At 32.8% G+C, this 108,194-nt stretch overlaps 1 protein-coding gene across 2 annotated transcripts; it reads right to left on the bottom strand.

Moving 5' to 3' along the window:
* Positions 1-35,084: 35,084 nt before the first annotated feature.
* LOC145297532 (polycystin-2-like) lies at positions 35,085-100,724 on the bottom strand. 2 transcript variants are annotated; one of them, XM_080143477.1, is made up of 15 exons: positions 99,687-100,724; positions 73,846-73,959; positions 66,831-66,958; positions 63,360-63,616; positions 59,950-60,174; positions 58,052-58,214; positions 57,114-57,350; positions 52,821-53,002; positions 51,179-51,398; positions 50,237-50,370; positions 45,092-45,209; positions 43,570-43,899; positions 41,108-41,299; positions 39,651-39,677; positions 35,148-35,266 (listed from the first exon to the last, which is right to left on the bottom strand). In XM_080143477.1, exons 1-14 carry the CDS (start codon positions 99,898-99,900, stop codon positions 39,663-39,665), a joined length of 2,529 nt encoding a protein of 842 aa, XP_079999603.1. In that variant the 5' UTR covers positions 99,901-100,724; the 3' UTR covers positions 35,148-35,266; positions 39,651-39,662. The 2 variants fall into 2 exon arrangements, with proteins under 2 accessions (XP_079999602.1, XP_079999603.1); XM_080143476.1 differs by lacking the exon at positions 39,651-39,677 and having other exon boundaries at positions 35,085-35,266.
* Between the last annotated feature and the right edge of the window lie 7,470 nt (positions 100,725-108,194).

Here is a 108,194-nt window from a genome sequence, read left to right as displayed (position 1 = left end):
TTTTTTTATGAGTGAATTTTTTAAAACCCATTTCTGACCAAAAAAACAAGCTTTTGTATTCTTTCTGAATAGAAATTTTTGGGCTCAGTTTTCAGTTATTTGCTCAACACGTTTTTCACTTTATCAACATTTTCGAAATCCTTGACCTTAAGAAATGCAAGGTCATCTTGATCAATTTTGTGTACTATGTTCACAGAAATTCAATTTTTTTTTTCTCCAGAAATGTCTTTGATTGTAACTCTTCTGTTTAATGAGTGCATTAACAGAATTCGAGTGTGGAAAAAACGAACTTGCTAAATTTCACTTTGTTTAAATGATTTCTGTATTTTAATTATGGATTTTTTCTTTTTTTCTTTCCACGCTTTTTTTCCACGAATTTCATACAAATTTAAATATGTTCATTCCTCATCCATTTTTATATTTTTTCTATTCAACCGTTTTTAATCAAAACATACCCAAGTTACACTTATTACCAATCATCATGATGTTTTCTCACTGGCCATCTGACACTCATTAACATTTATCCTCAAGTGGCCTTTGCACATCGATAAGCGCTGAGCTCCCCTAGTAAAAGAAAGGCACAAATAATAATCACACTTTTCGACCTGACTCATTTCCTCGGCACCATTCATGCAAGAACTAAAGCAGAGATTTACAAATTTGAGGTCACAACCACAAATGTGGAGTCACAAAGCTGTAAAAATAATTAAGGTAATAAGTAAGGACTATCGATTCAAACTTGAGTAGTTATAAATCTAAAGTAGAAATGGGTAAGAAAAAAATGCTTGAAACAAAACTGGGTTATCTCCCTTTCTTACTGTCCATTTCCGAAGGCCTCTGCTGTGCCGTATTCAAACATCATCACAGATTAATTGGTATGAATACACCATCAAAAATGTTCAAAATAATGTACATAAAAACCAGGATTTTGTTCTTGTTGAAATAACAAATTATTGACATATTTCTCGTAATCTGTCTGTCCGTTCCACTCTTTTCTACAGAAACTACTGAGTCGATCTGGCTGAAATTTTGCATGAAACTGTTATGTTAAGGTGCAGCGAACTAAGTATTATGGTCTCCATTCGATACACAGTTAGAGAATAGGTTTAGTATTTAACACAAAAATGAACACAAATTTAACCATATTCAACCATCAATTTTCATAAAAGCATTCATTTTAAGTAAATGTGATATAACGTTTTCCCGTTTTTCATAGGCTAAAAAGTTTTCTATACAATATTTGCCTCTCTGTTTGTCTATTCAACTTCTTAATCCGTTTTTAACGGACTAAAAAATCTAGTTGAATTTATATTAGACAAGGCGGTACTACTATCTTTTTCACTTTTATTTAATTTGAAAATGAATAAACTATGACTTTTTAAAAGTTCTTTTATAACTAAAAGTTATAAGTCTCTTTACTTCTATAATATCCTTATGAATGACACAGAAGTAAAGAGAAGCATTATTTTGCTAATTTACATGAGGATTTATGGTGTATGCGAACACATTATGTAAATTAGTTGGCATAATGAATGTGATAACAGTATAGGGAGGTGTAGAAATAAGTGTGATAATTTCAAAAGATCATAAATTGAAAATCTTTGAAAACCAAGAAATGTTAAGAAAATATTTATTAAATGATAAAATCATTATTTTTAATATAATGTCCAAATTTTCAGTACAGAAACATACCTTTTTACAGAATAGGAGACTGCCCATGTTGTTGGTTTTTTTTTTTTTTTTTTTTTTTCCTCTTCATATTCCGGTGATATTAACCCCAAGAGGGCTAAACCAGGTGTCATTTCTCTCTCTTCACGAAGACTACCAGAATATGAAGAGGAAAAAAAAAAACATTTAACATGGGCAGTCTTCTACCCTTGATAAATGTATGTTTCTATACCGAAAATTTGGACATTATATAAAGAAAATGATTTTATCATTTAATAAATATTTTTTTAACATTTCTTGGTTTTCAAAGATTTTCAGTTTAACATTACAAAATGTTTCCTAAGATGTGAAACACACTACTAATTCAAAAGATCATATTTGTCTTTCTAATAATACATTCCAACTAAAAATGCACTCAAAATGCATTCAAAAATAATAAATAAAAACATAACTGGTACATTTGTGTAACACCCTGTAATATCATGGTTCAGCGAATGTCAATGAAGAGAAGTGGATTCTTGGACACCGGGAGACCGCTTATTTGGTTTTCAAAGGGGCGTCACCTGCGTTCGACACTGTGAGAAATAAAGACTTATGTAACGAGCATGTAATACCAGAATATCCTGGTAACATCTTTCATTTATCCTTGTAAATAATTTAAAATATATTTCACCTGTGTTTTCCAATTGTTGCTACCATACTATAACATGAGTGGCCATGGTTGACATGTGCCTGTTGTAAGGAAGCAATGATGTACAAACCTGGAACTTTTCAGAGACAAGAATAACATGATTATGCAAATTTAGGTGCTGTTGAGAATCCGAGGTTGCTTGACCGGAGTCTTTTGATTTTTTGGGCACCATTTTGTTGACATTTGATTTTGTTGTTGGTTAGAGCAAAAAATAAGGACTGCTGCTGTTAATGTGAAAAGCAAACGTCTTCGTTGTGGGGGGGGGTTTACAAAATGATCTGGCTCACATGTGTGATTTCAATTCAATTCAAAATAAATTATGTGGTCGAAATAGGAGTTAATTGCCTAAATACATCTTTCAATCATGTAAATTATAAATTGGCTTTCAATAAAGCAATTGAAAAGCAGTACTGAAAAAAGAATACTAATCCTTTTCTAACTGCTTATAGGTATTAAAAAACGTTAGCTAATAAGTGAATCAACATACAATGAGAGAGAGGGGGGGAGAAGAAACATGTAGATAACTGAGTGGGAGATGGACTACTTGTTCAGTTAATTATGTTCAATTAAAAAATATTTTTGCACACATTATGAATTTATTAAACTTTTTATGAGAAACACAAATTATTTTAACCCTTTATGACCTGGTTGAACTAATCCTTTCAGTTGTAAATAAATGAATATAACGACATAAATAAAGTGGAAATCAATTCAAACACGCCTTGTACATATTAGTCCATTATCTGGGTAGATGCCAGATACCTCGATATTGCAACTGTCCTTAGCTTACATTCAGTATGCCACCATCTAAAATAATAATAAATATTTTTTTAATCATCTACATCATAATTCAGGTCATAAAAGGGCTAATAAATTAAACTTTCGATTACAGTTAAAATAATATTCACAAGAAGTAAATAACAAACAAGGGCGACAACTACTTTTCAAAATGAGGAAAATGTCGAACGTCAATATCATTTCAGGAATGTAACAACAAACATTAAATAATAGTTGGCTAAAAAGGAAAAATTGAAAAGAAAAATGGGAGGCAAACAATAATTAATAAATAAAATGATGGGTTTGTATTACTGTACACATAGATTCGAAAAAGTTGTCAAAAAACAAATATATAACAAATAAATGTTATCAAAGGCAAGATAAGTTACTTTTCTACCTAACTGGATATATTTTTCGTGTTTTTATTCAATGTAACATGTTCATTCATCTCGAAAACCATACAGTGTTTACCGATGTATTGGAAAATTCAAGATGGCGTCTGACTCTCACTTTAACACCGTAAGTTTGGAAAAAGGTGTTATAAATACAAAACTGGATAAAATACTGTTAAAGACTCGCTCAATATATGTTACCGTGACATAAGTTGACATATATTCGGCGGGTTTTTAATAGTATTTTGTCTAGTTTTTTATTTATAATACTTTTTTCCAAACTTACCGTGTTAAAGAGGGAGTGAGGCGCCATCTTGAATTTTCCAATACATCGGTAAACACTGTATGCTTTTCGAGCTGAATAAACATGTTACATTGAATAAAAACACGAAAAACATATCCAGTCAGGTAGAAAAGTAACTTATCTTGCCTTTGATAACATTTATTTGTTATATATTTGTTTTTTGACAACTTTTTCGAATCTATGTGTACAGTAATACGAACCCAAAATGATTCTTCCTGAAACTAACATGCAAGTATCAAGAAGTTTTATCGTTAGAAGAATTAAAATTGAATTTATTTGAAACATAACTCAATCGCAGAACTAATGCATTGTTTAAAATTTGTGCCATTAAAGTATATGAGAAAAAAAGATTTGGAAACAAAATTTGATTCATTCAGATTTAGTATAATAATAGATTACTAGCAGAACCTGTGGAAATTCCATGGCGGTGGAAATTTTTTGAAACAAATTATAAATAAAATGAATAAAAATGAAATAAATACCGACAAATTTAAAACAATTTTTAGCAAATACTTTTCAGCCTAAAAGGAACTGATTTTAAAAATTTAGGTTTTTTTTCAATGAAAATTCAACATGCAACACGATTTTTTTTTCTGAATAATTTTTTTCGATCAGTTATAAAGGAATAAATATTAATTCACTTGCACATCTTTTTTTTATTTTAAAAAGAAACTATAATAAAAAATAAAAAAAAAACTTGCAGTCTTCTCTCAACATGATTTTTTTTAATCATAAAATAAAATAGCCAATTTAAAACTATAAACAGGCAGACATTTTTTTTTTATTTTTTGGAGAGGAAATGGTTTTAATGATTTTTAACTGATAAAGAGCGACTATAAAGGGAGGTAATTCGTTTCTCATTAATGTTTGCGATGATGACGGTTGTTTTTTTTTTGTGTGTGTGTGATACTGGACATACAGACAAGCAAATTAATATTTAGATTAATATTATTACCTTTATCAATTAAATATTTGGGGATTTTGTCTTATTTTCAGGTGAGGTTGCAAAAAATATGATTAATTTTAAAGAGAGTTGTCATTGGGGAAAAATGGTTGTATAATCACCAGCAGACATTTATTTGTAGGGGGGTACTTTTTACGATGCTGGTGCAGAATAGTGAATTTTGAAATGAACACATTTCAGGTGAAAATATTATTATGTAATTACATGTCATATTGAAATTAGCATGAATTCCGAAAATTACAAAAAATGATCCAGTAGAAGATGTGCTAGATCTGTATTTTTTTTGAAAAAATCATAGAGACGAGTAATGAGCAATTTTTAATTTTTTTTCAATGGTGGATTTCAAGGAAAGCAAGGGAGATAATTCATTTTTTCATAAATAACTAATTTAAAAACTTTCTAACTAATACTTTGAAACCTACGATAAACTTGATAATTCAATAAATTCTATTTTTACATGCAATTATTTTTCTACTGGATCATTTGATGCAATTTTTAAAGTGTATTCTAATTTCAACACAACACACAACTATGAATAATGTTTTCACCTGAAATGCGTTTGTTTAAAAATCCACTATTCAGCACAAGCACCCTTTTTATTTCTAACTAATGAGTCTCTACTTATCAAAGCTAGAAGCCACTCAAGGATAAGGGTTAATGAGATGGATAGAATGTCAATTGAATAATAGGTCCCTTGTAAGTAGATTTTAACCTCTGAAAAGTTGGAACGTAGACGCCTAATTTTGGAAAAAGAACCTGGTAGTAAAGATCTATGTTAAAGTTTGTGAACTGGGTTTAAGCTTAGCTTTGGTTTCGAGACTTTTTGCACATTTCGAAAACCATAGTTATTTTTTGTCTCTGCACTATGCAAATACAAAAAAACAAAAAAAAACAAAAAAAACAACAAAACAGTTAACACATTTTCCTTTACATGCATTTATTTATATAAAAATAAAATCAGCCTTTTTTTTTTATCATTTGTGTACAGTGTTCAAGTGAGCTGCAACTTAACAAAAGCGTCTATCCAAAATTGTGCTTGTGTATGGAAAGGAGACATTGGGTGTAGTTTTGTTGAATTTTATGTAGCCAACAACTGGTGCAGGCATTTTTTTCCCATGTTTCAGTAAATCTGAGCATGAAAAAAAAATTTTCTGAAAGTCATGGGAGCTGTGCTTTTTTTTTTTTTACTTTGTAGTAGTGATGGGACGATTCCAATATTTTTCCCGATTCCGATACAATTACCGATTGCGATACAATTACCGATTGCGATACAATTACCGATTCCGATTCTTTATAAATCTCTAAATATTTAACGATAAAATTGTTATTTTTTCTCCATTACACATGTGCAGATATTTACTAAAACACAAAAACAACCTGGAGGGGGGGGGGTCTATAGATTTTAGCTTTACTGATAACTTAAATATTTATTATTTTATTATTACTGTGGAATATTTCGTTTTAAACAAAATCAAATAAAAAAAAAAAGATGATTAAAAGAATCCTTTTTGGCATCGGAAAATAAACACAAATGTTTCCGATTTTGATATTCCAAAATGTTCTGATTTTTTCAATTCTGATTCCGATTAATCTTCCCAACCCTACTTTGTAGGCTTGTTCACGTGTTAGACACATGGCAATCAAAAAGGTGCTTTAGGTTGCTGTTAATGAGATGGTTAATAATTTTGTGCATGTTTCCTAATAATCGTGTACATCTCTCCAAAACACTAATCCAGTCTAATAATATTCAACCAGCTGTGACAATGGCATATACATATACCTTAATTGGCCTAATCGTTTTCACTCGTTCCATTTTTTTCCATTGTTTCTTTTTTTTTTTTTTTTTTTTTTTTCTTCACTCCAAATAAGGCATATTGCTACTTGGACCAATTAGGGGCTACTATTTGGGATTGTGTCTACCAGGGAACTGTGGAGAGTTGAGTGGTGAAATATATTTTACATTTAAACTTCTGTGTGTTAGTAGAGTCAGATAAGCAGGAAGGGAATTCCAAAGTCTAGCTAACCGAGGGAAGAAACTATTAGTTTAGAAGACTTTCTGGTATCTAAGGACATCTACAGTGAAAGGGTGGGATTTTTCTGCATGTACATCAAGTGCTATAAATTCATCAGAGCACATTCCATTAAAGTATTTGTAAAACAGACATGGGAATGTGACATTGCATCGATGGGACAGATGTTGGTGCATGACCTATTAGATTTGAGACTCATTTTTGGACCCTGTCTCAGAATAAGAGACTAGTCGTAGATGTACCAGCCCAAATGTGTCAGCAATACTCCATGGATGAGCGAATTGTGGCTTTGTAACGACGTAGGATGCTTTTTGGTGTGAGTAATTTTTTAGGAAGCCCACCTTTGCAGCAGCCTTTGCAATGTCCTCAATATATCTGTCCCTTCTTCTGCATGTTTTTCTCGACACAATGTTTCTTTTTTTTTAATTAACATATTCATTTTTTTAAATCCACATTTTATATTCTACCTTCATTGTCACTGCTGATTTAGATTGGGGTAGTGTTCGGGAGAGATGGAGAAACGTGACAGGTTATTTGTACCATATATTACTATAAAAGTCTGATTTCCAAAATTTGCAGACTTGCGCGCGCTTACATGTTCGTTTGTATATGTATGGGTGTGAGGAGGTTTGTTTTACATCATCATCATGAAAAGCAACAATAGCAGTTTTTATGAACCGATTGAAGTGTTCTATTTCTTTAATTCTCTATGAGTTTTTAATGTATTGTCTAAGGGAGATAACTTTTCAAATACTAGAGTATTCTCCCCTGGTTTTCGCCACTGGCTTATTTATTTACACGGTGTGTGTGTGTGTGTGTGTGTGTGTGTGTGTGTGTGTGTGTGTGTGTGTGTGTGTGTGTGTGTGTGTGTGAGAGAGAGAGAGAGAGAAAGAGAAAGGGAGAGATGTTTCCTTTCTTTCTAACTGTATGCACATCTACACTATTTTGCTTCAAACGTTACGGGCATCCCTATTTTATGATTAAAAAAAAAAAAGAGATAATTAATTAATCACAAAATTTGCAGTTTATTGTTTTTAGTAAAACCGTAGTTTAGTGGCCTGAACTAATACGATGAAAAATTGTGTACAGTCAATAAATATTGTTTTTATCTTGTTTTTGTTAAATATTAGTAAATGAGGAACCATTTCGAGTTAAAATCTACTTAGTATTACGCTTGTAATATTAAGGTGTGGAGGCTGGGGGGTGTTTTATTTAATTTTTATTTATTTATTTTCTAATGATTATTTCAGTATATTCAGAAATGGGCATATTGCCAGCGTTTTCTTAAGACTACAAGCGTAATATTAAATAGATTTTAACTAGAAATAGTTCCTAAAACAGTGTACACAATTTTTCATCGTATTATGTTCAGGCCACTAAACTGCGGCTTTATCATTATTTTTTTTTTTTTTAATTATCAGTTTTCGGTAAACTGTGAGATCGTATGTCTAAACAGAAAGCAATAAAAAGGGGGGGGCTTTTGTGAAGTCTGTTACTGTGTTGAGGAGGATAATTCCATTTTACTAAGCGATTCGTTCATGTTTTGATATGAGAATTCGAAACGGTAATACATTGTATTACTAATACAAACCCAAAAGTTTATAATATCATAATAATAATAATAATAATAATAATAATAATAATAATAATAATAATAATAATGACGACGATGATGATGATGATGATGATGATGATGATGATGATGATGATGATGATGATGATGATGATGATGTGCTTTGCCCAAACTGCATCAGCTTAACAGGCAAGAAGAATGAGAAGCTACGTATTTAAGTAAATCGCAGTCATCAAAAAAAAAAAAAAAATGACTGATTTGTCTAAGGGACGTAACTCTACTTTTACCAAGATACAAAAGTAGAGTTATGTCCTTTAGCCAAACCAGTTTTTCTCAATCAAATCTCTTTAAATATTTTGCATATCTGAAGAAACACACGTTTGAAATGTTTAAATATAGGCTCTATTGATAAAAAAAATAAAAATAAAAATGTCGTATTTTTCTTCAGCACAATCAAATACGTAATATTAAACAGAATTTAATTCGCAAAGGTTCCTCATTTAATATTATTGAAACATTTTCAAAAATAAACAACATTTTTATCACTTACAATTATCGATGCTTGTTTTCAGTTAGATTACAATTCAATATGTCCTTTTAAGCAAAAGAAGTGTTAACACAAGAAATGTTGAAACTGGGATAGTTTGATTTTTTTTTTTAATTGGGTGTTTCCACATGGTTTCGTGTGTCGTTTCATTTTTGGCAGCTTCCGTTCCGTGTTTGTATTAACTGTATCCATTTCCGCCGTCTTAGTTTTGGGAGTGCAATTGTTGGAGATCGTTGAAGAACACTTCAACGATCGATCGACATTAGTGGCTACCATCAATTCTTTCCATAATATCTACACATTTTTTTAACACTAATTGCGGTTGTTCTACTTGATCAAATTTCTTAATTTTTGAATATATTATTATTTTCGAGATGACAATTACGTAAGTAAAACTGTTTTGGCTTAAAAGGGCATTTATTTTTTTTTTTAATTATCACTGTAATATAACTGTAAAAAGCACCCAATTTTTATCACATTCTGTTTAAGCATATGATCTCATCATTTACACAGTTTTCTGTGTAAGTTTCACTTAAAATGACCCCAACATGATTTTTGTTTCTTATTTAAGATTCGAGTTAATTAAAAAAAATATATACAGAAAGGTATGATGTACACACTCGTCGCGGGACGAAGATTTCTGATTCCAAAAATTATGTAAATTGATCAAGTATGTTTTGTATGTTGGGTTTTTTTTTTTTTTTTAACCCAGAAAATCAAATTTTATGATTCACAAGACAGGAACCGCCATGTTATTTTTAAATGTGTTAAAATTCAAAGTCGGCAACTTATTTTGATTACCGTCTGTATTCAAAGTAATTATAGCTTTTTGTTTCACTAAAAATCGTAATTTTTCCTTATCTTACTTAAAAAAAATACTTGATCAATTTACCTAATTTTTGGAATATGACATTTTCCTTCTGTGACGATTACATACAGCATAAAGTTTTTTTTTCTGTATTTTGGTTTTTATCTTAATTAAGTAAAATTCTGAATAAGAATCTGAATATTTTACCTGTTTACAAAAAAAAAAAAAAAACGTTTCTAAACATTGAACATTAAAACATTTTCTTTGTATTGTGCAAAAACCGATAAACATGATGTGTAAAAACTGACCCTACACCTAACTCTGCCTCGCAGGGACACAAGTAAATGGGGACAAGCTCTAAAATTTTATTCTGCTTTTTTTTTTTACATTTTTTTTGTTTTTTTTTTTTTGATACCAAGATTTCAATATTTTTCGTTATTTTTATTATAAAATGCCTTTTTTCATCCCCTGAGAAAATCGATAATTTTATAGAACTATTCATGTCGATAATCCCTTAACTCTGCCATTAATCTTAATTCGGCTGCCACTTTCCACTCCCCACCCCCTAAAAAAATAAAAACGATTTGAAGCCTGGTATAGAGGCAGGAATGATTCTATAAAAAAAAATATCAGAAAATTATTTAATTATCAAGGTGAAAGTACAGAATAGTCAGCAAAACCCCACCCTCTTTTTCTCATGCTAAGAATGGATTTCTAAATAATAAAGTTATTACTTAGAAATCCATTCTTAATATGAGGAGGGCGAGGAGACGCCTTTGTTGTTAACTATTTTATACTTTCACCAATTACAAACTTTGGCCGCCATCTTGATTGTCTATATGATATCTGTCTGTACCAATAAACTAATAAACTAAAATCGGTAATGTTGAAATGTTGTGATTAGAGAAGAACACTAGAAAACTTTTGTATAGGCATTAAAAATGATTTTATGTTGTTTTTGTTAAATATTACTAAACGAGGAATCTGTTCCATTTAAAATCCATTTGTGAATAAAATAAATCAAAACAAAATGGCCACTGAATTTGACCTGCTATCGTGTTTATCTAAAAACGAATCTCGAATTTTAACTCAAAATGATTCCTCATATACTAGCATTTGGTCATTGTGGCTTAGAGGACTAAATGAAGACTTACATTTAAAAAATTGATTTTTAGAGTTATTCGGGTACAGTATGAACGAATATCACAGTTAAATTTGTCACAGGCAAGTAATTTTTATGATATTAAGATCTTCATATTCCCATGTTTTATCTAATACTTAAAAGTGGCTGCTATTTTTTTCTTGTTACATAAGATACTTGACGCATGCTCCAAACAATACAAAATATCCCCCTCCCCATGTTAAAAATGGTGACTAGTGAAGACAATAGGGAATCCATTGGATAATGAAGGTTTTAATATTAAGAGAACTGCTTGCTGGCAACAAATTTAACTGTAATATTCGTTAATACCAAACCTGCCCCCACGACGTGAACACCCTCGACAGACCCGACAAGCTACAAAATCCCACCCCCACACTGTAGAGATCCCTAGATGTAAAAGATCTTTCTACTCCAGTAGTTTCTTCCCCAGAACTGCTAGACTTTGGAATTCCATTCCAGGTCACTGCTTCCCCAACTGTACTGACATGCATAAGTTCAAGTGCAACGTGAACCAACATCTCGCTGCCCTAATCCCTACATAGTACCCCAGTAGATGTTTCCCCTGATAGTAGCCCCCTACATTAAAGTGGCAATGTGCCTTGTTTGGGGTGAAAATGTAATAAAAAAAAAAAAAAAAAAAAAAAAAGAATACTCCTAGAAATAAACCTTTTAATGGCATGTCTTCGTTTGTTCTTTTAGGTTACATTATGTTTATTAATATGATAATATAAATTGATAATATTTAATGAAAACAACATTAAAAATTTTAATGCCTATACAGAATTTTTTCTTGCATTCTTGTCTGGCCGCTATCTTTAAACATTACTCTAAAAAATCGTCCCTTAATCAATTTAAAAAGTGAAGACGTTATTATGAATCTACACAGGCCTGTAAATATTTCGATTGTAACACCTGAAGTTTTTTTTTACGATTTTATGTGCGTTTAATGCACTTTTTTGTCCTGTTTCGCTACGCCTTTATATGTTTTCATATTTTTACACTTTTTTAAGTCTGGAGACGAAAAAAACAAAAAAAAAAAAACAAACAAAAAAAAAACAACAGCAACAACAACAAAATTACATATTCTTGTAAGATTTTTTTTTTTTTTTAATATTTTATTAAAACTGCAATTTTCAATTTGTATCCATATATTTTATATTAATAATATATTTGCAGACAAATCTGAAATCAAAAAAGTTTCCAGGAATTATGGGAAATTTGTTATCTTGGAGACACCTCTGCCTAAACAAAATTTCAAGTTGTGTGTTATATTTTGATCAGCTAATTATTGTCCAACTGATTTATATAAATCACAAAAGAATTGGTTTTGTTATTATTTGAATTTAACGATCTTTTCTTTCATTGGTCGGAGCAAGTAAATTGTTGCTTCATTGTGATTGTCTTTGTTGTGTCACATCCGGCTTTATTGATTCATACGTGAGCAGGTATGAATCTAAAGCAGAAATGGGTAAAAAAAAAAAAAAAAAAAAAAATCGCTTAAAATGAAAGTAGACAACAGTTATCTCCCTTTCGCATTGTTTATTCTTCAAAATCTCTGCTATGTTTGTTGTACCTATTTACAATGCCTCCCCACGGGACAGAGTTAGACACCAGGGTCGTTTTTTAACGTGGAGAAAAAAGTACAAAAATAAAAATTGTCTCAGTTGTGAAGGATTTCTCCTCCACTGAAAGAGAACGAGAAATGGAAGTGCCGCATCTGAAGAGCAGATACTTTGTAGTAAGTCGGGTATTTTGACAACAGTAACATCTTTGAAAAATGCCAAGCACAACAGCACTAACCATTAATATACATGTAGTTAAATTAGTGAATGAAAACGATGAATGAAGGTTATGAATGGGTCAACAGTTAGCAAGTGCTAAATTTAACAATGGGAATTTTGGAATGAAACTGAGAAAATATAAATTAACAAATAAAATATATATATATATATATATATATATATATATATATTTTACACAGTGGTCACCACTTATCAAGGCCCGGAAGCCACTCAGGGATAAGGGTTATTGCAAGTACATTACGTTAGTGTGGAGATTTGATGGAGTGTTTACTTAAGGGGGCGGTTCATTAGGAATTTGTTAACGTTGGACTTGAACACATCCAAGTTGTAGTCAGGTGGGAAGCAGGCAGACGGGACAGAGTTCCACAGGCGTGCAGTTCTAAGAAAGAAGCTTTGTTCATGGAATCCACGTTTTGATTTAGGCACAGATAAATGAGTGAAATTTTTCACAGTGGATTCAGCTAGACGGGTGTTTTTCGTGAAAGATTGGCGAGGGGGGACCAGAGATTGGAGTTCAGACGAGCACCTGCCATGGAAATAACGATAAAACAAGGATAGGCTCGCAACGTCTATTTATATCAACAATTTTTCAGAGATGTAAAATATATTTGGAGAACCAAAGTTTGTTGAGAAGTTTTAAATTTCTTGAATCAGAAGGAGGCAAAAGCATTAAAAAGCTTATTTTAAAGTTCTGTTATAGGAATGTGTGTGTGAGTTAAGTTCACCGGAGATAGCACCAGGTTTAAAGGAATTTCAGCTTGGGAAACTCCAGTTGATATTTCTAGGATGGACATTGCTAATGCTGAGAGTCAAGGTGTCACCTGGAAGAACTCTAATTTTTGTTGACCAGGTCACTGTTTTTATAGGCGTGGTTAATTTGATACAGGATTGTTACTTTCCGGGTTTAAAATGAGTTTCATTGGTTGAAAATATTTTGAGTTAACATGTTCTTGCGAAAATTAACTTGCTTTTGGAAGTGAAGGGGTGAGCAAATCCCAGGGAAGCAGAGAAAGAAGGAGGGTAGCTATTTAATTCATTTGCTTTTTAGTGTATATCTGAATCGCACCTTGATGTTTCAATGTAAAATTGAGAAAAGTATGCTTGAATTGTGCCAATATTTTGTGAATAAGCTAAATCAAAACAAAATGGCCATCGAATTTGTCCTGATGTCGTGTTTATCTAAAAGCATCTCTCAAATTTTAGCTTGAAATGATTCCTCACTTAATAATATTTATTGATGATAATATAATATAATAATAATAATAATAATAATAATAATAATAATAATAATAATAATAATAATAATAATAATATAAATCGATGATATTTAACAAAAAAACAACAACATTGTGATGCCAACAAAAAGAAAGGAACACAACACAGATGAAAGTCTAATAAAGTTTGGGTGGACGTGTACAATCTCTCCGCCCTTATATATTTTTTCTTTTTGTCTTTTTTCAATTTTTTCAGTGGATTATTATTGATTGGACATTAATCTACTAGATTATCCCCCAAAGAAAAGAATGCAAAAAAATCAATATTCAAAGATTTTTAGGGGGTACCCAGTTTCTAATACAACATTCTAGAAAATCGATCCCCCATAATGAAACCACTCGATGTTTGAAGGTCAAACTGCTTTTAAAAAAAGACTAAATTCATGAAATCTGACCTTTTAAGCTTGTCAGTTTGGCCATTTTAAGGCCATTTTTTTTTTATTATTTGGCCTTTTAAAAAGCAGTTTGACCTTTAAACGATGACTGATTTCATTATGGAGGATCGATTTTCTAGAATGTTGTATTAGAAACTTAGCACCCCTTAAAATGTTTAAATATTTTAATTTAAATACCAATTAACCACCCCCAAATGCACAATAATCCATAATCCAATCAATAATCTGCTGAATCTCATCATCTCCGTCGTCTTTCAGGACACTTCTAACAATATTTTGTCTAGTTTTTTAGTTTTAACTCCTTTTCCAAACTTACCGTGTCAAAGAGAGAGACAGGCGCCATTTTAAATTTTCCAATACATCGGTAAACATTGTATGTTTTTTGAGCTGAATAAACATGTTACATTAAATAAAAACACTAAAAACAACCTCTAGCCCAAACATCCACGACTTCTCCATCTGCTGAAAAAATTGGAAAAAGACAAAACGGAAATATATATAAAGGGATTGTGTGCATTCTACAGGTCCACCAAAGTTTGTATTTAAATAAGGAAAAGAGAGAAAAGAAAGAGAATAAAATGTCTTGCAAATAACTAGAATATACAGTAACTTATCTTGTATGAAGATGCGCCTTTTTTGACGATCCTTAACTTTCTCATTTTCTGAGTTCATTTTGTGTTTAGTAGGGAATATTGTCTTTCTGTACTACAAATGCCGTTGTTGTTGTTGCTGTCGTTGTTGTTGTTGTTGCTGTCGTTGTTGTTGTTGTTGTTGTCGTTGTTGTTGTTGTCGTTGTTGTTGTCGTTGTTGTTGTCGTCGTTGTTGTCGTTGTCGTCGTTGTTGTTGAGCATCATTCATGACGATGATTTTTGTTGGCATTCTATTAAGAATTCTTTCTAGAAGGATATCAAGTAGTTATGGGAGGGGCCATGAAGAGGCTGCCAACATCCTTAAATGACAGTGTTTCTGTGGAAGGAACTGGGTTTGAACTTGGTACACCCAGGTTGTCAGCTCACGTTGTTAACCACTTGGCCACTGTCGCCTCTCTGCTGCAGATGCTGCAATGATACCTCGCACGTATCAAGTCTTGTTGAAGGTGGAGATAGCAGCAGCTATGATCACTTGTCAGAGAATTAGTAGCAAAAGAAAAAGGGACTTCAGAAAAAAAAAAAGAAGAAAAAAAAAAAAGAAAACGCTCATGTGAGCAGTGGAGGTTCTAAAAGATAGCCTGTGATTGGTTATTTTCCATCCAATCACAGGGTATGTAGCAAACATAATAATGTCAACAGTACACCTAAGGAAAGATGAAGCATACTAGGAAGGAAGGCAGTTATCCAACTTTAACTTATCCTTCCTCGTCCTGTTGTATAGAGAAGAAGAAATTTGGAGAGTGAATTTTTGGTTTACTTTCGACACCCTCATAACTCTCGTTTTCCTTATTTTATTCTTTAGTCCTCACATTCAATGTTTCTGACGAAAGATGGAAGAATTGCTGTTTTCTGGGTCGAAATCTATCAATCTAACACTTATCGTAGACTCATTTTTGACCTTGAAGCAGTAATTTTTTTTTTAGCTCCCTACATCAAATGACTTAAAAGAAGTAATATGGAGGAAGGAGGTCCATCCTGCTAAACAGAACAGTTTTCTAATTTCTTAAGTACATTTTACAATAAAACAGGAGTGAACAGAAGAGATGGTATTTCCCTCACTTGAACGCAAGCATAAGAGTTGATAGAATACATTTGGATAATTTAAAATATTGTTTTCTATTTTATTGATATTAATATTATTTTTGTAATATTTCGACTTCTGTACGATCTGCTTACATTGGGTAAAGATGAATTTAGGATCTCAACCTAGATCTCGGCATTCTCAACTGCCATTCTAAACTTAGGGTTAGTGTTGGGATTAATAAAGAACATGTTTTCATTTACCCTATCAATGAAAATATGAGGATACAACAAAAGTTAAGGCCCAAACGAAATTGCCAACTATTTCAGACAATCCAAAATTTGACAATTTTTATAATAATTTTGGGACGTTTCATTGGTTGTTTTCATTGGTTGTTTAGTACAGCCGTTGGTTATAAAAATCTTTTATGATGGGATGTGTCTCCTAACGGCTTTGGTTGCAGGGAGACGGGGTAGTAGTACTCGTCAAGGATTCGTTACTTGACACTCAGCCCAACAGGTGAGGGGCCAGGAACCGACCCAGCACCTGTTGGACTGAGGTACGCTGCCTGGGTAATACCTAGGAGGTCCACCCTCCCAGGCCTTGTCACTGGGCTTTCCGGTGGAGTAAGTTAATTGCTTACCTGGGAATGCCGACGGAGTTACTCAGGCAATTTTTAAAAATTGCAGGAGTGCCCGTCCTTTAGGGGAGCCTGCTGGATCCCCACTTTCCGGCCTTGTGCCACATTTTACCGAGGTGGGCGGCAAATAAATAACTAGCCCCATTAGGAGTCAAAAACATTTTACAAGAATGCTTGTTTTTTCTTTTTTGTGAAGCTGTAAACTAATATATGCCATATTATTGTCAGATGTATCTTGTCGAACTGAACTCGGGAATCTTTCTCTCAAACTCAAAAGTTATTTGGTTTATTCAAACTACTATTTTCATCTTAAGTGTCATTCACACATTTTGGTCAATGTAACCTCCAACCTTTAATTCTTAGTGAGGGTGATACACAAAATACAATTTCGAATTACTTAAACCCCTTTCTAAACAGTGAACATTAAAATATTCTCTTTGTATTGTGCAAAAACCGATAAACTTATGATATGTAAAAACTGACCCTGCACCTAACTCTGCCCTCGTGGGGATACAAGTAAATTGGGACAAACTCTGAAATTTTATTCTGCTTCTTTTTTCCATTTTTTTTTTTTTTTAATACCAAGATTTCAATATTTTTCGTTATTTTTATTATAAAATGACTTCTTTTTTTATTTCCCGAGAAAATCGGTAATTTCATAGAACCATTCCGTCGCTAATCCTTTAACTACTGTTGTCATCTTAAATGTCATTCGCACATTTTGGTCAATCTAACTTCCAACCTTTAATTTTCAGTGCAGGTGATACTCAAAATACAATTGTGAATTACTTAGGACTTCACGGCTGATGAAACGAGAATATGTTACCCCCATGTATTAAATAAAAGGTTCTGTTCGAAACACCATGCAGATTCTCGAGTTTGACCGAAACGTTGTGCGAATAACACTCAAGATGAGAACAGTAGTCTGAAGAATCCAAATAATATGAAATTGAAATCCATTTCTAAAAAAAGCAAAATTCGAAACAGATCTTTCCAATTAACTTTCCAAAATATTAAAATCTATTTTGAAAATATTTATATTCATTCTCCCAAAAAATTAAGTCCCAAAACGAATCTTATAAACTATCAAGTACGATACCTTGAGAAAAAACAGAGCTTTTGAAAATGTATAGTTTCATGGCGCCCCTAAGGTTCACTTTTGCGAACAACACTCAAGATGAGAACAGTAGTCTGAAGAATCCAAATAATATAAATTATCATTTTTCATCTTAAAAATTTAGAAATATAGTATATGGCAACACAAAAAAAAGTAAAACTCTTTTTCACACAAATCTCTTTGTGCTTTTATAAATCAGTGGGAGATTCGCATCGCTTGATGAATATTTTTTGTTATTTGAAATGTTATAAATTGCAATTTTATCAAAATTTTATCTGAACAAAAAAACAAACTCTTTTTCACACAAATCTCTTTGTGCTTTTATAAATCAGTGGGAGATTCGCATCGCTTGATGAATATTTTTTGTTATTTGAAATTTTATAAATTGCAATTTTATCAAAATTTTATCTGAACAAAAAAAAAAACTTTTTTTCTTATTCAGAACCTGGTTGGGTTCTAAATGCTTCAAGTCAGCTTCCATGTACAACGTTGGAATTATTTTTTAATTATCGTGGATGAAAACAAAAAGATACTATAAAGAAAAAAAGCACATGGCAAAAAAAAAAAAGTAATACCATATTTAAAAGTTTTTTTTTTTTTAATATCATGTTAAAAAAAATTATTACCAGCAAAAAAGATGGTAAAATAACTGATATAATTGTTAATCTTTTTTAATACTATATTTAAAAAAGATTAACAATTATATTAATTATTTTACCATATTTACTAAAAGGATACTATGGACAAAAAAGACACGATAAAAAAAGTACCATAGTTAAAAATTTTTACACCATGCTAAAATATTATTACTATAAAAAGATGGTAAAATAAATATCACGGTTATTTTTTTTTAGTATAAAACTAAAGAGATACTATGGATAAAAGTAATTAAGGTATCATTTCTTTTAAATACCATTCTTTTTATGTATTTTTTTTTTAATTCCATGGTAAATAAAAATATGATGAACTAAAAATATTTTGAAAAAAGATCATGAATTATAAAAAATACCATGAATTATAAAGAAAATCCCCACCAAAATATATGAAAAAAAATTTAAGATCATATAAAAAACTTTTTAAAACTTTTTCTTGCCATCGTGTGCGCGTTTTGCAAATAATAAAATTTTCACTATTTTTCCACAAGTTATGCATTTATTGTTGCAACTAATAAAAGAATTAAAAACACAATTTTGCATACTTTTTTTTTTTCAAATTCTATATCTTTATATGTTAAAAACGAATTGAAATATTAAAAACTCAATTGCCAGAAAATCCTTATTTTTTGTTTAATTGTTTCTTATTTTCGTTGTTGTCATTTTTGAATTCCATTGTTCTACTGTTGAAAAAAAAAAAGTAATATGGATGCTGCTATATAGGACACTTTTCTATTTTTTTCGATTAAGTACACTTTACAATTTAAATCAATTTTATTCAGAGAGTTTCATAAAAAAAAAAGACATTGGCTGAAAGAGTTATGTTGAATAGGAATATGTGTTGGATTAATAGATGCAGACGTACTTCCGAAATGAGTTTGAGCCTAGCTTATTCATCTCGCTTAGCTCAATTCGTTGCAAAACAGAAACATGTGGCCTTTGTTATCTTGACGTTTAAATACCAACTGAGAAAATTGTGAGAAAAATGAAACAAAATAGTTCCTATTTACAACGCCTCCCCACGGGACAGAGTTGGACACCAGGGTCGTTTTTTAATGTGGAGAAAAGGAACAAAAAAAAATTGTCTCAGTCGTGAAGGATTTCTCCTTCACTGACAGAGAACAAGAAATTGAAGTGTAGCATCTGAAGAACAGATATTACACTTTGAGATATTAAATCCTTTATTCATGTTAAAAAAATACATACTACAATTTGATCTTGACCCGAAGTTTGGCATAAGTGCCTCTCACACTAAAGTGTTTTGATTGAATAATATATATATATATTACCTGGTGGGTGAGGATAAACTAGCTCAAAAGAAAAAAATTGTGACCATAACTGCTACAATATAAACTAATATAATGAGATGATTCAGGTTTGTATTACTGTACACATAGATTCGAAAAAGTTGTCAACAAACAAATATATAACAAATAAATGTTATCAAAGGCAAGATAACTTACTTTTCTACCTAACTGGATATGTTTTAGTGTTTTTATTTAATGTAACATGTTTATTCAACTCGAAAAACATACAGCGTTTACCGATGTATTGGAAAATTTAAAATGGCGCCGACTCTCTCTTTGATACGGTAAGTTTGGGGAAAGGAGTTAAAAATAAAAAAAACTAGACAAAATACTGTTAAAAACCCACCGAATATATGTCAGCCTATGTCACGGTAATATATATTGAGCGAGTTTCTAACAATATTTTGTCTAGTTTTTTAGTTTTAACTCCTTTTCCAAACTTACCGTGTCAAAGAGAGAGACAGGCGCCATTTTAAATTTTCCAATACATCGGTAAACATTGTATGTTTTTTGAGCTGAATAAACATGTTACATTAAATAAAAACACTAAAAACAACCTCTAGCCCAAACAATTGCCTAAATATCTCCAAATAATTACTTTGACGGCAATATTGTTTCATATTTTCAACTTTGTTTCTTCTGTTAAAAAGAAAATGTATTTCACATCAGCGACCACGTCATCTGTCTTTCTGGCTGGCAGGATTGCCTGCTATCCTCTGGGATCTGCCATTAAAATAAAAAGGTTCTAATTCATCTCTCACTGGCCCCCATTTGTAACAATTTTCAACCCTAACTCTAATTTACCTCTCCTTAATCCCTCACCCTCGGGGGTAATTTCTTTCCATCATAACTGGTTGAGTCACATTCCCTCCCTTAGCTCACCCAGCTTCCAATGGAAATAGTTGAGTCTAACCCTAATCCACACACACCTCATTCGTTCTTGACTCATTGGTGATCGGTTTCACATCTCATTCGGTCCCAATAATCAATGTCCAACAATACTTCACACTGGTTGGTTTGTACTGACTATCTCTTTAACTACCAGTTCACCCGCAAAAGAATTTAAATCATTCAATATGTACTAATTCTACTAAAGTTATATATTCATGCAAGTATAGTTCACTACAAAAGCACAAAAGAGGTCTATCTATAAAAGCAGAAAAGGTTATATGTCCTTATTGTGCATCATAAAAGCAAAATAAAATAATTCAGTTCTAATTAAGGGCAAGTACTCGCCTTCTATAGTTTTTTCTCCCCTTTTTTTAAGATTATTTCCCCTTGGACCAGTGTCACTTTTGGGGTTAACACATCTTTTTTTCCATTATCAAATGTTATTCTAATTCATTGTCCCTGCAAAACAAATATGCAATCTGACTAACTATATATATTTTTCTTTATTTCCCCTGGATCATTGTCTCCTATGAAGTAAATACACATTTTTTTTTCCAAATCAGAAAGTTGTTCTAATTCATTTATTCAGTTTAAAGGCGGGTATTCGCTTTTTCTTTCTTTTTTTTTAGTATATCTATTTTTTTTTCTTTGTTTTTAATTACCTTAACTTGGTTCTATGGTCTCTGTGGGGTATATGGTTAGAAAAGAAGAAGCAAAAAAAACAACAAAAGAAACGTACCGGGTGTATCTGCATCGCTCTTTGGGAAAGAAGAAGGAAAGGATGGCCAGCGCATTTGTATATGCAAAGGGTATCTTGGGAAGGCAGAGCATGATGGGAAAAGCTATTTTTTTTCCTGTCTCTTCCTTTTTTTTCTAGATAGGAGGATATAAAAGCTAGGAACAATTCCCTGGAGGTGGGGAAGAGAAAAGAGCCGTGAACATCCTCTCTTGAAAAGAATTTTGTATTGCTGACGTTCAGATTGTGCGGTGTGACATTGGTGGCGAGAGGCCAGGTGTGGTCGATTGGAAAAGAAGAGGGCAGAAACGTGCTGTTGTCGAGAGAGTGACTCACTCCTTCCTGAACCCCAGAACCGAATCCTGATTATAACCCTCTGGAGTTAAAGTTCACGCCGGACTATCTCTCAATTTCTTCGCCTATAAAAGAAATCATCAAAATAGTAAAATCAATTTTAAATACTTCACCAATTCATCTCTGGGTCCTTGGTCATCAGCGCACCTTCTTTCGCTTGGGTGGCATCGACGTCCACACATATCCTGGCCTGGGGGTCACATCGATTTCAGGTGAGTTTTGACAAGAGTGACCCCCCCCCCGCCATTGGTACAGGCAACCTTCTCACTCGCTTCGTCATGCATCACATCACTGCCACCAATATCGCAATCATGCTATGTGTTATCATGCTTATCCAACTTCCAACTATAATTACCTTTCGAAGCTGACTCATGACCCATTAATATCTTTACTTACTAACTCAGTCTGTGAGTCTTCTCAATTAACTCGATACATTATTTAGTTCTCCATCCTCATGTTCCTGGCAATTTAAAACCTTTAATCTGCCGATTCCCACCCTACACAATGACTTATGCCAAACCTTGCTTGAGTGTGTCCACAGGGATGGGGACACAGCCAGAATGGTTTAATATAGTCCAGTGGGGTTCATTGGTTCACATCCCAAATTTTCTTCGGACTCATAGACAGTCTTACACAACCAGGCGCCCTTAGTTGCATCGTTTCTCGCATCTTGCACAACTGCTTGAGTCTTATGACACTTGGGACCTAGGTGTCTCAACTCCAGGGCCTTTTTAACCAAACTCTTATGTGTTCAGTCCACGCAACTCAGGATTGCTTCATTGGCGTCAGCCAGATTAAGATGTATAACTCATAGGACGTATCTCTGAAACAATTCTTCCTTGGATGCATCCGTTTCTATCTCACCGGAGACATTTCATATTTCTTCATCAGGATCTATAATGGCCAATTATAGCATCAATACTTCCTTGACTTTCCATAACCTGAAACCTTGCATTCTTCAGCAACAAGACCGCTTACGCTTGAATCAGCTAATATCGAGAATCCCTCCGGACTTACTTGGACCAAGTTCTCTGCCCCTTTTCTTAACGTTTTAATTATAGTTTAGTTACTTTTTCTCTGAATATCCTCATCTTTACCATACCAGAGACGTTTCAACAATTGTTCACACTGGACTTCTCCAACAATACTTCTCTGAATATCCCCATCTCTATCGTATGTATTTTATCATATGGGATTTCTTCAATGATATTGTCTCTACCTCGCAGAAGACACTTGGTTTTCCTTACACGGAATTTCTTCAACGATACTTCTTCTCTTCTCTGAACATCTGTCTCCACCTTACGGGAGATGTTATGTAATCTTAAAAAATAATAAACAAATAAATAAATTTGTTTATATGTTTAACTTTTGATTTTGCTTGCTATGAGGGCTCTTTTATTCCAGCGCTGACTGGATCGATGAACAACTTTGGCCTGGACACAATGTGTAGAATGATCACGGTGGTGTAGTGGACACATACAAAGATGATACTAAAAGTAAAGGTGATCAGTCATGGCAACTGACCTCATCTTCATCTTTTAGAAAGAAACAAGACAATGGAAGAAAGTTTTTTATCCATAAAAATGCGTTTTTATAGATATTTTTGCTGCCCTTAATCTAGAAATATGAGCACCTAATTACATCTTGTTATAACTGCCAATGACGTCCATATTGTTTGTAGTGAAAAATAATGTTGATCGTAAAGCAGTATTACTCTTTTTAACTTCTCAGAACACCTTATCATGCAAGTCATTCCAAAAGTAAAGCCTCCTAATTTTTTAAAACTAAAAACGCTGCAGAACAACAAAGATGGGAGTGGTACCATTAAAACGAGCAACTTTTTCTGCTCCTGAATTTATTTTTTTAGTCACCACCATTCTCAATGCACTTTTGCCAGCCATGAACGATGCCTTGATTGTAAAAATCTGGAGTGCCCTTTGTTACTTACATCTGTCACCACTCTGAAATCGATTAACCCATCTCCTAACTGTGCCGATATTGTTGAATATTGGGCCCTTTGGGTAACGACGGATTGCCAGAAAAGTTTTACACAACCAGGCGCCCTTAGTTGCATCGTTTCTCGCATCTTGCACAACTGCTTGAGTCTTATGACACTTGGGACCTAGGTGACTCAGCAATTGTTAATTGTGTTTTAAAATGTGGAATGTTCACGAAGAGAAAGAATGTTGTTTAAAAAATATTTTAAGTTGTAATGAAAGAGTTTGGAATTTTATTTCATAAACAATAAAATAGTGCAGTTAGATATTCATGTAATAAAATAGATTTGGAATTTTAGTTAAAGAAAAAAACAATAATTTATTAAAAAAAAAACAATAGGATGACCTGGGCAATAAGGACTGACCTTGTTGTGTGATATCAGTTTAAAAAAAAAAAAAAAGAGTTATCATATATTGACAGTACACACGACCAAACAGTCAAGATTAGAGATAATCAGTTAGAGAGTGAATAGGAAGTGGATTGGAAGAGACTTTGGTCTCTTGAAGTCCATGGAAGCACTAGTGGTGGACATTTTAGAAAATTTAGAAATAAGAAAATCCAACTTTAAGACGAGGAACATAAGGAAATAATGTTTATACGTAAAAACATAACCAGATGGAAGAAATCTTCATTACACCTTTACAGACCCATCAGTCAAGACCAACCGATAAAGAAGGTATGTTTCCCTTTTAGTCTGATGTTACCCCATGGAAGAATGTTATTTGTTCTTGCAAATAACTGTGTTCATTGTAGCAGGATCTCGGACAACGCTGGGAACCCTGCTCAGATAGATGAGGATGAAGTATGGTCAAGGGAGGGGATTATACTGGCACTTAGTCAAGAAAAACAGATATCCATCAGAAAAATAGTATCTGTTTCGATGAAAGGAAAATATAAACGGGCTTTGGTTTGATAATGCAGAAAAGATTATCAGACTGTTTTTTGGCAGCTTGATAATGGGATTTCTTTAAACAAAGGAGCTAAGGAAAGAGATTGTTTTTCTAGAGCGTTTGGAAAAAAATGGATTTTAAATTGAAGTCAGACAGTTACATGGAATTTAGATATTAAAAAAAAAAAAATGAAAAGAAAAAAAGAAGACTGTCACCAAGAAATCTATAAAAACCATAAATTAGAGGAGAATTATCTATTCAGTTTCCCAAGTGTTGTATATCTGAATGGTCGACCACCTAGGCAGTTATGGAACAGCAATGGGCCGCTGGTTGGGAAGGAATGGGAGTTGATCATCACAAAGAACCTTTAGAATATATAGACAAATAAAATGAATTATTGACTTAGCATATACTTGGTTGGAGAAGAAAGAGAAGGGGGAAAGACGTGAGGTGGAGAGGTACAGAGAGAGAAAGATGGGGTCATAGCTGAGTTTCTTTAGGAGAAGAATGAGTTGGAGAATGAGAAAGAGGAAAAAGGGGAAAGAGAATTGAAGAGCGATATAGTTAAGAAAGAAAAGGAGATTCAGCGGAAAAGAGAAAGAGAAGGAGTAGGAGGAGGAGGAGGAGGAGGAGGGAATAGTGATCTCAAAGAGATGGTGGTCAGAATTAGGGTTTAATAAAAAAAAAAAATTTTTTAAAATGTGTTTTTAGAAATAGAGGGACTTGCTGGCCTCGAGTAGGACACATCGGCTTTTGGACTGCTATCCCAAAGGCTGGAGGCCCTTGAAAGAGTAAGGTGAAAAGAAAGACTTTCCTCATCCGACCAAGAACATTAATTGAAGAGTTTGATTTCAGTTGACAGATTCTGTATCCAAAAGCATTTCGTTTTTCTTAAATCTGAGAGAAGCTCTGAATTTACAGACTGTATCCAAAATGATTTCATACAATAATTATTTTTGTTCATAAGAAATGATCTCCAAAGTTATCATTGATTATTGATTGCATATTGATTTGAGTAACCCACTTAATTTCAGCACCAACGCCAACACTAGCCTAGATTGCACTGAAAGAAGTGATGCACCAGCCATTCACCAAGGCATCTGCAAGAGGAACCGCAGCATCTGATGACAAATGGCCAGCAGAAGGGCAAAATAAAAGCATTGCCACATGGACTTAGGGTCATGCATGTTTTGCATGCCCTGAGCATCAGAGCGGTATTTTCCAGTGATCAGCGAGAGTCTGGTCACCCTTGAAGGGTCTACCACTAGACAGAGTTAAAGGTGTAGCCACCAGGACTTAGGGTTGGTGTACATTTTCTTGTCCGTGTGTATGACCTGGCTCCTGCTGGGTTGTATTTGTGGTCCCGTAGAACAGGATTTGACAGATACAACCCAGAGGGTGGGTTACACATAATGAATATTTCCTGTTAACTGTTATTTGAATGTCTGACGTACTGATGGACACACAAATGAACATTAAACAGACTAGATGACACAAGTTGTTTAACGCGCATGCGCATATATAAATGCATCATATATACAGCACGGCTACACATATATATACGCAGTATATCCACACTAGAGATGATACAACCAGTTATATATACTTTTTACACATAGATTATATATATATATATATATATATATATATATGTATGTGCACACACACATTCCATTATATAACAACATCAACTGTATAAGCTTTGGAATTGTTTAATAGGCGCCAGTAAATGTTAATTGGTTCAATTTTTTCAGTCTGGAGAAATTCAATGACGTCTCTGCTTCTAATGCACATCCATGATAGGTGTTCCTTTCTTAGTCTCACACCGTCAATATATACAACAGAGAGATGAAACTTAAGTGCATAAGTTCAACTATCATAACAATGAAATTTGTAATCCCCTCTGATCCACTCAGACGGAATAAAAAAATAGGAGGCATTACTTTAGGAACATCCCTTAGATGTCCTAGTCTGAAAACAAGCTGCGTGTGCATGGTCCCCGTCTTGAGTTGCATGTGAGATGATGCCACAAAAAATAGTGAAGAAATTATAACGTTACCGATGCCACACCAACCACACCGGGTGTCCTTAACCTCGTCGGATTCCACCCGATGTGACAGGTGTTCTTTCGATCGTACATTGTCCCGTTACAAGTTGGCCTGTTAATCGTCCTTACCTCCTTACCCACTGTGTTTTCATGGTGGGGCGCTTTGCCTCTTGATCGAATCATCTCCTACCCTGTGTAGGTAGTCTCCGGGTACATCAATCACTCCGCTGGTCCTTGCGGCTTGCTGCAAAATGAAGAGTCCTCACCACAAACAAACAGAACTCCGGTTTATAACAGTAACAAACTATTTATTAATTTCATTACTTCATAACAGCTATTGTCTAAATTGAGGTGACTGACTATAGCAGTGAAACGATGTAAGACCAGACTATTAAAGTCACAGGTTTCCCATTAACACAGGCTAGTTAACATCATAACATCAGGCCCTAAGGGCTCCCAAATCGGAAGCGCTTGACCAGCCCAGCCGTTCAGTTTGCTGGCTATGACTCTACTCTTTTTAGAATTCCTTTTTCCCCACCTCTCCTTCAGAGAGTAGTTACAAAACCGTTTCTTTCTTCCTCTTAGAGCTTATCTCTACCAAATCTCAACCTCCACCTGCATTGAGGTTTTTACTTATTATCAAATTAGGAATGATTAGTCATTCCAAGTCGAACAATGCCGGGCGGCGACCCCTACCCTTGACCCCCATTCTAAGTTGTCAACCTTAATCAGCTAAGGGTCTCTGGATCTCTTCAGACCTCTCAACAGAGGTTTTAAAAACAACCTTTCATGTTAACAGATATATAACGACAATGAGATAAAAACAATTATTCTTTGTTTTTTCTCTTGTCAAAATCCCATAGACATTTCTGCCCTGTCCCAATCAGACATCAACACCCCCTCTTTTGCCCTCTCTTCCTCTATCCCGTCCGGTCAAACACCCCTCTCACCGCAATATGCACCTTGCTGCATGCATTCATGACACCAATTAGTGCCATAAAATGATGAATGTGAGAAGTGTGAAGTGCCAACATTGCCTTCACATTTTTGCCAAGTTTCAGAAAAATCTAATGGATGGATCAAAAGTTATGGGGTAAAAAGTGTCATTTTTTGCAATTTTTGGGCATTTGTGATCCCTTTTGAGCTCCTGGGAACGCTGAATCCCAGTGAAAATGGACAAATGATGCAGTTTCACTCCTTAAGACATGTATATTTGAATTCAGCACCATGAAAAACTACTATATAGACATACATAAAGTTTTTGAGTAATATGAAAAAAGAGCTCAAAAAAAAAACCCATGTTTTTTTTTAACTCTAAAAGTTCCAGAGGGATGCAAGCCAGAATTTTGCCAGGGTCACCCATACTGAATTTATATTAAGAACAATGGCTTCCACATTTTGCCCAAGTTTCAGGAAAATCTAATGGATGGATCAAACGCTATGGGGCAAGAAGTGTCATTTTTTGTCATTTTTTACCTCTTTTGAGGCCTTGACACATGTATATTTGAGTTGACTACTGTGAAAAACCACTATATAGTCAGACATATAAAGTTTTTGTTGAGAAATATGAAAAAAGAGCCATTTTTAGCACTAAAAGTCCCCGGGGTCGCAAACCAGAATTTTGCCAGGGTCACCCATACTGGATTTATATTAAGAACAATGGGCTCCACATTTTGGCCAAGTGTAAAAAAAAATCTAATGGATGAATCAAAAGTTATTTTGGGGCATTTTTGGGTGCAACGGGAATTTTTGTAAAAAACTTTTTTTTACTATACACATTTATTTAATGAAATACAATTTGTGGCAAAATTTCAGGAAAAACTAATGGACAGTTATCTGGCAATAGTCCGGACTAACAGATGCATGGACGCCACTGAAAACATAGGTCCCTTTTTGAAATCGGGGGACCAAAAACAAAAAAACAAAGACACAAAAGACAAAACGACAATAATTGTTATTGCAGAACTACTTTATGTCAAATAAAAATATACAGAATATACAATTATTATCACAAATTTATGTTTGATTCTTTTTTTTTTTTTTCTTTTTTGTAGTGTTTACAGCCAGCAATATTTATATATACATCAGGTCATTATCTCAGCATAGCAACAGTGAACTGGAAAAAGAAAAATAACTTGAAAACAGTGTCACCTATTGCAGAAATGTAGGATCACAGAGTTACCTGCCCTTATATCAAAACCTAACCTATATATATATATATATATATATATATATATATATATATATATATATTTTTAAACTTACAGCAATGTATTTTAATTGTATATCGATATGTTTCCTAGTGTGGAATTCATTAAACAACTGTAATGTTTCATTATAAAAGAATGTTTTTAGTAAGAAAAGGTTTTGTTTCCTCTTACTTGGAGTCAGCCAGGCAAAAAAAAAAAAAAAGAATTAAAAAAATACAGTAGTAAATATGACTTGCTTGAGGGCAATATAATAATAGACTCTTGGTTTGAATCCAAACGGGTTATATTATCATAGGAAATATTTATAGGAAAATGCCTTTATCTAAAAATCATCCTTTATAAAAAAAACAGTGTTTAAGATGCAAAAGGTGTAAACAGAAAAAGGTAATGAAGATGTTAGATAAGATTTTGACATAACATGTTTTCCTATTCCTTACAATAAAAAAACAAACTTATTAATGAATAAACAGAAAATGACATGCAATTTAAAAATTATAGAAAACTTGGATTAATAAATAGCATTTAACAGCTAAAAATATGAACCGATAATATTTTTTGATAAATTTATTTCTGAGTATATAATAATCTTAATAAAAAATTATATTCAAAGTAATTTTTTTTTTTTTTTACATTTTATTTAATATTGATTGAGAAGCAAATATAACGTAGGCATTTATCTTTTTAAAAAAAGAATATACTTAAAATATAATATTTTTGTGTTATCATTTTCTTTTATATTAATTATTTAAATCTTATTCAAATAATTCTAAAAATATTTTTTAGTATTTTTTTTTTTTTTTACTCATATTCTGGAGAAGTATGAAGTCTATCAAATTTTACCAAGGGAAATTCAATTCTATTTTTAAAAATGATCTTTTTCAAAAATTTATGAATTAAATAAAAACTTCTTTGCTTTCTGAAGCTGTTCAAATATATTTTAGCTTGATCAAGTTTTATCTCTAGAAAATGAGTCAACACAATATTTTACTGTAATGATTAATCACCAAGGAAGAGGCCTGAAAAAATCTGCAGTATTGATCCAGGCTTCAGTCTGGAGCTCCATTATCTTTTTCTTTCTTTAAAGCTTTACTTGTTATTTAAAGTTTATGCTTAAAATTTTACAAATAAAGGCAATATATTAATAAATATATATATTTCAATTATTACTTAAATTATGTTTTATTCTTTTTATTTTGTAAGTAGTTCATGCCAGAGAGATACATTTATACTTCCAATCAAAATAATTTAACACATTAAATTTACCAAATATTTGTTTATTATTTTAAAGAAAATAACATTTTAAATGAATAAATATTTAACTTATGCAAGAAAAAATGCATGTATTCAAAAACAAGAAAATAAACTTGGCTAACTAGAAAGTGAATTTCTATTCCCATAAAATTGTGCATAGATTTATATTTATACACATAATTCCAGAACTGGAGTTGAATGTAAGTCATATTAATTTAGTTGCTGACAATGGTTAAAAAATATGTTGGAATAATTATGTAATGAGTTTTTTTTTCATTTTTAAATTTTACTAAATGTTTATAATCTTAATATTTTGATTGCATTAATTGAGTTAAAAAAAATATTTTAATTCTTTACAATTTTTCTTTTTTACAAATAATTAAGTAGATTATAATAATTATTTGAAGAATTAATTTGAGGGGACACAAAATGAAATCTAAAGACTATCAAAGAAAAAAGGACACGTGAAGACAATTGAAAGAAAAATGCAAGCATTGTCCCATCAATCAAAATTTTTAAAAATCTAACTACATTTGTCGACAACAAAATGCAAAGTCAATTATCTTAGCCATTTCTTGTTGTTCTGATAGCATTTATAACTTTAGAATTCATTTATTTTTAAAAAGTAGCAAAATTGAAATAGATATAGGAGGGCAGTTCTTTTTATAAAAATTGTATTGATGTAACTTTAGTGTCCAAATGAATATTTTTATCAAATGAATAATGTTTTTAGACACATTTTATATATGTGGGTAAAGGTAACGAAATCTGTGATGACTGCACTTAAGCAAAGGGCAGATAACTGATGCTGTTTATTGCATTTCAGTCTTATAAAAAAGAAAAAAGATTACAAACAAAAGAACATTGACTGATAAATGATTCAGCAATAAATAACTGGATAAGAAAAATAAAACAAAGCAGATAACATATAAAAATGAATTGAAACAAATAGGAAGGGCTTGAAAAGGAATGTACTAAAGTTAAGGGCAGTAAATAAGAATACATTGATTAGCATGTACACAATGCATTCAATTTCAAATATTGTTAATCTAAAATTATTTTAAACTTAGATATGTAGTACTATTATCAGTATAAATAGATTTGGTGTAAGTCCACAGTTCAAACAAAATAAAATAAATATAGAAAAATCTTTATGATGTACACATACTAATCAAGAAACGAAAATGTCATATTTAAAAAAAATCATCTAAATTGATCAAGTAGTTCTTTTAACAATTTTAAGTGATTAATGTGAAACCGTAACATTACAAGGCTAACCTTGCAAGTTTGAGTTATTGTGGAGTTATCTGTCCTTGCCTTTTCATGCTGGAAAACGAAACAGTCCCTTTTTTCTAACTCATAAAATTTGAATTTCTTAGTTAAAAACAAAAAACTATTTGATCAATTTACGTAATTTTTGGAATACGAATTCATTATTCAGTGACATTTACATAAATCATGAAGATTTTTCCATATTTTTTTTTTTTTTTTTAAATTTAGGTTGAACTGTAGACTTGCATTATAGATTTTTAATTGAAAAATTATTTTCTATAGATAGGAGATCTTAACTAGATTAAGAATAATTAAGCATAGATCAGTTTTACTCTTAAAAGGAAATACCGATTTCAAACTTTCACCATCAAAAGAAAAAAACTACTTTCAATTTTCAACCAGTCATAAAAACAACATTCATTTAATAACACTTTTTTTTTTTCTTTTTCTAAAAAAAAATATTTAGAGCCATTCCAGTTACAGGCGAGCCATCGTTAAAATATAAGACATTTTTTTCTTATGTTTGTTTAAAACATGCATATTTAGTAAACAATTTGCTTATTATTATTATTATTATTATTATTATTATTATATATATAACTATAAATGTCTTTAATCCATTTTTTTCCCCATGAGGAAATGTAACTTTTGCCTTCATTGGACGGATTAGAATCGGATTTGAAAAAAAAAAAAAAAAAAAAATTTTTTTGAGTTTTTTATTTGTTATAGTTTTTATTTTGATTTTTATATTTTAATTTAATATTTTTTTAATTTTTATTATAAATGATTGCACTTCTATGAATTAGAAGTTTGTCACAGCAAGTTTATTATAAACAGGCATTAAAATCATTAAACACCACAGCAAATAAAGACACCTAATAATTATAATATTAATATAATAATTATCAATATATTAAAAATATGGATTCTAATGTTCATAATAAAAACTGATGTAAAATAAATATATATATAATGTATGTTTTTCTTCTTTTTTTTTTGTTTCAAATTTAAAAAAGATAATTTGAAAACATTATTTTCAGAAATAATTTTTGGCCCCAATCATTATAAGTTGTAAAATCTTAAAAAAAATAAATAAATAAAAAATAATGAATAAAAATAATGAAAGTATACCTACAAAGAGAATAAAAAAATTGAAACATGGAAATATATAGAATGACATACAGTTACAGTAAGACAGGTTGAATATATTAAAATATGCTTACATGGGGATAGAGAGATAAATAAAAAGAAAATATAGTATAGGAAGAAATGGGAGAAACATTTTCAAATATACATTCCGGAAAATTAAAAAAAGAAATATAGAAAAGCTAATCATGCTTATCATTATTGGATTACGAACCAGAGAATTAATATAGCATATAAAAACTGGCAACTGAAATTATATATATTATATGATAACAAAGTTAAATTTATATATTATCTAAAAATGGGAATTTATCAAGATGATAAAAAGCTCAATATACTAGATAAAGCAATTAAAGAAATAGAAAAATGTGTAATAAATATTATAATTTATTTAATCTTATTTTAAATTAATTTTTTGTATTTCTATAATATATCGGAAAACTCACAAGCAGAGCATGCAAGCAAGTCAGCAGTTATTGCTCTTTCTTATGGAAAATGATGTTGAAGTGTCATTTCAAAACTACCAGCTGATGACTCACAAGCCTTACTACCTGCTTTACAGTTACATTCTAGCATGATGTTTGTAGGCTTGCTCTCTGAAGAGCATATGCCTGTGTTTATGGCTCAACAAATCAGCTTTGAATAGGCAGATGTGGTCGCTGTATAGGAAGTCAAGGTCTGTGGAAAGTCTACTCATTTGTCCTTAGCCAGTAGCTTATTGCACTGTGCATTATGGATTCTTTTCACTTTCCTTAACTTGCACATTATGGCACGTTTTCCTAGTAATATAAACAAAGAGTATATATATATATATATATATATATATATATATATATATATATATATATATATATATAGATAGATAGATAGATAGATAGATAGATAGAAGTTATATTCAATTATAATCTGAAATATAGAGTGCATTCAGTGACTTTTCTACCATTTTCTTAGAAAATTAATCATCAAATATGACAAAAGTAAAGTTGAGGATCTTAAAAACGTTGATTATGTTAAATGTTAATTACATTATTGATTGGAAGTTTTGTTTTGTTCAGATGTTTTAGAAGTAGGTTAAGGAAGCTTTTGGTAGGGATATTAATGTTCAGGGATCCAATACCGAGGCTGTGCATAGTTTTATTAGTCAGTTTAAGGTCTTATTTGAGTAAATAGGTCCCCAGAGCTTCTTATATGGTAGTGGCTGATTGTGCCTAATAATGGGGTTAAGATCTTAATAAAAATTACAAATCTCATAAAAAAAAATGTTATCAATTCTTCATATTATAATAAGTTGCAACTGGTAATTGTTTGTAGGGAGTCATATCAAAATGTTACTGTTTTATTATAACATGGAATATAAGTTCAATTATAAAAAAAATTATAGGATTTAAAAAAAGATACTTTAGTACACAATCATTAAAAACAAAATATGGAGATATGCATCTATTTTAATAATGATTTGTATTGTATACATCTTTTCTATATTTTTATTTGGTCTGATACTTTAAACAAAAAAACATTCAACTGTTTTTTTTTCTAAATAGCAAATGTCAACTTTGATGAGAAATCAGAGCCTTCATCAGTAGAAAATGAGTGCTAAGAAATATGTGAAAATTAAGTTACTTTAACAAAATATAAATTTTGACAATTTAAAATTTTTTCAGACATAACATAACAAATATTATTATTTTTCTAACCATTTGAATCACAAAATAATTTTAATTATATTGAAATAATTATTGATAAGAATTTATTTTGAATAATTGTTACTTTTGAGTTCCATGCACATATGTTTTGGCACAAAAAATGGATTTTAAAATAAGACTTTTCTTTAATTTTTTTGTTTTGATTTTATCTATTATATAAAGCCATTAAATCATTTTATTTTATTGATATTATATAAATCCATTAAACCATAATATTTTATTGATATTATTATATAAAGCCATTAAACCATAATATTTTATCTATATTATTTTTAGATAATGTGTTTTTCCTATATTTTTGGTTCATTAAAAAAAAACAATTAGAATTATTTTTTTTAAATATCTTGCTTCCATTTTTAGTGTTGCCCATAAATAAAATATCTCAAATAAGAAAAAAAAAATCCATAAAAATTAGCAAATTAGGGATGAAAAATTCTGAAAATATTGGATAAATAAGTGCAAGGAAAGGCAGTTTTTCCTTTTTGTTGTAAAAAAAGTTAGCAAAACACAAAACAATCAACTAATATATATATATATATATATATATATATATATAAAATACACTTTGAAATGCTTTTAAATGAATCTTTTTTTTTCCCCAAGAGATCATTATTGTTAGAGTTCCCTCATATTTATTCTGTCCATTTTCAGAGAGGGGAGAGAGAGAGAATGGTATCACTGAGAGGCCAGAGGTGGCATCACCCTAAGGTAATGTTTGCTGGTAAAAATAACAAAAAAAAAAAGTGTGTCTGCATTTCTGTATGTGGTAAGTTATCGAATAAAACCCTCCAAGGTGAAAGTGAGTGTTGAAACTAAGATCACAAGAACAAAATGGTAGCAAGGAACCATCGGCTTTGCAGAACAATGCCATGGTTGTTCGGGTGCCAAAATTAGTCTTGTGGTGTTTGGTGCATCTTGGAATTGTTACACATTGTTCTTGTAATTCCAAAAATTTTTTTCATTTGTGGCAGTCTACATGTGGGAGTTTGCAAGCTGAAAAGACCAAGAGAAAAAAAGAGAAAATTAGACAAAAAATAAAAAATATATTTAGCATAATTTAAAGTAAATATCAAAAATATATATCTATTGAAATAGGTATTTAAACATATTTAAAAACGTTGAAATAGGTATGTAAACATATCTAAAAATATTGAAATGGGTATTTAAATATATTTAAAAATACTGAAATAAAATACTGAACTGAAGTATATTTAAAAATGTTGAAATAGGTATTTAAACATATTTAAAAACACTGAAATAGTTATTTAAACATATCTAAAAAGCTATGGGTTTTAAATAATTAAAAAAAAAAAAAAAAAGTTTTATTAGTTTGAGATGTTTTATTTCAACATGACGGGAGAATTTGTAACTGTATACTTCTATTAATAAACCACCAAAAAGTCTATAGGATAAGGAATGTTGATATATATTATTTAGAATTTTTCAGATGAAGATTAATAATTTGTATTATTTAGATTACTCGGAATACTTTTCTCATCTTGGTTGTTATTTTTTAAACGTTTCATCCAATGTAACGTCTGACCATCTTCAGGTGCATTATCTTGACCTCAGGAATCTGTATTGAATTTTGAACGAAACCCACAGAGTTTCCTGAGTTTGACAAAATGCACCTGAAGAAGACAGGAAGTTACATCAGCCGAAACGTTGTGAGAATAACATGTAAGATGAGAACAGTGGTCATAATATTCCAAATTATCAATCCTCATCTAAAAAATTTTAAAACAAAAAGACAGTTGAATTTTGAAGAATTATAAAACTTATTTTTACTTTACAAAAGCAATCCATGTCAGAACAATTTATTTTCAGAGTCAAATTATTAGCAAATAAAATGGTGACTTTGAGTGTCAGACAAGATTATAGGGTAAGTTCGAGAGCAGGATTTTGAAATAGTTAGTGCAATCATGATGATAAACTATTATTTATCATCATCATCATCATCATCATGATCGTTGCCTGCATGATTTGTGCAATCATAATGGTCCTCAGACTTATGAAGCAACTAATATGGCCGGTTATGGTTTGTAGAATTAATTATAAATTAATATTTCATATATTCAATGTCATTTGTAGTCTCAATTCAATCCAAAATAAATTCTAGCTAAGAAGAAAACAACAATATGGCAGCCAGCAACACAGTTCACATATACGTATCCAAATAAAGCCAAAGAGACGATTTCAAGAAGGGTCGAGGGATGTTCCAAGAGTTAAGCCTTCTATTTTTTAAAACTCAAAATTGGAAGAGCTAGGAAGACGGGAGTGGTACCATTAAAACGAGAAATCTTTTGAACTCCAGAATTTATTTTTCTACAGTCACCACCATTTTCTATGCACTTTTTCCAGCGATGAACAATGGCTGTGCATAGAAGTCTGGAGCACACTTTGTCATGTGAGAATCGTTCCAAAATATAATTTTTTTTTTTTATAAACTCAAAGTTCAAGAGTTACAAAGACAGGAGTGGTATCACTAAAACGAGTAACTTTTTACGCTCCAGAATTTATTTTTCTACATATTCACTGCCATTCTCGATACACTTTTGTCAGAAAATTCATCATGAATGACACATCTCTGCTTCTGCGACACGTTCCTTTCTTAGAGTCTCACACTATCAATATCTGCAACAGAGAGATGAAACTTTCAGGTCATGAATGCATAAGTTCAGTCATCATAAAGCAATTTACAATTCCCTCTGATCCATTCAGGCAGAATAAAAAAAGTTGAAGGCATCATTTTTGGAACACCCTTCGTATATTCAAAGCAATACAATTAATGAGAGAAAAAAATATAGAATTTATTTTATGAGATATAAAACTCCGAAACACATTGATCAAAAATGCTGCAATAAGTTGGTGCTCAATTAGAGTACAAAATTACAATGGTACTGAAGCAGGCTAAGCCCATTGAATTGTTGAAACCCTAAAGATGATCTGGTGAAGTGATGCAGTCACTTTGATATGGATGTCCCTTGTAGAGCCAGGACTTTGGGGAACATTTAGAAGTCGTTCATTTAAAAAAAAAAAAAAAGAAAAAAAAAAAAAAAAAGGAAAAAATTGTCACAAGTAAAAAAGCCATGACAATAGCAGACAAAGGCAGTAGGATGAATAATCAGCTGTGAATAGCCAATAGAACAAGTGCAAAAGTAGTCAGTTTCTATTAAACAGGAGTGGTGGTGGCAAAGACAAAGACCTGACATAGGATTTCTGATCCTGAAGTCAGTATATTTAGAAATTTTGAGTCAGCTTAAGACAGTTTTCCAGTTTTAGCTTTTTAATGCTTGTAAACATGTGTTCGCACCCTTGGAGATAGTCAAGACAACACAACCAGAATATAAGATGAAGGAGAAGAAAACTATGGCACACAAGCGTTAGGGTCGGTAAATGACAAGGGGTGGGGACAGCATCATTCTACAGCTTCACAAGATCTGATAAAATGCTGGTGAGAGAAGGAATGGGGTAAAAGATAAGAAAATGTGGTTGCATAAATCCTAGAGTGAACAAAGCAATATTGTTAAGATGCCTCCCCCTTTTTATCTGAAAAATGCATTTTTAAACCAAAGATGTGACAGATTGACAGACAAAGCACTCATATATATGTATGGACATTTTTAAAAAATAATTTATAATGATCCAGTGGAAACTCTTTGTCTTTAGGTTTTGGTTTTGATTTCAGCTCACATATATTTATTTTTTACTTGTAAGAGGTGAACTGTTTAGAAAAAACATAATACTCGCATGCACATGTCTCAGTTTCTGTATTAATTAAAATGTAATATTTATGCATATTTTATGACCGGGTAATGCTGCCAACCTGCTAGTACATATATATAAAAAAAATCAGTAAATTACACAATGCCCCCATTAGTATTTACCATACATAAGCACAATCTTACACACATCTAATTTCATTGCTAATTTATGTCAGAGATCATTTTAAAGATAAATCTTTTGGTGCAGTATATTTAGGACTCCAACAATTTAGATTTTGTTATTTATATATTTTACTTTTCAAAGTACGGTCTGGTTTGGTTTGTCTTTTTATGGTGATTTTAGCCGCACAGGAGGGAAGGAATTGCCCTATCCAAACAGTATTTATGTAGGATTGAATGTAGTAAGATCCAATAGAATTTAAATTTAACATTGCCAGTTCTACAGTCTATAACAGTATCTACTAGGCCAGCCACACACCAGTTTTAGTGTTTTTGAAAACCAGCCGTAAAATTGAATTTACCAGTCAAGGAATTTTGTTAGTCCCAGTTTACAGTGATAGATAGGTAGATATGTAGATTATACAATGGTATTTAATGGTGGAATGATAAAATTTTCACCCTATAAAAAACGACAGGATTTCATTTCCGTTTAATGAATACTGGTTTTCTTTTCTTGTTGCAGATCATCTACTAGTTAGTCAGAGCGACAGGAGGCTTCTATCATGTCTGAAAGTGACATAATGTTCATTGAGCAAGACTAGAAATGCACCACTGTTCAACTCATGTTCTCTATCAATCCAAGTTATGATAACAGGACCATTGCCAGCACCCTCAAAATGCAAATCCGGATGGTTCAACACTTGAGGGTAGAGCTCAACAAAGTTTTCGGTCACGGTTATGGTCTTTGGTATGGTTTCAAGTGAGGGCCACATCATACCACCTCACATCTTTGAAGTTGGTTTGAAAATCAACTTCAAATTGTACCTGGATGTGCTGAAGAGTGTTGTGATCCCCTGATGCAATCAGGTGACTGCTGGCAGACTCTGGGTGTGATAGCAGGACTCGGCCCACAAGTCCAAAGAGACCCAGGCTTGTCTTCAGAAGGAATGCTATGACTTTGTACCCTTCTCTCACTGGCCCCCTCCTCTCCTGACTTTAATCTGCTGGACTTCTTCATTTGGTTATATGTCAAGAACATCAGCAACATAAATTAATTAACCAAGGAAGTAAGCCAGAATTACATTTTTAAGATGACAGCCATATGAAAAGAATTCCAACACTATTCTATTAAAGTATTTGCTGGAAGCAATCTAACTGAAATAAATTTTATTGTTTTTAAAAAATGCAACAATCCACTAAAAGAACCGATGAACCCAGATTAAGTATTGATTTTGTAAAAAGAAAGCTATCGATGGCAAAAGTCGAAACTGACTTTACTTTATGTATTAAAAAATAAAAATTGAAAGAATACAGGCATACAATATAGACACTCAGTAAATAGAGATATTGCAGAAAAGTGAATAAAAAAATTAAACATAAACACATTTTCATTAATGTTGATGGTAAAAAAAATGTAGTTTTCACAAGAATTTACTAAAGCAACAACAAAGTGATTTTCAATCAACAATCAATGAATTAATTACAGTATTTACCAAATCAAGCTTTTACACTTCAGATGTCTGTAAACAAAGATTTTTTTCCATATTTTACAAATTCAAATATAAATATGCAAAAATAAAGTATATTTAATAATTGTAATTAAAAAAAAAATACATTTTTTTTTCAGTGAAAATCAGAAATATATAAAAATAGCTATAGCTATCCAGCATTAATCTGGGGTCTTTATTTTTGTTTTTTTTAAATAGGATCTTGAAAGTTAAATGTAATAATTACTGTGTTGTTTGGTCATTAAATTAGTACTGAACCTTATAGTTATGAAAATATTGGATGTAAACCACTACCAAAATTTTCAATATTTTAATACACAAAGATTTGCTAAAAAAATTTAAGTAAAAAAAAAAAAAAAAAAAAAAAAAATACTTTTTATATGATGGTTTAAATCCTTCCAAATTCCAAAAGTTATTTTTTATTTTTTTCATTATTAACAAAAGATTAAAATGACCAATTTGTTTTCAAAGAAACAAATCCATTGCAAGGAATTTAATTTCATAATCAAGTTTTTTTTTAATAGGATTAAAAAAAAAAAAATGCTTGTTCTTTACGATATTGAGTTTTGACTTAAGCCATTAATTCTAGTAATATTTAATTTTAAAACAAGTTAAACATATGTATAATAGAAAGAAAAAAGGTCAGAATTAACCTATTAAGTCTCAGGGCATCTAAAGTGTTTACTATAGAGTTGAAACGTTGCATAATGACTAAGAATGTGTTAGAATACACAAATTTAAAGGAAAAATTTATTTTATTTAGTAGATGAAATATTGACTCTCTTATAAATAGGACACTGGGTACATCTGATATGTTTTAGAAATCAAGAGGCTATACATTGAAGATAAAATTTACACATACTAGTAAGGAGCAAAGCAGTTCACACAAAGAGTTGCATTGCATTTTGGTAATAAGTTAGTGATACAATATAAATAAGTTTTGCAATAATAAGTTCATACATGATCGAAAAAATAGAATTGTTGAAAATTTTAGAAGAATTTTTTTAATAAGATTCCAACAACTCAAAGAAAACTTGATGAATACAAATTAATTTTATCTTTTTGTCAGAGTAATTATGCAGTTAGCAGATATATTATCCTATAGATTTTAAAAAGAAATCATTTGCTATCCTATTTATAGGACAGTAGGGCCTAATGGGTTAAAAAAAATAATCAATTAATAGTTAATAAAAAAGTAATAATGTGTAAGTCACATAAAGGCAAGACATACAGGCACAAAAGAAGTGGGCCCATGAATTATTAATACAGATAATATTAGTTTTACAAATTGACAAAAAGAATAAAAAGCTTAAAAAAAAAAAAAAATCGTTTTCTTTTGTAAGAATGATTAAACAATTTTGCAACCAGAAGGTAAATATATATAAAGAATTTACTCGGAAATTATCAGCACACAGGTTTCATTTGAATAAATATTAGCTTACATTTTGTCCAGATCCTGGTCTGGAGCTTGAACGAGGTCTCAGTCCACCTGTACCTGGTCCACTACTGCTACCAGGTGACCCTCCACGTCCATTGGGTTGACTGATGGAAGCTTCTGAGTCCCAACGTTCAAGTTCTTCACGCACTAGTTTCTCCATCTGATCACGTTTCATTTCATCACTGTTGCCTGTAGACTGAAATTTAAAAAAATTAAAATTAATTAAATAATGAAAATAAAAATCAATATTTTATTACTTTGTTTTATTTTAATTTCATTTTCAGATAAATTTAATCATCACAAATTATAATTATCATCTAGCTTCCATCAACATTTTTCTAGCATCATTTAGCAACTCAAATCATAATATTCTACAGGTATTTTTTTATTTGTAGAATCATTTAAAAACTTACAAATATAATCAATATTTTATTTAATTTAAAAATTCGGTACTTGTACAGTTTAATCAAAACATTAAAAAAATGAAAATATGAAACAAAAAGTTATATTGTACGTATCTGTTTTGGACTGAAGATCTCTGAAAAAAATTTCACTTAATTTGATTGAGTAGTTTTTTTTTTGTACAACAGAAAAACACATTTTATGACAGCGTGTTGAAGGTAGACATCTTTGAATTTTTTGAAAACGCCACAGGGGAGATAAAAATTAGCTTTTCTTCCTAAAAATCGAACCTTTTGCTTGGTATCATAACAAATTGTTTTTTTGCTGTAAAAAAAAAAAAAAAAAACTACTTGAGGAAATTAAGTGAAATTGTTTGTTTTTTTTTCGTAGAACCTCATTCCATAATGGATATGTACAATATAACCTTTTTCCGATATTTTCATTTTTTAATGTCTTGATTAAACTGTACAAGTACCTAAAATTCTTCAGCATTATCTTGTAATCTTCTCAAAATAAGGAATTCAGACATTGCTAAAGTCGGTATTGTTGATTTTTATAAATAAAATTTTGCCTAAATTAAGAGAAAATTGCTTGTATAATACACATTTTAAGGAAACCAGTTTAATTGTAAATTCCCTGCTTCCAGCTTGTTTGGTCTAGTAATGTTCAATTCACTGTTCAAATATCTTATTATAATACCACTTTCTATTCCAGTAGCTTCTTTTCAAAAACTGCAGGCTGCTGAAACTTCCTACCACCTTTTCCTGCTACCCATAGCTTGTGTTGTATTTTTTTTAAGAGTAAGGCCAATATTAGTGATAGGCCCCCCCCCCCATATTCCAATACAGTTACAGATGTCGTACTAAATTCCCAATTCAGATTTTTTATAAATCTCTAAATATAAAATTGTTATCCCCCCCCCCCAATTACCGTAAAAAAAAAACACTCATCTTAAATATGCATATATTTTCCCAAACATAAAAACAGACTTGTGAGGGTGAGGTATAGATTTTAGTTTTACTTGTAGTTTAAAATCAATAAATATTTCTTATTTTATTATTAACATTAGCAGTAGAAAATTTTGTTTAAAACAAAATCAAATAAAAAAACTAATTAAAGGAATCTTTTTTAGCATCAGAAAACAGACACAATTTTTTCTGATACTCCAAAAAGTTTCGATTTTTTCCGATTCCTGATTCTGATTAATTGTCCCAATGCTAATCAATATGCATCGCCTGTCTTCTTGCTGATCATCTTTCATTCTTTTTAGCTCCTTACATCAAGTGGTATCATGCCTTGTTTTCCATAAACCCCCAAATAAAATGAGCCGAGTATGTGGGGTTCCCCCTCTACAAGTGAATAAATCCATTCCGACAAAAATTTACTTTAACTATGACTAATGTTTGTGCAAAATTTCCAAAAAAATTCAAAGTGTGGTTATTAACAAAAATGCTAAAAATGAACAGATGAACGATTTTGGGGCAATTTTACCCCTATAATGACCACTAGGAGGGCAACAAGAGTTATCCCAGAAAATCGATTTTGGCAAAAAACTTATTTTCATCATGAGTAATGTTTGTGCAAAATTTCAAAATTATCCAAGGCATAGTTATTGAGAAAAGTGCAAACAGACGAACGAGAGCGAATTACTAGGCCTAATTCCTCCTTTGTTGGGGGGTATCAAAAAAGTTTGCTCAGTGGATGAAGCCATGATAGAAATGACTTAAGGTAACTAAATAAAGCAATGGTGAAAGTAGGTAGAATTGGAGACACTTACTTCAAAGGGAAACTAACAGCTGTAATGCTATTATGGCATAAAATAACAAACCTTAGAACACATCCTACAAAGGTTTTCCTAGCAGATTTGGTTTTGTTGTCTTGTTTTACGGCGTATCAACCCTTTTTAGGTAATTTAATGCCAAATCCAGTAATTTTGGAAAAAAATTTCATGCTCCAGGTTCTTTATACCTTCAAATATTTATTTACGGTGTTTAGTTTGCTTGTTTTGTAAATGAAAATTGTGTTTGATTTTGCGATAAATCTGAAGACATTAAAACCCGTTACCTCAGTAATGCTGTCAAGCATTTTGGCCATTGTCTCTCTGCGTTTTATTTTTGCTTTTTCCATAGCTTCAAGTTTTACGAGAACTGCATCAATTTTGGATACAATGCTTCCAATGGAATGTTCCATGCGATCAACACGGCGTGACAGAACCGTAAATTCCTCATATGAAACACCATTAGTCACACGTCCTGATCGGGAAACCTTTGAGCCATTGTCCTCATCATCACTGTCCTCACCACTGTCGTCCTGGTAACTCATACGGCTACTGCAGTGCCGTCCCGGATTGCCAGCCTTTTCTTCCAGTTCATCATACTCTTTGCTGAGGGCAGCCTGAAAAGACAAGATATAAAAAAAAAAAATGAAATCCATATTAATAAATACAAACGATGTGTGTTTTCTGCATGTTTTTTTTCTTTTTCTGGCTGATGAAGAGGCCTAAACCAAGAAACGATATATAGAGTTAGGTATCTCTGGAGAGAGAGGAGAGTGTGTTTAAATTATATTTTGATCTACTGCTTTTTTTTTAAGTATATTACTGTTTTTACTACTATTACTACTGCATGGTTTGACGTCTTCTGTTCCTAGCTGTTGGAGTTGGATGCCTTCTTGTAGTGTTACTGTTGGCATTGATGGCTGCTCTCCAGGCATTACGATCACTGACCAGATGCTTTGTGCTGTTTAGAGTATGAAGGTCAACCTTGATGTTGTCCGACCATCCCTTCTTTGGTTGGCCGCAGTATTTGCCTTTTGACATCAAAGGACACTGTGTTGTCCAAGTTCTTATTCATTCTCTTCACATCCCCAAACCATTTCAATCTTCCACGCCTTAAGATAAGAGGGGATGACAAGATCTTCTCTCAGATTGCCTATGTGCCTCTTGTCTTGAAGAGCAGATCTAAACCTGTTTGTATCTTCAACAGTGACAGTCCAAGTTTTGTTCTGATTATTACCAACCTGCAAGGTTACAACACTGGTGATGAGGGATTCAAAACTTACACCAATTACAACATATACATAAATATACATAAATATACAACATATACATAAATATACATAAATATTAGTGTTGGGATGATTAATCGAAATATGGAAACATCGGCACTTTTCGTGGTATCAGAAAAATGTGTGTATGTTACAATGCCAAAAATGATTCTTTTATTTATTTATTTATTTATTTTATTTTTCATTGCTAGTACTAATGATAAAAAGAAATACTTATTGATTTTAAGCTACCAGCAAAACTAAAATCTATATATTACCCCCAACAACTATATTTTACGTTTGTGAAAATATATTCACATATTACATGGGTTTTTAATAGTAACCAGAAAATTTAAAAAAAAAAACCAAAACTCTAAATATTTAGAGATTTTTAAAGAAAGAATTGGTAATTGTATCATAATCAGGAATTTAGATCAGAATTCATAATTCTATCAGAATCAGGAAAAATATTGGAATCGTCCCATCACTAATAAATATAATACAATACATGTGAGATATTATTTCAGTGAAAATTACTTACTTTTTGTTCGGACAAATCGGCTTGCATTCTCTTTTGCTCATTCTCATCTAGAACGCGGTCACCATCCACATCATATTTAGCAAACATAGCTTCAATTTCTCCATCGGCATAGCCGCGTCTGCAGAGAAAGAAACAGAATCTCATTAAATTGAAAAGCAAGTGAAATGATGAAGAATATTTTTTAAATATAGAAAAGATTGCAAGTAAATGCCAACTTTTGGTACAAAAAAACGATTTTCCTTCGAAATTCTGTATAGATACTCATGTGAGCTAACATTCTTACACAGAGTAATAAATGTACTCGCGTCATCAAATGAAAAAAACTTTGCGTGGGGCGTATTTTCACCAGAATATTTCAAAACAATTTTTTGATTGCATTTTCACCCAAATAAGGAACAGTGCTACTTTAATGTAAGGGGCTACTATATGGGACATAACTTGCAGTCATACTATGTAGGGAGTTGAGTAGCAAGATGTCTGTTTACATTACTTTTGAACTTCTGCATGTCAGTATAGTCAGGGAAGCAGGGACCCGGAAAGGAATTCAAAAGTCTAGCAGTTCTGGGGAAGAAACTATTAGAGTAGAAGACTTTCTAACATCTGGGAAATGGGAGCTGGTTAATGGTCAGGCATGTGGGGTTGCCCCCACATCTGGTCTTTGCTAGTCATAGCTTGCAGCATCTGCCGGAACAGATGGTATTTATTTGCTCCCCCACCAAGCAAATTAGGCACAAGGCCGATTTTTAATGTGAGGAGTGAAGGGAGGGGGAAGGGAAAAAGGGGACCAGCTCCCGAGAGGTGGGAAATGGGAGCCGGTCAAAGGTCAGGCATGCGGGGCCGCCCCCACATCTGGTCCCTGCTAGTCATAGCTAGTCATAGCTTGCAGCATCTGCCGGAACAGATGGTATTTATTTGCTCCCCCACCGAGCAAATTAGGCACAAGGCCAATTTTTAATGTGAGGAGTGAAGGGAGGGGGAAGGGAAAAAGGGGACCAGCTCCCGAGAGGTGGGAAATGGGAGCTGGTTAAAGGTCAGGCATGTGGGGTTGCCCCCACATCTGGTCTTTGCTAGTCATAGCTAGTCATAGCTTGCAGTATCTGCCGGAACAGATGGTATTTATTTGCTCCCCCACTGAGCAAATTAGGCACAAGGCCGTTTTTAATGTGAGGTAAAAACCAGCTCCCCTAAAAGTAGGCAAAAAGGGGGCACTCTGGTTACCAAAAATAATAATTGTCCCAGTATAGAGGGTTTCCCCTCCATTGACTGGTACAGATTATCTTAAGTGCAGTATCTGCCGGAACAGATACTATACTTTGATCTTGACCAAAAAGGCCAAGAACATCTAGGAATATCTACTGCATAGGAGTTGGATTTACGTTGTCGGGTTTGTTGGGGGTATTTACATTGAAGGGGTACAAGAGCTTGTAGTTCGTCAGAGCATCTACTTGCAAAACAGGCAGAGGGATGCAACATTGCTTCAATGGAACGGAGGTGGAAGCCTAGCTGACAGTATGGGACCTATTATGTTGACGACTCTTTTGAACCCTGTCTAAGAGCAAGTGACTAGTAGCAGATACACCAGCCCAAAATGTAGCAATAATATTCCATACATGGGCGAATGGTGGCCTTGTAGAAGTACAGGATATTCTCGGCTGTAAATAACTTTCTATCATTCCCTCAATGTATCTGTTCCAATTCATGTTCCCTGTAAACGTTAAGCCAAGGAATTTGAACAAAGGTAATGTATCATTAGCCATGGCTATCAGTGGTTGAGAAGGTTTCTTGTATTTATTAAAGAAAAGAAGCTTACTTTTGGCAGCATTGAATGTTACCATCCATTTATGTCCCCATTCCACAACAGACTGGAGATCTTCCTCTATGGTTTTTGCCATTGGCTTGGATATGTGTTTATTCATTTTCCCCTCATGTCTGTTATAGAGTGTGATGTTACGAGACAATTTTATCAAGGAAGTAATTTATCAATATGAGGAATAATAAACATTCAAGGATTGACCCCCGAGGCACACCTGCATTTATATAATATTGTTTTGACGTACAACCATCAAGGATAATCTGGAGTCTTCTCTTATTTAAGAACGATTTAATTATGTTAAGTATTCATTCAATAATATATTTGATTTTCATGAAAAGATCATTGTGCCAAATACTGTCAAATGCCTTAGATATATCTAGAGCTTCTGCCCTAGCCTCACCTGCCTTATCCAGTGCATGTTATATATGTTCAGAGATTACAGTTGTGATTGCTTAAATTCAGATTGTCGGTCAGAAAAAAGTTTAGCATCTATGAGGTGGTGGACAAGGGATTGTTTAATTAAAGACTAAAATATTTTGCCAAAAAGAGAGAGGAGGCTAATAGCGCAATAATGTAATGGATCAGTTCTTTTGCCTGAACTCTTGTAAACTAGTACCACAAAAGCAATTTCCCAGTAGTCAAGAAAACAAGATTCATTAAGGCATTTATTGGAAAGTTTGGAGAGAACTGTAGCAACCGCAGCAGAGAATTTTTTTAATAGTATAGTCAGGATGAGATCAGATTCTCATGCTTTTGAAGTGTCTATGTTTTTTTATGATATTGTTCTATAGAAGGAGTGATTTTCAGATCATCTAGTGTCGTTTCTGTTTGCAAAGGAAAATCTGGGAGGGAGTGGTTTATTAGGTCCAAACTAGAGTTGGAGGCAAACTGACAAGCAAGTAGGTTAGCTTTCTCGGTTACCATGCAAACAACCAAGAAATTGTTAGATAGTGGAGGAATTGTTGATTGCCCATCATTTACTACACTGTTATAAGTTTTCCAGAAATTTTCTAATTTCTGCACTTAAATGTGTTTTCCGGTGGTTTTGGTATATTCTCTATTATATACTATTACATTAACTCACAATTACAGATGAGACAGGTCACAGACATAAAATCTTTTAAAGACTATTGATGGAATCTTGGAACAATATCTGCTTGTAGTCATCCAATGTGTGAACAGAAGTTGGCTAGATGGTCTATGTTGTTGAATAGCTGATCATGGAAAACACATTTGTAGTTTTCTAGCATTAATAATGCATTTTTTACTTTTTTTTTTTACTCCTGATTGGATGTAAGAGGCTACTAATTGGAATCATGACTACAGGAGACTATGTGGGGAGTTGAGATGTGAGATGTCTGTTAAAGTTATATTTAAACTTCTGCATGTTAGTACAGTCAAGCAAGAAACAGAGAAGGAATTCCAAAGTTTAGCAGTCCATGGAAAGAAACTATTAGAGTAGAAGGCTTTCCAGCATCTAGGAACCTCAACAGTGAAGGAGTGGGATTTTGCTGCTTGTTGGGTTAGTATCTTTACAATAATACATGTGTAAATTAGTCATGCTAAATTTCATATTATTTTTACAGTGCACCTGGTAGTATAAAAGATAGAATTATCTCCCTTTCTTGGCTGTTTATAAAGTGTTTAGATTGAAAAGTTCCTTTTTCCTTTTTGTGGATCACTTTGTACTTTCAAAATGTTTATAGAGATTATATACATTGGATTTTCTTTTCAAACCTTTCATGGAGTTCATACATTCAACCATTGCTCTTTCTGCTTCTCATTAAATCAGTTCTCCCTATCACTCCAAACACTTTCTCACATCTAAGGTTATTCTTTATCTCTATAAATCTACTATCAGACCTTGTATATAGTACTGTTGTCATATTTGGGCTGACGAATCTGTGTCCAATTTGAGGGTTCTTGATACGGTGCAAAACGTATCTGTAATTTGATTGCACCCCTCCCTATTTCTTTGCATCTTCTCTCTCACAATCATGATGTTGCTAGTCTCAGTTTTTTCTATAAATACTATTATTACATGCATTCTTCAGAATTGTCTGATCTATTCCCTGCTTCCTTTGTTACAGCTTGTTTGACTTGTTGATCTAGTGGTCTTCATCATTTCACTATTTTGATACTTCCTTTTAGTAGTTTCCTATTCTAGTAGCTGCTTTCCAAGAACTACAGACTTGTGGAACTCTTTCTGCTGTTTTCCTCCTACTTATAGCCATGGTCTTTTAAAAACTAAGACCGATAGACATCTCTTGTCTTTAATAATTATCGTTAATTCTTGTTAGCTCCTTATATCAAGTGACGTTACACCTGTCTGGAGTGATTTCCATAAAAAAATTTAAAAAAGAAACAATTGTTTACAAATTAAAATATTATTTCAGACTTGAGTATGACAAACTAATTGGTGAAAGGACAAAGACTCTTCTATCAATGTATGGACACATCTGGAAATGATATGTGACATGTTGGATGTACCCTACTCTGGCATAAAGTGAAGACACCCAGCAATGTCAGGAAATGATTCAATAGTAGATTAAAGTATAGGATAAGAGATGAGTAAAAAGATGGAGAGACCACCATGATCTTTTAAACTGTTGAGACATGAATGTCTCATGGTCAGTGGTTAGTTTCCAAATAGCTGTGAGTGGCTGATATGATAAATGTGGAAGTAGTCAATTTCTATTAATCAGATGTGGTGGTGACTAAGACATCTTGGTAGGACATACAATTTCTGATTTTTATAAATTATTTATTGATAATAAAATTAGGAATCAAAATAAGTTTAGGATAGCTTCCAGTCCAGTTTGGTATAGTTGACAACAGCTGGTGGTTCGAAAGCCCTCCCTCTCTCCGAGAAAGATCAGAGAGATTAGAGTCAGTCGGATGAGAGTAGATAAAGCTTTAGCAGATGAGATGAACTGATCAACAGATCAAAAAAGATGCTACAACAGACAAATACATTCAGAGCACAACTGATTTATACACCATGTATGGAGTTGTGTTTTCTCTTGTGGTTGATCTATTTTATTTTTATACTTGTAAACCAGTGATTGCACCTTAGGCTATAGCCAAGATGATAGAACAAGGAAAAAAAAAAGAAGACAAATAGAAAACCATGGAAAATAGCATCGGGATAACGATTCTCATACTTAAAGCTTAAGTGAAGCAGAGAACTGGAAAGACATGGAGATATTTGATGCATTTCAAAATGCTATTTCAAACCTTAGTGATCGGCAAAGAAATACATTTAAAAAATAGAGTTAAAAGTAACGTTGAGGTGAGAAAGAAAAAAAAAATCATAATACTCTAATACTTACGCTTTCATATCTTGACGCCATTCATCAAAATCCAGATGATTGTCTTGGTTAATATCGGCAGATTGCAATGCCTTTTGGATATCAACAATTTTGTCACGTTTAAAGTTAAGCTTATCAACCATTCTTTGGTATCCCTGGAGAAAAGTTGAAAGAAAAAGTTGGAAAATGTTAGAACAAAACAAATAGAAGCAAATAGGAGAAAAAAAATAAATACTGGATGATAAAATTAATATCAGATAATCTTAAGGATTTAATAGCAAGAAAAATATTGATGATTTCAACAAATTATTGATTGATATCAAACAGTTCAAATTAAATAATTTTGTAATAAATTAGTTGAACCAATGAAATTTAGCAGAGCAAAAGTATAGAAAATGAGGTAAGTAAAAAGATAACGGCGAGCCGCTGAGATATATTTTAACTCTAAAGACAGGAAGATGCCTTAAAGTCAGTGATCAGTTTCCAAATAATTACATAGGAGTGGTTGATAGGACAAGTGCGAAAGTAGCCAGTTTCTATTAATCAGGTCTGATGATATTACCCTTTCAACTGTGTCTCAGTTGTCATAATTTACTTGACGACTGAGATAGACATAAAACCATTCTTTAATGTGGGGTAATTCAGCTCCTTAAAAAGGGGCGCTTTGGATTGTAATATATTTAAAAATTGCCTCAATCTGGAAATATTTTTCCTTTACTGACCGACAACAGGAAAGCTCAAATCAGATATCAGAACAGCTACTAGACTTTGTTGCTAATGTTATACTGAATATGATGTTCCTAGCTAAAGAAAACTAAAATCACAAAATGGCTTCCTCATATGCCCCCAACACATACGTTACTTAAAACATAGAAATACGAACATAGTATATTTTAAGTTTACAATTCTGTCAACCTAAATTTTTTTTCTGTTTTATTATAAAATCTGAATTTTGAGACTTACTCTCTTGAAATAATCTCCCATCTCGAATTCATTCTTTTGGTTGGCAATGTCTCCTTTCACCTCGGAATAAGTATCATTGATGATAGCCAAGAACATATTAAGGAGTACGAAGAACACAAAGAATACATAGAGGAAGAAGAATATTGGTCCGAGCACTCTGTCAGCCGCTTCCAGTTGGACAAAATCAAAGTCGCCCAAGATGATACGGAAAAGAGTGAAGCTGAAAAAAAAAAAAAAAAAAAAAATGAAAACATTATTTTAATGTCTTTTTTATCATGAAAATTATACAAAAATATTGCATTAAAATTTGATTATTATTGACTAAAATTTTATTTTTAAATTGGATCTTAACAATATTGTACATTCTAATAATCTATTAACATCATAATACATAATTTATCAATAGTATATTTTTATATTGAAAAAAACATTGAGTTGTATTCTCATAAAGGATTTAATATAATACTAGCTGTACCGATCCAGCATTGCCCAGGATTTATTATGTTCAAATTCTATGGTCAAACTACAGCCTGTGGGTAGATGTGGCCTGCCAAAGAAATTGATGCAGTTTGCCAAATGTTAACAATTTTTTTATTTATTCAAACTAAGGTTTTTTTTTTATCTTCTAAATAAATGTTTTTAATCTGAAAACTCTACAGTACTTTAAAATAGGGAATAATATAAATTTCATTTCTTTTCTTAAAAAGGCCTTTATTTTGCCTATTAAATATTTTGGGTTATTAACTCATTGTCCCTATAAAATTGTGAATTGTTTATGTGACCCTTTAAAATTGTGGATTTCTATAAAATTTTGATATTTTAATGTGACCCTATAAAGTTGTGAATTTTTGAATGTGGTCATAATCGTACAGTTCTATAAAATTGTGAATATTTTTAATGTGACCCTATAAAATTCCGTGGTCCTATATAATTGTGAATTTTTTTAAATGTGGGCTAATAAAAGTTTGCCTACCTCCATTCTATGATTATACTTTTTGTCAAGTTCAGTATCTAAGCTAAAAGTAAATATATTTTTTATTTAATAAGAACAAATCGAATTAAAAAAGAAAAAAAAATGAATAAGTCAATAATCCAGTGGGGTCTAATTTACAAATAAATCTTTGCTTTTGTTTGTAAAGAAAAAAAAAAGAAGAAAATAAAGAACACTAACGGTTACTAAATGAATAAGAGTTCATTCCCCTTAGCAGATTGTTTTAAGTATTTAAAAAAATGTCTTCATATTATAAAACTGACAAGATTTTTTATAAATTGTAGCGAAGCATGTTAGTTTATGACAAATAACATAGTACAATAATAGATCAAAAATGTTTAGTAAAAATCAATTTGATTTGTTAGCTTAAATACTATATAAGTTCAACTTTGAAAATACATCTGACACAATTTGATGTCAGAAAGATGTAAATTTGTAACAATATGCTGTAATATGCAATATTGTAATGACATACAGTAATGTAAAATATTGTAATGACATGCAGTAATATATAATATTGTAATGAAATAATCTTATATAGTAATAAACTAAATACTCTTGCTTATTTTAATAACTTTTCTAAACTGAAATAATTGACCTAAAAATAAAAAGGAGCAATAAACAAGAGCTTTTTTTTCTGGTTATACGTACAAAGAATCCTCAAAACTACTGAAGTCTTTGATTTGAGTACCAAAAATCAAATATCCTAGTTGGGTGAAAGCCAAGAAAATAATGAAGAACATGACAGCGAATCCTGCCAAATCCTTGGCACATTTGCCGAGCGTAGATGAGAGTTGCGTCATTGTTTTGTTGAAGCTTATGTATTTGAAAATCTGCAAAAGAGAGAAAAGGAAAAAGAGAACATGAAAAGGATTGAAATTATTGGATTATCCATATAGATATTATCATTATATACCCATCTGCAGGTAGGCAGGTGTGTGTATAGAAATATGTATTCATGCTGTTCTTCTTGGAGAAGGAGGGGGGGGTAGGGTTGGTTGTATGAAATTTGAATGATTCTTTGTTGGCAGAGTTGCTAGACACTCATTAGAAGAAGGACGACAACTCTTTTTACTTAATTATGGATAGATGTCTTTATGTGTTGTTTCCAACTATCTTCAGCAGGACACAAGGTGCCTGAGTTCCATTATTTAGCAGATAGTGATGGGATGATTCCAATATAATTATTGATTCTGATTCTTTTTAAATCTACAAGTATTTAGCTATAGTTGTTTTTATTTATATAAATACTCATATGTGCATATATTTTCAGAAACATAAAAATACACTTGTAAGAGGAGATGGTCTATAAATTTTAGTTTTACTGATAGTTAGTTACAAGTCAATAAATGTTTATTTTATAATTAATATCAGCAATGGAAAATGAAGTTTTAAAAAATAAAAATGAAACAATTAAAAAAAAATTGTTTTGGCATTGGAATATAGACACAAAATATTCAGATTCTGATTTTTTTGATTCACGATTAATCATCTAAACACTACTAATAGGATCTCAAATGACATCGTTTTCTCACCAAGAAAGTGGACCTTGGGCTTTCAGCAGCTTCATAAATCTCAATTTCCTGGAAGTGGGTGGAAGGAGACATTTTTTGAAATAAAAGTCTTCTACCTCCCCTAGATACTTTATAAAGTGTGGCAGAATTAACATTTTCAGTTTTCAGAGAGAACTGTTATAAAATAAGGAAGGCAAGGCGACATAAGATAAAATGAGATGGAGAGGAAGAAAGATTAAGCAAGAAATAAAATCCTGTGTTGAGACAATTCAAACAATTTATGAGAAATCAGCATTTTCTTAAAAGAAAAAAAAAACAGGAATTTGACTAAAAAGCAGAACACACATTTAGCAATTTAAGAAATCCCTTAAAAAGCGATAAACTAAAATTCCTATTTCGCAGGGTTAGGGGCTAATTCTTCTTTGAGATGATCCAACTAGAAGCAATCCATACTTAAGTTAATGAAATATGTTTTATGATAAAATTTTGGATATCTACATGCATAAACATACTGTTATATATGCTGAAAGATGTGCTGGTCAATGATTATTATGATCATTGTTAATATTTATAAAAATGAAATGTCAGAAAGAATGTTATTATAGCAAAATAAATATTTACAGATAAAATTATTTATGTTAAGATGTTTTAATAAAAAAAGAATGTTAGAACACAAACAATTTAAAAATAGATTTGACCTTTACAGTCTGACATAGAGGTCAATTAAGATGACATGGTTCTTAGGAGAGAGCTTCGAAAAGACACGTATTAGTTAGTCAAGAATTGGGAGTCAGAGAGAGCAAACTGAGTTGGTAGCCAGAGGGAGAAAGATAGTTCACAGACAGTAATGAAAATGTGGAATATAAAAGTCTAGGACCAGCATTGTAGCTTTGTAATGAGAGAAACATTCAGTAAATAAAGCTGCTGTAAATACCACCAAGACCTTCGAATTGTACAAATCTTCATTTGCAGTGTTCCAAGGATTTGCCAAACCAAGACCAAAGATGGACTAGATATGTTTCTTTATTGTCCAATGTAAAACCCCAAATAAGTATTATTTCTCCTTTGTGCTGTAAAGGTATTTATGTATATTTTTGTCTCGTCATAAACTGTATTTAAATGTACATACACACACAATGAACTCTGGATTAGACGATCACAACGCTAAACAGTCATAGACGAACACACCTACTGCTACACAACATGTATTCAATTTGATGTTGTGACCACTGCTACACAACAACTGTTGAGAATCCAAAATGATTGAATAAAAAGAGACAGATTTTTTGCACTGGAACCAATTTCATTTTGGATCTACATCGTTAGTGCACATTTTGGATAGCTATCATTCATCTTTATTGTTGGAGAAAAAAAGAAAGTACTGCTGCTAATATTAAGTGTAAATGTTTGTCAAAAGTGAAGAGCGAAAAATAATCCGGCATGAGTATGTGTTCTTTTAACTAAATAATTTATGTAGCTTAAACGGGAATAAATTTTTAAGTTTTAATTATTAGTTTTAAAATTATTCTTTTTTGTTAGAGATTAATGACCCTCCTACCCCCACCCACTTTAATTCAAACTGTAAAATGAAAATGATAGGCATGACTGTGCTGTAATTAGGTGCCAGCTTTGTTTATGGTATTTTCCTGACAGCTAAATTGAATCATTTTTCACAATATAATCCAACACAGATCAGTGACAAGAGCCAAACGTTTTCCAGGCAACTGTTTCTCCTGTAGAAATGGCAGTGAAGTCAGAGTAAATTTGTTGCTTCAGAAATTTTAAAATTAGTCAACTACAATTAAAAAAGATTAATGCATGATAACAAATACTTAGAAAAAAAAAAATAAAGAAAACATTGATTTACCTTTCTAAGGAAAATAGGAAAAAAACAGTTGCTTTGAACTATGAAAAACATATGCGGGAAGGAGGGGTAAAATTGGGTATGGATCATAAGTACTTTAATTATAAAGAGAGTTCTAAAAGTAATGCCTCCTAATTTTTTTTATCCTGCCTGAATGGATCAGAGGGGATTGCAAATTGCATTGTCATGATGACTGAACTTATAAAAATTCAATCTCTCTATTGCAGATATAGATGGTGTGAGACTAAGAAAACAACCCTTGTTTTGGATGTGCATCAGAAGTAGAGATGCATTATTGAATTCCTGGCAAAAGTGCATTTAGAACGATGACTATGTAGAAAAATAAATTTTGAAGCACAAAAAGTTGCTTGTTTTAAAGATTTTTTTTTTTAATTACATTTTCATCCTAAACAAGGCAAATTGCAATTTTGGTGTAGGGGGCTACTATCAGGGGCAACAACTATTGGGGTACTATGTTGGGATTTAGGTAGCAAGATGTCGGTTCACGTTACACTTGAACTTCTGCATGTCAGTACAGTTGGGGGAGCAGGGACCTGGAATGGAATTCCAGAGTCTAGCGGTTCTGGGGAGTAGAAAGATCTTTTACATCTAGGGATCTCTACTATGTGGGAGTGGGATTTAGCTGCCTGTCGGGTTTGTCGAGGATATCTACATCGTGGGGGCACAAGTGTCTGCAGTTCGCCAGAGCATTCACCATTAAAATACTTGTAGAACAGGCAGAGGGATGCAACATTTCGTTGATGGGACAGAGGTTGAAGCTTAGATGCCAGTTCAGGGCCTATCAGATTGGCGACTCTCTTTTGAACCTTGCCTAGGAGCGAGAGACTAGTAGCAGATGCACCAGCCCAAATGTGACAGCAATACTCCATACATGGGTGAATGGTGGCCTTATAGAGGTACAGGATACTTTTGAGTGTTAGTAGTTTTCTAGCACGGTAGAGAGAGCCTACCTTCTTCGCAGCGGCCCTGGCATTGCTTTCAATGTAATTGTTCCAACTCATGTTTCCTGTGACCGTTAGGCCAAGCAGTTTGAAAGATGTACTCGCAGATAAAGAGTCACTGGCCATTGCTATTGGTGGCAGAGAAGGTTTCTTGTAATTATTGAAGGAAACCAGTTTAATCTTGGCAGCATTGACTGTGACCATCCATTTTTGTCCCCACTCCACTACAGATTGGAGGTCATCCTCTAGTGTTTTTGCCATTACTTTAGATATGTGTTCGTTTGTTTTCCTGTCATTCCTGTTATAGAGTGTGGTGTCATCAGCATACATACCTATCTCACAGACAATTTTATATATCCATCTGACTGGGAGGTCATTAATGAATATTAGGAATAATAGAGGTCCAAGGATAGACCCCTGAGGCACTCCTGCATTTATATCATATTGTTTAGATGTACGACCGTCGCGGACAACCTGGATTTTTCTCTTATCTAAGATACTACTCCTGTCTTTTTAGCTCTTCAACTTTTGAGTTTAAAAAAAGAAAAGGGCAGTTTTACTTTTGGAAATGGAAACAAAAGATTTATTTTTTCAGCAGAATTACCTTAATCCATGCCAGGAAAACTGTGATGGCAATCGCATTGTTGAATTGCACTTGGCAAAATGCAAGGAATTCAAACTGGGCATAGATGTCACCTTTTGAAAGCAACGATTTCAATTTTTCACTGACTGCGATGGTTCGGTAGACGTTAAATGCGATACACAATGTAGCGATGAAGATAACTAGCATGTCAAGAATGTTCCAGAATCCTTTAAAGTAGGCAAACTTGTGTTTCTTGATCTGTGAAAAATAATAAAACAATCATGCACACAAATTAGCTTATGGAGCTTTATAATAAGAACCGATACAAATATAGATAACTATTTATAGTTACAAGAGAGTTCTTAAACAAGGGAGAGAACTTAAAATTATATTACTTTATTTGGCTACTTAGCAGCAAAAATAATTACAAGAAAAAATAAAATTTATTGAATAATGCAATTTTCTCGGTTATGTCTATTGCAGCCATATCCATAACTGACTTATCTCCCTTGTTTTCATTTCACTTTCACTATTTCAAATTAGAAAATGGCGGATCGATAACAATTTCTCTTCGTAAAAAATAGTTCTAGCAAATTTTTTACTTGATTATTTTTTGTAATTTTTACTAATTTTGACATGTTTTTATTTAAAATATATTGTTTTGATGTTTTAAATATCCAAGCACCATTTTTTGGGAGGAAATCTTTATAATTTACAGAAATTAAAACTTTGAGCGATGCTGAGTAACCTTGCTAGGAAATCATAGGACCATGAAAGTTACTTTAAAGGCCACCATACATCAATGTTTTTTATAAGCATTCCAAACTTGTAAACCATTTACTATCTAAATAATGAAACAACTTTGATTTTCGTATAGATTACATAATTTGGTTTAAATTTTAGCCAAAGATATTCAACCCATGCAAAGAAGACAAAAGTTACATTAAAGGCCACCATACCTCAATGGTTTCTTCAATAATGTAATAGAAGATGAACAGGACAAAGATGGCTTCACATGCCATAACGAAATAGTCCAAACTGTTAACATAGCGAATGAGTTTTACGGTGCTGAATTGAACAGATGAAAGAGCACCTCCTGTTGGTGGGAATTCTACAACTAATCTGAAAGAGAAAATATAAAACAAATTAAAATTTTTCTAGAAAAAAAAAAAAAAATTTGTTTATTATCCATACATCTATTATTCTATTAAAGTCCAGTTAATCAACGTTTGTTTCTTTAAGGCTTCTATTTCTATATTATATTTCTCTTACCCTGTCTGTCCGATTAACTTTTCTCAGAAAATACTGAGCAGATCTGACTGAAATTTTGTATGGACCTGTGTTATGATAAGGTGCAGTGAACTAAGTATTATGTTATTCGTTCAATACACAGTTAGGGATTAGTCATACCAATACCACATTTACTCTAAAAGCACTCATTCAAAGTCAACAGGCTATAAATTTTATGTTTTTAACAGTCTAAAATGTCTAATTTTATATATTCTAATCACACAAAAACTAAAATACTAAAATATTCCTTAAGAATTCAGTTATGCTTGAGAAAACCATGCCAACAGGGTTGCTCAGGCATCAGGTCAAAGTATTTTTCCTCTAGGGCGCTTATTTTTCAAATCATACTTTCCGATGTTTGTGTCACATCATCCTGCTGTGGGAGACAGATAAATAATTCCCTTTTAGCTGTTCTAATTAGTCATGATTAGGACTATGACAACAGAATATTCTTTTGTTTTGACTCTCGAGTATATATCCGACACAGTTAGACACAGTTAATCAACCAAAAACCACATCACTCTATATAAAAACATATAAGATATCAAAAGATACACACTTGAGAGTCAAAACAATGAAAAGAATATGCTGTTGTCCTAGCCCTAGTCATGATTTACTATTAACTCACCAATTGACACATCTCTTACTAAGTACATATATTATTCCTTAATTGGAATTCATTTTTGAGATGAGCATTATATATAATAATTTATTTTTATTTCAAACTATTATTCTCATCTTTATTAGTTGTTGTTTTCATCTTTATCTTACTAAGTGTCCTTCACTCTCTCACAGTATGTTATTAGACCCTCCCCCTCGTCCACTCTTATATTATGCAGTGTATAACACTCTTGCTCCCACTATCCTAACTATTTCACACACTATTAACGGCAAAAGAAAAGAAAGAATAAAAAGATTAGAATAGTCCATTATGAACAAAAGGGAATACCACCACGAGTAATAATACTAGTTAATCAAAAGCTGGTGTGTGAGAGAGAGAGAGAGAGAGAGAGAGAGAGAGAGCGAGAAAGAGTGAAAGAATGAGAGAGTAAGGGAGAAAGAGCCTAATTTGGAATTTTATCTTTTTATATTTAACCGATTTTGCAAACTGAAACAATCTAATCCAAGCCGAATGGTTGACCCAACAAGTCACATTTTTTCTAGTATACAAATGAAATACGATGTTTGTACTTTCATATTTACACCCATAGCATTCTCAATTAAAACAGAATTGTGGGGGTTGATCTTTACAATGAATACTTTGATTGGTAGTTTAAAATATTTATCATTTTATCATTAGTACCAGCAATGAAAAATTAAGTTTTGTAACAAAAGCAGACAAAATAAAAAGGAAAATAGGCACAAATTTTTCAGATCCTAAAATTGGTTTCTATACTTCAAAATGTTCTCATTTTTTGCCATTCTCAATTCCAATTAATCATTCCAACATTACGATGATACATATGTACTAGATTGAAAATAAATATCAACTATAAATGATTTGTAACAGTTTTTGTTATTTGTTTGTTTTACATAAAGGGTGATACATCATTAAGATTAAAATTACCTTACAACACAAAAGAGGTTAATGTTGGCATTATATACGGTGAAGTCAATAAAAACAACCCTGGTTCCACGGTCAATCCACAAATTGTCAAACAGAGCATCAATAATTCTGGTTGTTTCATTCTTTGTCTTACTGAGGTCTTGCACATAACCTCCACCGCCGTACGTGGTAAGCTGACCCCAATAGCTGGTTCCATCCAATTCCTTCTTAGTTTGATACACATATCTACAAATAGAAAAGCAGAAAAAATGTCTCCTTAAATTTATATATACATACACACACAAATATATATATTACAGAATAAATATATATATATATATATATATATATATATACTTCAGAATAAAATTATCTAACAATCAACTGGTATGGAAACCTGCGATTATAAGTTTTACAAGATATTACTGGCAGTAATATTCTATAAGTACTATCCCACCTAAATAAGAATTGCTCGAGATACAAGATAGAGCAAATAAATCAAATTTTAGTCATTCAATGAATTTAAAAAATTTATGACGTGAAATGTTTGAATTTCAAATCAAAAGATTTTTATTATTCTATGTAAGACAAAGAGTACATTTGAAATATTATTATTAGGAGTTATAATATTTCAAATGAATCAGGAGACCCAATCCTACATTGCAAGCATAATCTTAAATCCAATCATAACTGATTCAGACACATAAAAATGATAACTGAGCATTTGCAAGTTATGGCTGCTATTTTTTCCCTAAAGAGAAATTTTTAAAATTCAAAATTTGAATGTTAAATCTTTCATTAAACTATATGTTAAACTAGTTTTGTATAATAAACAAATATATTTGTATAATAAACCCAATAAGCAGCTAAATCTCAAATATATATTTGTATAATACCCCCAAAAAACTCAACAAGCAGCTAAATCCCACCCCTTCACAGTACAGATCCCTAGACGTAAGAAAGCCTTCTACTCCAATCTCCTTGACAAGGTTCAAAAGAGAGTCGCAAACCTGATAGGCCCTGAACTGGCATCTAAGCTTCAGCCTCTGTCCCATCGACGAAATGTTGCATCCCTCTGCCTTTTCTACAAGTATTTTAGTGGTGAATGCTCTGACGAACTGCAATCACTTGTGCCCCCACGACGCGAGCACCCTCGACAAACCCGACAGGCTACTAGATCCCACCCCCACACTGTAGAGGTCCCTAGATGTAAAAGATCTTTTTACTCCAATAGTTTCTTCCCCAGAACCGCAAGACTCTGGAATTCCATTCCAGGTCCCTGCTTCCCCAACAGTACTGACGTGCAGAAGTTCAAGTGTAACGTGAACCGACACCTTGCTGCCCAAATCCCTACATAGTACCCCAGTAGTTGTTGCCCCTGATAGTAGCCCCCTACACCAAAGTGGCAATTTGCCTTGTTTGGGGTGAAAATGTAATAAAAAAAAAAAAAAAAAAAAAAAAAGTTTATTCCCCAGAACTGCTAGACTTTGGAACTCCCTTCTGTGATTCTGGTTTCCTAACTGTACTGACATGCAGAAATTCAAGTGTAATGTGAACAGACATCTTACTGCTCATCTCTCTTGATAATATCCCTGCAACTTATATCCTCGATAGTAGCCCCCTACTTCAAAGTGACACTGTGCCTTGTTTGGGGTGAAAATATAATAATAATAATAATAATAATAATAATAATAATAATAATAATAATAATAAATCCTATTATAAGAAAATATATATAAGGGATGTTCCAAAAGTAGTGGCTTCTATTTTTTATTCTGCCTGAATGAATCAGAGGGGATTGCAAATTGCATTGTCATGATGACTGAACTTATGCATTCATGATCTGAAAGTTTTATCTTTCAGGTCATTGGCCTAATAGAAGAAATATAACATTGTAGATGGTCTCCCTTGTTTTATTAACAGTTCAAGTCACCTCATTCAATTGGTCCAAAAACTTTTAAATTGACCAATCATTGAGTCACTTAGAACTTCAGCAACTCAAAATGTGTTAGTCTCCAGCACAAGTAACAGTAGAAGGAAATTGGAATTATCACTCACAGATGTTAAAAATACTGGACATCACTTTGGCCTTTTAGCATTCAAATGCACGAGTAGACTTTACTGCAAACTACACATTTTGTTTGCAAATCATGTAAATTATTCAAGTAGTATTATTTTTAAATAAGAAAATCAAATTTTATGACTGAACAAAAAGGGATGATTTTGTAACACCAATTTGAAAACAGTTTGAAAAGACAAGGAAAATAATAAAAAACAAAAAACAATGCAAACTTTAGCAAGGTATTAGAAAACCATTCTTAATATGGGTAGGAAGGCATTGGAAAAATTCAAAATACTTTAAAAATGGTTTCCTTTATAAAAAATAAAACTACTTTGATCAATTTACATGATTTTTGGTGTACGGTATTTTCTTTTTGTCACAAGTTCATACATTGTACAGATTTTTCTTTATTTTTGTTTTTCATAGTAGTGCTAGATAAGTGCCCTTTTTTATTTAATTGCAACTTTTAATTTTTTAAAAACTTTTTTTAAAAACTTATCATTCAATGTCAGCAGCCTGACTTTCAACGTATTTCAATAAAGTGTATGATGTCATAAAATCGCAGACTTTACGAAGGCTACACCTGAGCAATGTACACAATGATTTCATTATAATTTTTTTTGCTTAAGTATTTTTAATCGTATGTTTCTTTTTCCAACTCAAAACAATTTTCTCCTAATCTATATGCAAATCCTTTAATTTTACAAGGGAGTCACCACTTATCAAGGCCTGGAAGCCACTCAAGGGTTAACGCTTGTAAGCTGATTAAGAGACAACACCATAATGATTGGTAGTGGTGGAAATGGCATAGAATTTGATTACTTAAGGAGACAGTTCAACAAGAACTTGTTTACGTTGGACTTGAAGACGACCAGCAGCAGATGTATGGTACAGAGAAGTTTTAGAAAAGAGACTTTGTTCATGGAACTTGTGTTTAGATTTAGGCATAGATGGAGAGTTGGGGAAATTGTTAACAGAGGTTGTAGCTAAACGAGTGTTGGTTGTGAATGTTTTGCATGGGGAGGAACCATAGATTGAAGTTCAGTTGAGCTTTTGCCATGAAAATAATGATAGCGCTGAAATAGACTCGCAACATCTCTTCTGTGAGAGAAAGGTTGTAAGGAAGAGGAAAAGGTTTTCACCTACTAGGTTTTGCAGCTGGTTTTGGGCCCTGTCAAGGCAGGAAAGGATGCTCTGAACAGCTCCTTCTCAGATGTGGCAACAGGACTGCATTTTAGGACATATTTGGTTCTCATACAGGTAGATGATTGTGAGATACAATAGAAATATTATTTCAAACTCAAGTATGACACAACAGTGAAAATGATGTTTCAATGGCTACACAAAATCAAAAGAATAAGAAACTTACGCCTCTTCAATCAATGCCGGTTTTCCAGTTGTTGTTGATCGATCTTCATTGATTTCAGAATAGTCATCAAAACATTGCTTAATAGAACTTTTGAAATCGGGATGGACAAGGCAGGAGTCATTGCGGACTTTTAGCTGGCGCATGCGGGGTAATCCAAGAAGCTTGTTCTCATAGTAGATGTAGCCGCCACCAACAATGGGATCTTCGTTGTACCATTTTTCCCAGTAGAGGGCATCAACCAGAGGACCTTTGGCAAACTAGACAGGGAGACAAAATTTTATTAGGTGTTAGGTTGCTTTGTTTTATGGCATATCAACTCTTTTCAGGTTATTCAATGCTGAATCCAGTAATTTTGGAAACCACTTTTTATGCTACAAGTTCTTTGTGACACTATCAACGTTTCTCCACCTCCTCCCAAAAGTGTTAGGAAGTAAAAAACAAAAACAAAAAAAGAGGAAAAAATACAACAAGTTTATCAATAGAATAAAAGCATAGGAAGTTATTCACCAATGCACACAAAGGGAACTAAAATAGGATTGTTAATCAAGGTGTAGCGGTGATTGGGACAAAGGAGGTCAATATGTTTAGAGTTAATTTATGGTCAGTTTTAGGAGTGCCAATGAGTTTTCAATAGTTAGAAAGAGTTTACAGACAGTCTTGGGTTTGCAAGAGTTGAGGAGTTTTTCAGTTTGATATAGTCGAAGGTTGGTTGTGGTTTGGACCAGATTGAGAGATATTTATGAGAAAATAAATTGATCCACTAACTGATCAATATGACTTCGGCAGACGACTAAGATGTGGACATTAGTGTTTAGTGAATCAATGGTGTCACACACAACTGATATTTATAGAATGTATCAGAGTTTGTGTTTTTTTTTTAAATTTTATTTTTTAATACTTATGAATTTGTATGCACCCACCCCCCTTCACAGATACCAATAAGAGACAATGACACAGCCAAAGAAGAAAGTCACGAAAATAACGTTGGCGTCGTCGTTTGTTGCTAGGCAGGGTAGCATGTGGTATAGCATCTTTATAACTTCAAATATTATTAGATATTAAGTTGTTTTGCTCTTAAGCTGTGAAATGATTCAGACATTTTAAAAACCAGACATGGGAGCGATCTACTCATTTAATAAAACTACTGTCTGAGAATTTAAACTTCTTGAAGTTTATAAAAGCATTGGGTCATAGTTTGATTACAATCTTCTTGTTTCGTGGCATTTTCCATGTCATAGATGAAATCATGGTTAGTGTTCTCCATAGGCTTTGGTCAATTATTGGTCCGATTTCTCTGAAGACATCACATGATTTTGAACTTAGCAGAATACATGGAGTGGGTTGCTATTACCTTCCTCAGCGCAGTGGCATCCGACTCACCTGTTTGCACCTATTCATTGTCCTTAGATCATCCGCATAGCTGCAGTTGAATAACATAACTCTTAATACCATAGAACCATTTGATCTGCTAGAGATTTATCCTTCTCCATGGCCATCCGATGTCCTGCTGACAACATCAGAGTTACCTTCTCCTAGATGCGTTTTAACTTAGACTAGGGGGTGCATCTCTCCCAGTAAATTAATGCTGCTCCAAATACCAATCTGGAAATTTCTTATGATTCAGCGTAGTATATACAGCACCTAGCCTTCCCAAATGGTCACCCATCTGGTACTGGCCAGGTTCATTGTTGCTTAACTTTGGTGATCTGGCAGGAACCGGTGTATCAACGTGATTGTGCCATATATAGTTACAATCTATAGACCCCAGAATTTGAATGTGAAAATTTTCAATGTAAACTACAATTAGAACAGATGTCAAATGAGTTTTGTATTATAATCCTATTTAAACCAATTAAACCTATGATGTTATATTTGATTAGGGACAGATAATTAAAGTCAACAGAATCATGGTTGAGTCGACTTTCTTTTGGTGTTGATAAAATAGTTTCTTCATACAAGCGAGTCTAATATGCATAAATTATATTTATTTTAAAAATTAGATAAACCTTATAGAGCATAGTTATATTGCTATAAAACTTGTAGTATCATTAATTTTTATGTGGTAGGTTTTTTAATACATGAGAACATATATATCCATATGGCTTTTATGTTTTACTCTAAAAATTGCATTTTAGTCTATTTTAACCCATTGAAACATATATTACCCAATAACCAAACTAGGGTCATTGTATCAGAATGGTTAAAATTAACATATTAATCAATTTATGTATGTTTGATAACTAGGGCTGTGATAACAGCATATTCTTTTCATTGTTTTGACTCTTGAGTGTGTATCTGTTCACATCTTATATGTTTTTATATAGGCGGATGTGGTCCTCGGTTGATTAAGCGTGTCTAACTGTGTCGGATATATACCCGAGAGTCAAAAGAATGAAAATAATATTCTGTTGTCACAGCCCTATTAACAACCAATAAAAACATGCTAACTAATTTTTATTGACTATAAAAATAATTGGGCTATGATGGATCAAACAGAAAAACAATTTTATTTTTTTCCATTTAAAAATGATTAGTTGAAGGAAAGAAATCACTTTTATAAATTAATTTTCAATTTTGTATTAAATCAACATATTATGAGATCTTTCTTTATTTTAAATAGCTGATACACTGCATGATTTTTTTTTTTTTTTTTTTTTTTTTTACAAAGGAGTTGCCACTTACCAAGACCAAAGGCCACTTGAGTATAAGGATAAATGAATGTAAGGTGTTAGTGTAGTAATTGTTAATGATGTAGATTGGGTACAATTTGGTTATTTAAGAGGACAGTTTTACAAGAACTTGTTTACATTAGACTTGAAGGCTACCATACTGTAGTCAGTTGGGAAGCAGGCTAATGGAACAGTGTTCCACAGGCAGGCAGTTCTTGAAAAAAAGCTGTGTTCATGGAATCTGCATTTAGATTTAGGCACAGACAGAGAGTAGGGGGAAACTGCTGATTGTGGTTGTACCTATTTACTATGCCTCCCCACGGGACAGAGTTAGACACCAGGGTCGTTTTTTAACGTGGAGAAAAGGTACAAAAATAAAAATTGTCTCAGTCGTGAAGGATTTCTCCTCCACCGAAAGAGAACAAGAAATAGAAGTGCAGCATCTGAAGAACAGATACTACACTTTGATCTTGACCAAATGTAGCTACTACTTTTTTTGTGAAAGTTTGGCAAGGGCGAAACCATAGATTGGAACTCAGATGAGCATTTGCCATGAAAATAACAACAGAGCAGAGACAGGTTCAAAATATCTCTTCTGTAGGAAAGAGGCAGCAAGAAGAAAAAAAATGCATCACCAGGTTTCGAAGCCTGTTTGGAACTATTTGAATGATGTTAATTATTTTTGTAACAACTTTTGGCAAATATAGTCACTCATCTAAGTACTGACCAAGCTCAACTTTGGTAATACTACATTGTGAAAACGTGAGGGCAATTTCTCTTAATAAGTGATAAATCTACTTACTTTCCAGAAATCAGCAACGGTGTTAATGGTCCTGAAACTGCCGCCACCACTATAGGTGGAATCGACAAACAGATCAGTCATGGCTTTGGTGTAGTAATACATGGATGGGCTAGTCATTCCGAAGGTGACTAAAAAACAAAAAAAAAAAAATGGAAGAAAAAGAAAATATCAGTCAGAGTATAAAGTAAACAAGAATGGATCCATTTTCAATAGGGTGGAATTGATGGAACTGTCTTGGATCAAGATTGACTCGTATGCACACTTATACTAGAACCCCAGGATACAGCATTAAAAATTAGTAAAAAAAAAACATAATATAGTATATAATACACATGTATATAATCAAATAACATTATAAATAACACTGTAAAGTGGAGCAAATACCGTAACCAGGGGCTGGAAAAACATCGTATTCCACATCGTAACCTGAGAAAAACGTATCCTGGAGCCAGGGTTCTACTGCATGCGAGTTGATCTGGCTCTGATTTAAATTCCTTCAAACTATTGACGATCGCTATGGTACCAAATTTGAAGTGTATGCCCCCTATAAATTATATAATTTATTGAGTGAATTCATAAAATGAGAGACGAACAATTTGATCGGTTTCTGATGACATTTCAAGCAGAAAACTGAAAAAGCAGCAAACACTTTCACTCTCAATCTGGATGTCATTTGAATATCAACGTTGGTGCAGTTCATATTAGAACTATTGTTGTATAATTTTATTGTTATGCAATCAAAACCATATTGATTAGGAGAAACTGATTCAAAATAGATTGCAATCAGCTGAAAGTGTGTGTGCTTATAAAAGCCATAGTTTCGTTGAGTTAATTCTCCAAATAGTGACGTAAAAAATTATTGCAATTGTATAACATTTTTGGAATCTGTTGAGTTATGTTTTTTGCTTATAGTTCAACAATTATATCGAAATCAAAGGCAAAAATACTTGTTTGGCCGGCAGTTTCCTAAAGAACTCTTTATAAGAAAAAAACAAAAAAAAGTATAAAGTTTCATGGATATTATTAAATTCCTGTTATAAATTGCATAACAATCAGTTCCATATTTTGAGAGTTAGTGTGAGTGCATATATATATATGTAACAATTTTGATAGTTTCCGAAGTACAAGATCTTATTGGTCTTATGAACCTTTGGTACCTGGTACCTTTACAAATCTGTTTTGTTCAGGAGTGGAGTGGGGTGGGGGTGGGTAACAACTAATACTGGATATTTCCTCCGTAAAACCATCAGAAAAAGAAAACTATATAACGATGCAACAAATAAAATCCACAAAGAACCAAAACAACTCACATCGAATCATTTCCAGTTCTTTGTTGTTTATTTTTTAATTGCTATCTACTACTGGCTGCTATCTTGTTTTCTACCTCTCTCTCTCATATATATATATATATATATATATATATATATATATATATATTTCTTTTTTAATCTTTTAAATCAAATTCTGGGATAAGAAAGTCATGAATTTACACACATATCAAAGGATATTGACAGGCAAGTCAAAAATTAATTTGAATTCTCCATCATCAGAATTCTTGGTTAAAATCTCTGAGTCACACAACAATGAAAGTGTTAAACCATTCCTTTCTTGTATTTTCCTGTTTATCAAACTACTAACCCCACGGTTAGACTGTTTATACCTTGGGACATTAAACTGCAGATGTAGTTATATTTTATAGTTGTAATCATGTATAATTATGACTCTTGTTTCGGTGTAAGATTATGCACCATGTCTCCCTGATTGATTCATGGAGATTTTAACCAACAATTCTGATAATGGAAGAAGAGTCAAATTAATTTGTGGATTCATCCATGTTTAGTTTTAAGTCGCATTGAAAAACATAATTTTGTGGTGTTTCGATATTGCTTATCCTTAAATACAGCATAAAAGATAATAAATTGTTGAAAAAATATTTTACTATTTCATAAATATTGGACTTTTTAATTTTAACGTGGAACAGATTTGTATAGCAGACTATAAATGATTTCATCTAATGTTAGGATGATTAATCGGAATCAGAAATACCTGAACTTTTTGAAGCATTGGAATCAGAAAAAAAAAAAAAAAAATCGGAGCTTTTTGGAGAATCAGAATAAAAAATCAGAGCTTTTTGAAGCATCTGAATTGTGGCAATTTGTACATATTTCTGATGCCAAAAACGGTTCCTTTAATTTTGTTATATTTGATTTTGTTCAAAAGAAAACCTTCCACTGCTGGTAATATAATAATCAAATAATAAATATTTCTGGATTTTGAACTACCAGTAAAGTATAAATCACCCCACCACACAAGTGTGTTTATGTTTGAAAAAAATATATGCACATTCAACATGTGTTTTTATGGCAATCAAGAAAAAAAATAACATTTTTATAGTTAAATATTTAGAGATTTAGAAAGAATCAGAATCAGGAATTTAGTACAGAATCAGTAATTGTATTGAAATCGAGAAAAATATTGGAATCGTCCCATCACTAATTTCATCCTATAAAAATCAACTTTATAAAACTATATGAAATGTTTAGTATCATCTATTTAACATCCATTTTATATGCTGGCATGTGTTAGATTTAAGAAATTGATTTCTAAACTAACCTATCTCTGGCCAGGTTTTTATTTATCCATCTTTCTCTCAAATTAATTTTTATCACTTCCTCCCATGTTTTATTTGGCCTTCCTCTGTGAACTGAACTGTTCTATTAACCCAAGAACTCTCATCCATTCTTTTAACATGACCATACCACTGAAGTTTCCTGTTCTGCACACATCTCCTTATACTGCCCAGATTTAAGATTCCTCTGAGGTTATCAGATCTAAGCTGGTTTTCAAAATTCATATTATACATCCATTGCATCATTCTTGGATCATTTTTCTCTATGAAACACATGTTCTCAATCTGTAACGTGTCTATAACACTTTACTTTAGTAATTCCTAAAAATAAAATAGGAATATAAATAAATAAAATCCGGGTCGGCATTTTTTCTTTTATGCAAAACGTTTTTATTCTTGTTACTTTCGGCACCACTTAAAAGTCTCTTGCTGCCACATGTCCATTTTATCTGGCACGCGTTTCTATTTCTTCTGACCACACGCCGATTATTAGCCAGTCACTGCTCACCTTTGCATTTACCTGTCCATTTTCTTCAATGTCGACTTTCTTTCTGCCGAGCACATGCTATTTATTTTATTTATTTTTTTTACAAAAGAGTCATCACTTATCAAGGCCTGGAGACAACTCGAGGATAAGGGTTAATGGGTATACATAAGTAGTGGAAATTTTGTAAATTGGATTACTTAGGGGGACTGTTCATCAAGAACTTGTTTACGTTGGACTTGAAGACAATCAAATTGTAGTCAGCTGGAAAGCAGGCAAAAGGAAGAGAGTTCCACAGGCGTGCAGTTCTAAGAAAGAAACTTTGTTCATGGAATCTATGTTTAGATTTAGGCACAGATAAAGAGTGTGGGAAATTATTGATAGTGGTTTTGGCTAGACAAGTGTTTTTCATGAAAGTTTGACGATAGATTGAAGCTCAGACGAGTACTTGCCATGAAAATAATAAAGCAGAGACAGGCTCACAACAACTCTTCTGTGGGAAAGAGGTTGCAGGGAAGAAAAGGGCATCCCCCACTAAGCTACGAAGTCTATTTTGAACTTTTTCTACAGACGCCATCTTGCGCACACTTACTAATTTGCATATGCTTTTTTTTTTTCTTACAGCTGTTGCCTATATTTTCCACCATGCTCATACACACTCTGTTACAAATCTTCATTTCCATACATTATCATGAACAGATGCCTAATAGATTCTTTCCTTGGTCAATAGTGGTAACGCCCTGTTGGTTAGTAATGACAAAAATTCCCTGAACTAACTCCTAACTCGACTCCTAATTCTTGCAATTATATTAGCATTTGCTCCAATGGTATCAATAAGATAGCAAAACTTAAAAAAAAAAAAAATCTCAATAGCTTCACCATCCAGATACATTTTGTCTACATCTGAGATCTCATCCATCTCTCTCCATTATTTTATAATTCCTACACATAAACTTGTTATCTTCTCAATCTACCAGTAATTCCACTGTACTTCTTGGGATCATTATATATCGGTAGTGAACATTCCAAAACCAAATATATTTATTTTTTATTCATAATATTTTATTGTGTCTTACACGTGTTTCGTTAAATGGCGACAAAACAAACAACTTAGATAGTTTATATGTTCCTTAAAAAAAAAAACAGTTGAAAATTCTTTGTTTTTTCTTTTCTTTGGATTAAAGAGAATAAAAGTTGGTGAAAAGATATGTTTCGAAAGTGTGAATACATTTTCATTTATATGAATATATTTTCATAATCAAAAGTGCATATTATATATATATATATATATATATATATATATATATATATATATATATATATATATATAATAATAATATATATAGTATGTACTAGCAGGTCGCCCAGCATTGCTCAGTCATAAAATATGCTTAAATATGATATTTTGATTAATGCAGATTTTCTATTTATTATCATATTGGACCCAATATATAGTAATGATCTAAAAAATTTAAAAAAAAAGAATGACTTGTGCGCCACACTGAGAAACGAAACCAAAACGTTTAGCTTACGATTTACTTTTTCCTTTGATGTTAAGGCCTAAGCTACGAAGACATGTTTGCTGCAAGGCTAAAAATTAAATCATGAACCAATAGCTATTAAGCTATCCAAGCATATTTGTAAAGCTGTCATTCGACCTTTACCTGGCAAATTCTATTTTCCTAATTTTCACACATTTGCACCGATTTTTCCCAGCTAAAAACAAAATATAAAGTTTTGCATGGGTTCGAATACCCTATATATTAAGTTTCATGCCTAAGCCAAAAACTGACATGAGTTTGGTAGGCAAAATATTTTGAACAAATATATATATACGCATACATAAATATATATAGAAAGAGGTTGTGTTTACTATAATCTTTATACGCAAGTATAAATCATGTAGAATATCTGCATGTATATAATTACACATAATAGTTAACTAAAGATGATCATCTCATAAGAAAACCGAAAAAACATAAGAAATTAATTAAAATGAATGTTTAAAAGAATATGCAAATTAGTAGGATCTTTTGCAGAAGAATTCAATTCCATGATCCATATATAACAAAGTTGTATTTTCTTTTTAAATAAATAGAAAAAAAATATTAATGCACAAAAAAAAAAAAATTATAGGAGTACGTACACACACACACACACACATATATATATATATATATATTAGTGTTGGGGTGATTAATCAAAATCGGAAAATCAGAACTTTTTGGGGTATCAAAATCAGAAAAATTTGTGTTTATTCTCTGATGCCAAAAATGATTCTTTTAATTGTATTTTTTATTTGTTTAAAGCAACAGCTTTCACTGCTATTAGCAATGATAAAATATGTATTTATCGATTTCAAACAACCAGTAAAACTAAAAAATGATAAATCAGCTCACAAGGGTACTTTTATGTTTGAGAGAATGTCTGCACATTTAATATGTGTTTTTATGTTAATCTGGAAAATTAAAAACTCTATAGCTAAATATTTAGTGATTCATAAAGAATCGGAATCAGTAATAATATTGGAATCGTCCCATCACTTATATATATATATATATATAATGATAATCTTATTATGTTGATGTAAATGATACAATTTGAAAGGACATTCTCTATGAAAAATTATATACTAGAAAAAGGCTGGCCACCTCAGCATCAATGTAAAAGGTTTTGTAAACAAAACCCCAGATCTTAATATCGACTCTGCCATCTAGTAAAATCCTACCTAACACCGTCTCCGATGGCAGCAATCAATCTGAATTGGACTTTGGATATGTTTATTTATTTCGAGAAGGGTAGACACAAGGTCAGATGAGGTTTTTAACACACTAAGAGGAGTGGTCTCAGGCCTATAAAAAATGCCTGAACACCCCCATCAGTATTGCTTGATAGGAATGTTTCAAGTAATTAGCAATAAAACAACCCTCTCTCAAAAAAAGCAGGTAAAGCCTGGGAGGATGGACCTCCTAGAACTGAACACAACCATAGCTTAGTTCAACAGAAGCAATGCCATTGTCAGACTGATTGGCAAGGGGATATCAGAGAGAAGTAAAAAGAAAAAAGCACAAACAAGATGGCGCTATTTGTATTTTTTGGATTATTCAGACTACTGTTTTCATATTGAGTGTTATTTTCACAATGTTTCGGACAATGTAACCTCAAACCTTCTTCAGGTGTATTGTACCGAATTTATTTAGAAATTCTGTTAAAAATTCTGTACACGTTCCCAAGTTTGATAAAAAGATTTTTCCGAGTTGTACAACATACACCTGAAGAAGGTCAAAGGTTACATCATTCGAAACGTTGCGTGAATAACACTTAAAATGAGAACAGTAGTACGACTAATCTAAATTATACTAATTATCAATCCTCATCTCAAAAATTCAGAAACATAAGAGGGTGTCAATATAGTATTAAAGTTTTTACCAATCAACCAAGTGTAGTTGAATATAAAATATAACACCTAGCAAAAAGATCGAAAATGTAATTAACAAATTTGAAAGCAATCATCTTAGTAAATTTATCACGTTTGTTAATTAGAATAAATTAAGCCAGTGGATCTTTTTAAAAGCCAAAAGAGTTTCTCACAATTATTTTCTATTTTCCTTTCTCTTTCAGGCATTGTGGAATGAAGAGCTAAATGTTAGCATAGAAGAAATGGAAGAGACAAAAGTAGAAGATCTAGAAGCAAAAACAAACAAAGACGGTCTTTTTATTTGTTTTGCTGGCATTATAGAGTGGAAGGGGAAAAAAAAAAGACTTAATTTAGACTTTAAGAATTGCTTCAAAGTGATTCAGAGTCTGTTTTCATCCAACAATAGGATTCAAATGTAGCTCATTTTATTTAAAAGCATTCAGAAATAAACTGAGGTTTTCAGATATGCAGGTATGATACTTACTAACGCATAGGACGGAGAGGAAAACAATGTATATTATTAATTCTCTTAATGTGGTCTTCACGTGAAGTTCACGGTCGCCCTTGGTTTCTTCCGTGTCACGGGTAGCCCACAGAGCTGAAAATAAAAAAAAATTATAAAAAATTATAAAAACTTTATAAAATATCATCATAGATTCAGCAAATTTATAGACCTATACACGAGGAGCATTTCAAAAGTAATGCCTCCTATATTTTATTCCGCCTGAATGGATCAGAGAGTATTGCAAATCGCATTGTTATGACTGAACTTATGCATTCGCGACCTAGAAGTTTCATCTCTCTGTTGTAGATATTGATGATGTGAAACTAAGAAAGTAACCCGTATCATGGACGTGCATCAGAAACAGTACAAAAGGTTGCTTGTTTTAATGGTTCTACTCCCGTCTTCATAGGTTTTCAACTTTTGTAGTTAAAAAATGGGAAGCCTTACTTTGGAACGACCATCGTACATGTATACAGAAGTACTATGCAGTGAGTTGAAAAGCAGGATGTGTTCACATTATATTTAAATTTCAACATGTTAGTACAATCAGAGAAGCAAGAAACAAGGAGGGAATTCCAAAGTCTATCAGTTCAAGGGGATAAACTATTACAATAGAAAGCTTTCTGGTATTTAGGAACCTCAATAGTGAAGGGGTATTTATGTTGAGGGGGCACAAATGCTATGAGCTCGTCAGAGAACATTCCATTAAAGGACTTGAAAAACAGGCACAAGGATGCAACACTGCGGCGATGGGACAGGAGTTGGAAGTTGGTTGATAGTGCAAGACTTATTAGATTAGAGACTCTTGGAGGATTATAAAAAAGGAAGTCTGTTTGAAAGCATGCATAGGTGTTGGATGTGTAATAACATGGGCTGACAAAATATAATTAATTAGTAATTTTGTTACTTGTAAAACAGGCACAGGGATGTAGCATTCAGCCGACATTTTCAGCCTCAACAACAGGGTCAGAACTCTTGTCAAGGCACTGAATCATTCCTTTGCAGTTTATTTACTCGTATATAACATAGTACTCTGGACACTTGAGCCTGAGTAACAAGTGAGAGTGACCGACAGGTTAAGATGGAAAGAAGTTCATGAATTGTTGTTGTCCAGCTTCTCAGCTGGCCATCGATATTTTAAAACATCAAATGTGGATTACACGTTGGCCATGGCAGCATAAAGCGACTTTCTCCATGAAACTATCATTTTCGTTGGTTCCAATGTACCATCGCCTGTGATCATCTTTAACAGACTCATTTTAAGTCTTTCTTGGTCTGCGTTTTCCTCACTTACCCGTACATTTATTTATTAAGCTTCGTTTAACATGTCTATATTACCAACCATCAGCAATTATAATATGGAACAGACTCCTGTCCAGGAACATTCAGCATTAATAACAGGGTGTCAGAACTTATCAAGATGCACATCACAAATCCATCGAACCATAGCCATGTCATTACTCTGCATCCTCAGGAAGACAGATCTAATGAAAGTCCAGCATTCACACTCACATCTAACGTAACTCTGAGAACATAATTGTTATAAACTCAACCCCGGGTAATAAGCGAGTCAACACCAGGTTAAGATGGGAAGAAGCTCACAAAACTTGCCCAATGTCGTCTATACATGCAAGATTGAACTTAATTGACATTGTCCACCAGCACAAATCATATCGACAAAATAATAAAATTGAGAAATGTTTTAAAATGTCCATAATAGTTAGAAATTCCATTAGCTATTTTTAGATTTACAGTTAAACCCGCTTTCATTCTTCACTAGTAAAGTAGTTAATCCTAATTTCCGCAATCTCTCCTTACACATCTGAACAATTTAGCATTCAATTGAGGATTAGAGATCTTGTTTCATAAAAAAATGCATTCATTTTATAAAAATATAACAGTTGAACCTAGCTCAACTTCGAAGTTTTTTTTGCTTTGTATTAATTGGGTTCAACTTAGCACAATATATTTTGTATTATTATATAAGAACATTAAGTTCCTATTTACTTGCTTCCCCATGAGGAATTTTAACAAAATCTACCCCCCCCCTCAACCTAAAAAAAAAGGGAACTCTGGATCTGGATTGGTACAAAAATAATTGATCTAGTCCTTCACTGACTGAGAACAGAAAAAAAATGAAGTGTAGTATCACAATAAATCATAGCCAAATATGTTCAACTTGGAAATAGATATCTGTATGTAGTATTAAATTCAGTATCGGCCTTTCTTATTTGTATTAAATTGTTTAATAGATTTAGTATTTGATATTTATCTTGTCAATACATTTCCACACCATTCACTTATCTTATAACCATACCAGCTACCATTGCACACAGAAATCACTACTTCAATTGCTTTAAATGTAATTAATATTTTAAAAGTAGAACTGCCAGCAATCATTGTAAAAGGATTATAGAAAACATGATAGAGTTATCAAGTCTAAAGTGGAAGGCTTGGTTATCATGAGTTTTAGCAATTAATAAACAAGGTCCTGAACAGATGCGTGTCCTCTATCTCAATCATCAATGAGCCTGAGATGATTTTGTCAGCCTCTGACAAAGCAAAACTCTTTGCCAAGAACTTTGCAGCAAACTCAACTCTATGCAATCAGAATCTCCTACTTCAAGAATTTCCTCCCAAGACTGAAAATAATCGGAGTGATGTACCTGTTCGCAATGTTGCCAAACTCATCAAGAACCTTGATGTCAGCAAAGCTACTGGCCCTAACAATATTCCAGTTATAGTACTCAAAAAGCTGCAATCAGAACTAGCATCAATTTTTGCAAAGCTGCTCAATTGATGCCTAAAAGAGAAATGCTTCCCAACACGTTGGAAAACCTCATTAGTTTGCCCAATATTTAAAAATATGTGAGGTCAGTTTTCTACATCTTACTACAGATCAATTAGTCTTCTGTGTGTCAAGAGTAAATTGCTTAATGCATGTTAAATAGAGAAATTGTCAACCACCTCAGCAAAAACATCCTACTCAGTGACAAGTAATATGGTTTCCGCCCTGCAAGATCTACAGCTGATGTACTGACTGTAATTTCACATAGGATGAATGAACCTATCAATGTGAGTTTCTTCAAGAACAATAGCTCTTGACATATCAATGGCATTTGATGGTATTTGTCATAGATCTACTTCACAAGATTTTCAGCTATGGAATATCTGGAAATGTCTTCTCAACCATCGAATCTTTTCTCTCTGATAGGTTTATACAAGTAGTTGTCGATGAGCAGAAGCCCAAAACTCCAAGTATCAATGCTGACATGGCTCAAGTATCCATCCTAGGCCCAACTCTTTTCCATATCTTTATCAATGATCTCCCAAATCGCATTCTAAGTTCATTCGCCAACATATACACAGACAACACTATCATCTATGGCAACACTTCAAAGGCCAACAACGACTAAGATCTCTTAGAGTCTCTCCTCTGATCTTAAGCACATGGTACAATTAGGCAAAAGGTGACTGGTTAATTTTAATGCATCAAAAACCAAGATTCAGTCTTTTTATCATAAATGCTCTGAACTCCACTTGGCCCCAATTGATATGAATGGCTCTAGTCTCAAAGAAGCATTCTGCTTCTAGGTCTGACTTTCACTCGACTTGAAATGGAAGATCTATATCAAATCTGTTGCCAAAATTGCTAGAAAAATGTTGGATCATTCTACTGCTCCAGAAAGTATTTCACTCCTGACACAATCCTCTACCTGTATGAGCGTCAGATACGTCCTAAAATGGAATACTGTTGCCATATTTGGGCAGGAGCTGCTCAGAGTACCTTATCCTGCCTTGACAGAGTTCCAAACTGGCTTCGAAACCTAGTAAGAGATGCCCTTTTCTCTTCCCTGCAACCTCTTTCCCACAGAAGAGACGTTGCGAGCATGTCTCTGTTCTATCATTATTTTGTGGCAAGTGCTTATCTGAGTTTGAATCTATTGCCAAATCTTCACAAAAAAAAAAAGAAAAAATACACTAGCTATCAATAATTTCTATTACTCCTTATCTGTACTTAAACCAAATGCAAATTTCATAAACAAACCTTCTTTTCTAGAATGCCTATCTGTGGAACTCTGTTCCACTAGCCCGCTTTCCAGCTAACTACAATATTGTCTTCATGTCCAATGTAAACAAGTTCTTGATTCATCCTCTTTAAATAATAAAATTTTACTCAATTTCCACCACTAACATTTACTACACTATTGTCTCAGTGACCTGTGTATACTCATTAACCCTTATCCTCAAGTGGCTTTTGGGCCTTGACAAGTGATGACTCCCTTGTAAAAAAAATAAAAAGTAAAAAACACTCCTAAAATGATCTATTTTCTTGTTTCAATAAAAACATGCACCAAGTACGTCAGTTGAACCAGGTTCAACTCAAGCCATTGACAATATTGATTTCTTGATTAAAAGTTCACTGAAGCAAAAAGTGTTTTTTGTTTCTTATTTTTCTTGTAGGTAACTTTGTAACATACTGAATCAATATGAAAATAAGACGGCGCTTGGAAGGGACATAAATAAATTCTTGTGCTCAAATAAAAAGACAGAAAAAAAAAGAAAAGATGATATTAACTATGACGACATGACAAGCTAATGGGCTTATGATATTAGTAATATCAACAAATGTTGGATCAAGACACATTGATAAAGACTTGTGATAGGCCTGTCGAAACAAAGCAAATATAATTAGGTGAAGCACAGAAGCTGGACAGGTAATCAAATGTTGTTTTCATAGCGACACAAAAAGCTGAATATGAAAAATAAAGATCAATAAAAGAGACAAGTCTGGACAAGTCAAATGGAAGAAACTTCATTGCAGAGTTTGAAATGGAGTCAGGGTGCGTTGTTGTCATGGTGTGAATGGTCAGTATACAGTTAGCATACTTATCAGTAACAGCGTAGGCGAATCATTGGTGCTGAAGAAAGACTAGAATTACTAATCTGAAATGTATCTGATATATTAGATTCCTGTATAATGATCACAATAAATTTTACAAAATGAATTTTACCAAAAAAAAAAATAAAATAAAAAATAAAAAAATACACAACGAATGTGTCACAAGACTAAACGGGGCGAAATGTAATGGGGTGGGGTGGGGGCGGCGGTCCTGTGTTATCCTTTTGGCGCAGTTTCTTAAACTAGTTCCAGTCTCTGCAATGCCGCATTCACACTATGAGCAATCCTAATTAACGTTGTCCCTGGGTTTAGACGTTTTTTTTTTATTTACAAGATATATATATATATATATATATGTAAAATTTAAATTCCTTTAGTTGAAGTAGGAATTTCTAAAAAGCAGGCCGTATTTACAGCAAAACAAAAGCTCCCTCCTCACCTGTTTCAAGACTAAGGTCAATAGGCATCTCCTGTCTACTAAAAAAGCAGGTAGTATATACAGCAAAACAGCATAACTCTCTTCCTGCTGTTTTCCTTCTACCTATGGCCTTAACGGTTTATTATTCTTGTTACTAATATCTCATGTTCAAAGATGAGTTATTTTATTACCATGTATCTATTGTAGAAAGGTAGACATTTTGTTTTTATGTGTTTTTTAATTCTTAGTATAGTAATGTCTACAGACTTGGTCTTTTCAAGACTAAGGACAATAAGCATCTCCTTTCTTTGCAATAATCAGCTTTCATTCTTGTTAGCTTCTTACATCAAGTGGCTTCATGCCTTGTTTTGTGTGATTTCGATTAAAAAGAATAATAATAAATGTTGTGTCGCCATCTCTAACTAGGGATGTAATTGAAAACAAAGTCCTATATCATGATTAACCACAATTGTCCAAGTAAAATTTTGCATAGAATATGATGATGATATTCATTTTTTTATTTTTATGAGAAGTTTTTACAATAATATCATGGGGTCTGTGTTTGCGTCAGACATCCACAAACGGAAAACACATTTGACACTATGTCTTGAAAATAAGAAAACATTTTAAATAAGACTAATAAGAGTATACAAACAGGCATACATAAGGGTCCTAACTTATTCACAGATAGTTAGGACTATTTGTTTATTGTGCTTGGATTTTAAATGGAAGGCACATTGTTTTCAAGGCTCTGTGATATAAAGGATTTTATTTTTAAGAAATTGAATTCTGAACGATTAAATTTTTAAAAATAAATTGATTTTTAACAATAAAAAAAATACTAAAAAAAGCAAAACCAAAAGAACAATATGATGAGTAATTGCTACTTAATAGATAAGAAATATTAAAGGTTTTATAAAGTGGTATGCATCTCTTGCTAAATGTGTGGGGATTTCTATTCCCAAAAAGAAAATTAAATTCTTGTATAAGAAAAGATGTCGGAAAAGTATCGGAGAAGAGATAAATGAAGAAAGTTGAATCAGAGCGATAGATTTTCAAGAAAAGAAACAACAACCATTGCTATCCGGTCACGGTTACCACCTGACGAAGGCCAGAAGAATAGTTGGCTGAAACCTCGTGAAACAATAACTAAGAAAGATGAGGATAATAGACCGTAATAAACAAATTAATAAATAATACTCATCTCAATAATGAATTCCAATTAAAAAATATAAACAACCATGTATATTAATTGAACAATTTTACGTGTATATTAATTGAACAATTTTATGTGTATATTAATTGAACAATTTTATGTGTATATTAATTGAACAATTTTATGTGTATATTAATTGAACAATTTTATGTAAAGAATGATGTTAATATAATACATACATATTTACAAAGAAAACACACACGCATGCAAGAAAAACAAACAAAACAAAAAATAAGCAAACACACACGCACATGTATGTGTATAAACACCAACACATGCGTATCCAATATCATGCGGCTTAATAGTTTTATGGCACACACACACGCACAAACACACATACACAAAGACACTCAAGCAAACAAAAAAACATGCATGCATACATGTATGTATGTATACATGTATGTGTAGAAGCACAAACATGCTTGCGCAAGTTTTTGCAGCCTATTAGTTTAATGGCACAAACATACATGCACAAACACATGCACGCAAGTAAACAAAAACGCACACGCACGTGTGTGTAAACACAAGCACATGTGTGCGGAAGTCCATGCGGCCTATTAGTTTAATGGCACACACACATAGCAACGTTTTTTATGTGTAAATACATGTGTAATGCGTTGTCGGTGTGTTTAATGTGATAAGTAATAAGTCAGAAGGTTTCTCTTTCCTATGTATGTAATCGGAAGAGACCATATCAGCCAATCAAAATCCAGTGAATACGTAAAGGGAGACATCATTATTTGTGTAGATGAAAAGTGGTAAGAATATGTGATGTGTATAAATTCAGTGATCAGTTAATGACGGCGTAGACACAGGAAAGTAGGAAAAAGTATAAATTCATGTGGTGAAGAATGAGGCTGTAAAAGAACTTATGGAATAGGAGTAAAATTGGAACTACTTCTTCTGTAGGTTATGACCATGATGATGAGGTTGCTCCTAGGAATAAATGTAATGTTTTAATATTACAAATTAATGTGTCTAAAATGTCGCTCTATAGTTACAATAAGGTAATGGCTAATAGTCTAAACATAATAAATTTATATGTGCCATCTGTTGTTATAAAACTATGGTATTTTGGTACAGAGGGGAAAAACTGCGCCTCTTATTATATATAATAATAATATATTGTAAATAATGTGTCTATCATCTTGACCTGTTCTGTCTCCCAGGGGAGACAATCCTATTCTTTTAGGGTTATTTCCCTTTATTTCCGCTTATAGCAAAAAAAGTAATCTGAATAACCAAAATTTGTCATTTTGTTGTTACATGAATCGTTTGAGAAATTAGCATGAAAACGAGAATGCAGTGTGTATAAATATTAATAATATAGTGATTTAAAATTGCATGAAATTTAAATATGACTAGCAGAAGGTTACAATAAATATTTGGATTTTTTCTTTCTTTTTACAAGGGAGTCACCACTTATCAAGACCTGAAGGCCAATAAAGAATAAAGGTTAACAACAATATAGTAATCGTTAGTGGCAGAAATTGGATATAACTTGATTATTTAAAAGGATGGCTCAATAAGACCTTGTGTACATTGGACTTCAAGATAACCATATTGTAGTCAGCTGGAAAGCAAGCCAGCAGAACAGAGTTCCACCGACGGGCAGTTGGCAGTTCTAAGAAAGAAGCTTTGTTTATGAAATTTGCATTTAGATTTAGACATACATAGAGAGTGGTGGAAATTGTTGATAGTGGTTGTAGCTAAGTGAGTGTTTAGTATTAGTTGAAAATGCAGAGTAGTTAACAGAGAAAAACAGTACCGTTATATTATATAATCCCCCCCTTAAGGGGGAGGGGTATATAATGTCTATCTCAAAAATCTGTAACTCATGTTTAGCACGCACTATGTTATATAGCATTAACAAGTTCCGTTATATTATTCGTCTGAAGATAATCTGTCCATACTTTTCTTGGAAACTAGTATCTTTATGAAGAATACAACTATTTTAATGTTAAACTGTACTTTAAGCATTTTAACTAATGACACTACGTTTTCTTACTTACAATTTGCTTCCAGTTCGACCATCCCCACACAGAATCTAAGCATCAATAATTCTATAATCTTTACAGTTAACTTTTCCAAAATTCTTGTAGCAACAAAAATCTATTCTGAATATTTCCCATGTCACATGATCAAGTCAACCAATCAGCTGTCTGTAGCTTTTCTATAGGTTCAACTGATACTAAACTCATCCCTCCATCAATAATAATGTATAATTCCACACACCTACAGATTTGTGTATCAGGTCAAATTCAATGGTCCCTTTGTTTTGCTTTGGCTCATTCACCTAATGTTGAACCATTTTATGCATGCTTTTCTCAATTTTACATGCATAATATTTAATGGATTTTAAATCGAAATGATTTCTCATTTAGTAATATATATATATATATATATATATATATATATATATATATATATATATGATCTTGTCTGTTTATTTGAGGAACGGTTTCTACCAAACTCCTTTTAATTTTTGGTCTACAAATTTGAAACTTAATATATAGGGGATTTGGATGTGTGGAACAAATTCGATTTTGTCTTTAGCCATACACACACGCACGCACACATTTTTCATTATACAAGGGTCGTTCCAAAAGTAAAGCCTCCTATTTTCTTAAACTAAAATGGTTGAAGAGCTACTAAGACGGTAGTGGTATCATTAAAACTAGCAACATTATGTGCTGCAGAATTTATTTTTAGTCACCAACATTTTCAATGTACTTTAGCCAGGAATTCAATCTCTGCTTCTGATGCATGTCCATGACAGGGGTTGCTTTCTTAGAGTCTCACACGATCAATATCTGCAACAAAGAGATGAAACTTTCAGGCCATGAATGTGTAAGTTCAATCATAATAACAATACATATATTCAGGTGGAGTAAAAAATAGGAGGCATTACTTTTAGAACGCCCCTTGTATTTTCATATAGAATCATTTCATGTGAATCATATTATGCCAAGGAAGGGTTATTTAAGGGGAACATATCTATTTAACTAATTTATCATTGTAACTGCATTTATTGGCATGTTAATATTTTATTGAGAAAAAATTTTATGCCAACAAAAACTTTTTTTTAATAACTTACAGAAACTTGTTCCTTTCATTAACTATTAGGCTGATGCATCTGCTACTAACCTCTCACTCCTGGACAGTGTGCAAAAGAGAGTCGCCAACCTGATAGGTCTTGAACTGTCATCTAAGCTTCAACCTTTATCCATCAACAAAATGTTGCATGCCTTTGCCTGTTCTACATTTTTTTTTTTTTTTTTACAAGGTGGTCACCACTTATCAAGGCCCGGAAGCCACTCAGGGATAAGGGTTATTGTAAGTACAGTACGTTAGTGTGGATATTTAAAGTGTCTACTTAAGTGGGCGGTTTATCAGGAATTTGTTTATGTTGGACTTGAAGACATCCAAGTTGTAGTCAGGAGGAAAGCAGGCAGACAGAAAAGAGTTCTACAGGCGTGCAGTTCTAAGAAAGAAGCTTTGTTCATGGAATCTACGTTTTATATTTAGGCATAGATAAAGAGTGGGGAAAGTTTTTGACAGTGGATTCAGCTAGACGGGTGTTTTTTGTAAATCGTGGATGCTCCAATGAACTACAAGCCCTTGTACTCCATCAACATAAATACTCCCAGTAAACCCAACAAGCAGCAAAATCCCACCCCATGCACAGTAGTAGTAGAGATCCCTAGATGTAAGAAAGCCTTCTACTCTAATAGTTTCTTCTCCAGAACTGCTAGACTTTGAAATTCCCTTCCAGGTTCCTGCTTCCCCAACTGTACTGACATGCAGAAGTTCAAATGTAATGTGAACAGACATCTTGCTGCTCAACTCCCTACATAGGACCACTGCAACTTATGTCCCTGATAGTAGCCCCCTACATCAAAGTGGCAATGTGCCTAGTTTGGGGTGAAAATGTAATTAAAAATATTTTTAAAAGCTGACCATGTTTTGGATTTTTAGAATAAAACACAGCCGTCTTCATCAGGGAAATAAAATTTCATAGCCTAAAAGGAAATAACTCAGAAGTTATTCCGTTTTTAAATGCAGCTGATGTCAGTTATACTAATAATTAAAAATAAATTAAATAAATCAACTTTATATAATATTTCTAAACAGAATACTTAAAACAATTCTATTACTAATTTCCATTAAAAATCAGAGCTAATTATCAAAACAGATTTTCTTTAATGTAATATGCAAATGAGATAATCTATTGAATGTTGATTCCTTTTGAATAAATAATATATACAATCATGCAGGAATAAAAGTACAGTAGAACCCTGGGATCGTTTTTTTCAGGTTACCATGTGGAATACGATGTTTTTCCAGCCCCTGGTTACTGTATGTGCCCTGCCTTACGGTGTTATTTATAATGTTATTTGATTATATACATGTGTACTTTGTTACTAATTTTTAATATGTATTCTATAAAATTTTGCTTAGGCCCTGCCATATGGCGATTTCACCTTACGATCCCAACCCCAGAACAGATTAATGCTGTATCCCGGGGTAAGAGTCCGTTTTCAGCATTAAAATCTATCTGTGAAGCAGTGTACCTTTTGTATACATTAATTACATTGTGAAACAAACAGATAGGAATACAACTTTATTATAATAGATAGAAAAGAACTTTGTGCATATGTGTGGCTCCGTTCACTATGGACTCCGAAATGGCTGGGCAGATTTTTATGAAATTTTACACAAATTTACTTTATATGCCTGGCAGTGTTCTTAGACAGATTTTGTTCCGAAAACTGCTAATTTAAAAAATCCGATTAAAGCAAGAACAGTCTGATTTTGACCAAAGTTAACACTTTTATGCAGTCTAACATCACAAGTGCATTTAAGAAGTTTTATCGCTGCACAAGTAGAAGTGCCTGGCATGATAAGACAGTTGTGCATTTGAAATGAATGTTTCTGTTTAGAGCACAAGTGAATGGTGATACTCGATATTTGCATCTTAAACTTTAATTAAAGCTATTATATAAAAATAATTTCATAAAATCAACAGTAGGTTCTCTACGGTGCAATATAGATTACAATATATTGTGAACTAAGTCACTGCAAGGAAGCATGCAAGCTTCCTTATGGTGTACTGCGGTGTGTTCCTGAATAGAATAGCAATCAATTCATTTGATTGACGAATAGAAGATTTCACCGACTGCGATGACAAAGTATTGGAAGTTTGAAACATTCATTGGTCCTTATTTAATTCCGGACAATGTCGGGTCTCCCTGCTAGTATATATATTTATATATACTTGGTAATCCAAAAAGTTACCTCTGTTTTTTAATTAGCCATTGAATGAAGTTGAAATATATACAAAATATGTGTCACAAATGTTTTCAGATTCAGACAGCCACAAGTAGAAACATCAGGCATTATAAAAACAAAAAAACATGCACATTATGCCCGGCCATCAGTTTTAAGCTTGACAGCTGTGAGAAGGATGGAAGTGATCTAGTTTGGGGCTGTTTGCTTTATGACTTCAAAGTGAGCTTATCAGCAGTTGCATCAAGTCACCACATCAAATGTTTGGGAATAGTGTTGTGGAAGAATGTACTACAAGACATTGGTTTCAAAAGTTCAAATCAGGAGATTTGTATCTCCATGATGAGCCTCATAGTGGATGATCATAGGTCTTTAATGACAAGGTTCCAAAGGCAACCACTGAAGAGAACAATAGTTTAATGTGTGATGAACTTCAATGTTTCCGATGAAACAGACTTTGCCTGCACTGCCTAGACGAAATGTATGAGCTGAGCCAGTAGGTTCGCAATCGCTGTTGGCGGTTCACAAGAAACGAGTGACAGCCTGCATATTACTGCTTTCTCACCACCCTGCTGCATCCTTATTCAATCGAGTGCTTACCAGTGATGAAAAATGCATTCTGTACCAAACTCCCAAGCCTTTCAGACATTTGTCGCTTTCTAAGGATGCTGTCCACAAGATTATGCTTTGTCTGGTGGACAGGTAAGCAAGCGGTTCATTATGAACTGCTACCAATGAGCCAAAGAGTCATTGGAGACCTATACTCGCAGCAATTGAAATGTATGTCACAGGTATTGTGCCAGAAGGAGTCAACACTGGTGAATTGCAAAGGTGTGCTTTTCATCAATGACAACACCAGGCCGTATGTTGCATGAGTGGTCAGGGGTACTATACAGCAACTTTCGGTGGAAGATTTTGTGCCATCCACCTTATTCACCTGACCTTGCTTCATCCGATTACTATCCCACTCCTCAGATATTTATCTTTGTGGGAAATCCTTCACCAATAAAGCAAGTCTTCACAGACGTCTTCCCCACCCCCCTCCTCCCCATCCGACCCCCAGTTCTACAGCAAGGGAATGGAACAGCTGGAGACACACTAGCAGAAGGTGCTGGATGCCAATTACTTTGACGACACATACTGTGAAGCATTTTCCCATTTTTTTTTTCTTTAAAAACGGACAGAACTTTTATTTTTGCTTCTGTAATATATGTTTCTATTTAATTTCAAGTAAACAAGTTACATAGTTACGACAATAACAATGCTACTGTTTTGGTCAAAATCATCAAGTTTTCTTTCATTTTTTTGTCTTCGTTAAAGGATTATATTCTGATGTAAACCAGAAGTTTAGATTACCCGATGAGGTCACTTGACCTAAACAGTAGCATTATTATTGTCATAACTATCTAACTTGTTTACTTGAAATTAAATAAAAGCATATTTTGCTCTTTCTATTAAGCACTATTAATAACCTCTTTAAATTCATTGGGTTTTATCTTTGGAGCCTTTTTTTCCCTGAAATATATACGTATATTAGTATTAAAATATACTTATGGCAAGTAAGCTTACTTGCCAAAAGTATATTTTACCACTATTACTAAGCTTTACTCATGTAGTAAGCACTGTTTAAATAATAACTTGTTTTCTAAATGTACATGTAAATAATAACTTGTTTTCTAAATGTACATTGATTTTTTTTTTTTTTTGTGTAAGGCATATTATCACTAAAAAGTCTTCTCCATTAAGGTTCGTTTTTAAGATCTTTGTTGTGTCTTTACTAGTTTTATGTTTTTGATCCATTAATGTTTCTTTGTATCGTTAATGGTATGATTGTTATTAATATGAATGAGCATCCTATGTTGAAGTTATTCTGTTTATGAAGTGGATGAATTCATCTTTCTCTCTGCAAGCTCTGGATGAAATAGCAGGGTTGACTAGACTCAATTCGTGGTAACTAATCTAGGAGAAAGAGAACTGATATAACACCTACAACCAAATAGGTCTCTGTTACATGCCACATGTATGGTCATCATTGGCCTGTTAGATATATTTGAAGATCATTTTTAAACTGTAATTCCATCTAGAAATTCATAAATTCCCATCTGTCAGTTAAAAGGTTTCAAAACCATTTTAGAATTGCTAACAGTCACCAAGTGAACTCAGAGCCGAACATTTTTTTTAATCGATTAATATTAGATTAAACTGACACAGTGTTTACTTCGTGGTCATACATGTTTCGAAAGTGATTTTGAAATCGTTAATATAATTTCTGACTTGAAAGATTATTTTCCACACAAATAACAATCCACTTCAATTCAAACATTGAGGTCTATCATCAACATTATACAGGGACCACCATACCATATTTTTATATGACAATATTTCTTTTCACTTAATTGACTTTATATATATTAGACTCTCCTATCGATTTCGATATATGAGGCTCCAAGAATTAATTTTTTAAATCAATTTATGCTTCAGCATCAGATGACATTTAATTCCTGCAAGAGATTTACAAACGAGTCCATACATATTACAAGTTTGTGGATTCAGTGATGCAATCGATGGTATGGATGCTGACCATTTAGCTCTTTTCCTTTTTTTTACGCAGATGATTTACACTGTCAGAATGAAAACAGCAAAGAACGTCAAAACAAAATGATTTCCACTCTTTGCAATCAAAGACCTCATTCTCAAGATTGCTCTTTAACTAATCTTTGTATAACAGTAATGGTTGCCCCCACATTCTTTTTCCCTCCGTCCAACTGACTGTACATCAGGATTTTTGGTATCCTGTCATCAGACATTCTCAGTAGACATCATATATAAAAATAAAGGCAGTTTTTCTATTTCTTTTATCTTCATACTTCTTTTTTGTTTTTTTGTTTTTCAGTTTTGGCAAATATTGATCTGTGTTCTTAAAAAAGAAAAATTTCCTTTCAAATGGATTTCATCAAATTTCATTTTTAATCCGATCAAATGAGTTGTTTTGGTTACTTATATTAGAGAGGGAGTCAGAGGTGCTCATAGTCCTTAGTCCTCTTCTTGCCTGCCACCTCCTCTTTTTTTGATAAGCAATTTCTCTCTATTGAAGCTTATTTAACATAATTCACACAATAACATTGCCATAACATGATTTATAATCTGTGAATTAATAGCACCAGCATAATGGTCAAATTGATAAAATGCGATTCAGAGTTCAATTCCATTTGAGGATGCAAAAGTTTTGTTTTTTTTACATTTGTTATTTTTAAAGATTGCAGTAGATTTTTTTTTTTACTTTGAAAGAGTGGGGAGAGGAAAGAAATGTCCAATTTGCTACTTTATTTAAAAAGGAAGGCTTTTTGCATAATTTATTCATCCTTCATGTAAAGTTTGTTTTTCTTTTTTGTAGGAAGAAATCCTAGGGACAACTAGTTTATATATATATATATATATATATATATATATATATATATATATATAAGGGGATCAAAAACGTATACAACAATTCTTTAGATGGAGATTTTTTGATATAATAAAAAGTTTGACATGCAAATGGAGCTTAGATACAAGAGGAAAAGATATTGATGATAGAAAAATATATATTGATACATATAAATTTATTGAACCATTTGAAACAAAAGGAATACAATACAGTGTGTAGGGGTTATGAAAACTTTTGATGAGAAGAATTGGGCTTCGAAATGCTTGGTATAAAGAACTTTTATGCCTCCTACACACTGTATTGTATTCCCTTGTTTCAAATTGATCAATAAGCCTATATGTTATCAGTATGTATTTTTCTCTGATCAATATCTTTTCCTTTTACGTGTGTGTGTATATCTATATATCTATAAAAGTGAACATGTGTGTGTGTGTGTGTGTGTGTGTGTGTGTGTGTGTGTGTGTGTGTGTGTGTGTGTGTGTACATTTCCATATGCAATAACTGTCAATTTTAAGTCTACAGACTCGAAATTTGATATACAGGGTACTGAGATTTGGGAAAATCGATGTGACCGGATTTCAGCAAAAATTTGGCGATTAAGAGGTCACAGTTCAGCGATTTGACCTTTGAGAACTCTACCAAACTCCTCCGACAATTTTTGGTCTAAACACTTTAAATTTTAGATATAAGTTGGACATGGATCTAACTTTATAACTTGATTTGAGCCCAAAACAATAAATTTTAAGGGGTCATAATAGGGGTCAAAGTTAAAAAAATTGACTGCTTTTTTTTTTTTTTTTTTCGCTCAACATACACCTCCCAATTACCCGGGCAACGCCTGGCTGAAATGCTAGTATATATATATATATAAGCGAAATTGTCAGTGTGTGTGTGTGTGTCTGTCTGTCTATGTACATTTCCCAACGCAATAACTCTGTCAATTTTAAGTCTACAGACTCGAAATTTGATATACAGGGTACTGAGATTTGGGAAAATCGATGTGATCGGTTTTCAGCCAGAAATTTGGGTCAGAGTTCAACGATTTGACCTTTGAGAAATCTACCAAACTCCTCTAACAATTTGGGGTCTAAACACTTGAAATTTTAGATATAGGTTCCTTGGACATGGATCTAACTTAATAACTTGATTTGAGCCCAAGACAATAAATTTTAAGGGGTCAAAGTTAAAAAAAATTAACCATTTTTTTTTTTTTTTTTTTTGGTCAGCATACACCTCCAAACCCCTGGGTAACACCGGGCACCCATGCTAGTATATCTATAAAAGTGAAGTGTCTGTGTGTGTGTCTGTGTACATTTCCATATGCAATAACTCTGTCAATTTAAAGTCTACAGACTCGAAATTTGATATAGAGGGTACTGAGAGTTGAAAAAATCTTTGTGATCGGTTTTCGGCCAGAAATTCGGATGTTAAGGAATCAAAGTTCAACGATTTGATCTTTGAGAACTCTACCAAACTCCTCCGACAATTTGGGGTTTAAACACTTCAAATTTTAGATATAGGTTCCTTGGACAGTGATCTAACTTAATAACTTGATTTGAACCTAAAACAATAAATGTTAAGGGGTCATAATAGGGGTCAAAGTTAAAAAAATTGAATGCTTTTTTTTTTTTCGCTCAACATACACCTCCAAACACCCGGGCAACGCCGAGCTGAAATGCTAGTATATATATATATATATATATATATATATATATATATAAATAAAAGTTTGTGTGTGTGTGTGTGTGTGTGTGTGTGTGTGTGTGTGTGTGTGTGTGTGTGTGTACATTTCCCTATGCAATAACTCTGTCAATTTTCAGTCTACAGACTCAATTTGATATATAGGGTATTGAGATTTGGGAAAATCTTTGTAATCTGTTTTCGGCCAGAAATTTGTCAGTTAAAGGGTCAAAGTTCAACGATTTGACCTTTGAGAACCTTACCAAACTCCACCGATTTTGGGTATAAACACTTGAAATTTTAGATATAGGCTCCTTGGACATCGATCTAACTTAATAACTTGATTTGAGCCCAAAACAATAAATGTTAAAGGATCATAATAGGGGTCAAAGTTAAAAAATATTTGACCTCTGCCATCTCTATCAAATTACTCAGACAATTTCTGGTCTAAACATTTGAAATTTTACATAAAGGGTATTCAGAGATAGGGCAAGCTTTTTAATAGGTTTGGGTAAAAAATTTGAGCTACCAATATATAAATGTATGTATGTATGTTTGCATATCTGCCTAAAACTTTTGACAGAGCATTTTCACAAGATCGGTACCGTTTTGAAGCTCAACCCCTCAGACGACAAATACAGAAAAATTGGCTAAAAACATTAATTTCTTCACCCTCAACTGGGCACTTTTCTACAGAGAGGAGTCGCTTTTTTCGCCGATATTTTCGATTGTCTAATCTTAATTTAAACCTACGTCACTTCCGGTTTGATAGTGGCCGTAACAGCAAAGACGTCAGTTTTCTTTCACATTCTTTTCATCCTTCCCGGTACGGGTTCGAGCCTGCCTTTCTACTACCACTTTTTTTTTTTTTGCTCAACACATACCTTCAAACACCCGGGCCCCATATATATATAAGAATAGCAGGGTTACCTGCCATTGTCTGGGGCAAAAGTGTAACCTATTAAAACTTTTTTCTATACCTATCTTTCTATCTCCAAACCCCTCTTTTATTTTCATTCATCCCATTCTAGCTGAACATACATACATACATACATACATACATACAATTCTCCTTTATATAATAAATTCCTCAAGTAATAGTATTCATCCAGAGCAACACCAATCAAGAATTTACCAACTTTGTGGGTATTGGTTTTGTAATTTTGGACTTTTAGCTAAATACACAGATTTGCCCTTTTATATAACAGATAAAAGATGGAGTCTAATACAAACTGATAAATTCAGCTAATTATTCTAATTATTTTTGTTTGATTATTATACAATATTGAATATGATTGCATTTGAATAGATGAGTCCATTTAAACAGTTATGAATAAAAAATTTTTAGCTTTTCATTTTCAAGATGAAACTTTAACATTTACACCGACACTGAGAATATGTTTTATATTTCCATTTTAAAGGAGCTCAGCTGGAAAACAAATTAATGTCTTTGCTAATTTTTTTAATAAAAAATTTAAAAAATGGCGATCACTAACAAGACTTGAATGTACAACATTTAACGAAGCCTAACCTATGTTATCCTGAATGTTACTGTCTACCGTCTGAGTTATAATGAACTCTGAAGGAAGGCAAAAGTTTTTCTTATGTCATTTAGTTATCAATTTATTAAGGAAACCGCCATGTTTTTTTTTTGTTTTTTTTTTGTCATATTTGCTTTCCTGGTGTATACAGAATTAATTGCAAATAGATAAAAAATGTTAAAGAAAACTTATATTTGTAAACCTAGCTTATTCTATTACGTTTCTGAATTTTTGAGATGAGAATTGATAATTTGTAGTACTTGGATTATTCAGACTACTGAAAAAAAAAAAAATGATATTTTTTTTTTTTACATGAGGGTCACCACTTATCAAGGCCCGAAGGCCACTCAGGGATAAGGGTTATTGCGTGTACAGTAATCAATGAGATAGTATTGTAGTAATCATTAGTATTGGGGGTTTTGATAAAGTGACTTACTTAAGGGGGCGTTTTGTCAGGATTTTGTTTATGTTGGACTTGAAGATGTCCAAGTTGTAGTCAGGTGGGAAGCAGGCAAGTGGCAGAGAGTTCCACTGGCGTGCAGTTCTAAGAAAGAAGCTTTGCTCATGGAATCTACCTTTGGATTTAGGCATAGATAGAGTAGGGAAAATTATTGACAGTAGTTTCAGCCAGACGAGTGTTTCCTCGTGAAAGATTGGCGAGGGGGGACGAGGGATTGGAGCTCAGACGAGCACCTGCCATGGAAATAACGATAAAACAAAGACAGGCTCGCAAGTCTCTTCTGTGGGAGAGAGGTTGCAGGGAAGAGAAAAGGGCATCCCCCACTAGACCACGAAGTCTATTTTGTACTCTGTCAAGGCAGGATATGCTGTTTTTAGCAGCTTCTGTCCAGATTTGGCAGCAGTACTCCATCCTTGGACGTACTTGGCTTTTATACAGATAGAGAATTGCATCAGCAATGAGATATCTTCTCGAGCGGTAGAAGGATCCCACCATTTTCCTGGCGTCCCTGGCAACAAATTTGATATACGTGTTCCATTTCAGATCAGGAGTAAAGGTCAAACCCAGAAGCTTGTCAAAACATGGAGCCTCCCCAAGACGAGAGCCACCCATTTCAATTGATGCCAGATGGGGATCAGAGCATTGATGATGTAAAGATAGAAGCTTGGTTTTGGATGCATTAAAAGTGACCAGTCACCTCTTCCCCCATTGTACCACGTGCTCAAGATCAGAGGAGAGAGAATTAGAGAGAACTTTGTCATTTATGGCCTTTGATGTGTTGCCATAGATGGTCATGTCATCAGCATAGATGTCAACGAATGATGTAAGGATGTGATTTGGAAGATCATTAATATAGATAAGAGATTTGGGCCCAGGATGGACCCCTGAGAGACTCCAGCATTAATACTACGAGCTTCTGATTTCTGCCCATCAACCACTACTCTTATGAACCTATCAGAGAGAAACGATTTAATAATTGAGAAGACATTTCCAGTTATACCGTAGCTGGAGATCTTGTGAAGTAAACCTTTATGCCATACTCTATCAAAGGCCTTTGATATGTCAAGAGCAATTGCCCTAGAAAGGAGCCTCCGTTGAGAGATTCGCTAATCCTATGAGATATAACTGTAAGCACATCTGCTGTAGATCTAGCAGAACGGAAACCATATTGCGTGTCACTAAGAAGGTTATTTTTGCTGAGATGGTTGATTACTTCTCTATTTAACACAGATTCCAGCAACTTACTCATGATGCACAGGAGACTTATTGGCCTGTACTGTGAGGGAGATGACTGATCACCTGAATTCTTAAATACGGGGCATGTTGATGAGATTTTCCAGGGTGACAGGAAGCAATTCTCCTTAAGACAACGTTTAAACAGTTTTGTAAGGATGGGCACAAGTTCTGGTTGAAGTCTTTTGAGTACTATAATTGGAATACTGTCAGGGCCGGTTGCTTTACTGGAATCAAGGGTTTTGATTAGCTTGGCAACATCACGTACAGATATTTGTATATCACATAGTGTGTTTTCTGATACAGGAGGAAATATTGGAGGTTGGCAGCCTTGGTCGCAAAGGTTAGAATTAGCTGCAAAGTTCTTGGCAAAGAGTTTGGCTTTGTATGATGCTGACGAGATTACCTCAGGTCCATTGATGAGAGTTGGGATAGAGATGCTTCTATATTGTCCAATTTCTACTGTACACTTTTTAACCCTTATCCTCAAGTGGGTTCAAGGCCTTGATGTGGAGATGCCCATATAAAAAAAAAATCAACAAATTTTACAACACTTACAAAGTTCATTAATTAATGAGTTTTTTGGTATTTATGCAGAATACAGACTGTGCTGAAATAACGTTATTTCTTAGAAAGTCATTCTTAACTAAATATTTCTGCACAAATAATTTTGTATTTAAATTATTTCTTTGAATTTAAATTGGTTTAATTTTTTAAATTATTTATTGTTTGATTTTAATTTGTTTAATTGTTTATTCACTAAATTCATAATTCAGTTTTTGCAATATTTGCTTCAGACATACGTAATTTTACATACATACATATTTTTTAAAATTTTTATTGAGTAAAGTTCAGTTTCAATATAAATCGAATCATGTTCCTTCATTTTTTTATGAAATTTTTAAAGCAAATAACAAATCAATGAAACAAAAAATGTTTATTTACAGAATGTCATTTTGGAAAAACCAACACAACTTTTCCCTTTTCAATTAATTCTCATGTTTCCTTTCTTTTCCAAATTAATATTGAATAAGTTCGGTTTCAGTATTACTAATGTTTCTTATTTTCTTTTTTTTTTTTTTTTTTCAATACGAGTTTTAAAGTTTTCGAAAAGCTCTCATTTATTATGGACATTCTGACTGTTTGACAGATCTTGCTTGCTTGGACCTTAGGCACGTCATATTGCATAATATAACCCCCCCCCCCCGATTAAAACTGGTAAGTCACGTACAGTTGAGAAACACATACACAGAAGTTATCTCATGAGTGAATTAATAGATACGGATATCATCATCAGATTAGCAAATGTCACAAGTGTTTTTTACAATAGGCAACATGAGGATACAACGAATACATGTTACCAGATGCAAAATAGAATTACTCTTCTACCTGCCCGTTCAAGTTTTTTTTAGTTTGAACTTATTTTAAAGTGTTTATTTACTTTGAAACAAAAGTAGTGCAAGTCTGATGAATTACCTCAACTTAATAATCACTCAAAAATCGAAAATTGAACCAAGTACTGGAAGAAACCTATCCAATACATGTCACGAATCGTGCAAAAATGTAATGTTCTCCCAGTATTTTGTTTGATTCCGATTTTTGAGCTATTATCGGAGATTCGAATGGCAATAACATTTTCTTTCGTTCTAACTCCACAGACTTGGCATAACGTTTGTTTCAAAGTAAATAAATGCTTTAAAATAAATTAAAACACATAAAAAAATATTCGAGTAGGTAGAAGTGAAACTTATCTTGCCTTTGGTAACATTTTTTTCAACCTTTTTTTTCTATTTTGTTGGTTATTGTAAAAAAAAAAGCCAACGTAGTGAGTTTTTTTTTTTAAATGTAGTTTTATCTTTATTATGCAAGATTCAACTTGATCATTTCCCTATTTGAAGCTCTTTATTTAAATGAATAGACCTTGTAAGAATCCAGTATAAGACCCTTTTTACCGTTATTTCGAAGAACGCCAAGTGGAAACATTAAAATAACAAACCATGCTGTCGTTCAAACCAACCCAGAATTAATGGGAAATACTAGGTCAAATAAAAGTCTGTTACCTAGAAAGAAAAAAAAATGTCCCTGCCACTATCATCATCTCACCACTGCCATCACTAAATTGGTTACCATTCAAAGATCATTTCTATAAATAAAGCGCATGACGATTAATTTGTTTTAGAAATAGAAATAAGACTATAACGAACAAGAACTACAAATGAAAAGTCATAAACAACGAAGAAAGAAATTAGATTTATAGCGAAATAATCCAGTCTAATAATAATCTAGTCTTAGACTTAAAAAAAAAAGTCTGCGGCTGACATTAAAAACTTTGGTACTATTGTAGTTTAACACCCTCAGTTGACCCCCCCCCTTTTTTTTTTGTCAATCGAATAATTTCTGAAAAGAACTTAGCGAGAAAAAAACAAACAAACAATACTGCAAAACAATTGTATAATTTAATCGAGAGATCAGTTTCGGATATAAATTTAACGTAAAATGATCCCCTATTTCCCGGTCATTCTAATTTTTAGGGCAGTTGACTAAATTGTTTTATCATTAACTCCAATTTATCATTAACTAAAGTCCAAGTGACAAGGTGGTCGTAAGATCGTACGACATCACCTAAAAAAGTAGATATATCTAAAAAAAAAAAAAAAAATTTTAATTAATAAATAAATAAAACGCAAAGGATTTATTTCCAAAAGCAAAATGTTACTTCCTAGGAGACTATTTCACGTTATTTATACGCAAAACTGATCTTCCGTTCTAAATGCTAAAATATTTTTTTTACTTCTTTCCATCATTTTTAGTGTTTAAATGTAATCGCTTAAAAATATAGAATCTTAGTTTTCATTTTTGTTTTAATATAAAGGAAAGGGAATTTAGCATAGCGTAATCCCCTGACCCTAACATAAGTTGCGCCTGGCATTAAATACTTTCTGTGCCTCATTTTTATTTATTTTTATATTTACAAATTACGATAAAAAAGTTATTAATATATTTCTTTCGCGAGATGAGGATGATATCTATCATTATTGGCACGATAATAATTCTAGCTTAGTTCCAACTTTTTTTCGGTCTATCTTAAAAAAAAAAAAAAAAGATTCATTTTTAAGACAAGGTGTTTCTATTTTTTGTGGATGATTTTTTTGTTGTTGATGTTTGCTTCTTTCTTAAGTGGAGGTATTTGTTTTAAAGACAGACGATTGTATCATTATTTTATCTTCCTCCCCTCCAACACACAGAATCTAACTAAAACTAAAACAAAGTCTGTTCAAAAATAGGTTCCATTATTTATACGGCGACCTTAGCATCGTGATCTCATGCAGAGAGAAGTTTGGTTAAAAAACATGAAAGTTGGACAAGAGAAATCAGTTTACTTTTATGAAGGAAAATTTAGTTTTGCTTTTATTTTAAAATTAGCTTTTCTTATTGTTTTTTTTTTTTTTGTTCTTTTTTTTTAATTTTTACTTTCAACTTTGAAACTAAAAACCTGAAGTTCGGTAGTTAAAGAATAATTAATTATTTTATTTTGTTTTACAGAAATCTGTGATAAATTAAGCGGTTCTAACTCCCTTTAACTTTTTCTCAAGAACTTTTGAATTCGATTTGTTTTTACTTATATATATATATATATATAACTCGAAATGTTGAACTACATATAAATTACCAAATCCTTCATTCTATCTGGACAACTTTCAACTCGCAACAAACACAGAATAATGGAAGTTTCTTAAAATGTCAAAAACAACAAAAAGAACGCCCGTCATTTTTCAATAGAATGTAAAAGTCGGATATGAATTTTAATTCACGTTTAACAAAGTTTTTGACAAAAAGTACCTACATTTTGGAAAAAGGATTCGTTAAATGTCCAACAACAATTTATAAATGTGAAAATAAAATAATTTTGCATATGAAGAAAGTGGCTGTGTGCAACGTTTTCAACACCCCAAATGTTCTTTTTTTTTTCTTTTACAAAAGATGTCATTTTAGACGATTTGTAGTTGTTTTAAAATTACAATACTTACAAAGTAAACTTAGTCATAATAATTTAAGGTATTTATGCAAAATACGATCCCCTATTTCCGGGTCATTCTAATTTTTAGAGCAGTTGATTAAATTGTTTTATCATTAACCCTAAGTCCAAGTGACAAGGTGGTACTCGTAAGATCGTACGTAATCGCCTAAAAAGTAGATACATCTAAAAAAAAAAAAGAAATAAATAAAACGCAAAGGATTATCTGTACTTTTACCTAACAATTAAGTAAATAAAAGATACCGTAAAAATTAAATTTAACTTGATTATCTAAAAAAGAAAACAGCACGGTCCGTATTTTGTATAACTAAATTAATATCAGCTTTTGTTGTTGTTTGTTTTAAGAGAAGTTCATATTTTGTTTTGGTTAAAAAAAAATCAATAACGAAAGAGAGAAAAAAATAACTCTAAATATCCTAACCCTAGTCATAAACGTGTCAGATCCAAATTTAAAAGTTGGTGTTTTTATATATACATATATATATATATACATGGATTCATGTCAAATTAAATCTTTATGGATATTGTCACTTTATTTCGTTATATTAAAATTACAACTCGAAGAATCGTTTTTGGTAAGAGAATCTTAGATGTGGAAAACGTACACAAACTGGAATTGTATTGGCGATAAAAAAAAAAGATGTTTGTTTACTGTTCATTGCGACAAAAAAAAATGGTACATTTCATTTTTATTTATTTTTCTTCTAATCTTATTAGAAAAATAAATTAAAAATTGTATTTAAGATGATTTATTTTAAAATTACATATCACCGGAAACTTAATTATTTTATTATTTTAGAAGTTTCAAACTTTGATCTTTTTATCTGCTATCTATTTTTGCAATTAAAAAAATAAGAAAAACAATTTTTAAACTCTTTACTTGTAATTATTATTACAGTGTAATAAATAAATAAAAATATTAGGTGCTTACTGCTTGTTAATGTTAAGATATAGTCGATAGATCGATTTTTTTTAAATATGTTGTTTTAAGCAAAAACAATATTACGTACTTAATTGTCATGCCGAAAATAGTAATATATCCAAAAATTACGAAAAATCATCGAGTAGAAATTTATTTCTAGTTAAAAGTAATTTTGATTTTATTGGGTAAAATCGCATTTTTTCTTAGACGTTAATAAGGAGGCAAATTTATATTCACACTCTGCTAGTGACAACACGAAAAAAATAGAGAATTTGATTCTTCAAATTTTCTGCTTTATTGTTAAGTTTTACAAGTAAATAATTTTTTAATACTTTCTTTGTTGTTTACAATTTAAACTATTTATATTTTTTTTATATTTTGACAAACTTTAATATTATTAAACCAATTTTTAACAAAATACCATTATTTGGTATCAGGAATATTTTTACCCCCCCCCCCCCGTCATCTTAGATATTTTCTTTTTATTATTGAACTATTTTTGTATTTATTCATCTTTTTTATTTAAATTTTATCTTTATAAGTCATTAAAAAAAAAAAAAAACATCACATTATTTTGGCCTCACATATCAGGAATACTTTTTTTTTTTAAATGGAAAGAAAAACTTTAGACACCCCCGAAAATACGAAAAACAGAAGAAGCATAATGGCAGTATTGAGTTTGTAGCGATACTTACAACGTATGCCTTTCATAACTTTTCCACAACATGACAGGTCCTGTGCTGGTTTTTGGTTAACTTTGTTGTTCCCATAAAGGTCGGGTTCCATACCGTAAGGCTGGGACATGACGCTGGAGTGTCCGCCGGCTCTGATGTCACTTCTGTCCACCAAGTCGAGGTCACCGCTGTCCCAGGCCTTGCGGGAGTGCGCACTCGACGGGCGGGTCGACATCTCTTACAAAAACGGGGATGAAAAAAATACTACAACCCTTTTTCGAATTGTCGAGATGAAAGAAGATCTAGTCCCGTCCGTTCTTCCTGGGTAGCAAGATCGAGAGAATGGTGGTCGGTATAAGAAAAAGAGCGCAAGTCACTCTGAGAGGAAGGGTTGGGGAGAGAGGAAGAAAAAGGACAGAAAAAAGTTTTCTATCTTTTCTCCCCAAGAACAGTGCGTGGAATTAAATGCCCTTCTTTTTTTTTTCGGTTGTTTTTTTTTTTTTTTTTTTTTTCGCGAGAGAATTGTGATGCTTTCTGTTTCACAACCGGAAACTTTGTGAACGACAACTGTAACTTGCTGGCCGGGTATATATGAATTACAACTGGTTGCTAGAGGGAGCGAGAGCGTTTATGGGACGGACCGTAGATGGGGCAGAAATATTCGATAAAGAGGAAGGTATGATCGATCCGAGAGAAGATGAAAACGAAAAAAAAAAAGAAAAAGAAAGAAAGGTGAGATAACAAAACTAAATAAATAAAAATGAAAAGATGTTGTTGACATTGGATGATGATGCTGGGTGAATTATGATTGTTATGACAAAAGAAAAAGTTTCGTTTCATTAGTCTGTAGTTGTTGTTGTTGTTGTTGCTCCACTGTTGCTGCTTAACAACCATGATGATGATGATGATGATGATGATGATGAAGACGGTGGAGAATTAGAGGGAAAAGCTGAAGGAAAAGAAAGAGAAATAAAAGAAGTAGAGGAAATATTGAAGTAGAGAAAGAAGGAGAGGAGACTGAGCAGTACAAGAAGATGGAAAAGAGAACAGAAGAAAAAGAGGAAAGATAATAAGATAGGGAATAAATAAGAGAAGAAGATAGAGAAGTAGAGGAAAAACAGGAGAATGTGAAGTAGATAGAAAAAGGAAAGGAAAGAGATAAGTTGAAACGGAAATATGACTATAATAATAAGAAGAAAATAAAGTAAAGGAAGAAAATAGAATAGATGAAGAACTAGGAGGAGAATGAGAAGTAGAAGATGGAGAAGTAAAAGAAAAAGATGACGAAGGAGAAAAAAAAATAAGGAGAAGAAGAAGAAGAAGAAGAAGAAGAAAAAGAAGAAAATGTGCTGATTAAAAACAAAGAAGAAAGATAACAAGAGGGTAAATCACTTTAATTAAGAATAAAAATATTAAAGATAAAAATAACAGAAAGAAGAGGTGGAAACTAATTACTTGAACCTTGAGAATAAGTAATAAGTTATCGAAGAAGAAGAAGAAGAAGAAGAAGAAGAAGAAGAAGAAGAAAAAGGAGGAGGAGAAGAAGAAAGCGATGTGCACTTGTAAAATAAAATGTATCGATAAATCGTTTGGAATATTAAAGAAAGGAATCAGATTATATCGACTTGTTTAAAATGTAAATAAAGTCACTTTTTGAGATAAGAGAGGTCAGAAGGCGGAGAGAAATCACTGAAGAAAAACAAAGAATATATTAAAAAAAAATTCTAATGACAATGAATTCTTGTTGCAAATGTTAATATTAGATTCGCACACACACACACACACACACACACACACACACACACACACAGGCGCGTGCACGCGCACGAGAAAACGGAGCTGCTAAACCTGACATAGTGATATGGGACAAGAAGGAGAAAGAAGCAACCCTAGTTGAAGCCAGTGTCCCTAATGATAGGGGCTTAAACAGAGTTAGGAGGGAGAAGATGAAGAAATACCCAGGGCTTGTGTATGACATGAAAATGAACTGGTATCTTAGGAAGATCTTCATCGTTCCAGTAATTATAGGAGCAACAGAACTCATGAAAAAGAATTAAAAAAACAAACTACCTAGCGAATATACCCGATGGCCCAAGTGCAAGAAAGATATAAGCAATTGCACTTAGTTACGATTAGGATCTTAGAAAGACCTCTCGGTCGGAGTTTCTGAAATAGCGAGTGAATGTCTGGCATCCAGTAGGATGCCTCACCTCCAACAAAAAACAAAATGATAAGAGAATTGGAAAAAAAAACCCACACACATATACACATATATATATATATATATATATATATATATATATATATATACACACATATATATATATATATATATACATACACACAGCAACGAAACAATTTTTTATTTATTATTTTATTAGGGTTGTAACCTATAAATCTTCTTATTAAAAGAATTGTGTGAGCTCATCTTGTGCATATGCTTCTGTTTCTCACCTTTGCATGCCTCATGCATTATTATTTTATTATATCTCTACTGTTATGTAGAAGGAAATATGTGTGTGTACGTGTATGTGCATATAAATGTACTTCATGTATCTGGCAGTGTTCTTAGATAGGTTTTGTATCGAAATGTCTTTATTAGGTATCGATAATCGAAAAAAAAATCTGGTGAAAGAAAGAACAGACGATTTTGACCGAAGTTAACAACTTATAAAGCCTAACATCACAAATGCATTTGAGAAGTCTTATTACCACACAAGCCGAAAGGCCCGGCATATAAAATAAACAGTAGGTTCTTTGATATGACAAGCGTACGTCTGAAATGAATGTTTCTGTTTAAAGCACAACTGAACCATGATACTTGACTTTTTCATTTTAAACTTACATTCAAACCGTTATTACAGCACAAGCACAAAGGCCAGGTATATAAAATCAACAATAGGTTCTTTGATATGAAAGGGGGGGTATTCGAAATGAATGTTTCTGTTTAGAGCACAATTAAACCTTGATACTTGACTTTCCATTTTAATCTTTAATTCAAACCATTATATATAAAAAAAAGGATTTTATAAATTAAACAGTAGGTTCTCTACAGTGCAATGTAGACTTCAGTGTATTGTGAACTAAATCACTGCAGGGAGACACATGAAGCTTCCTCCCAGTGCACCGCAATGGGTCCCCAACTAAAGCAGGCAATCAATTGATTTGATTTAAAAATGAGCGGTTTCACCAATTTTCATGACAATAAAAATATGGGAGTGTGAAACATTTGTTGATCATCATTCAATCCCGGGTAACGTCGGGTCTCCCTGTTAGTTTACTATAAATCCAGTATTTATTGAAATCAAAAAGTCAGTAGTGCAAAGCACTATACCGAATTTACTTTTTAAATACTATATAAAAAATAATTATGAAATTAAATCAACCAGAATGCATTTCAGTTTCTTCGGAAGCAAATCAGCCATTTTAATTTTTTGTTATTAATTGGAAATAAAGAAGAAGAATGAATTATTTCATGACCTCTCGAAAGTTGGAAGGCATGTAGAAAAATTTGAACTGTCAAATAGAAAGTCATTTAAAGCGGCTTTAAAATTTTTAGCAAATACTGATATATTAAAAGATTGAAAGTTTTGGGAAGCTCTACTTCAGTAGAAAAAATAAAACAAAACAAAAAAACAGTTAACTGCAATTGTATTGTTAAACTTGATCTTTCTTTGATCAGACACCCATCTTCCTGTAACATTTAGCCACTAGAAGGCGACTGAGGATCAAATTTTTTTTTTTTGTGGAAATCACTCTAGACAAGGCATGAAGCCACTTGATGTAAGGAGCTAATAAGAATAAAAGATGATTATCACAAAGACAGGAGATGCCTATTGACCCTAGTTTTGAAAAGACCAAGATTGTAATTAGGAGGAAAACAGTCAGCAGAAAGAAAATTTCACAAGAGTGTAGTTCTTGGAAAGAAGTTACTGGAATTGGAAGCTGTATTATGAGGTATCAAAACAGGGAATTGATGTAGAGCACTAGACCAATGAGTCAAACGAGCTTGAACAAAGGAAGCAGTGAATAGATCAGACAATTCTGAAGAACACATGTCATAATAGTATTTGTAGAAAAGACTGAGATTATCAACATCACGTCTGTGAGAGAGAGGTTGCAGAGAAGAAGAAAGGATGGGCCTAATCAAATTACAGATACGTTTCTGCACTTAAATTGTACAAAGGAAAAGAAAGACATGATCGCTTCTTCATGTCACTAAATATTAGTTTTGGGATACTAATTTTGAAATCAGCAGTGATTCAAATCTGTACTTAGTGTAAATATACTGGATGTGTATCCTCGTCTCAACCAAAGCATTTGGAATTCCTCCTTGGTATATTCCCAACAGAAGTTGACCTTTGTGGTAGATGGCAAAACATAGAACTGGAGAATAATTACATGTTTTTTTTTATGGAAAAAAGGGGGCAGGTGAAACACTCTTGGTGGGTAATCACCTAGAGATGATGCCTCAATAAAAGGTCATCATACTGGGTAGGCATCAAGAATGGCAACCGGCCTATAAAAATCTTGGTTCAAATAAGGAAATGACTGCTACAGAAATTTGGTCGTATTTAAGACTATACAGGTTGCGTGTTGGAAACGTGCATGGAAGGTCTGGTAAGATTGTTGAGCTTCTTGATAGAAGATGTATTGATCTTTATTGTGCCTAAGAAACTTCTGGAAAGACAAAACTGCTGGAATGATTGTAGGGAAAAATATCAGATATCAACTGTATTGGATTGGAAATAAAAAAAAAAAAGAAATGAAAGATGGTATTTTTATTGGATAGATAAAATGATAAAAGTTAATTTCTTTGTTTCATTTTACCTCAGTCGAAGTTCTAAAAAATTAAAGGGGTCTCTTTTTAGAGCTCACACTTTATCTCTATATGAGATGCATAGATATGGGAATATTCCAGTAGAGTTTTTTTTTTCTCTCAAACGTTGAGTTAGTAAAGAAGTTAAGAATATTAATTTTCCTCTCACTTATTAAGCAGTTAACTACATTATAGTATATCTTTCTTTAGGTATTTTGATCTTATTGGATTGCAGGACAAGAATTCATCTACTCTGGTGGAGTATCCAGCTTAGTGTTGTTACTATAGGCAATATCATTTAGAGAAGCTGTGCCATTCCTCGCATAAGGGAGGGTGGCCATACTGAGGGGATATCATTTGGGCTATGAATACTATGTTGTGTTGAATATTTAGTCAGGGTTTACTTTTAGAGGGAAGTATCTTCATTACCAGGTTGCCCTGACAAACCTCTGTATAGAGAGATCTTAGAAATTCGAGGACAGTGTCTAGTAGACATTCGTTTTCTCCAGTAGGCATATATATATATATATATATATATATATATATATTTTTTTTTTTAAATATAATGGGCGGAAGTCTCTTGAGAGCTCTTTCAACTATCATCTCATCAGGAGAAAATCGATAGTGTAAAAATAATAATACTATGTCGAAAGTAAAGAGTTCTGATGGGGAACTATTGAATGTGCCAAAAATTATGGGGACATTAAAATAAAGTTTATTAACGTTTAAAAAAAAACAATTCTGCAACCTGTGCGCAAGTTATATACCACGCACTGTATCCCTGATTCTTTTAAGTTTGTTGATCATGTACGTGGGTTGGATTCTAATGCAGAGACATCTTTTATGTGCTCATTTGATGTCTCTAGTCTCTTTACCAACATACCATTGGATGAGACTATACGTATATGTACCGACGTGTTTTACGATGGTCGCCAGACTGCTCTACGTTTTTCTAAAGAGATTCTTATTGAACTCATTTCAATGTGCACAAAATCTGTGGAATTTAGTTTTTGTGATATTATGTACTGTCAGGTCGACGGGGTTTCAATGGGGAGTCCGTTGGCCCCAACTTTAGCGGATATTTTCGTCGGGTACAATGAATCCGTTCTGTTTAACTCTATAACAAAACCCACTGCATATTTCAGATATGTTGACGACACTTTTGCTGTTTTTCCATCGCAAAGTGAAGCGTCGATATTTTTTGATAGGTTGAATTCTTTGCATGGAGCTCTAAAGTTCACTAGGGAAAGTGAGAAGGACAATTCACTTCCCTTCTTGGATGTTCTTGTCGAACGTTTAAGGGGGGGGGTGTTCTCACTACAATTAATAGGAAGCTGACATTTACTGGCCTATATGTGAACTGGTTGTCTTTTGTACCAAAATCACGTACGGTCGGCTTAATTAATACTTTGGTACATAGAACCCTGATGATTTGTTCAACTAACAGATTGGACGCCGAACTCGATAAGATCAGGGAAATATTCATCAATAATGGTTATATTGTTGACATTATTGATGACTGTATTTTCAAAAAGGTTGCAGATTTTAAATCCCCTGAAAAGTTTAGACCTTTGAAATGCCCGGTTTATTTAAAATTACCGTGGATTAGGGAAAAGAGTAACAGACTTTCCAAACAGATTCGCAGAAGTATTTATGACTGCTTTTATTCCGTGTCCTTGCGTTTGGTATATACTACGAGACCTGCATTTCCTTCTTTTCGCAAGGATAGTTTGTCTTACATCCAAAATAGCAATATTGTATATCGATTCAAATGCCAGTGCGATGCTGGTTATGTTGGGCGAACATCTTTGCATCTTTTGACTCGTATAAACCAGCATGTTCCATCGAAGATCAGACAGGGAAGAATGGGGTCTGGTAGTCTCCTTCCTTCTGCAGCCTTGGACTCTACTATTGGCCAGCATTTGATTGACAACCCGTGCTGTGCCGATAGTTATAAAATAGCTCCAACTTCCAACGTAGACCCCTACTACCATGTCTCCTTCTCCAACATCAGGGGTCTACGTTCTAACCTTCCAGAGGTTGAAACCCAATTACAGGAGACTAAACCAGACCTTTTATTTTTAAGTGAAACTGGCATTGGACAGGCTATTTCCCTAGATGAGTTTGCAATTACAGGATACTCTAACTTAACTTCTAAATCTGAACCCCAAGATCGCCATGGGCATGGAATATGTGCCTATATTAAAGATAGCTTTCCATGTGGGAGGGACATCTCCAGGGAAGATCCTAACTTACCCTATATGTGCTTCCGGGTTGCTTTAGCTCACACTACTGCATTTATATTTACTCTCTATCGCCCCCACAACAGCGGAGTTACTATCTTTCAAAGCATATCTGAGAAAATTGACCAAGTCCTTTCTACTTATCCTTCAGCTAACATTCACGTATGTGGAGACTTCAATGTTCACAACGTCGAATGGTTGACCCACTCAAACAAGACCGATGATGAGGGGAGGTTCTGTCATGATTTCTCCATTGCCTATGACCTCACTCAGATTGTTCAGGAACCTACCCGTGTGCCCGATAATGACGGCCAGTATGCGAGCCTACTAGACCTTTTTCTCACAACTTGCCCTGAACTATGTTCAGTTTCTGTTCTGTCGCCTCTTGGATCTTCCGACCACTCTGTTGTATCAATTAAGATAAAAATGAAATGTAATAAGTCCCCAGACGTACCACTTCATCGTACAGTATATCGATACACTAAGGCTGACTGGGATAGCTTCCGTACATTTATATCTGATCTACCTCTGCATTCCATGTTTAAAAAGGATGTGTCCTCTATAGTATTAGACCTAACTGAATGGTTAATTGTAGGTATTGACCATTTCATACCCTCTAAAAAGTTTCAGCAAAAACCTAACAGCCAGCCATGGTTCTCTCCAGAATGTGCTGCTGCCATTGCGCACAGAAATCACTTTTTCCACTGCTTCAAACGTAATAGATGTATGGAAACTAAAGCCGTTTTCAGGACTGCCAGCAACCATTGTAAGAAAGTAATAAGGAACGCAAGAGAGTTGTATGCTCAATCTGTTAAGTCCAAAGTAGCTGAGCAGCGGCTTGGTTCCCACCAGTTTTGGCAAATAGCAAACAGAATCCTGAACAGAAGCATGTGCTCCATCCCAACTATTATCAATGGACCTGAGGTAATCTCGTCAGCATCAGACAAAGCCAAACTCTTTGTCAAGAACTTTGCAGCTAATTCTACCCTTTGCGACCAAGACCGCCAACCCCCAATATTTCCTCCTGTATCAGAAAACACGCTATGTGATATACGTATATCTGTACGTGATGTTGCCAAGCTAATCAAAAACCTTGATTCCAGTAAAGCAACTGGCCCTGATGGTATTCCAATTATAGTACTCAAAAAACTTCAACCTGAACTAGCGCCCATACTTACAAAACTGTTTAAACGTTGTCTTAAGGAGAATAGTTTCCCATCTCCCTGGAAAATCTCATCAGTATGCCCTGTATTTAAGAATTCAGGTGATCGCTCATCCCCCTCTCAGTACAGGCCAATAAGTCTCCTGTGCGTCATGAGTAAGTTGCTAGAATCTGTGTTAAATACAGAAGTAATCAAACATCTCAACAAAAATAACCTTCTTAGTGACACTCAATATGGTTTTCGTTCTGCTAGATCTACAGCAGATGTCCTTACAGTTATATCGCATAGGATTAGCAAATCTCTC

This window comes from Euprymna scolopes, chromosome 18, assembly GCF_053919585.1.
Source record: "Euprymna scolopes isolate OS-2025 chromosome 18, ASM5391958v1, whole genome shotgun sequence".
Classification (NCBI taxonomy): domain Eukaryota; kingdom Metazoa; phylum Mollusca; class Cephalopoda; order Sepiida; family Sepiolidae; genus Euprymna; species Euprymna scolopes.
This window is presented reverse-complemented; position numbering and strand designations above follow the sequence as displayed.

Excerpts from the sequence above, each read along its gene's own strand:
- LOC145297532 (XM_080143476.1), bottom strand. The coding sequence starts at position 99,900 with ATGTCGACCCGCCCGTCGAGTGCGCACTCCCGCAAGGCCTGGGACAGC. Across the intron at positions 63,617-66,830 it reads CCGTTGCTGATTTCTGGAAA|TTTGCCAAAGGTCCTCTGGT; the intron begins GTAAGTAGATTT and ends CTCCCTGTCTAG. Across the intron at positions 45,210-50,236 it reads TGGCGTCAAGATATGAAAGC|ACGCGGCTATGCCGATGGAG; the intron begins GTAAGTATTAGA and ends CTTTCTCTGCAG.